The 121,896-nt window shown below is 35.2% G+C and overlaps 13 protein-coding genes across 18 annotated transcripts; 8 read left to right on the top strand and 5 right to left on the bottom strand.

The window, feature by feature from the left end:
* Window positions 1–7,936: 7,936 nt before the first annotated feature.
* LOC110707661 (uncharacterized mitochondrial protein AtMg00810-like) lies at window positions 7,937–8,551 on the bottom strand. Its single transcript, XM_021885682.1, has one exon. It carries the CDS (start codon window positions 8,549–8,551, stop codon window positions 7,937–7,939), a length of 615 nt encoding a protein of 204 aa, XP_021741374.1.
* A 2,275-nt stretch (window positions 8,552–10,826) lies between these two features.
* On the top strand, window positions 10,827–12,278 carry LOC110707662 (putative UPF0481 protein At3g02645). Its single transcript, XM_021885683.1, has one exon. The coding sequence runs from the start codon at window positions 10,827–10,829 to the stop codon at window positions 12,276–12,278; it is 1,452 nt and encodes a 483-aa protein (XP_021741375.1).
* A 2,382-nt stretch (window positions 12,279–14,660) lies between these two features.
* LOC110708062 lies at window positions 14,661–15,338 on the top strand. Its single transcript, XM_021886161.1, has one exon. The coding sequence runs from the start codon at window positions 14,763–14,765 to the stop codon at window positions 15,108–15,110; it is 348 nt and encodes a 115-aa protein (XP_021741853.1). The 5' UTR covers window positions 14,661–14,762; the 3' UTR covers window positions 15,111–15,338.
* A 17,546-nt stretch (window positions 15,339–32,884) lies between these two features.
* LOC110708063 (beta-glucosidase 24-like) lies at window positions 32,885–37,532 on the top strand. Its single transcript, XM_021886163.1, has 11 exons — window positions 32,885–33,392; window positions 33,605–33,709; window positions 34,046–34,121; window positions 34,366–34,446; window positions 34,579–34,666; window positions 35,255–35,471; window positions 35,622–35,740; window positions 35,854–36,074; window positions 36,156–36,296; window positions 36,772–36,943; window positions 37,039–37,532. Exons 1-11 carry the CDS (start codon window positions 33,015–33,017, stop codon window positions 37,271–37,273), a joined length of 1,833 nt encoding a protein of 610 aa, XP_021741855.1. The 5' UTR covers window positions 32,885–33,014; the 3' UTR covers window positions 37,274–37,532.
* Window positions 37,533–47,531: 9,999 nt separating this feature from the next.
* On the bottom strand, window positions 47,532–50,500 carry LOC110707658. Its single transcript, XM_021885679.1, has 4 exons — window positions 50,193–50,500; window positions 49,467–49,712; window positions 49,235–49,375; window positions 47,532–48,358 (listed from the first exon to the last, which is right to left on the bottom strand). The coding sequence occupies exons 1-4, from the start codon at window positions 50,193–50,195 to the stop codon at window positions 48,011–48,013; spliced, it is 738 nt and encodes a 245-aa protein (XP_021741371.1). The 5' UTR covers window positions 50,196–50,500; the 3' UTR covers window positions 47,532–48,010.
* A 3,432-nt stretch (window positions 50,501–53,932) lies between these two features.
* On the bottom strand, window positions 53,933–62,813 carry LOC110708064 (uncharacterized methyltransferase At2g41040, chloroplastic-like). Its single transcript, XM_021886164.1, has 9 exons — window positions 62,472–62,813; window positions 61,160–61,257; window positions 60,944–61,084; window positions 60,481–60,562; window positions 60,065–60,258; window positions 59,847–59,958; window positions 59,161–59,265; window positions 58,322–58,476; window positions 53,933–54,089 (listed from the first exon to the last, which is right to left on the bottom strand). The coding sequence occupies exons 1-8, from the start codon at window positions 62,616–62,618 to the stop codon at window positions 58,348–58,350; spliced, it is 1,008 nt and encodes a 335-aa protein (XP_021741856.1). The 5' UTR covers window positions 62,619–62,813; the 3' UTR covers window positions 53,933–54,089; window positions 58,322–58,347.
* Window positions 62,814–63,324: 511 nt separating this feature from the next.
* LOC110708065 (protein CHLORORESPIRATORY REDUCTION 6, chloroplastic-like) lies at window positions 63,325–65,034 on the top strand. 2 transcript variants are annotated; one of them, XM_021886166.1, is made up of 4 exons: window positions 63,325–63,662; window positions 63,791–63,916; window positions 64,357–64,532; window positions 64,638–65,034. In XM_021886166.1, exons 1-4 carry the CDS (start codon window positions 63,422–63,424, stop codon window positions 64,851–64,853), a joined length of 759 nt encoding a protein of 252 aa, XP_021741858.1. In that variant the 5' UTR covers window positions 63,325–63,421; the 3' UTR covers window positions 64,854–65,034. The 2 variants fall into 2 exon arrangements, with proteins under 2 accessions (XP_021741858.1, XP_021741857.1); XM_021886165.1 differs by having other exon boundaries at window positions 63,327–63,662; window positions 64,324–64,532; window positions 64,638–65,031.
* A 12,195-nt stretch (window positions 65,035–77,229) lies between these two features.
* Window positions 77,230–79,644, top strand: LOC110708066. Its single transcript, XM_021886167.1, has 5 exons — window positions 77,230–77,684; window positions 77,806–77,870; window positions 77,997–78,114; window positions 78,579–78,643; window positions 78,923–79,644. Exons 1-5 carry the CDS (start codon window positions 77,621–77,623, stop codon window positions 79,130–79,132), a joined length of 522 nt encoding a protein of 173 aa, XP_021741859.1. The 5' UTR covers window positions 77,230–77,620; the 3' UTR covers window positions 79,133–79,644.
* Window positions 79,645–83,327: 3,683 nt separating this feature from the next.
* LOC110708067 (cell wall protein IFF7-like) lies at window positions 83,328–93,691 on the top strand. 5 transcript variants are annotated; one of them, XM_021886170.1, is made up of 16 exons: window positions 83,328–83,559; window positions 85,338–85,467; window positions 85,586–85,703; window positions 87,190–87,270; window positions 88,555–88,673; window positions 88,774–88,845; window positions 89,465–89,632; window positions 89,885–89,954; window positions 90,058–90,230; window positions 90,462–90,626; window positions 90,715–90,786; window positions 90,860–90,989; window positions 91,084–91,482; window positions 92,228–92,643; window positions 92,715–92,789; window positions 93,061–93,691. In XM_021886170.1, exons 2-16 carry the CDS (start codon window positions 85,348–85,350, stop codon window positions 93,067–93,069), a joined length of 2,187 nt encoding a protein of 728 aa, XP_021741862.1. In that variant the 5' UTR covers window positions 83,328–83,559; window positions 85,338–85,347; the 3' UTR covers window positions 93,070–93,691. The 5 variants fall into 5 exon arrangements, with proteins under 5 accessions (XP_021741862.1, XP_021741863.1, XP_021741860.1 ...); XM_021886171.1 differs by having other exon boundaries at window positions 87,199–87,270; window positions 91,081–91,482; XM_021886168.1 differs by having other exon boundaries at window positions 83,329–83,559; window positions 91,081–91,482.
* A 1,369-nt stretch (window positions 93,692–95,060) lies between these two features.
* On the top strand, window positions 95,061–101,795 carry LOC110708069 (40S ribosomal protein S11-like). The gene is made up of 6 exons (XM_021886173.1): window positions 95,061–95,218; window positions 95,325–95,365; window positions 95,451–95,551; window positions 100,783–100,927; window positions 101,271–101,360; window positions 101,463–101,795. The coding sequence occupies exons 1-6, from the start codon at window positions 95,207–95,209 to the stop codon at window positions 101,551–101,553; spliced, it is 480 nt and encodes a 159-aa protein (XP_021741865.1). The 5' UTR covers window positions 95,061–95,206; the 3' UTR covers window positions 101,554–101,795.
* A 3,739-nt stretch (window positions 101,796–105,534) lies between these two features.
* Window positions 105,535–108,950, top strand: LOC110708070 (probable protein phosphatase 2C 27). The gene is made up of 4 exons (XM_021886174.1): window positions 105,535–106,023; window positions 106,939–107,142; window positions 107,429–107,640; window positions 108,165–108,950. Exons 1-4 carry the CDS (start codon window positions 105,889–105,891, stop codon window positions 108,727–108,729), a joined length of 1,116 nt encoding a protein of 371 aa, XP_021741866.1. The 5' UTR covers window positions 105,535–105,888; the 3' UTR covers window positions 108,730–108,950.
* Window positions 108,951–110,456: 1,506 nt separating this feature from the next.
* On the bottom strand, window positions 110,457–112,890 carry LOC110708071 (putative glycerol-3-phosphate transporter 5). The gene is made up of 2 exons (XM_021886176.1): window positions 111,633–112,890; window positions 110,457–111,527 (listed from the first exon to the last, which is right to left on the bottom strand). The coding sequence occupies exons 1-2, from the start codon at window positions 112,600–112,602 to the stop codon at window positions 110,992–110,994; spliced, it is 1,506 nt and encodes a 501-aa protein (XP_021741868.1). The 5' UTR covers window positions 112,603–112,890; the 3' UTR covers window positions 110,457–110,991.
* Window positions 112,891–116,059: 3,169 nt separating this feature from the next.
* On the bottom strand, window positions 116,060–121,473 carry LOC110708072. The gene is made up of 8 exons (XM_021886177.1): window positions 121,004–121,473; window positions 120,780–120,901; window positions 119,431–120,529; window positions 118,826–118,917; window positions 118,272–118,346; window positions 118,121–118,182; window positions 117,308–117,377; window positions 116,060–117,200 (listed from the first exon to the last, which is right to left on the bottom strand). The coding sequence occupies exons 1-8, from the start codon at window positions 121,122–121,124 to the stop codon at window positions 116,388–116,390; spliced, it is 2,454 nt and encodes an 817-aa protein (XP_021741869.1). The 5' UTR covers window positions 121,125–121,473; the 3' UTR covers window positions 116,060–116,387.
* Window positions 121,474–121,896: the final 423 nt, after the last annotated feature.

Genomic DNA, 121,896 nt, shown 5'->3' on the forward strand with positions numbered 1-121,896 from the left:
AAGTAGGCCGGGCCATTTTATTATACTTTGTAGTTAATTAATTAAGGTGGAAAAAAAAACGTTGGTAAATCAATAATCTCAATATTGAAAAACGACCACTAGAATTCAGACTAGCCCCAAATTAGTGCTTTTGACCTACCACGGGTAAGTGGGAGTAATTTTGTTTTAACACGTGAATTGAATCTAGACCATAGTCAAATGATCAACATACATATATATATAGGGTCGGGATCCGGTGAGAACCACCTTCTATGTGAGAACTCATCCCATATGTGAGAACAAATCTCAACCATTAAATTGTATTAAATCGAACGGCTGTGATTAATCACATAAACCTCCTACAAACCACTTAAATGTCTTCTCTCTCTACCCAGTTAACTGACTTCTCTCCACCACGAAGTTTCATCAATGGCGACTGATTAATCCATTTGAAGGCTTGACAATTTTGATTTCATCTTCTTCTTCACAAGTACGAATAACTTCGATTAAAGAATATGAAGGCTCGATAATTATCAAGGTTTGTTCAACTTTTCAATTTCGATTTTACTGCTCTGAAAATTTCGAATTGCATCAATTATTAAGGCACTGTAAGTTAATTTGATTTTGATTTTCGTTGTTGTCTATGATTTAATTTGAATTTTAAATCAAGATTGTGCGATTTTGATTACAATAGTTTGGGTTTCACATTTTTTAATTTCGATTTTAGTATTCTGGAAATTTTTGAATATGAATGTTCTTAATTTTGGTTATCCGAGTTTGACATTCTAATTTTTGCTCGATTTTTTTTAATTTGAGTGTTCTCAATTTAGGATTTTCGTTAAAATTTTCAATAGGAGTTTCAATTTTGCCTGTAGACAAGATCCTTGACACCATCGAGGAGGTTGCGGACGAGCTGGACTTGCAGGTCCGCATGAGGAAGAAGTATGGTGTCGAAGACTTGGTTGGGCCTAAGGGTGATTTCATTGCCATGGTAGAGATTGATCAACTAACTGAACAATTGGTAATTATCAATGAGTTTGTTTTGAATATCCTGATAGTGCATACAAGGTGTTTGATAAAATGCTTGTTAGAAAATGCTTGGTAATTTGAGGAATGCTATCACATGGAATTGAACAAGGGACTATTAATGCTAATCAAATGATTACTCGGCTTAAGGAGAATGTAGTTGGTAGAATTAGATGTTTGCCATGTAAAATAAGTGCTAAAAACAGAAGTTGGTTTGATAATATGTAATGTATAAGTTTCTTTAGCTGCTTGTTTTGATAGTATGTGATGAGCAACAATAATAAGTTAGTTTCTCATTTGTCAAATGAGCAAATAATTAGTTGCTCATTTGTCAAATCAGCAAATAATTAGTTTCTCATTTGTCAAATGAGCAAATACTTAGTTACTAATTTTACAAATGAGCATTGAGTTATTTGCTCATTTGACAAATGAGCATTGAGTTATTTGCTCATTTGACAAATGAACATTGAATTATTTGCTCATTTGACAAAAGATCAAAGAATTGTTTGCTTATTTCACAAATGAGCATTGAGTTCCTTGGTCTGCTTGCCTATGCACAAGCCCCACCACCTTCTTCTTGGTCTATTTCCTGCACACCAACCACACTCCTTTCATCCACTTCCCTCCACAAACCTATCCCCCCTGCCCCCTCATCTTTTTGCTTGCAGTTCTGATTTCAGAAACTGATTTCAGTTCTAATTTTAGATTATGAAATTATTGTGTGTGTGTGTGTGTGTCTCTGTGTATGAGTGTAAGAGTGTATGTGTAAGTGTGTGTGTTTGCTCCTGGCAGTGTACATTCTTATTTAAGAATCTCATTTCAGTTCTAATTATTGAGAGTGTGTGTGTAAGTGTGTTTAAGGGGGTGCATATTCACTTGTTACTAATTTACTTGATAATAGTAGTAGTTGTGTTGGGTGAGCATGTGTTGGGTAATTTGTGAGCTATGGTGGCTATTGTAGTAATAATAGATGCATTTTAGTTTCTACATTTTATTGTTTTCCTATGCTTCTATGGGAAGGCGTTGATCTATATCAAAAACCTATTAGCTCAAGTGGTAGAGCACTATGCAAATGCATAGATGATGTAGGTTCGAATCCTACATAGGTTGTATTTATAAATAACTATATAAAAAAACCTTCAAAAAAAACTTGATCATCTCTCCTTTTCTGCTCAACTATATCGTTGTTCAATTCTTATACATGTCTTATAATTGTAATATGATTTATGCAATGTCCGAAATTTTTAGCACGAATTAGCCTAGGCAACTTCCTCTTGATCAAATAATAGGTGTTCCTTTTCCAGCTTAACTTCAAACTTTTGTAAGTTATAAGTTAATCATTCTTCCTGTTGTATACATACTTGCAATACTTCTGCTTCTGATGCCAAGCTACACAAGCAGTGTCAATCAAGGAAGATACAACTGCTTAGTACACAAGAATGTCGCAGTTAGCATTGGTGTAATTTATAATTGATCGCAACACTCATGTGGGAAAGGAACAGGAAATAACAGTGAAGATTGCAGTTCAAGATGTTTATAGAGACAACAGTGGGTGTCTTTTGTATTGTTTTCCCAATAGCCAAAAGAAATAAATTTCATTAACTACTCAAAATTTTCAAACTCTGCATTTTCACACTACTCTACATGCTAATTGAGTGTAGTTTGCTCATTTATTTGCTCATTTCATTGCTCACACTACAAACTTGTGTCTCCACATTGCATAAATGAACCTACGTGGGATTCGAACCCACATCTTTTGTGCATTTGCACAGTGCTCTACCCTTGAGCTAGTAGGCTAACGTATTTAAAACATTCAAACACACTCACAAATGAGCATTAATTTGACAAAATGAGCAAGAATCATTTGCTCATTTGACAAATGAGCATTAAATAGTTTGCTCATTTGACATAAGAGCGTTGAATTTTTTTGCTCATTTGATAAATGAGCAAAAAATTATTTGCTCATTTGACAAATGAACAAAAAATTATTTAATGCTCATTTAAATGAGAAAAAAATTATTTGCTCATTTGATAAATGAGAAAATAATTATTTGCACATTTTATCAATATAAAATTTGTTTCCTAATATCAAATGCATGAGAACATTATCATGTAATTCAAAGAGGACAGACAAAAGCAGCGAGAGAAGCAGAAAAATAAACTAAAATCCCGCACAGTTACAAGATAACATACTCTGAACATATCAAGATAAAGTTCCAAAATAGCTTGTTCTATCTCAAGAATCAACAGTAGAAACCATCTGCCTACAATATATATAATTTTATGTAGTTATGATGGTGACTTCATATATATATATATATATATATATATATATATATATATATATATATATATATATATATATATATATATATATATATCTCCTTTACAATTTTATAGGAGACAACAAAACAGAACAGTTTTCATAATTTTTTAAGTTAAAAATATCTAAACAACCTAGCTAGACAACTCCGGTCATATCAGTAAGACGGTAAAGCTACCACCTAATTTTTACTATGAATAGATAAATATACAAATACACAGCAGATGTGAATTGCCAAAGCAATAACCAGTAGCTATTGACCAGTGACTCATCCTTCACAAGAGCTTCCTTGCTATGACTGGTTTTTTTTTTCTTTTTAGGATGGGGGAGGAAGAGAAGGGCCATATTGATACAACCTTGCCCTCATGGATGCAGAAAGGCAATTCTGTTAAGCCAATACTTGCAGGATTTCAAAATTTAATTCAAATAATTACTAATATAATCAAAATTGAAAATAGAAGCAACAAATAAAAAAACAACTTTACCTCAATGTTTTTTTTATTCCAAAAAGCTACATTAATAGTCCGATATTGAATTAGGCGTGATAAAACATCAAGGTATTAAAGTCAAACATCTTTATTACCTAAGTCTTTTCTCTGTATCGCAAGTAACAAGAGCATAAGGATCTGATGTGCCATTCACATTTCCAGCGATAAGATTCTTTAGAAAAACATTATAAACTTAGAAAAGGACAAAAACATTGCTACGATCAAAATTGAGGTTAAGGTACCAAGTGAAAAGCAGGGAATACTCAAAATTGAAGAAGCAAGGAGAGAAAGGGAACAAGAAAAGCATCACTTATCACAGTTTAATTGGTTCTACAATTCACAAATTATGGTATCACTAAACATAACTTAAAATTTTACTTTAGAAAAACAAAGCAAACCCATTCCCCTTATTCATGGTTCTCTCAATCATAAACTTATAACTCACTCCATTCAAATGTGATATCTTCCATGATCTCAGTATATCACTTAGCATCACACTACACTGTTTTCTTAATTTCTTCATTCTTATATGGAAACATATATGCGCGTAACTTCAATTCATTCCCGTCATTTGACAAATTATTTGCTCATTTTTGAAAAATTAGTAAAGAATAAATATTAATTTTTGAGAAAATGAGCCAAAATTATCTGCTCATTTAGCAAATGAGCAAATAGTTAGTTGCTCATTTAGCAAATGAGCAAATAGTTAGTTTCTCATTTGTCAAATGAGCAAATACTTATTTGTTAATTTAACAAATGAGCAAAAACTTAGTTGCTCATTTGTCAAATGAGCAAATAGTTGGTTGCTCATTTCTCAAATGAGCAAACATTTCTTTAATCATTCATTAAATCAACAAGCATTTATTTGCTCATTTGTGAAATGAGCAAACATTATCCAACAAGGCATACATAAGGGACACTGGGATAGGAGCATCAACAGATTAATTAATAGCAGCCCACATCCAATAACCATGATACCAGAATTTTTAATTCAATAGTTCCAGGTATGAGTGAATAAGGCTCAACTCTAATATATCCTTCGCGGAATAAGTGAAAAGATGATTCACACTGAAGTAGCTGAACGAATAAACTTCAGACAAGAATGAATTCTCAGTTTTTAAAAAGGAAGTAGTAAATATCATTCATATGAAATCAATGAATTATAATTTTCTGTATACTTTGTATGCATCCGTAATTCCGTGACCAATTCTTGTAGCTCAAAAGCTTAAAAGGGGGATACTAGCAAAGGCAAGTGCCTAAATTGGAAATTGTTTTGGTTCAGCAAAGTCGGTTAAAAGCATTGTAATAGTCACCATATATGACAGTAATGTTCTTATAATCTTGGTTCAGCAATTGAAGTCTCTTTTGTAGCTCATCATTGTGATAGGCTGACAAGTTGATTAAGAGACGCAATTTTCTGTTGGTTATAGAGTTCTTGGCTTGACATGTTGTGCTATAGGCAGGGAAATGGCTTAAAGGAAAGGTTCCCGGTACAATTATCTTGGTAGCACCACTTTGGATGACCCTCTTAACAACATACCATGATACTAATTTTATACTTTGAAATAACATAATTGCATAAAAATTCAGAAAAAATGCATAAAAACAAGAGGCCGGGATTAATGTTTCATTGTTAGGAGAACAAACATACTCTGATGCCTTCAATAATCGCTTGGACAACATCAAAAACCATGCCATTGACATCCTTCATCGTTTTTCCCTGTGGCAATGCATAGTAATAGTCATTGCTTCCTATTTCCCCAACTACAAATAGGGAATTCTTGAGTTTTTCTGCACAATCTATTCAACAATTTCAATTGGATCAGTGTTATCAGATGCTAGTCAAGTGTGTATGCATGACATGGTCACCTTATATGTTCCGGGAAATTTGTAGTTCATTGATTTTAGATAAGGGGTCTATAAGTTCAGACAAGGGAATTTTAGGTGAAAAGAACGAGACTTGGCCTAATTGTATATTAGCCATCAAAATAAGTGAATTTGGAACGTAAATGACCGTATACCTTGGTCATTATAGCAAATGGAGTTGAAGTGCGACCACATCCAATCAAGCTGTACGCTGAGAGAGCTATTTTTGACAGAATTTACTATATTTTTATCTGCAAGAAACTCTGCAGGGAATGCTGTGGCACCAGCAACCGCAAAATTTACTCCATGTGTGAAATCTGCATCTCTTTTTAAGTATGGATTCAAGTGCCGAATGTCCAATGCCTTTGCTGATCATAAATCATAATCACCAAAAGAAGTGGGAAAAAAATCTGTAAAATAGTCATAATTCAAAGACATTAATGAAATCAGACATTCAAAGGCCGTTTTCTGAGCTAGACAAATTAAAACTCAGAATTCTTTGAACAGACAAAGTAGACGAAATAATTAAATCAACTTGAAACCCTGCAATTCCATTCCATTTCACACCCACATTCAGATCCAACACCGAAAAACAAAAACACAAAAAACAAAAATGAAAGAAAACTGAAAAAAAATTTCAGTGAGGCATTTCGTTGAATACCCTGTAAGTAGTCACAATTCTCAGCTTCTTTGCATACAACATCAAGAACATAATCAATCAATCACCCACATCACAAAAAGATTCAAACAACCAAATTCAATAAATTCATAATCAAATTAATAAAATTGAAAAACAAAGATAAAAAGAGAAACCTCCAGAATTCTTCAACAGTAGAGAAAGTATAAATGGGTCGAATAGAGATACGCTAAGCAGCTTGTTTCGATTTAGCAGTATGATTATCAAACCAAAAAGTCCAAGCATTCTCAAGAGGATGAGTTGTTGCGATTAATTTGCTGGGTTTTTCGGCGTTTGAGTTATCGTCTATAATCTCGCCTTTCTCCAAATCATCATCGTCTTTTCTTTGGTCTTCAATCTCAGTTGCCGCCATTGATTTCTCAAGCTCTTCTACTGCCAATAATTGCTTCTCTCTCTAAAATCTTTCAAATTTGTTGAGGAAGGATGAACTTGAACGAGGAGAGAGAAAATTGTGCGTGAAAGAGGAAGGAGGAGGGAGAAAAAACGCATTTGACCGGGATTAATTGTGGTCGTTGGATGTAATTAATCCAACGGTTATAATGAGTCCTCACATATAAAAAGGGTTCTCACATAAGGGATGTGGTCTCATATGATCCCATTTCTATATATATATATATATATATATATATATATATATATTATATATATATATTAACTAATTGTCTAAGCCAATATGGTTAGGGGTTCAAAAAAAAATATGGTTAGAGGTTTAAGATTGAGTTTATAGTTTGATTTTATAATTTATCATGCTCTGTTCCATAAGTTTTTTAGATTTGAAAAGTGGGTGCAGTACAAAATTTATTATATCCAATGCTAAATATTATTCCACTTTGATATATGAAGAGTTGATGTGATTTGAGCTTGTAACGATCTTGATACATAGACTTTGATACCATGTGTGTCAAATGATCAACTTAGATAAAACCTAAATTAATGGTATATTCAACATTGGTTTTTGTTCGATAATATAAACTCCTTAGATTGGAGTGTATACTATTGATTCATATATATAGGGTTACAACGGTGAAACCTAATCACGTTAGGAAATCTCAAAAGATATTTACAGATTATTCACAAAACTATATCCTTCTATACATAATAATATCTAGAATATTTATCATATTCTATCACACCCCCGCAGTCATAGCGGGAGGAGGACGTACGCTGAGACTGGATCTGAATTCCAAAAATAGTTGTCGAGGTAGGCCTTTTGTGAAGATGTCTGCAAACTGATAACGAGAAGGAACGTGCAAAACCCGTATATGCCCCAACGCCACCTTTTCTCGAACGAAATGAATGTCCATTTCGATGTGCTTGATATGTTGGTGTTGTACGGGATTATGAGATAAATAAATTGCACTAACATTATCACAATAAACAACAGTGGCCTGCCGGAGAGGACAATGTAACTCCAAAAGAAGATTACGAAGCCAACATGCTTCGGCAACAACATTTGCAACGCCTCTATATTTTGCCTCTGCACTTGATTTTGAAAAGAGTAGGCTGACGTTTAGAAGACCAGGAAATAAGGTTGTCCCCTAGAAAACAATAATAACCTTAGGTCGACCATCGGGTGTCTGGACACCCGTCCCAATCTGCATCAGTATAAGTGATCAAGTGCATGGATGATGAAGGATATAAATGTAACCCATGATCAATGGAGTCCTGAATGTAACGCAGTATGCATTTCAATGCATCATAATGAGTCTGTGTAGGGTCATGCATGAACAAACAAACCTGTTGAACTGCATAAGCTATGTCAGGGCAAGTAAAAGTGAGGTACTGTAATACACCTGCAAGACTACGATAGAGTGTTGGATCATGAGATTTCGGTCCTGTCTTTGCACTAAGCTTGGATTGAGTATCCACTGGAGTCGCCGCAGGTTTACAACTAGCCATGCCTACGCGCTCTAAAATTTCCTGTGCATATTTCTGTTGAGACAAAAACAGATATAAAGGAGTACGAGTAACAGCAATGCCCAGAAAATAACTCAAAGGACCTAAATCAGTCATTGAAAATCTTGTACGCAAGTGAGAGATGATGCGGTCGCGTAACAAATTTGAGGATGTAACCAACACAATATCATCAACATATAGTAGCAAATATGCCATGTATTTCCCATGCAGGAAAATGAATAAAGAATTGTATCTTTTAGCAATGACAAACCCCATCTGCATGCAAGAGATAATTAGCAAACCGCTGATACCAAGCTCTTGGAGCTTGTTGCTTTGAGAGAAAAACGAAAAATGAAAAATTGCGGAAGCTAGGTTGGATCTAAAACCTATGTTGTGATACCATGTTAGATAATGTAAACTCCTTAGATTGGAGTGTATTTCATTGATTCATATATATAGGGTTACAACGGTGAGACCTAATCACGTTAGGAAATCTCAAAAGATATTTACAGAATATTCACAAACTATATCCTTCTATACAGAATAATATATAGAATATTTATCATATTCTATCAGTTTTATTCTCTAGCATTAAAATACTTTATATTACATTTTTATAAATAAGATACCTAAGGTAAAAGAACGTACAATTGTAGATGCTAACGTGTCGTGCCCAAGATATATTTTCTCCTATTCAGATACTCCTTCCGTCTCTATTTATTTGCTCCATGTTTACATACATTTACACTTTAGTACTTTGCTTTTTCGATAAATGTTTGCCTTGTTTAATTTGTTGACCGAGTATTCTTGAAATCATTGTCCGAGCAAATCAAACATATGGTACACATCATGTCGTCCCTAAAATAATAATCATTTAAATAAAGCATTAGAGATAATTGTTATTATGTTTAATCAACTACCAAAGGAAAAGTTAGTAAATTTACACATTGCTATAATTACAATATATACAATGTAGTAAAGGCACTCTTGTATATTTATTTCTAGTTTTCCTCCAGAAAGTCAACTTAAAACAAATAAACTAGTATATTATAGACAAGAAACGATGAGTTACTTGCCAATTTCATGTAGTTAAAATTTCCTCTTGCTTTTATTATACGGATCAGAGTGGATGGTTGAGGCATTATTATCCATGAATTCATCATCCGATAATACATCCGTATTAATTTATATAGACAATAGTATGTAGTAAATTAAATTATTACTACCTTCGTTTTATATTTTTGTAATTTAAGGGTATTATTTATGAGATATAAAATATTCTAAAGTTGTAAAAAATATAAAACGAAAGTAGTATATGTTTAGCAAATGGGAGCAATCATTTTCGTGATTAGTTTTTGTAATTGAGTACACTCCACTCTGTAAAAGTGAATGAGAAGTCATATCTGCCAATATTAATATAATTCATAGCCAACTCACCACGTGATTAATGTTTGGACGGTTGGACCAGGCCACTTCTGTTAGTTATTTCTCCAAAACTAGTGGAACTGGCATATTATTTTCCTAATTCTCAGTTTATGAGAACGTAATTCAAAGTACTTAAGTTACTGGTGGAGTGTTTGTTACCCACGTGTTTATTTCTCGTACTTCCTACTTTATAGCGTGTTAGTTTTTAGAGTTGTAAGCCTATTTGATGGGCCAAGTATCTTCATTTTTAGAGTGTAAACTATATGCAATCACTAATTTCAACAACTTCTACTATATATATGTAGCAAATCATGAACTCTTAAGTTAGCAAGCTAAGCTAGTTAAAAGAAAGCTTATTTCGTAACCAAAACAAATTAAACTATTATCATCATCATGTCTTTGAATTCATCATTATCATCTAAAGACTCATCTTCTTGGGTCATTCAGATTCGTAGTTTTTTCAAAGAAAGAGAGTTTGAAGAAGAAGATGATGATGATATCGGCAACACAACTAATGTTTGTGTTTACAATGTCCCTAAATCGCTTCGAGCTTTCAAGCCCGGTGCGTTTAGCCCTCATGTTATAAACGAAATTGCACAAATAAAATAGTAAGAACAATGTTACCGAGAATAAGACTGAGTCGCGGACTATGTCGCTCTCTTTAGAACATTCGCGGCACTGCCTCAAACTTGTGCAAGCAGCTCGTACCAAACCGGATGCCCTCAGGATAAAACAGTCTTCCACAAGTATAAAATACCGGCGGTTTTGCACCGAACCACCGGACAATGGAACACTCTGTTTTTTTTTTTCCGTGTATTTAAAAACTCGATGGGAAAAATTAAGTTTGTTTAATAACCCAAACCCGACCTAACCCAGCCCGGCTCGGCACGCGTGTGTGATATATGGTTTACCATATAGGTCCTCCCTCTCCACAAAATGTGGGTAGCCCAAGGGCCACACCCCTTTAGCCCACTCTCTAAATTATAAAGAGAGTAAAACTCTCATTTCCCACCAATGTGGGACTTTGAGTTTTTTCACAAAATTCACACACTACACACTTGTTGTTCCAACACCTCATATCATAGCCTTAGGGCCTTACCATCATTGGCGCGAAGATCTTTATGTGATGGAGCGATACAAGCTCCTATGTTCTAAGAGAGTTCAGAAGGATTTCATGAACAACCTCAAATTTGAGGACCTTGTGAAGAAGCTCATGAAGAAGGAACACCAAATTCGAGGGTGTTACAATAAGTACATAGACATGGATGGAGAAACAATAGCATGGATGATGGCTATCGATGGCTTATTCTTGCTAGAGTTTCTTCATGTCTATGTCAACAAGAGTAATGACCTAGCCTCTTCGTCGAGGATATCTTTCTTGGTTAACTCGATGGGAAAGAAGTTGGCTTATATATCCATCCTCAACGACATTTTGATGCTCGAAAACCAAATCCCTATATTCGTGTTGAAGAAGATCCTACGAATCCAATGTTCATCCTCGGACGTGGCAGGAAACTTGTTGCCATCCGTGTTGATGGGTGCTTGTAAAGAGCTCTCTCCTCTTGCAATAAACGAAAATTATCCTATTTCAGAGGTTATCAAATGCTCACACTTGTTAGATCTCCTTTACCATCTCATTGTTCCGAAAATGGAGCAAGATGAAGAGGAAGGCATAACGGAAGAAGCAAATCTTTACAAGAAGCCAAACAACGAAGAATTGAATTTTGGTGAGGACAAAGAGGTCTTCACTAAAACATGGGCGATTGCCTCCAAACTTGCGGCAATGAAAAAATTTAAGGAGGTTCTTAGTGCCAAACCTATCAAGCTACTAGCAAAATTTCCTTTAACGGTCATTTCAAAGTTACCAATTGTCTCGGCTTTGTCACCCGTATTAGAGAGTCTTTTTCTAGGAAGTGGCAAAGAAACTAGCAAGCGCGAAGGTGGGAGCTTACAAAAGAATGATGCGGAAGTTCTATGTGTAGAGCAGATTGCAATTCCGTCGGTCACGAAACTTAACGATGCAGGCGTACAATTTTGTCCAACAAATGGTGACATTTCCACCATTCGATTCGATAAGAAGTTGTTGAAGTTCTACCTCCCTGTGGTTCATGTCGATGGTAACACCGATGTTCTCATGCGCAATCTAGTGGCTTATGAGGCCTCGTCGACCTCGGGCCCCTTGGTGCTAGCACGTTACACTGAACTAATGAATGGGATTGTTGATACTGCTAAGGATGCTGGAATTCTTAGGAAGAGTAACATCATAATAAGTCGACTAGGGAGTAACGCCGAGGTGGCCGATTTATGGAATGGGATGACAAAAGACATTCGATTAACCACAGTTCCTTTCATTGATAAAGCCGTTGAAGATGCCAATGCGTATTATAACAATACGTTTAAGAGGAAATTCCATAAAATTATGAAAAGGTATGTGTATAACTCTTGGAGAATCCTCATTGTTTTGGCAACTCTTCTACTCTTGGGATTGATGGTTCTTCAATCATTTTGCTCAGTTTATAATTGTCCTCGTCTCTTGAACCTTGGTGATGATGCCGTTAATACTACTACTACTGATTAATGATCTTGTTATCTTTAGTTTATACTTTATACAAGTATTCTTAATGGTATGGACGACGAAGATCCTAGGAGGGGAATTTAGGAAAATTCCTCTTATAATTAGTTTTGTGAGATTTGACCCCCGGCCTCACGTCAAAATATGTGTTGGAGGATTAGCCAACTGTATGTTGTTGCTTTAATTTATCGTTCATAATTTATGATAACTAAGCTTGTAGTACTCCGTATTATGTATAGGTAAATATGTAATCTTATCCTTAGACCCTTTTAGTATATATAGTTGGCACTTGAGATACTATGTTCGATTTCTGTTATATTATTTGAATGTATATACAAATATAATTGTATTATTTTGTGTCCAAATTTCTGTAAGTGGTATGAATTTAATTCTCTCAATGATCTGATTAGACTCGAGAAAACGATGACCAATTCTAGCCTGTGATCGAACAACCATCATTATTCATTCATGATCTTTTCTTTCATATTCCATTCTTCCATACAATAAAACTGCATAATGCATTAAAAACAACTACAAATTTAGGGACCCATTTGTCGATTTTACAAAAAAATAGGGAAAGTTTTGTATTCCATAAATGCAAAATAACAAACTTTCCAATTACATTTTTTGATTTGAAGTATATTTTAAGATATCCGGCGGTTGTTAAATTATAAATAAATAGATATGATAGCTCATTAGATATACGTAGTAACTAGTAAGTTTAATCAAGAAGATGTGTCCAACGATCAAAATAAGCAAACCTTGCCGCATCCGATAGAAAGAAAGTATATGCCAAACTTATATCCATACATCGAATGGGATCCCAACTTCCTTTTTATGTATAAAATAATGGGAGTATTATAAATGTGATAATTATTTAATTTGAAAAAGTTATATCTAGCTAGTGAAATACTGAAACCAACTATACAATAATCATTGTTGTGAACTTATTAACATAACACCAATTTGGCAACTACTCGTAAACACTATGAACTACACATTGGCAACCAAAGTGGGCCCCATATGCCAAATATTTTAAATAAACATTTAAAATAATATATAGTGAGAAAAAAAAAAAATTTACTTCCCCATCCATCAAAATCAAAATCAAATACACGAACTTTTAATTTTTGTAAAATATGAACCCCAAAATTCCAAAATTAAATTTTATTGTACTATTTAATTATTTTTTAACATATATTTTCTTTTCAAGTGTAATACAACACTTTGACTTTTGTACTATTCACCTATCTCTTAAGTCATACTCCTTCCGTTTCGTAATAATCGCAACACTTTGACTTTTGCACTATAAATATGTTTACTTTGACTCTATTTTTTATCAATTTATAAAAAAACATATATGCCATGTAATATATTATTAGATTAGTCTTTATGTATATTTTCATTAGATCAAGCTTTTATACTTATTAGTTATACATAATTACAAATATTTATAATCACAGTTGTGCATCGGCATATGTGACGGTCAAAGCGTTGCGATTATTATGAAACGGAAGGAGTAATTTTACACTAACATATACTTCGTATCATGCAAAGGATATTTATGGGGATATACTTATCTCAATATATTTTGTAAGCATATAAACTTTTCATAATGTTAACTAGTACTCAGCAGATAATTAGAAATATTAATTGTTATATATACTTGCATTTGTGATTTGACAAGTATACGTGTTTGTCAAACTATTGCATAACTTGTGAAGGTATTACTTTTTAATTTTCTTGACTGAAGGTAATAAATTAAATTACTCATATTGTATTAGAATATTTAATTTATCGATTTTGAGTTTTCTTCATTATTTATGTATATAAATTAATCACGTATATTTTGCAATATCATATATATGATAAATGATATCATTATGAAAATGTCATATAATTAGCCTAATGTATTTTTAACGTATCAATTTGTGACATATTTTCTAATATAATAATTTATTAAGACACTAGTAATAATAAAATGAAAGTTGCATAAAAGACGATTGTGCACATTCAAAATCAATAATAATAAACTAATGTACTAGAATGGAGAGAGTACCCATTAACACCTAAGGATTATCATTGAGCAAAGAGTTGTGTTACAAGGTCCAAAATGTTGTATTTTTGTGGTGTTTCCACAATACTCTTCATTATAAGAGTACGTTACTTCTATAATAATTAATACTAATAAGCAAAGTATCCCCAAATTGAAGTACCATGCATGGTTTGTGATGTTTGGCATTGGAAATTTAGAAAATAGGATGGAAAATCTTATCTAACCTTATCAAAGAAATAATAGGTAGAAAATGATGCCACGTGGAGCTAAGACAAATGACATGGCAACCACTCATTCAACTCAATTAGATTCACCCAATCTCCTTTTCTCTTTTCTCTCTCTTTCCTACCTTACAATACAAACTCTTGCTTCATTTCTTTCTTATTAGCTGATTCACTCCTTCACAAACTAAGCTAAGCTAATCAAGAAAAAAAATGGCTTCACTATCAGCAGTTTCAATGGCAACACCAATCACAACAACAACCAAGACTAACTTCTTCAGCCCATTACCCATTATGCCACAAAGGGCTGCATTGATGGGCCAGAAGCCCAGAGCAATGGGCCTTAAAGTCCAGGCTTCATTGAAGGAAAAGGCTGTTACTGGGCTTACAGCGGCGGCTCTTACGGCATCGATGATGGTTCCGGATGTAGCCGAAGCTGCGGAGTTATCGCCGTCTTTGAAGAATTTCTTGTTGAGTATTGCTGCTGGTGGAGTAGTGCTCACTGCTATTGTTGGGGCTGTTGTTGCTGTCTCCAACTTCGACCCTGTCAAACGAGTATAATTATAGTTCTTATATTATCATTATTAGTTGTTTACTTTTTTAAATTGTGCTAGTTTTGTAATTTCATGTGTATCATCTATCATTTCGATCTCACCATTTCTTCTCCCCCTTCATGATTTCATATGCTTTTGATGTAACAACTTATTTTGTTATGTCGAATTGACATTTGATCGCGGTTCATTTTGCAATTTATACTTGTGAAGTTAATTATAATGTCACATTAATTAATTAGTTCTTTTTGTTTATTATTATTGGAAAAAATGTATGTGTACAAACTGAATGTGTTGTCGACCGTTTGTGCTCCAAATACATGCTTATACGATAGGTTTCAGGTTCGAATCCTTCTCTGATCTGCCTTAGTGGCTCGTCTAAACCAAAAAAGTAGTAGTACGGAGTATTACATACATCGTACCTTAGGAATGACAATTTAGGAGCAACATAATCATAACTAAGGCTTTTTTTTTTTAATCTTTGGTCACGTGCAAATTTGGGATTATTTGGTGATGAATTGTTCTGGTTTTGGCTAATGTTCAATTGTTATTATGTTGTGGTTTAAGTTGTAATTTGAATTGAATTAAATTTAGCTGGGGAAGAATTAGTTTAGTTCATTGTATCTCTGTAAATGCGTTGAAGGGTAGATCAAGACATGGAAGAGATTGATTTCAAGCACCAACAGTGGCGGATCCAGGAATTTCCGACTGGTGGGTCACAATCGATAATCAAGTACGTAAAAAAAAAAATTTTATCGAACAACCAAATAATAGTACTAAAAAATACATCCAAATATTCAAACAGTACAAAATACAACAAAATGTTCATATAATACTACAAAAGACAACTAAATAGTAAATCTCTATCATCTTTATGAAATTGACTCATCTTTCTCCTCTTTCCTGGATCTTGTGGAAGATTAGCAAATTCATGTTCACTTAATCTTTCACCAAAGATTGGGGCATTAAGAGAACATTGGTCTTTGATGAGTGACATTTATGTCACTCTTAGGGGTAGTATTTAGGTCTTTTTCCTCTTATTTTTCTTAGGTTTTTCCACCTCATTATCCTCTTATGGCTTCTTTTTGTGTTGATGAAAAGTAATGCTTATTTTGATAATCTTTATGCATTATTTTATCATCCCCATGCTCTCGTGAACTTTGGTATCTTCTGCAGGTTCCGTGACAGTCCTATGCACGGTGGGAGGCCCCTTGGCCAAGCATGGAAGCCATGGACAAAGGAAAGAGGGGCAAAAGGGAAGGAGAGGAAGCAAGAAAAGGAAGTGCAAGAGGAGGTGTGGCCGAACCTCTGAAAGGTCCGGTCGAACCTTGGTGTGGTCAAACTTTTCAAAAGTTCGACCGAACCTCCAGGGTGCAGTGAAGGCAGTGTCAAACCTGTTTTCAGCAATTTTGCAGGAGAGGTCGAACCTCAAAAGTTCGACCAAACAAGGATCAGGGAGGTTCGACCGAACCTACACATGGTTCGACCGAACCTACCCTGTGTCCGACCGAACTTACCCATAGTTCGGTCGGACCTTTTCCCGAGCTCAGCCGATTTTGTACGGACTATTTAAGGTCCTTTTGAGGTCGTTTAAAAAGAAGACGGGAGAAGCAGGACAATAGCCTAGTTTTCAGAAACCTCCCTTAGTTTGAAACATTCCTTAGGATTAATTTAGCTTAGTTTTCATCAAATCAAATCATTGTATTAGTGAAATTCAAGAATTATTCTCAAAGTTGGGCAATTTGTATTCAACATTTGAAGCTTCAATTAGTAATTTCTCCAACCTTCTTCCTTTTAATTTCAGATTTCATTTGGTATTTGCATGTTATTTAAATCTTCTTAGTTCTTGGTAATTTGTTATTGGATGATAGTTATTTCAATTGTTAACCACTTTTCCCCAATTATTGAAGTATTTAGAACCCTAATTCTTGATTGCATGTTGATAAACATGAGTTGTGAGTAGTTTTCTTGCTAGGGGTTGGGTGAAGCTCGACCTTTTTGGGTTAACTATGCAAATGTGGGAGAAGCATTGATGTTTGTATTGCAATTAAATTGATTATATGAGATTGCTTGTTAGTTCCTCATGATAGGTTTAGCTACCCTTGACTAAGGAGCTTGATAGTATGATATGCCTAATTTGACATGGAAGTGTAAATTGAGTACGTCATTACTTATTGTAATTTGATTATGTATCATCTATTGCTAAACTAATGAGGAATCTAAGTTTAGTAGTGTGAGTTGTTTTCTAATTGCATGAGGTTGATTTTACATATAGTCCTTGCTATATCTTGTCTATTTTACTCCCCGTTTGCCTATTTGCCTTGGTTGAGCGGATCTCATTCCCTAGTATCTTTAATTCATTGATTTAGCACCATAGTTTGTTTGTCTTCTTGACGAACCCCTATTCACCAATTGACTTCGAGCTAGCTTAAGTGTAAAGATCTTTGGCAATCATATCCTGTTCCTTGTGGACCGAACTCTTACTTGTCATTATTCTTGGTTTGTAAGGTGTTTGTTAATAAATGTGTTTGATTGAGTGTGGAATGTACGACCGTTCGCACGCCCATCAAAATGGCGCCGTTGCCGGGGAACGGTGTTGTTGATAGCTAATTGATTACTTGAGTCTAGTTCACCATAAAAAAAAATTCAAAAAGATTGTCTCTTTTTGGCTACACTTGTAGCCTTGGTACTAATTGCGTTTGTTGAGAGTGTATGCGCAGAACTCATAACAGGATCTTGGTACCTTACGATCCCGAGATTGAGCAAACTTATAGAAGGAGAAAAAGAGCCGGTTCTAGGCCGTTTACTACTCCCCCAGCTAGAGAGACCAATTTCGAGGAGGATCGAGATCAAATGGGTGACGCGGAACCACCACCTCAAAGACCTTTAAAGGAGTTGGGAACTCCGGGAGCTTATAGAGCTTCAAGCGGCATTGCTCCACCCGTTACTCAAGCCAATGACTTCGAGATTCGGCCCGCAATGATTAATTTGATTGAAAGGAGGCAATATAGTGGAGCAAAACATGAGAGCCCTCTTGCACACTTGAACGAGTTCGAAAAATATTGTAACACGATCAAGGTAAATGGGGTAACTCAAGAGTTTGTGAGACTAAAGTTGTTTCCTTTTTCTTTGATAGGAAGAGCTCTTGAATGGCTTGAGAAGGAGGTGAGGCCTAACTCCTTGAGAACTTGGGACGAGGTCACCACGGCTTTCTTAGGAAGATTCTATTCCCAAAAGAAGACGGCCGAGGCAAGAGCTTTGATCCAAGGTTTCCGTCAAAAAGCTAGTGAAACCATTTATGAAGCATGGGAACGATACAAGGAATATCAAAGGGAGTGCCCTCATCATGGCATTCCTTCATACCAAGTGCTTCAAATTTTCTATGGAGGCTTGAGCCCACAAGGAAAGACTAGCTTGGATGCAGGAGCGGGTGGCCCGATTATGAACAAGACGGAGGAGCAAGTCATAGAGATAATTGAGGATGTGGTGAGGCACCACATGGATTGGCAAGAAGGAGAGAGAGATTCTCTAAACAAGGGAGGAAATGCGGTTTACTCCGTTGATCATCTTAATGCCATCAACAATTTGACCTCCCAAATCGCCAACCTTGGAAAGGAGATGACGTCCATTAAGGCAAAACTAGAGACCTCTAGTTCAACACAAGAGCATCCCTCCCAATCTAAGGGGAGAGGTATGAATTCTAACTCTTCTCCCTCTACTTCTAATAACATGCCTCATGGATGTTTGTTTTGTGAAAATTGTGGGTCTTATGACCATGATACCTCTTCTTGTAATTATGATTTCCAACCCCAACCCCAATACGAAGATGGTAATGAAAATGAAAATGAACAAGTCAATGCCTTGTCTTATGATAATAGACATAGGAATGACAATCAAAGATACTTACCACCAAATAGAAGAGAACAAGGGGGGAATTCCTATAACCAAAGAGGAAATGATTACGATTACCATAATCAAAATCAATGGGGAAGTAGGAACCAAAGGGACCAAAATCCCCAAGGTAACTACAACCAACAAGGTGGTTATGGTAACCATAATCATAATAATCAAGGAAACTATGGGAATCAAGGGCAATTTCACCAAGGGGGAAACTCTAATAATCGGAACAATTGGAACAACAATAATAATAGAGTTTCTTCTAATCAAAATACGTCCAATTCGAATGCTAGAGGTAATAGGGCTTCCCAAGACAACCACTATGCACAAGCACCACATAGTAGGTCTAGCTTGGAGGAAATGATGGAAAATCAAACTAAAATGTTCAATTCTTTCATGGCCTCAAGTGAAAATAAATTTAGTGAAGTAATGACCCATAACAAAATGCTTGAAACACAAATTTCTCAATTGGCCAATGCTTTAAAAGAGGGTGCTAGCACTTCTAAACTTCCACCCCAAGGACTTGACCCCAAGAAACCGGTGAATGCTATATCAACTAGGAGTGGGAAAGTGTTGGAAGAGAGAGTCCCTAAGGAAAACAATGAGAAAGTGAACATGAGTGAGCCTCCCTTTAAAAGCGATTCTGAACAAGAGAGAGAGCAAAACCATGAGAATGAAAAGGAGAAAGAATGTGAGAAAGAAAAAGAATTTGAGAAAGAGAGAAGAGAAAAAGATAGTGAAAAAGAAACCAAACAATTGCAAAGACTTCCATATCCCCATAAATTTGTGAGACACAAATTAGATGTGCAATTCGGAAAATTCCTTGAAACACTGAAGCAAATTCACCTTTCAATCCCTTTTACCGATGCTATCAAGCAAATGCCTAACTATGCTAGGTTTTTAAAAGATATTTTGAGTGGAAGGAGAAAGTGTGATGTGGTGGAAACGGTGAATCTCACCGAGAATTGTAGTGCTATTATCATGAATAAGATGCCACCAAAGTTAAAAGATCCCGGTAACTTTTCTATCCCATGTGCAATATACAAGATGCAAATTGATAATGCTTTGTGTGACCTAGGGGCTAGTGTTAGTCTAATGCCATACTCGGTATACCAAAGACTTGGGATAGGGGAACTTCTACCCACCAACATCACCCTTCAATTGGCCGATCGCTCTATTAAATTCCCAAAGGGTAAGGTAGAGGATGTTCCTTTAAGGGTGGGGAAGTTTGTAATCCCGGTGGATTTTGTTGTGCTAGAGATGGATGAAGATGTTAACATTCCAATAATTCTAGGAAGACCTTTTCTTGCTACTTCGGGTGCTTTAATAGATGTTCAAAGTGCTAAAATTTCACTAAAAGTAGGAGATGAGGTGATAGAATTTGATTTGAATGAGAGCATGAAATATCCAAGCTCTAGTCTTGATAATTGCATGATGATTGATACTATTGATTCTATTGTAACTTCTATGCATGAGCACTTGCTCACTACTAACGATGCCCTTGAGAATGTCCTTTTGAACAAGGAAAAGATAGGTGACCAAAGCAAAGAGATGGCATTGTATGAAGAGATGCTTGAAGGAAGTACGGAATCAAGCAATGAGCAAGTGTGCATGGGAATCACAACACATGATGCATTAGAAGTAGCTATCTCAACAGAAGGTAAGGGTGTTCCAATGGTAGAGTTGAAACCTCTACCATCACACCTAAGGTATGAGTTTCTGGGCCCCAATTCAACTTTTCCGGTTATTGTGAATTCTTCTTTGAACGAGTGCCAAACTCAAATGTTATGTGGTGTTTTGAGAGATCACCAAGGTGCTTTAGGCTATACCATAGATAACCTCAAAGGTATTAGCCCCGCTTTATGTATGCACCACATAACACTTGAGGAGGGTGCCAAGCCTTCCATTGAGAGGCAAAGGAAACTCAATCCTCAAATGGGGGAGGTGGTGAAGAAGGAAATCACCAAACTCCTTGATGCCGGCATCATCTTCCCCATTTCGAGTTCTAGATGGGTTTCCCCCGTTCATGTGGTCCCTAAAAAGGGAGGAATGACCGTAGTTGAAAATGAGAATGGTAATCTCATTTCAACTAGAACGGTGACTGGTTGGAGGATGTGCATAGACTATAGACGTCTAAATGCATCCACCAACAAGGATCATTTTCCTCTCCCTTTTATCGACCAAATGCTTGAAAGACTAACCAAGCACAAGTATTATTGCTTTCTTGATGGTTATTCGGGTTTCTTTCAAATCCCTATAAACCCGGATGACCAAGAGAAAACAACTTTTACTTGTCCCTATGGAACCTTTGCATACAGGAGGATGCCCTTCGGGCTTTGCAACGCACCGGCAACCTTCCAAAGATGCATGATGAGTATTTTTGGGGACATGCTTGAAGCCGAAATGGAAGTTTTCATGGATGATTTCTCGGTAGGGGGCCTTTCGTTCGAGGATTGTTTGTCCAACTTGGGCAGGTGCTTGACAAGATGTGAGAAGGTCAATTTGGTTTTGAATTGGGAGAAATGCCACTTTATGGTGGAAGAGGGAATTGTCCTTGGTCACAAGATTTCAAGCAAAGGGATTGAGGTTGACAAGGCCAAAGTTGAAGTGATAGAAAAGCTTCCCCCACCAATCAATGTGAGAGGAGTAAGGTCATTTTTGGGGCATGCCGGGTTCTATAGGAGATTCATCAAGGATTTCTCACAAATTGCTAGACCCCTAAATGCTCTTCTTCAAAAAGATGCCATCTTTATTTTTGATGAAGAGTGTCTCCAAGCTTTCAACAAATTAAAGGAGGCTTTAATCTCAACTCCAATTGTGCAAGGGCCAAGATGGGATTTGCCATTTGAGCTTATGTGCGATGCAAGTGATGTTGCGATTGGAGGTGTATTGGGGCAAAGGGTAGAGAAGAGGCTTCACGTGATTTACTACATGTCTAAGACCTTGAATGAAGCTCAACGGAACTACACCACAACAGAGAAAGAATTTCTTGCCGTGGTTCATGCTTTTGAGAAGTTTTGGAACTACCTCATTGGTTCCAAAACTATTGTCTACACTGATCATGCGGCTATTAGGTACCTTGTGGCAAAGAAAGAGTCCAAGCCTCGTCTTCTTCGTTGGGTGCTATCACTTCAACAATTCGATGTAGAGATTCGGGACAAAAAGGGGGCCGAAAATGTGGTTGCGGATCATCTATCCCGGTTAGAGAACGTGCAAGATAATGACGATGGGGTCCCAATTTGTGATGAGTTAAAAGATGATGTGCTTTACTTGTTGGCCGAGAAAGATCTTCCTTGGTTTGCGGATTTGGTGAACTATTTGGCTTGTGGGGAGTTTCCCCCAAATGCTTCAAGGAACCAGAAGAAGACGTTGAAAAGGGAAGCAAGGCATTACATATGGGATGATCCGATCCTTTTCAAAAGAGGAGTAGATGGTTTACTCCGTAGATGTGTGCCAAATGATGAAGTGAAGAGCGTTTTGAAGATGTGCCACTCCGATCCTTGTGGAGGGCACATGGGTGCCAACAAAACAGCCTTCAAAGTATTACAAAGCGGGTTATGGTGGCCTCAAATCTTCAAAGATTCATGGGGATTTGTGAAAACATGTGACTCTTGCCAAAGAACCGGTAATGTTTCGAAGAGAAATGAAATGCCTCAACAACCGATTCTTGAACTTGAGGTGTTTGATGTGTGGGGCATTGATTTCATGGGACCTTTTCCCTCATCTAATGGAAATCAATACATCCTTGTGGCGGTTGATTATGTTTCTAAATGGGTTGAAGCCATTGCCTCCCCAACTAATGACCACAAGGTAGTGATGAAGATGTTCAAAAAGGTGATATTTCCAAGATTTGGGATCCCTAGAGCAGTGGTTAGCGATAATGGTTCTCATTTTATTCATAATGTGTTTCAAAAGATGCTGAGAAAGAATGGGGTCCATCAACGCTTTGGCACGACTTATCACCCACAAACAAGTGGGCAAGCGGAGGTTTCCAATCGCCAAATCAAGGTAATTCTTGAGAAAACAGTGGCTAGGAATAGGAAAGATTGGTCGGACAAGCTAGATGATGCCCTTTGGGCCTATAGAACCGCTTTCAAAACCCCCATCGGCACTACCCCCTACCGGCTTGTATATGGTAAGTCTTGTCACCTTCCGGTTGAACTTGAACACCGTGCTCAATGGGCTATCAAAAAGATCAACTTTGATTTGGCGAGTGCGGGTGAACAAAGGTGGCTAGACTTGCATGAGTTAGAGGAACTACGGATGGATGCTTATGATTGTGCAAGCTTGTACAAAACCCGGTCAAAGGAGTGGCACGACCGGCAAATTGAAAAGAAGACCTTCAATGTTGGAGATAAGGTGTTGCTTTACAATTCAAGGATGAAACTGTTTCCCGGAAAGCTCATGTCAAGGTGGAGTGGTCCATTCACCGTTAAGGAGGTGTTCCCCCATGGAGCAGTTGAGCTAAATGATTTGGATGGATCGAGGTCGTTCAAGGTCAATGGGCATCGCCTCAAGCTTTATTATGAGGATGCTCATGTTGGTTTGATTGAGTCAATGCAATGCAGTCTCATCTCTTGAATGTGTGAAGTACGTCAAGCTAGTGACGTTAAAGAAGCGCTTCCGGGAGGCAACCCGAGTTTCTAACCCTCCTCTATTCTATTTGCTTGATGTTTTCTTTTCTTCTTTCACAACTTTGGATTGATGGTTTTGCGTGTATTTGGTTGTGTTGGTATTCTTGTTTGTCTTGCCTTAAAAAGGAATGCATTTTCCATATACCTTAGGCATGATTGTGTTGTATTTTAGTGTGTCTTGAGGGGAAGTTTTGTGCAAATTTTCAGATAGAGGGATTTAGGGGTGTTCGACCAAACTACAGCAAGGTTCGGCCGAACTTTGCAAAAGTTTGACCGAACCACCCAAGAGTTCGGCCGCTCCTCCCCTAGAACTCAAAATGGGCTAAAAACTGTCGAATTCTGGAAAATCAAAGAGTTCGACCGAACTTTTCATAAGTTTGGTCGAACCTATGCTGGTCCGACCGAACCTTCAGAAAGTTCGGCCGCTCCTGTTCTGGAAATCAAATTAGGCTGAATTCTGGCAGTTTCTGGAAAATCCAAAAGTTCGGTCGAACTTTTAAAAAGTTTGGTCGAACTTATTATGGTCCGACCGAACCTCATAAGGTCCGACCGAACCTTTTTCGATCTTGCCCAGATTTAATAGACTTGAGCCGCTGCTTTCTCACTCTTACTTCTTACATTCGGCTCTCCCTCTCCCTTTTCTTCTCCTTCTCACCCTAATACTCCATAGTCACCCCTCCTTCAACCTCAAATCTCCATAAAAATCACTCCTATCTTTTTCCCTCCTTACTTCATTTACATCCACTACTCAATTCCTAAAATCTCCCATAAAAATCACTCCTTGAATTTTCCCCAATTTCTAGGGTTTAAGTGACTTGAAACTTCTTGATTTCTACTTACTTCCAATCAATTGTGGTATGGTTATTCTAACTTTTGCAAGGTCATTTCTTCAATTTCTCTTTGTTTTACCATGTTTTACATGTTCAAGTATGATATGTGGTACAATTGATATTGTTAGTCATGGCTTGTTTGATTTAAATGGTTATTGGGATTTCCTTGTTGTAATTAGTTGGTTGTTGTTAGTAGAACTTGTTTCATGATGAATATGCATGTATGACTTGGGTTTTCATGATTTCAATTTGTTTGCTTGAATGTGTAAATCTTTCACTAGGTTGTTCATGCTACATTTTGATTGAGAAATTCTTGAGTTGGATGGAATTTTGTGACTATTACTCATTGTTCTCGGTTTGATTTCGATGAGTTTTGAGTGGATTTCATGAATTTTAGGGGACGTCATGCCCATTTTCGCCTAGGTTTTCTTAGGATTTGCATTCGATTGCCATAGGATTTTTAGCTCATGCCTTGGTTTATAAGTGTCCATTAATGCCTTGAATTGTATTGTTGCTACCGTCTACATCTATTTCACAACTCATGGCTTTTACTCTCATTGCACACACTTTTAATCTCGACGAGCTTCTTGTGCCCCCTTTTGGCTTGAATCTTCCTAATGTTAATTCTTGGCGATTTTTGTAGATTCACAATGCATCTTTTTGGCAAAAGCAAGTCCAAGAGGAAGAGGACGGGTGAATCTTCATCGTCAAATTTTCCTCCTCCTCCCGGCATCTATGATCATGGCATCATCGCTCCAAACAAACACTTTTGGGATGTCTATAAAACCCTCATAGACCGTCCCATTCGTTCTACAAGGTTCTTCTGCGGGAACACCTTAAGAAAGCTTGGCATCATGGATGAAGTAGTCCGGCTCGCACAAAACTTTGGTTGGGGCGAGTTCATTGACCTCCACGCTCACACCTATGAGCGCGTCACATTGGAGTTCCTTGCTTCCCTCCGCAAGGAAGTCATTGAAGAAGATGATGAAGGGAATGAATCTCAAATTATTCTTCACTTTCGTATGTTCAACGAAGACCATTCCCTATTCGAGAGTGAGCTCAATGAGATCTTCCATTGGCAAGCAACCGGGATGCATCGGCCTTCCGATATGACCTCAATGTGTCGCATTCCCTATAATGAACAAGAATGGTGGCAGAGCATCTCCACCAAGCCCATCTTTCGCACTAACACCGCAAAGGTCAACAACATCATCCATATTGCTTTGAGATACTTTGCCCGGCTCCTTTAGTATGCCGTATTCTTCAAGGCAAACCTCGGCTCTATGGTGAAAGATGAGGTAGCTTGCCTTTTCTTGGCCGACAATCCTCAGCGTTTAAAGTTCAAACGCTCCACCACTTTTATCTCGAGATTGTTGGACACTCGAGATGGGCGGCTTGGTGATGAGATACACATGGGGGGCATGATCACCCTCATTGCCCTTTCTTGGAATGGTGGAGCTTACAAGGACCAAATTGATTTGCTCCCCCATGTGCTCTAAAACAAAGAAGAAGAGGTCGTCGGCTACCCTCCTTATGCTCTTTCTATTGTTGCTCTCCGCAACCAACGCTTCATCAACTACTCCACCCAGAATCGCAAATTTATCATCTTGGTAGATAATGGAGAAGAATGGTGTGTCCTCCCGGATCCTCCTCACACTTCGGTAGACCCTTCCAACCCGCTAAGGTGGAAGATTGCGCGAAAATTCATCCCCGATGAATTAAGGAAAAAACAAGCCCGCGGTGCAATCCCTCACCCTCAACCGGTCTACCAAGTGGAGCATAATTCCCCCCCCCCTAGTGGGGGAGGTGAGACATCTTCTTCTTCTTCCTCTTCTCCTTTTGATATGAGTGCCCTGCGTAGTACCCTCGATGGTATTCGTTTTGATAATCAGGCTTCTATTGAACAATGGGGGTACTACGCAAGGATGAACTATGATAGTCTTGTGCAAGCGGGCGTTCAAACGCCCTATGTTAACTATCCCTACCACCCGCCTCAAGAGGGCCCAGTTCCACATTGGGACACCTATGACCCTAACAACCCCTCCCCCAACACCTATGCTTATTGGGAAGGTCCTATCGACCCATCCCAACGTGTTGGTACCCCACCATACAACCCTTATCGGCCGGGTGGGTGCGACTACGCCTATGATCCGGCAAGTCCATCAACCCCGAATCCTTTTGATGGTGGTTGGGGTACCCAAGGGTGGCCCTAGAGCACTTTAACCAACCTTTCCATCCATCCATGGATCGCCCGGGGTTTGATTTCATGAACCCCCCTCAGGAACGGGAGGATAGAAACCCCCAATGAGGGTTCTCTCCCTCCATTCCCCCCCCCGGACTTTCATGCCTATTCCTTTTTCTCGAGACGTGCAAAAGACTAGCGTGGGGGAGGATGTTCCTTTTGGTTGAAGTGTACATAGGAGGGTAGTGTGGTAGGATGGTAGCTTGTGCATATGGAGAACCATCACGGATAATGAATTTATTGTAGTTAGAGATGATTTTTGGTTGGTAATATTCTTATGATGATGATGTTAAAAAAAAAAAAAAAAAAAAAATTTGAAGTTGTTTTTCCCTCTTCTCTCTTGATCCCAAAATCCAAATCCCAAAATCCAAATTTTGTAGATAGCTTTTTGTCAATCTTTTTCTTTTGTTTATAATTCTAGTCTTTTCCTTTTGTTCACTAACTTTTCTTTGTATAGTTGTAGTGTTTCTTTTCTTTTGGCTCACTTTCCTTGTAGCTTGAAAACGGAAGCACAAAATGATGGGATAAGGAGCAACTCAAGCTCCGGAAACCTTGGTGAGATCGCAATTTTGCCTTGTGTTCTATTTCAAGCAGCATTTGGTGAGATCTTTCCCTATTTTCCTTTTTTTTTTTCCTTGTGTGCATAGTTAGCTTAGACTAGAATGGAGTTGATTGTTCGAGGTTGTTTGCATTTGATTCCTCGGAATCTGGTGATCGTTGGTATTGATGCCGAACGATCTTTGTTTGTCGATTGAGAATTATATGTTTACTAGCCTCTTATCTCTCTTGTACTCCTTGCATCAAAAAAAAAAAAAAAAAAAAAAAAGAGAAAAAAAAGGGGGTGAAAAAGATTTTCCTTTTTATTCATGGCAAACCACGAAAAGCTTAGTTGTTTCATTTTCATTTCGAGCATAATAATGTTGACTCGTGTGTTTGAATGCTTTGCTTCTTGAGTGTTATAAGTTTGCATGCTTCGGGATTGCCATTGGTTGACTCTGGGACATGTTCATGCTAAGGTAGTTGTTCTAGAACTCGTTAGGCCCATCGAACCCAAATTCACTTGTTTGTGGTAAGAAGGTGTTGCTCTCATTAGGGGATTTGAAGCCCTAGAGATGGTTTTTGTAACCCGATGTGAGCTTTATTGTTCAAGCCTCCAACATTACTTGTATGAGCGGCGTAGGATCCTCACCAAGGCATGCTTAGATCTAGAACTTGGCGTCTGGCTCCCGAGATCGAGACCGAACTAACCTACGAATGACAAAGGCATTCTTCATTCGGTGACTATTTTTGTTTTCTAGTATTAGTTTTTTTTTTCTTTTGTATTTTTGGGTTGCATTTGCCCTTACCATGTTGAATCTTCCCCTCCTTGATTATAGCACATTGCAAGCCCATGGCCCTTTTGTTTTACTTTCACCCTTAGAATCGTGAAGCTCAAGCCATGAGGGTTTATTGTAGTTTTGATTTGAAATTTGGAAGGGAATGGTTCTACTTGGAAAGTGAAGCAGTGTTTTTGTGAATATATGTTCAAGAAAAGCAAATGTAAATCCTAGAAAAAGCCTTTGAAGCTAAAAAAAAAAAAAAAAAAAAAAAAAAAAAAAAAAAAAGAATGTGACAAACGAAGGGTTGATGAATGAAGATGTAAGAGGAAAGCAAAAGCTCAAAAGTGTTTGGCATTATAGTTCAAGATTGTGGCAACGTAGTTTGAAAATTGGTTGATGATTGATTTTGAAAAAGAGGCTTGATCACCCTTTGCTTCACGGTTAGGCTAAGCACCAATTTCCAAATTCCTCCACACCCTTACCCCCCCCCCCCAAGCCATCGTTATAACCCTTTCAATGCCCTGTTGACCTAGGTTGGTTGAGTCACTTATCGGTGGAGGGAGCTGGAACTCAAGCATATGGAGAAGGCATGACTTGGTGAGATGTCGGGTTCCCCTATTTTGCAGTGTTTTATCTTTGTTCCGGCTCCTTCAAGGAGTCACTTGATGCTATCTCCAAGGGCGGATTTGAATCTAGATGAGGGAACGCGGTAAGATTGTATGGAATGCGGGGGGAGTGGTGCATGTTTGAGTTCTCTATGCTTAGCACAGCTTATCCTTCAATCAACTTTCGGCATCCCCTTGCATGCTCACTTCTACTACTCAGAAAGTTTGACACTCATTCATGTTTGTTATCTCCAAAAGCTCGATTTGGCTATGATTTGTGTTGGATTTGTTGTTTCTTTTTCCCTTGTTTTTGGTTTGTCTTGAACGCAATTTTGTAAGAGTTGTGGGGTATGCTCTCTGGAAACCCTCACGAGATCACAACTCGTCCTCATCGGCGACCTTGGGGTTTAAATGGCTTGTTGCTTTTGCTAAAAGCAATTTCGGTTTTTCTTTTGTTCCTTGCATGTTTGAATAACTAATTCTTTCTCCCTTGTTCTTTTTCCTTTGCTTTGCTCGAGGGCGAGCAAAAGCTTAGCGTGGGGGAGTTTGATGAGTGACATTTATGTCACTCTTAGGGGTAGTATTTAGGTCTTTTTCCTCTTATTTTTCTTAGGTTTTTCCACCTCATTATCCTCTTATGGCTTCTTTTTGTGTTGATGAAAAGTAATGCTTATTTTGATAATCTTTATGCATTATTTTATCATCCCCATGCTCTCGTGAACTTTGGTATCTTCTGCAGGTTCCGTGACAGTCCTATGCACGGTGGGAGGCCCCTTGGCCAAGCATGGAAGCCATGGATAAAGGAAAGAGGGGCAAAAGGGAAGGAGAGGAAGCAAGAAAAGGAAGTGCAAGAGGAGGTGTGGCCGAACCTCTGAAAGGTCCGGTCGAACCTTGGTGTGGTCAAACTTTTCAAAAATTCGACCGAACCTCCAGGGTGCAGTGAAGGCAGTGTCAAACCTGTTTTCAGCAATTTTGCAGGAGAGGTCGAACCTCAAAAGTTCGACCAAACAAGGATCAGGGAGGTTCGACCGAACCTACACATGGTTCGACCGAACCTACCCTGTGTCCGACCGAACTTACCCATAGTTCGGTCGGACCTTTTCCCGAGCTCAGCCGATTTTGTACGGACTATTTAAGGTCCTTTTGAGGTCGTTTAAAAAGAAGACGGGAGAAGCAGGACAATAGCCTAGTTTTCAGAAACCTCCCTTAGTTTGAAACATTCCTTAGGATTAATTTAGCTTAGTTTTCATCAAATCAAATCATTGTATTAGTGAAATTCAAGAATTATTCTCAAAGTTGGGCAATTTGTATTCAACATTTGAAGCTTCAATTAGTAATTTCTCCAACCTTCTTCCTTTTAATTTCAGATTTCATTTGGTATTTGCATGTTATTTAAATCTTCTTAGTTCTTGGTAATTTGTTATTGGATGATAGTTATTTCAATTGTTAACCACTTTTCCCCAATTATTGAAGTATTTAGAACCCTAATTCTTGATTGCATGTTGATAAACATGAGTTGTGAGTAGTTTTCTTGCTAGGGGTTGGGTGAAGCTCGACCTTTTTGGGTTAACTATGCAAATGTGGGAGAAGCATTGATGTTTGTATTGCAATTAAATTGATTATATGAGATTTCTTGTTAGTTCCTCATGATAGGTTTAGCTACCCTTGACTAAGGAGCTTGATAGTATGATATGCCTAATTTGACATGGAAGTGTAAATTGAGTACGTCATTACTTATTGTAATTTGATTATGTATCATCTATTTCTATACTAATGAGGAATCTAAGTTTAGTAGTGTGAGTTGTTTTCTAATTGCATGAGGTTGATTTTACATATAGTCCTTGCTATATCTTGTCTATTTTACTCCCCGTTTGCCTATTTGCCTTGGTTGAGCGGATCTCATTCCCTAGTATCTTTAATTCATTGATTTAGCACCATAGTTTGTTTGTCTTCTTGACGAACCCCTATTCACCAATTGACTTCGAGCTAGCTTAAGTGTAAAGATCTTTGGCAATCATATCCTGTTCCTTGTGGACCGAACTCTTACTTGTCATTATGCTTGGTTTGTAAGGTGTTTGTTAATAAATGTGTTTGATTGAGTGTGGAATGTACGACCGTTCGCACGCCCATCAGCCTTGTTCATTTTGAGGGGAATTTTGAGTTGAATAATTAGATGGAGATGAATGTTGTTCACTTTCTTGAGGTGGAGATATAGTTTGTTCACTTTGTTGAGGTGGAGATATAGTTTGTTCATTTTGTGTTGGATGTGGAAGAGAAGTTGAAGTAGAATTCTTTTTAGCAAAGAAGCTAGTAATGTTTTGCATTTCATTTGGAGTGCGTTTTCTCTTCATTCTGAAATTTGAATAAATAATCAACTAAATCAAGCAAAATTCCCCATAAAAATTATTTACAAAGATCATTTTACCAAACAAACCACAACTCACATAATCACATGGTCTAAAAGGTTCAAATTTCATCAAAAAGACAAAAACCTAACAACATTAACAAAAGGTTCAAAGATTACCAAACAAACAACAACAAAATCAACCAAAGTTTAATAGAATTAACTAATTAGACTGAATTAAATTGAAGATTAGAATTTTAAACTAAAAATTAGAAATCAACTTACTAGCAAAATGAAAATAGGAGATTAGACTTTAGAAGAAGCGATGAAGCGAAGAGCGGTGAGCACAGAGGACAGAGCACAAAGCAATGGAGCAGTGAGCAGGGCAGCAGGCGAGCTGCAGCCAGCAGGCCAGCAGTGGAGGCGTGAGCAAGCTAGCGAAGTCGCGAAGAGCACTGTCAAAGTGTCAAACATTTCACAAATTCACAATTCAGAATTTCATATAATGCAAAATTCTCTGAAATTGAGTTGATTATTGAACAATTAGGGATTTAGGGTTCAAATTTAGTATTACTAATTCATAACTAACAAGTAATATCAACAATTAAATAAATAAATAAATAAAAAAAGCCGAAAGATGCATCTACTAACCTGAAAATATGCGAAGAGGAAGACGAAGCGAACTAGCGAAGAGGCGAATTGGAGTTGGAGATGATTGATGAAGGATTAAAGGGAAGAGGCGAATTGGCGAAGAGAAGAACTGAAGAAGGCTAGGGCTTGAAATCAATTCGTGATTTGGTCATTTGGGAAAACTGATTTTAGTTTGTTTTTTTTTTTTTTTTTTTTTTTTTTTTAATAACTTAAATTTGGGCCTGGTGAGTCACTTGACCCACCAGGTCTAAGCCCAAGTTCTCCACTGAGCACCAAGTAGGCCTCCCAAGGTCATTTAGGAACCCAAAGAAGTATCTTGATGCATAAACTTGCTAGATCCAAAATATTTGCTTGAAAGTTAAATTTGAAGGCTATATATAAATGGAATCGGACCAATTTTGAAGGCTTCAAAACTCGCATCGAAGATTCTCGAGATTTTAGAGGATGCAACTCAGGTTCATATAACGTCATATGGAACCACATATAACCACTAATCAGTCATATAAAGTCTCATTACTCCCAAGTGGCTGGCCGCGGTGAGTTAATTAATGAAGGGAGGCATAAGATGTAAACAACTAAATCGACGGTTTAAAGGCAAAATGGATGATTTAAACTACCCAAGTAGACTCTAGAGATGTCATTAACACCGCCCTCCACCGTTATCGTTTAAATTTTATTGTAAAACTTTTCCTTCTTGGTAGATTTCTATGTATTTTCATCAGCATTACTATTTTTACATGTATGTGCATTACATCTCCTCTATGGCAATGTAAAGACATGAAAGATGAAACCAATTTTTTGATCACATTATTAGGCTGATTTCATTTTCAAACACTATTTGAATCGTTATTTTACTTTGCTTCGCATTTTGCCTTTCCTCTCGATCGCTCGACACAGTTTAGCAGTACTCCGTATTGAGCAGTGCATAATTAACAATATAATATAATTTGATGAATCGAAGATTCCCATTTTAATTATTCGTTTAGCAAGCTAATCATATCTATTCCGATCCAGGCACTAGTGCACGAGTATCACGAGGCATGATCAGTTCTAATTTCTAAATCAAAGTGAGAAGGAAGCGAACTTCACGCTCATGATCCACCACATCATGGTGCATAACTTATTCAAATGTATTATTGTAGTACGAGTATTTAATTGCATTTGAAAAATAGAATGAGATGATCGAATTTTATAATGAGTGATTAATTAACTGCCCCAACAAACTCATATAATTTGGGTCATTTATGTATGTAGATTCCCTTAGTCCCTTACAACTAACACTACTATAAATAAGAATTACAACAAGGAAGAGTTTTATGCCATCAAAAATAATAAACCTCTAATTCTCATCTAGTTATATTTATACAATATTTGCTTAATTGATTAGCAATAATGGCACTTTCTTGTGGAATGGCAGTGCATCTAGAGTGTAAACAACTCTCTATGCACACCCATGATTTTCAAGGGCTTACAAAGAGCTCAATCTTCCTAAGAAAGAAGCCCTCCAGCTCCTTTTGCAATAATGCTCTTAAGAATGGAAGGGTATCATCAACCGCCTCATTAACCACACCATCTACTGATAATATGGTGGCGACGCCATCACAACAGGTGCCAGAAATGGTGCCACAACCACCATCTGTGGACGGTAGCACTATGTCGGTGGTGTTGGCTCCCGGCCTTGAGCCTGCCACCATCTCTATACCAACTCATGTTACAAGATCTGATTTTCCTCCTGGTTTCATTTTTGGTGCCTCTACTTCTGCCTTTCAGGTTTCTCTCTGAGTTGCTATTATATTAGTATCTAATACATATACGTAGTATATTTAATGTAACTTATAAGCAATACATTTTAATCAAAAATTAATAGTCAGATTTCATACGAAGTATATATATGCAGGTTATGATGAGTAGGATATTATAATAAATAATTTAATATATTAATAAAAAGTTATGAAAATATTAACAAATTGTGACAAATACAGACGGAAGGAAATGGAAAAGAAGGTGGGCGAGCACCAAGCACCTGGGATTCCATGATTTCAAGTGGCGGGAATCAAATGGCTATTGATTCATACAGCCTCTATAAGGTACACAAATTTACTACTTGATCTAGTCTGATATGATGGATCGATCTAAATTAATATGTTTACAACTTCGAAATTGAATAACTACTACTTCAAGATTGAATAATTGGTCGTTAAATTAGCTAGTATTAAATTAGTGGTGCTACAACAAATATGTACTACAGAGTAGTATGTTAATTTGATCATTCGATCTTCCTTCGTATCATTGATCACTTTAATTATTAAATTGGTCGTTAGCTAGTATTAGTGGTGTTACAACAAATATGCACCTCGTATTGATGCTTCATAATGGAATTTTAGATCATCTTATTTATTCAACTTAATTTTTTCTATTGACAGGATGACGTGAAGCTGTTGAAGGACATGGGCATGACTGCTTATAGGTTTTCCATTTCATGGTCCAGAGTATTGCCTTGTAAGTCATCGCGATAATATCCATATTTCATATTTTTGCATGCTAAATTAATTTAAGGCAGCTACTACGGAGTAATTTTTTTTTTTTTTTTTAATTTTATTTTGAAAGAAATATATATATGTTTACAATAAAGTACTCCACCATTATATATGTTAAAATAAATCTATTTATTAAAAAGATTTGAAAAATTAAAGAATAAATATAATTCGTTTCTCTTTCATCTTTTCCATGTGTAATCACTCAGATGCGGGTGTCGACAATAGTTACGTGAATCAACATGGCATTGAATTTTACAATAATTTGATCGATGAACTTATTGATAACGGTAATTTACTGATTTGCTCTTGCTTTATGGTAATCAAAATCGATTAACTTAACTTCAATTTGAGTTATTATATATATCTAATCAAAATTTCTCGATCGATCTACTATATGCACTTGAATTATCATCTACAAGGAATCACCCCTTTTGTAACGATGTTCCACTTCGACCTTCCCCAGAGTGTACAAAACAAGTATAGCGGTTTTTTGAGTACAGATGTCATGTAAGTTTTTTTTTTTTTTTTTCTCTTTTCTTTTTATTATTTCATCGATACAGTTTATATCTTAAAAAGTGTGATACCATATAGAGGATTGGAGAAGAATTGTTGTATTTTCATTATAGACAAACCAAACTTATATACAATTACAACCCTAAAAAATACGGTTACAATAAAAGCAATAGAAGATATACAGCCTAACATTAAGGAGAGAATTAAGGGAAGATAATTGAGAATATTATTTACATGTAAATTACTAGAATCAAGGAGAGTATTATCATCAGTGATCAAATCAAGGATTGACCTTGACTTGATTATTCCTTATTATCTTTTTCATAGATTATAATCATTATATACATTTCCTGGTTTAAAAATATTTGACTTATTTTTACTGACCTTAGTCAATTAACCAAATTTGGGGTATATATAAGTACTCCCTTAGTCCCTTATATATAAACTGATACACACACAATGTTGTCAATATAATACTAAGAATTGAAGTAAGAGGGAGTATTGTAAGTGAGGTTTGAGTTGTAGCTTCACATACACATGCATCATTGAGGTTATATGATCGGTTTTTTTGGTTGAATGTAGAGAGGACTTCAAATACTACGCGGATGTATGCTTCAAGAACTTTGGTGATCGAGTTAAAAATTGGATAACTATAAATGAACCTTATAATTTTGGTTCATTCGGATACCAATCAGGGTTGCCAGCAGACAATCAAATTGATCCTAGTCCATATGTTGCTACCCACAACATCATCCTATCTCATGCTGCTGCTGTCCAACATTATCGAGAGAAATATCAGGTGATCGATCAAACACATTTTTTCGAATCATACACAACAAATAAATGTATCGATCCTATGCTAACAATCAATCATGAACCTTGAGGAAAGGGTTTGGAGCAGTGATCAGAGATTCGAATCATTTTTGTCCTTTTTTTCTTTTCTTTTTAGGAAGCTCAAGGTGGAAAGATTGGCATTTCATTATCATCGTTATGGTTTGAGCCTTATGATAAGAAAAACGGACTCCATATAAAGGCTCAAAAGGCATCATTAGACATGATGTTGGGTTGGTAAGTAGATAGCACAAATCGTACGCACTGCTTATATCATGTAATCTCTCCTTTTTTTTTTTATAGCGCAGCGTGTGAATTTGACTATATTTTTATTTGTTTCTAATTTGTAGGTACATGGATCCGCTAGTCAATGGTGAATACCCCGAAATAATGCAAGAACTTGTAATCGGGGGGCTTCCCAAGTTTACCCCTTTGGAAAAGGCAATGGTGCAAGGCTCATATGATTTCATAGGCCTCAATTACTATACTTCAAGATATGTCACACCCTCTCACATATCAACTATTGACACCACTTACGGACAATGTCGTATAGAGTTCATAGAGCAAGAAGGTGAGATTCTTTCTATTTCAATATCAACGAACTTATAACTGTTTAATATTTTGGCATCATTTCACTCATTCAATTCTCCAGTGCAAAATAAGGAAGGAAAGTATATTGGAAGTCCAGCTCCACAAAGTTCCGATATCTATGTGGTTCCTACAGGATTGAGAGACTTGTTGCTTTATGTTAAGCACACATACAACAACCCTGAAGTATATGTTACTGAAAATGGTGAGTTATTAATTACTACTTTGTATTATGTAAGAATATATAAAACAAAAATAAAATAAAAAAAAATAAAATAAAAATTGATAAGTCTCATTTACGGACATAACTTATGATTTGGCATAAAACTTGATCAACTGGTGATCCTATTTGAAAATTTAATTACAGTAATCTTTTTCTTCATGTGTGAATTAATGACAATATTTCGTGTCAAATAGTTTTTGTTATCGGTATTTTAAAATTCTAAATCTTTTGTCCATTTTTAAGCATAGAGTTGTACATATAATTTATCAATTTTCCTTATCATACGTATTAATTGCAAAATTAAAATCTTTAAGACTACTATACCCCATATCAGATACATTTACGTACATTTTACACCAATTAGTAAGCCATTATCTTTATGTTATCAATTATACATTGATACTTTATTGCCATACATATTCATGATCTAATTAATAAGTTATGTAATTCAATTCAGGTGTTCCTGCAACGCCCGCAATCACAGGATCCATTAAGGATTTAGCAAAAAATGTAATAGACAACGACGAATCCAAAGATGCATCGCTAGATGAAATCAAAGATGCACTGCTTGATGGGTATCGAATCAAAGATATTAGTGACCATCTTTTCAATCTTCGTGAAGCTTTAGCGTATGATACTACACTCACATATTTTCCTCGCTCCTTTCATTATTGGTTTTGCATTTTGCGATTGATAACACAAAATTGGATTGACGTGAATGCAGGGACATAAGAAATAAGGATGGGAAGTTAGAGGCTACAAATGTGAGGGGATACTTTGTATGGTCATTGGCAGATAATATGGAAATTGATGCCGGAGGATATCAAACTCGCTATGGCCTAAACTATGTCGACTATCTTGATAGGCATAGACGTTATCGTAAGGCATCTTCCATGTGGTTTACTCATTTCATGGCTACTTCAGAGAGTAATCAAGGACGAACACCTAATGTTAAATAATTTTATCGATCTCTCAGTGCATGATATATGCATACATTCGGATAAAAGATTTTTTTAATAACGTTTAAAAATTTACTAGATTTCTTATGTTTGCAAGGTGTATGTTGTGATTTTGAGTTTAATAATCCTCTGTGTTTGAGGAGAATGAATGTCCAAAATAGTATAAAATTTTATAGAACGTGCATCAATGACAGAAACGGTAAGCAATGTACGTATTATCAAGTAATTATATATCTCATCCAGTATTCTTTATTATCAAGCTTAGTGTAGTTATATTTCAATTGTTCACGCCCTTATTGCTGCATAGTTGATTAACACATGTATGTAGGGTGTTACGTAAAACAGTGGCTCGTTTACCTTATTAAGCCATAGTCTTGTCCGCGTGTGAGACTTTGGCTATCTTCGAGCCATTTTATTCAAGACACAAGATATATCAAGGTCATAGTACTCCACTGAGAGGTTCATCAGGAACAAATTTGGAACCCACTTTCTTATAGTTAGATAATTATCATCAATAATCCACGGCACCTGAATGAGCACAAATTGATAGTTTGTAAAATTCATGAATCGAGCAATAAAGTATTTGCATCCAATATCGGTGAGAGAGAGTTCCCCTTTGATGCTCCATTTCTTCCTTAATCTACCCATGAGTCGCATGTACCCAAGCTTTCCATTGAACATTGACGATTAAGGATAATGTCCAAGGCCTACGTATCCTTGTTTTTCTTCTCTTGTCAGAAGGATGGTTGGACAACGTTTGTAATTCAAGACCACATAGTTTTAAATAAGATGAATAACTTAAAAAGACAGGGTCCTCATGGCTTTAAAGTAGATAATGAGTTGAGGACTAATCACATAAATCAAATTCCTTTCTTGAGTTTCATGACAACATGAGCCAAACGCTTCAGTGGATAGCTTGAACCAGCACAAGTTTGATCAATCTGACAAGCTGTTGTGCTAAACAAACGCGGCAGAGGGACAGAAGCAAGTCTTAGCCCTTCTCCTGATTTTATCCTAGCAAGAATAGGATCCCAATGGCGCTGAAAACACATGAGCTATTCATTATGACCAGGCAAAAGAAAACAAGGTAATTTTTGAGAGCAAATCCCTGTCAAAACTAAAATCATATACTACTGACAATTTTTTTTATCTTCAAAAACTAGATTATAGACAACTTTTTCCAAAAACTAGATCATAAATAGTACTCCATAGCATTTTGTGCAATCCATTGTTTGATCAAACATGATACAGTTCTGCATATGATGCAAACAAGCCCTCCATAATCTTGTTAAAAAGGTCCATAATTGTTGGTTTAGAACAATTTCAAAAGGCTCATTTGATAAATCAAGAAAAGTCAGTGACCCTCACAACTAAAACATCAACGGTAAGCTAAAACCTCAAAATTTATTGTTCAGAAACAGTTGCTAATGACAGTTGAGCGCAAAAACCTTCAGCCATCTGGCTCATCACATCAAACAACCTAATCCTATGTGTTATCATGCTCTAGGTTCATACATGTAATGAAGCGATGGATACAGGGGACCCTGAGTGGCTTTTGAGATCGAGGGAAACGAAATCTCTCATGTGCTGCACGCCAAAAGTAACATACGCTAGGAAGTTTTTTAATGGTGGATCTGACAAACCATAGCTTGCATATAAGAACCATTCAAACAATCAGAAAGTAGATATGCCAAACACCTATTATTTGGGATATGTATCTAAGTCAGACATTGCAGGCCATGCATTTGAACAAATCGAACAAGGTAGAGAAAAGCAGCACATTTGGTCCTACTTGTATTTGGATTAAGATGGACAATGAAAAGTCTCTACTTGTTTGACTTAATTCTGACCTTCTTTTTAGATTAATGTATAAGAAAATACATTATTAATTGGGATCATCGTCTCAATATGTACTTTTCAAATATGTAATTTTTCGACAGGAATAAGCAACAAGTTTTTATAATAAGTTGAAGAGAACAATAAATTCACACTTGAAGAACAAAGCAGAATGCTCACATTACAAAAAAGAACCCAGACATGGAGAAAACATATCATAACCTAAAAGAAAGGAGCACAGTTACAAAGACACCAAACCTGTAACAAGCTCGCAGATCCTTAAGCATAGACTTGTACAGAACCCGTTGATAGTCTTGATCAGCCTCGGAACTTAATGTATCAATGAAAATTTCAAGGCGTTGTCGTATTGTCATCCCTAATTTACACAAGAAAGATTATTGTAAGTCAACAGCCTACTTGAGATGGCATGTGCACTACTGCACTTATCTTTAGATTTCTTTCTTTGGCTAATAATGTCAAAGCAATATACCCTTATGAGGTGGGTTATATTTTGTATTTTTTTTTTTTTTTTTGATAGTTCACTCAGTTCATGCAGCTGACCCCATCTCTTTAGAATAACTGAATAAGGCTGTTGTTGTAGTAGTTTAATAGAGTTTGTTTTAGGCAAGTTCCTAACACTCAAGGTGATGCATTGCTCTTTGATTTGGGATCCAGTTTGAGTGTCTTGAGTAGACTCTTATGTTATCTTGTTTCCCATGTGGAGCACGAAGAAGGCTTGTACTTATACATTGACGCCCACACCTTTAAGGGGTGTGAGATAAACACACGAAGTAAGCTTTGACTTGTCTTTTTGGTTTTGATCCAACCGATCGAGAAACAGCTATAAACTAGTGTTCATAATGCTTATTGGATCTACAAGAAGCTCTAGAGAGATTTTGAGAAATATTCCAATGTATATTTTTGAATCTTTAAGATGAGTATCAAAAAACCTCAAGTTACCTGTTTCAAATGGAACCATAACCTCCTTTTGAGAAACCAAAAGCAACGCTGCCAGTTGCATCAATTTTCCAGTCTGAAGAAAGGTCCAAGCAATGTCGTTGACCGAATGAGTGTTGCAAGCAAACCGTCGAGCAGCATCAAGACGGTGTTTCTACATCAGAAGACACGAACAAAACAATATCATATGAAATTGCAAGCCAATATACAGCAAAACAAATGCTCACAATTGCCATTTGTTTGCTCTTAACTTTTGACTCTGCTTAATCAATATGCAACAAGGCAATGAAAAGTAGACGAGGAAGGAGTACCACACAATGGATAGGAAGAGAAACAACCTACCACTTCCCACTGGCAAAGTAATATAATCAGTTTGAAGATAGAGTCGCCTGCAGACCAAGAGTGAAGATGTTGCCAAGAGTATCCAGACCTACCACAGGAAGAGAAAAAGGGTCAAAAAAACTGAAGCCATGAGTAGACTGGAAGCAGGAAATTGCTACCTCAAACCATCAAGTACAAGTTCAAGGGTGTCATGACAGCCAGGCACAAGATGCCTAGTGTTCGACCACTTGATAGCAACTGCGTGAATAAGTGGCTGACTAGGGGCTACTTGATACATTGCATACAATTCCGGCACTAATTCCACTACTTCATCTGGATACTCGTGATATAGCTTCACAAGTCCTTCCAGATCATCATCAGTTGCAACAGATCCAAACTTTTCATTGAACACTTGCCACTCGGCCTTCGCCATTTGGACGGGAAGGCAAGGTAAAAAAATTAAACCCACTCCTCCAATTCATGTTAAAAGATATACAAGAGAGGGAGTAGATCATACAAATGCACTTCTTAAGCTTATTTTAGCAAAAAAAAACTCCATAAATATAAGTAACAAGACAAAGATGATTTGAGAGCGAAAGGATGAATCCTTTTATAACAAACCTTTGTAACTAATTAAAATTACAATAAAAGATTGGATCGAGCATAATAAACAGATAAAAGTGCAAGGGTAACTCTACTGCTACGATACAATTATGCACCTTTATATTCTACGTACTATTTAGCTTAAGGAACTGGGGTTTTTTTATTTATTATATATATTTATGTATTTTGGTAGGGCAACTTTTAGTTTCTAAACAAGTATAAAAGGGTGTTCAACTCTTCCCTGTTGTTTGAAAAAGAAAATTACAATAAAAGATATACAAGAGATGGAAAAAAGTATAGTGAAAAACTGGAAAGGGTGCTTGTGAGTGACAGCGCGGGTCGTTTTGTGAAGCTACTCAAAAAACGGCCAGCGGGTTGTAGTTACCTGGAGCATTTGTACACTTGGTCCCTAGGCGAGTCCCTCATCAAACTTGTTATATTACTATGCCAGTGGAAAACGGTCTTTTTATTATTCTTATGAGTCAACTCTAGTGGTTTATTGTTATAGTATTTTGAATTGACTTCTCCCATCCATCTTAAGCACTTGTAAATCAAGAATTGAGCTTGATGAGTCAATAGTGACTCCAACAGTATTTCGCGAGTTTGGTTGATGAGTCAATATGATTGTAATTTGGTTTCAAGGGTTTTTGTATCAACTTTCTTGATACAATTGCATTACTTATAATCTTATATTTCCTGTCTACCAAATTTGATATAGAAACCTATATTGGACTGTGCACGGTTGCTTGCTCAATACACGGATTCGATCAATGAGGTTGCGTGGACCTTTGTCAAGTATGAAGGCTTGAACCAATTTGCGGTTCTGCTTCTAGTTGCCCGGGAGCAGGTCATGGCTCCGTTTAACACAGGTATTCTGTTCATCGCATCACCTTGTTGCACATTCTGTAAATAGCCTTAATAAATAAACTTGATGAGACTTTTTTTTACTTTTCTTTTTGTAGGATTGACAATACGCCAATACTTAGCTTGTGAGATCAATTCATATCCATATTCTGAATATTACAGTGGCCTTGAGGAAGATGATGAGTATAAAAACATGCTTATGGATGCGCAACAAATACTTGATGTATTTGACAAGGCTGGTGATGCTTTGAGCTTATACTGTAGCTCAATGCAGAAAAATGTATTTTACTGCCGACTACTATTATCCCATCAATTAGCTAATACCAAGTATATGATTGAAACATATATATGGCTAACTGAGATTTTCTGTTTACCTATTTGTAATAAGGTGCCTGTTGTAGTTGCTGTTGCTGATATTTGTAAGCTGTTGCAAAAGGCTGAGATTCGCATACGCAGTGAGGACTTAAACTTGTATAATCATTTCCCGTATGTATTTTTTATCTTCCTTCTGGTGTTCATTACTTCATTATTAAGCATTATATACATTCCTTAATATGTTATTAAATTAGGAATTTATGACCGAATTATGTGGGAAAATATTTCATGCTTAAATTTTTATGCCCTGTTTTATGTTTTTTTTTCTTCTTCTAGACTGACTTTTCTTCTCATGTTGGTTTAATAGAGGATGTCGTGGTTTAACGAGTGGTAGACTTGCGAAGCTCAGAGGTAACCGTTTCAGCTCGTTGTCCTGAGAATTCTTTTGTTTTGTTTTACTATTTGGGGCATACTTAATTATAGGAAAAGTACTCATCTTTCTTCTGCTGGTCTTATGAATTGAATCAGGTCCCTATGGTAGATGTTACGATGATAAACGTTTTGATCACTTTTTAACTGTTATTCCTTCTGGAAACTTCACCCCTGTAAGTCGAGCTACATTGGCAAATGAGTGGAACTTATTATGTAATAAATTGTGGTTTTACTTGTTAATTGAAAAAAAAAGAAAAATTATTATAGGAAGTATATTGCTTCGTATATGTTGAATTTTTGTTTTGCTTCTAACGGCGTCTTTCCCTTCATGCCCTTTTTCTTGCCCGTAAAATGGTTGACATCTTGGTTCTTATTGTTGCAAATTTTCCTCGTTTGTAGTTGGGGGTTAGTGACAGTTTTTTTTTTTTTTTTTTTTTTTTTCAGCAATACATTGGTGATAGTTATCCCAGTGTTAGAACTATACCAGTGCCAAGGGATATTGTATGTGTGTCTTCTCTTTTCCAACCGTGGTTTATGAGCACAACAGCTTGCCAAGTAAGGAAAATTAGCAAACCTTTGCAGCATGCTCATGCCAACCCTCTACTCAGCATTTGGCTTTCATTACTGTGAGACTGAAGAAAGGGATAAGATTTCTTTGAGGAACATTACTGTGCACCTTTCTGCCAGCAGATCTTAGTAAGTAAATACAGCTATTATGTATAGTAAGCCCCTATAGGCTATGTTACTTAAACACCCTCATTTGCCTCAAAGATTGCCTGGCGTGTCGTATCATGTTGGACACTTAGAGACTACTTCCATTTGTTTGTGGGTTGAATGTTTCTCTATGCATGCATGATGAGAAGTGAGTTCCTTTCCTTGAATGATAATTGTGTTGATCTTTTAATCAAATATCCATGCATCACCTTGTAGGTTATACATAATCATTGCTCAAGAATTTAAAAAAAAAAAGATTGGAGTCATGCCCAATTACAAGGGAGTGACCAAAGGGGCAATTTAGCATCCTCCTTGGTCCATGCTCGTATCATTTAAAACTCCAAGTTTGATGATCGTGATGCTGTAATTGTGCGAATATACCCCTTGATTGGCCTTGCCATCAAGTCTATACAACATATATAGCTTTGTAGTTGTGCCTATTTGACAACGTATATCCTACTGGCTTGAAATGGCTATGGCTTCTATTGATGTTGTGGAAGTGGAAGAAATCAAATGTAATGTTCCCCTGTGATTTGATTTTGAAGAAACCGAAACTGGCTTATGTTGGTGCTGAACCTGCACGTATTGATCTCCGCATAGCATCATGTCTTGCTTGAGAACTCATCGCTGCCAAATACATAGAAACCTCCCCTTTCCATGTCCTTGGCTTTTCTCACTAATTGGACTATTATTGTTTTTATGGATGCATTCTTTGTTAATGTTATGACATAGCTGGGTTTAGCTGAAATACTACGAGAGTGTATGAGAAATTGGTATGACAGCTTTTACTCATCTCACGATGCTAGTGCTCTAACATGTTAGTCTAACACTCTTTGTCGAGCTTATACTCGGTAGTATTTGTGAGGGCCTTCTCTCAAACCTAAGAAATTATATTCAGTACTAGTATTTTGGGCCAATTGACTAGATTGGTAAAAAAAATAATGATAATTTGGTAAAAAAAACTTACATGTGACAATTTGGTAAAAGCAATGAACTTATCAGGCGACATTTAGATCAAAAAATCTATTTTTTTTCCGGCTATCTTTTCAAAAATCCTAATTTAATTCGTTTTTGTATTTTTTAAATTTAGAATAAGTTATGCGTACAACGGGTGTACATTAATTTTTATTGTAAAGCGGTCAGTTTGAGCATAACTTTAACTATTTTTATGGTAACTTTAACCACTTAAAGGGTAACTTTTAATTTGTCGATAGTTTGAATTTTATTTTAATGTGTAATTTCTTATAGATACGTGATTACATATTATAAAGACTAATATGATTAATCTAATACATTATAAGTTTTTTTGTAAGATAAAATGTATTAATAGAAATATAATAATTTTTGCAGTATAAAGGGTAACTTTAAGTACTTTTAACATAACTTTCACCCGTTTTATAATAAATTAATGTACCGGCCTTTTGGAGAATTTGAGTTAAATTTATTATTCCTTTTTAATTTTTGAATTAATTTGTCATCTCTTTTATATTTTGCCAAATTTAGATACCAAATTTATTTCCAATCCCTTTTTTAAAAACTTTAGGTATTTTTTATATTCTCTCTCCTCCTCACTTATACTCACTTTTTGCTTTTTTCACTTTTTTATTTTTTTTATTTTTCAACCAACATCACTTCCATTATAAAATAATATTTTTTTACTTGAAAAAATAAAACAAGTAATTAAATATTATAAAGGACCAAAATTAATTATCTAATGAGAATTCGACTCATATCTGTAACACTATAGATACATTAAGAATCATTGAAAAACACTCCAACTCAAGGAATTTATGAAATCTAACAATTACTCCGTAATCCTTATCGATTGAAAAATAATGGAGGAAGTATAAGTGGTCAACAATTCCACCTCAACAAACGGAGTACGAGCAAAGTGTTAGTCCGTAACGGTCCAAGTCAAAGGGAGGCTCTTCCTTCCAAGATAGCAATATATGTAGGGGGCCACAGTATCAGGAGTCTGACAAAGCTTATGGATTTTATTAATCTAAATTACCAACTTTACTCTTCTATTAACAACAGCATCTTTACTTTCGTTTCTATTAAACCAAGAATTTTATTAATAATACTCATTGAATTGGTAGTCGTACTATACTATGTATGTTGTTGTCTATATCATGTGGTATACAAATAATACAGACATATCTACAGTCGACCTCTTAATACAATATAAAATACATGTAACCAGAACAGTTATACATATATTTAGACCGTTCTTTTTAAATACTCTAATAATCAATATTATGGGGAAAAATAAATCAATCACGCCATCATTAGATGATCAAATATTTTAAATAATATCTCCGTTTTTAAAAGTTCGACCTATTTATTATATAAGCTATTGTTTTAGGAGAGTTTGAATAAAAGAAAATATTTTGTTTCATGTGATGTAGCTAAATTGTGTATATTTTATGGGATAAGAAAGGTATATAATGCAATAATATGAGATTTTAAGAGATAAAATAAAGTAACGGGTCAAACTTCTTAAATCACTCCAAAGTGGGAACTAGAGTCAAACTTTCATGAATTAATGGAGAATAGAAATTCCAATTATTAGCAAAATTAGCAAATGTAAATCTGTAGACCCTTAAGAGGTTTTGATGATGATGTTGATGATTGAGCAAACTTCTATCTAATAAGAGTTTTCTAGTGTTTTGATGTTTGCAGAATAAGTAAACTCTGGGAGTTGAAGTGAGGTCTGGAACAGAGGAACTTAAGAAGACTAAGGATGACAAGTAAGATCAGAGGAAGAGTTCCAGAAAGAAGTTCTCTGAACAAAACTAGATGGAACTACAAGGTGTTCCCTAATAGAAACATATAAAGAGCTTCCTAACAGAAGCAAGTTCCAGTATAATGATGGAGAAGAAGGACAGCAGGTTGTAATGACTTGGTCTACGAGTTCTAGTGTAATGCTGGAACGTGACTTCAAGAATCAAGAACCAATGTAGGGCTCGAGATATCAACCAAAAAGATGAACTTCATAAACTTAGGTTGTATTAAAGATAAGTTTGTTATTTAGGGTTGATGTAAATATATGATTGGTTAATATGTATGGAACTTATTAGAAATCAGATAAAGCTTGGCAAACTAATTAATTCATAAAAGATTATCTTGAGTTTATGAAAAGAATTTAATTGATTTTATCTCTTAAAATCTGGTTTACTTGGTTTTATCTTTTTCATGTAAAACTCTATCTTTTATAAAACGGATTTAACTAAGAAAAGGCTTTCTTTAAACCGGAATTAAGTTTACTTGATTTCTGTTTTAATATGACAAGGTTGAAATTCTGATTTATCTTTAACTTATCATTTTATTAAAACCCTACTTTGCTAAGATGACATCTTCAATTCTATAAATAAGGAAGAAGTTCTTCGAAGTAAAGTGGGAGTTTAAGCGTGAAAACCACTAAATGCTTAAGAGTAAGTTTGCCAAAGGTTTAAGCTTTATCATTTTGATTTTGGGTTTTATGTGTAGCTTTCCATTTACATATTAGAGTGAGTCTTTGTGTTATAATTGGTTTTTGGGGTGAGTGTGAATTCTCTATAATTCGTGTGTAGCTGTGAGTGCATAATGAGAAGCTTCTAGTGTGAAGCAGAGTGTAGGCACTCTGGGAGTGATGAGTGAACCTGAGTGTGGGATTTAGGTTGGGTAGGATAGGGTCCTATCAGGTAGCAAGTGTCCGGGTAGGAATTTGGGAGTGTAGCAAGTTGTCGTGGAGGAACTTGTGAGAAAGGTCCGTGTTTAATAGGTTGTAACTAGGAATTGCCCTATTATAGTGAAGTTTTAGGGTGCAAATCCCGAGAAGGGTCGAGGTTTTACTTCTAGTTGGGCACTAGAAGGTTTCCTCGTAAAACTTGTTGTGTGCTTTAAGTTCCTTTTAAGTTTTGCTTTTATATTCCGCAAAAGATTGACCTAATTGGAACCTACTCCAATTCACCCCCCTCTCGTAGTAGTTCATCTAAACCAACAAAATCTAATGGATATTGAGAATATTGCTTGGAATGGTAGCTAAGCTAGCTAATACTGTATATGCCTCTAATATGCATGCACGTATATAATGCATGTGAAATGCATGACTTACTAGTAAAAAGTAGCAATAAACATTAAATGCACATATATATAATGTATGTGAGTTTATTGAATGCTCTTACATAATAATGTCTTCAGATGAAAGAAGTGTCACTTTCATAGAGATAGAATCATGAAGAACAGCATGAAAGGCTTCCAATGCATGAACTGAATTAATAATTTTGATAATAAACTTATTGTATGATATATTATATTATATGGGAAAAAAAAAAAAAAGGCCGGTCCATGCCATAGAAAAATGTACAAAAACCATTTACTTGGAATTGGGAACCACGTGATGCCATTAAGACAAAACGCCCGACCGAGTGATTAATTAACTTAGAACGAGGTAGAAGTTTAAATTGAAATATTAAGAGGGGAGGGGGTTTAATTTGTCACTAATTAAATCAAATTTGAACTTGTTTAGTCCAAAATGTAATAATTTATCTCAATAATAAGCTTAATAAATCTATAAAAGAAAAGGGGTAGGGGATGAAGAAATCAAATTAAACTAAATAATACTCCTATAAATAAATTTAAAATGAAGAGATTATTGAGGATTTATTTAAATTTTTTTTCCCCTTTGTTTTAAGTTATACTATTATTTGAATTTTAACATAAAGGAGACCTATGAGGAATTCCTTTTCTTCTACTCATGCTTGTGGCCATGTCTTTGTCGGAAACCTTATTAATTGATCTTCCACACACGTACAATCCACTTCTCTTCTTCCGGACAATCTCGGTCTCCGTGCATGCCACGCTCATATTCTCGGAGTCCGATGAGCCGCAGTACGAGCTCATTGGCTCGTCGCAATCCACGATGGTGGAGTTAGGCGTTTCATTGGTCATTTCATCATCTCCCATGTCTTGAGGGTATAAGAAGTCCGGGCTCAATTGTAAGACTTTGCATACCCTTAAGTAGGGTGTGACGTCTCTATTATGCGTCAACACAAAGTCCACCTAATAACAATAATAATTCAAACATTAATTACGTACACAGTTTTTTGTTTAGTATAGTCCTACAAAATATAGTAATGTTTCTTGAACTATATATACTCTCATCTTTCTTAACCTATAACCCTTTTTCATAAAATTAAGCACTCACTTTGTCACAAAATTGGTACGTAAGAGCTTGAATTCAATATAAATACTCTTATAAAGCTGAAATTTTATAATAAGATTCTCAGACATCCAAGATGTCCCATGCCCATACTCATTTTTTTCGGTGTGTAGTACATCCTGGTGTATAGTGTAAAAAAAGCTCTTCTAATGGCAACTTTTTTATTTTAGAATTAATATTCAAGCTAAGTACAGAATTATTCTTTTGCTAGTTAAAATTTGTTATTTATTATTTTATTTTTTTTATTTTAGTGAGCTTGTCATGTTCTGCACATAATTCAGCCACAAAAGGCACTATAAATCAGTTTTCACATATGTTCAGTACTTCAGTATATTGAGTCCAATCCTTTTTTGAAGAAGGAGCTAAATAATAGTATTGACATTATAGAAAGAAAAATTAGTGCAAATTTCAAAAATCGTGTTTATATGAAGTTGAGACTAAGAGTTCAATTTTCGGTCGAATTGATTGAATGTCAACTTATAGTAACAACTACGGAGTAACTAGTTAATTAAGCACCAAGGTTCAAGTTTCAAAAACCCATAGTGTAATCGATCTAAGCAAGAGATAAACTGTATGGTTAAAGAATTATATATGTGATATTTGCATTGTATGACTACATAAATACTACGGAGTACTATATAGTAGTAATATACAAATGAAAAATTAAAATTTAATCATAATAAAAACCAAAAATGTGCATTATTTAATTTGTTTACCTTGCACCCTAAAGAGCAATGAATATATGGTTCTTGAAGACTTCTATCACATGAAGTGCAATAATTTCCAGCTCCTTTGAACTGCCTATTTTGAGGCCTTTTCTTGATAAAGATTACTTTTGCGCTGTTGATAGTATAAGCCTAGTGAAATTATAAGCTTGTTAGTTCAATTATTAAAAAAAATGATGAGAATTATGGATAAAAAGGCGAGAGAATTATGTTAGAAACGAACCTGAACATTAGAACAGTCGATAACTTTCTCAAGATCTTCCAATCTAATGACATCGTGGTAGACATATCGACGAATTTGAATGAGACGATGAAAGCGATGCATGGTTAAGCAATGAGGGCAAAGACTAGTGCAACAATCTAAGCATAATACGTTCTTCTCATTCTTCTTTGCTGTCTCATGAGCTGGGCAATTCACAAAGAAGTTTTGGGTGTATAGTGCATCCAACCATGCTGGCTTTCCATAACCCTAAAACATTTTTATTTGTCAATTCACATAATTCACTTAATTATACATCATATGTAACAACTTTTTAGCTAATCGAATTTTGGATAATTCTAAACATGAACACATATATATTTAATTTCACCCAAAATAAATTTTAAAAAATCATTATTATTAGTTTAGCAATTATGAATTCTAAGCTAACCAAAATTCAGAATTTCAATTATCTAAAACATGAAGAAGAAGAAAAAAAACTTAAATCCACAATAAATTAGCAAGCTTATGAACTTGGACCTAGCTAAGCAAAATTCAAGATAAGCATGAAAAAAATTCTTAATTATACATATTATTCTTTTAGTTAGGTTGCAGAATAGTATTGGGTGTTTGTTATTGTTGTATTTACTCGAAAGTAATCAAAAATTCAAAATTGTAATTCACAAATATTAAAAAATAAATAAATAAAATAAGAATAAATAACCAAAAGAAGAGAAATCAAAAACCCACCATGATGATCACAAGCAAGAATTGAACCAATATGAATTAGGAGATCCCCTCAAGCTTCAATTTTAAGAAATTGAGCTAAATTATATGTATAAAAAGTGGGATATTATGAATATAAAATATAATATAGTAAGAAGAAGAGTAGAAATGGAAGAATTGAAGAATGAAGTGACAAATAAGGGGGAGAAAGAGGGGGTTTTTAGGGCATGAAGAAAGTGAGTATTTATGGAAAATCACAAGAGAGAAAATGGGGGATAGATAGATAGATATATTTAAAATTCCTAGGGAGGTGAGACAACATATTGTCAAGAAGAAAGAGTATGTAAATTGTAAATTAATTATGTGATTATATATTTATTTATTTATTTATATGTAATTAAATAAAAATATAAACAAATGAAAATGTAAGAGATATGAGGAGAACGTGCGAGCTGTTTCCGTGTCTCCCATTCACTACTCTACCTTTAAAAATAAGGCCCAAAATTATGTGCTTGCTCATCACCTTGGCAAAAGAGCTCTTCTTTTTTATTTAAAACTTGATTAATTTGTTATTTATAAGTAAATAAATATATAATTAATAATGTATTTATATATATGTATGTATCTCTCTCTTCTTCTTGAAATAGTAAAAATAAGTTTGTCCCCATTAATTTAATTTCTATCTGTCTTATATTTTTGATTCCATCTTCTAAGCTGCAGTGACTACTTATAAATTACTAGTCATGAGTACTATGGGTTGTACTACTCGTAGTAGTATACTATACTAGTAGTGTTAGTAGTAGAGTAGTGTTTTTGGAAGTCGATCACTCTTTTTATTTTTCTTGTTTGTTTGTCTTGGTCTTGGAGATTGATGAGTGGTAAGTAAAAGACACCAAATTCAATTCAAGTAGTTGTGAACGTGAATTACTATATGAATAAGACACTTATTAGTACAAATCCTAGTGCTAACTCTTAGTATTATATACTTGTGCTTGCTGGCTATACAAATTTTGTTCTTTATCACTTGCACAATGCTTATTTTACGTTAGGAATTTTCCTCGTGAAAAGGGCTTTCTAATGTTTAATTTTTCTTATTTTTTCAAATAAAAAAATAAATTAAAAAAAAAAAAAGAACTTGCACCCTAATATTATTTTTGCATAACATTTAAGAAAAAGAAATATTTGCATGACATAATGTATTAATCTATAAATGTATAATGACTAGCTAGCGTTATCTATGATCCAACCTTGTTTAATCTTGATAATAGAATTTTATTTGATCCAAATTAAGACAAAATTGGTTGGTGCAGTGCGAGTCATATTAATTGGTGAGAAAGTTGATTATCTCTAAAGATAACTTTATTACTACGTAGTAATTTTATTTGGTTGAATTTGTATTTGATTTTGTTGTCAATTACTTTCATGTGGAAGTATTCAATATTAGGGTTATATAATACTTTTTGGTTGATTCAATTTGCATGAGGTTAATATCAAATTGAATTATATATATTAGATCATGTTGAATTCTATTAGATCATGTAGGTCTTCTTTAGTAATTTTCATTTCTTTTTAATGCAAAGGATTTCGATTAATCAATTGGTACATGATATATGTACGGGATTCGAATTTAGAACATAAACACCAAAATACATACTCGGTCATACATTTCACGTTAGGTTTGATCTATAATCCATCCCACTGTATGATTATTATTATTAATCTTCTTCTAAACGTAGTCTTTTTCTTTCTTATTTTCCTTCACTTGTTTCTAACTAATTGGAATCCTTGTTCAAAATTGAATTTTATTAAATTTTATGAAATACATTTCAAGTTATTCTAGTGATTAATATTTACACCGTATTTTACTTAGATATCATTTTCTTAAATTTTAACCGAGAAAGTAGTATTTATTCTACACTCTATATCCCTTATTGAAATAGACAAGGAATATATCTTTATAACTCAAAATTGGAAATGTGAACAAATAACAAACTAAGCTATAAAACAAGAAAAAGGTTCTACTGCAAAAAATGGGAAATTCAGTAATCAGAAATATTCAGAAAAATCCAAAATAAAAAAAAGTGAAGGTCTTCTTTGTAGGCATTGTAGCCTTGAATGTTTTACGGAGTAGTAGAACGAAGATATTTGCCACCGCCAATAGTACTGTTGATTGTTCAACGCAGTAAGATCTATTGGTCAATGTGACACTCAATATTGGCCACACAATATATATATATTTTTACCCCCACTTGTAACTTATTATAACACATTTAATTCTACTACTTTAGTAATTAATTTCACTTATCCCCTTCTCTAGTATGTTGTATATATACATGCTTGTATGATTTACACCAGTAGCATATATAGCATATGGTTGCGAATCATTTATTCCAATTACAACTTTACAAGTTGCCTAAATAAACAGGAATTACAACCTAACTGATCGTTACACCTCGTTGGGTGAGGTTTCTTTTCTATTGCCTTGCTCTTTTCCTTTGTTCGGATTTTAAGTACTCCATATAACATTGTTATATTCGAATTTGTTGTCGTATTTGCGACTATGAATTAATAGCACTGAGTTGAACTCAACAATAAATCTCGCCTACATCATTAATAAGTAATATTTAACAATTATTTTTTTAAATTGATCTAACAATGAGTGATTCATTCTAAAGTCAAACATTTTTTCATTAAGCAAGTCAAATCATTAATATTATTTGGACTTGCTTTAAATTAGATTTTTAATGAATGCTTGCAATCTGCCAATAGTCATAAATTTATAATTCCAGAAGTATTTGGCCGCTTAGCCAAACATTTTTTGGCATGTGCTATTATTTAAAATTCAGAAGTTGTAAATAAGGTTGTTTGAAGCCAAGTAAAAATAATACATTGACCAATCTTTATAAAGTTGAGAACAATAACAATAGTCTCCAACAATGACATATACGAGGAAATCCTGGTGTGATTCCTAGGGAAATCAAACATGACAACATTTAACTAACCACTCCACTAATCTCTTTTCCTCATAATTATGCGGCTCTTTTTATGATAAATTTAAAATTTTCAGACAATTCCAACTCATTTTAGCACTAATTACTCAGCATTTTCAGTTTTATTAAACTTTTTGCGTCCAATTTTAAGGAATTCGTCTACCCCTTTCCTTAATTTTTCCTCTTATTATATTATTTGACTTTTTTTTTTTTTTTTTTTTTTTAATTTACATATCAATATCATAAGTTGTTTGATAAAAAGAATTTGAAACACTACTTATACTAATTTACTCGAGGCTTTAGCATCTTAGAGATATATGGGAATATTTACTAAAAACAATTACTCGTAGTATTAAAATCATAAGTTATCAGCTTTGTTTAATGCTTAAAAATGCCCATAAACACATAAATGATGATTGATAAAGCAATTCATGTCAAATTGTCAATGAAGAATAGAATGGCTTAAGCTGTCGAACAGTCATAGCGTTTGCATAGTAAAATTTGAAATTCAAATTCTAGAGCTCTTTATACTCTACATACAATGTTTAACACAATGTATTAGTGAAAATCAAAAGACTACGATGAATTATCATCATACCCTTCATTCTTATCGCTTGAATTACACTTGTTAAAAATCTTGTCTGAATTTATGAGTTCTCATATTTAGTATATATTTGTCGGAACTTATTTGAAAGTGATATTTAGTTTCTTTATTTAGTTTTTCCATGATAAAAAAGAATATACATATAAAAGTCTAGTAGAGAAAATGACCAATTGGGTAATTTGATAATGATTATTATATACATTTCTCAATATTTTGACAGGAATTGATTATTATATACTAGCATCAGCATATCACTATGTCGATGTAATGACTTAATGAAAGAGCTTTTCTGCATCACTCCATGCTCACTGCCATACAATGCTGTTCCTGTTACAAGAAAAAGTTGTTATGATCGATCTTAGCTCTTAAGCTTTTCAGACATGTTTCAGTATTACATAAATACTTCGTAGAGAAGAAAATGGGGGGTCTGAAATCAATGTTGGCATAGGCATTTCATAATTGCTATTTCGAGTTTTTACTATAACAGAATTTGCTACAGATTAAGTACTATTAATTCCAGACAAAGGAGAGGTACTCGAAACTAAATCAGGTTTTACAAAGATGTTATCTTCGTCATCCGGATTTAGTTGACATAATACAGAGTATTAGTCTGAATAACACTATTAACGTGACAACAATTCAGAAAAGAGGAAACAGGCAATCCTTGATTAAAATAACATGGTGGAAGGTCAAACTAACTCACAACTTGAACAATATAAACCTAGCAAGGAGTTGTAACAGGGAACATATATCAATATTCAGTCAAATATTACCACAATTCAGTCAACTGATATATACCATCCATATTTCTCAATGAAAATTGCTTATCAATTGTTATTTTATTTGAAAATCGTTTCATATCCTTAATATTCAATGATTGAGATTTATGACATGACAACTAATTTCCCACGAGAACACAATAGTAGTATGTCAATGTTGTTATGTTGTATTGGGACCTAGTAAATCGTAAATAGGAGAGCATATTAATATTAATATATCAATCTAAATATTGGACAATGCAAAAGATAATGGCTTTTTGTATTGAGACCAAGGAATCACAACCTTCTCTACCTCGTTCCCAAAAAGAAAGATATAAATTGACCCCTTGGAGCCAACCTCCCCAAGATTCTCACCAAAGGACAATGATATTGTAATCAATCAAATGATGTGAGGATTCTAATTAACCTATGTGTTGGAGTTACCATTTCTCCACATCACAAGAAACCTAATCCCACAAAAACAGTGTACTACAACAAGGGAAAACTACAAAGAAATTCAGTTATGGAGGGTGTAACTTGGATAATATATGAGAGGGACTCGGCTATTAGCGTTTAAACACTTAAAACAAGTATTTTACAAGTATTGAGGTAAGATAATGAGTCCGAGTAACATAGGGCATAGGCCACAAAAAAAGCGAGTACTAAAGATTACTTCAAAGTAGTCTATGCCTAAGAAGGGGCCTTCTCCTGGAAGCAAAGGTAAAAAGGCAAGGGTGTAGTGTAACAAAGTATATAACAATCAACAGCAGCATAATAAATATTTGAAAAGGAGGGCATGAATACAGAGAGAAGTACACGTGTGTGTACCAAATATATGCCATGAAATCTAGCTTTAAACACTTTCTAGTCTTGTAGCCTAAAAAGCCAAGGAAGGTATAAATCCACTTATAAATATCTCTGAATCTTAATTAAGTGCAAAAGCAAATAAAAGCCTTATCAAAGAAAACTCTGTTTTTGTAGCAAAAGGCCATTTCTAATATTCACTAGTGAGGCAGAGGGTGTAGCAGAAGAGTTGCCAACCCCACGTGCCATCAAAAGCCGAAAGATAGAGAGAAGCTATTATTGCATGGATGAACCTCACGTGCAAGGGATCCTATGTCCTCCTGACTTACTTCTCTAAACACATTTATAAAATACCATATATATTATATTTTATACTAATCTATTCTTAAGCTTCTCTAATGAGAGTGGTCCTTGGACTCTTCAAATATTCCTTATATTTACTTCATTCATTATATATATTATAATATGGTTTTTGTTTCTACTACGTCATTATTTTAATTTGGTCAATGGTCAAAGATCCATATAACCTAAAGTATACACCTTTAAGGTGGGGGAAGACTCATGATGATGATGATGATTATCATCATGATGGTATTTTAGGATGCTCTAAAGAATGTGGATTATGAAATTGGAGTATCAACTACCTAGTATCAAGGTTTGACACAGTTGGGTTTAGCCAGGTTTTTCTGACTGTCGGGCTAGCTGTGAGATGGATTTGTACTCAGATTCAATGCTCGAAAAGGGTGAAGGGTTATGGTTAGGACTTCAAACTGTTGGACCATGGCCTGAGATAGGCGGGTTGGTCGATATTAACAGCTTTAAAAAAACCCTCTTCCCTGACTGTTAAGGCAGGAATCTCTTAGGCAGCCAATATTTTGGTTGGAGCTATCTAGTATAAATTCTACTAGATGCTAATTTGACATAGAGATGTGTCTTTGAATAACAAATTTTTTCACTTCGTTGGACTGCTGAATGTAAGGTGGAGTATATCAAAACCTCACATCTGTATCCACTTCTAGGGCAGGATTCGGTGTCCAAAATATTGGACCTTGGCATTACCAGTATTCGGCACTTGAATTCAAGTCAGGGTAACACAGGATATAACTAACAAACTCTAAGCCTTATTTTTAAATATAAATAATCCTGTCACAGGGTATTATGAATCTGAACAATCCATATAATATAATCAGATGGATTGTAGTATGGTTTCCTTTAACAAATACTCAAGTGCCAACTTAAGGACTCAAAAGCTTGTAGAGAGAGAAGCAATCCCAGTAAATACGGATGAATATGATTAAACCGAAGTGCCAGTAATTATGTAATTGAGGGTGATGATGGAAATGGAGAGTAATAAAGACGGTGCTAATGCAAGAATAAAATACATGATAGAAAGAATAACATAAGGTATCCTAGTATGGGATGCAGGAGGGGATCTCTATGCAACTCTTTCTGCCTCTCTCTCCCCTCAAATTTCAGACTCTACTTTGTTCTGTTAAGAAATGGTTTTTTTTTTTTGGAAAAAACGTTTGCTTATAGTCCTACACATGTGCTTTCCTAAATTTACCAGTTTACATGCCACTCTTTTGTCCTTGAAACGATCTCACATGATAGAGCCTTTCACTGGGTCAGTAATCAGCTGTCCTTAAGCTTAGTCAATGAGTTTTTATCTTTTCAAAAAGAGATCAAGAGTTTACTGTACTAATTATGTTCTCTAATGACATCTTATTAATAAAATATTTGAGGATGTTCAATCCCACTTGACATGGCTTGATTCAGTTCATCGTATGGTAGTAATCATCTTTCTAGTAGAAATCCACATCTTAGTTTCACAATCCTCACTCTAAAGTACTAATGTCCATGCCCACCCAATTGGCTCTGGAGTGACAGCCCCTGTGAGGGGGATTCCGAACCCAGTCCAACTTGGAAGTTGGAGCTTGAAATGATAAAATTTGAACACCTAATCTCAAGGTTGGAAGATGAGAGCTCCACCTTGACTCATTGAGCTCTCGCATAACTCTCTACACCATCAATCAAGTTAATTATCAAATATAACAACCTCCATTTGTTACTCAAACATAATAAAAGGAATAGGATCAATTACACTGTGTGTGGTAATTATTTTGACATTTGTAGATTCCCCAAAGAATGTGTAAAATTAATAACCTTGAAAACACATATAGAATGCCATATCAAACCAAGGTGTGATGTTTCTTTGCCACCCGTATCTGAATGTGACTAAATTTGGTTATTCAAATACTCAATATCCTAATTTTACCAAACTAGCTATTGATAAGTTGATGTTCGCAACATCAATTTAGATCCCTAAACTAGGACGTATGTGAATTAGGTAACACCATGTGAGTATATTAAGATTGCAAACAAGCTTAGGCGCTCAAAAGGGGGTGTGGGAAACCCAGAATTGGAAAATAAGAATAAGCAGCATATACCTCAAGAGAGAGTGCACAATCTAATCTAACTAAGAAAAGAAAAGGAACAATATTTTATGACATCAGGGATCTTTATGTCAGCATCTGAACCCTTGGAAGGTGCCTCATCTCTGACATATTAACCTTTGAGGGGTATAAATTTGAAAGCTAGAATCTAAGACCTGATAGCAACCCTATATATTCTTATTCATATTAGGGACATCTCTTGGTAAGTTGGTATGCCTACATTTACTCAGAAATGGCACAAACAAGTTCTAATAGCTTCTTCAGTGCAGTTTAAAAGCATTAATTTAGTCACCTCTTCTGAACTCACTGGAACCATTATCATAACTCAGTGACTCAGTCACCTAAATGTATGGTTGAATTATCCATAACCTAGTCATTATCAACCCCAAATTAAGGTTAGATTGTTAAAATACTATTTTAATGACACAAATACAACTTACTGCAATGATGGCTTAAAGTAGATAGTCTTTTCAAAATCTGTCGTAATATAATCTCTAAACATCAAATAAATTTAAAATCAAAGGACTAATAAAGCTTCACATACCGTTGAGTTCAAGAATGACAAAAATCTCAGGGTTTCCGTGCAGAGAACATAATAAATGATTGTTGAACCTTGCTTGAGTAGTCAACAAGGCCACAAGATTTACATAAATCCTCAATTTCCTCCTCTATTAGGTAGCTGTAGGGCTGAGCAATCCTCTGAAAAATTTAAATAAGGGCGAGGCAATGCACAAAAAATTAGTGAGTTACAATTTAGAAAGCACATAATACAGGACATGCAAACCAAATTTGTAATAACATTCATTTTTTTTTTTCTCTATTTAATTTCTGAACATGAAAACAATTTCATTTAATGCCAATATATTATATTTTTGAAAAGAAGGAAAGAAAAGGCGTTATATGTCAGTTTTACATAGGGTTAGCAGTTTAGATTTGAAAGTTAATACTTCTTGAATTGCTTTAGCAGTTCTTATAAGAAGGGAATAGCTTTTTTAAAGATGACATCAGCTGGCCCTGAAACATGCATCTAGAGTACAATGTTATCCATTTTGTTCATACTATATGATTCTAAAGCCAGGAAATCCCTCAGTGGCTCAGAATACTCATATAGATGCCATCCAAACAAACTACAAACGCATAGAAATGCCGATTTCTTTATTTGTCCTCAAGGCATGGAGAAAGCCTAAGTAAAGCTGTTGGATGAGCAAGTTCACTATCAGCAGATTTGGCATTGTACTATTCAGTACAAAGCAGCAAAATATAAGAAACGTTCATCGCAAGAAAATTGTTGAGAGTGTTTACAAGAACAAAGGAGGCAAACACAAACTGCATAGGTACAAGTCGTACAACCAAAAGTTGCAATACAAACAGCAAAACTGATACCTCTCTAAGAGGCCTTATTAGTGGAGATGTTGAAGATGTGTATCTGAGAAAAGTAGTTCCCACAAAGATCCCTCCACTCCGCAATGTACGGGCAATGTCAGCAATCTGATATGCATACCAGTACCATCACTTAGGGCAGATAACTTATGTCAAAAATAACAGACTGATATAATTGAAGCATTTTGTCCACAGAAAAAGCACTGAAGAAAACAGGTGATAATAAGTCTTCTCTTATAACGAACAAAGTTCTCTTTGTTGGAAATTGTTCAACTCCTTAATTATGCTACATTTCAATTTAAATTGAAGACCTCTACTCCTAGCACACAATGGTATGAAGACTACTTCCAATTATCAACATTTTCAAACTAATATCCTGATAAATGTTATTATGCTCCAATCCCCTTGATCAAACTAATAACCTATATGAATTAACTCATCCGCTAGCAAGATGAAATGAGAGACTTCTGTTCCAAGTGAAATAACATAGGAAATGCTTGATCTCGTATAGCAAATATTCTAGCATTAAAAAACCTAGTCTATCTCTGAACCTCTCACATAGTACAGAGAGCGCGACGCGGGAATACATACATTTGAGGTGTTATTTGCATTGAAATCATCTTAACAAGGGAATTCCTAAAAAGGATCTGCAGAATTCAATACTGGCACTTGCATGATGGAAAACTTACAGCATTTGAAGGAGATGGCCAGCAATGTAAGGCAGCGCCAGCATGAATGGCATCAATTGAAGCTGGTGGAAATGGTAGCCTAGCAACATCTGCCCTCACAAGAGCAAGATTGCTGCAAAGTTACTTGTGGCTTACAATAAGCAAAGCAGACATGGATCATCAAAAATCAAAAGTTATACCAAGACAAAAGAGCACTATAAAGAAATAGGAAGCTTTACTTAGATAAAGTGGGATCCTCCTTCTTAGTGAAATCATAACATTGGCGAAGCATATTTTCAGAGAAGTCAAGAGCAATCACTCCAGAATAGGTGCCACACTTAGCAAATTTTCGAGAGAACAGCCCACTTCCACAGCTAACATCAACTAGTAGGCCACCTTCGACGGGTTTAAAGTACTCCTGAGCCATTTTAAACTGCATATGACACAGGACTAGATCAGTAGATTATTATATAGACTAGGTAATGAATACACAAAAAAACAGGAAAAAAAAAAGCCTCTAATAGTCCTGTATCGACTAATGAATAATTCTGTATTGTAACATTTCCACTGATTCGCTCTCTAATTTAAAAGCATAGGCTTTGGAGATGGGTTTCATGTTCTATTTTTCTAAAGAGGTACAAGAATATGGACTAACCTCTTCCTCTGGACCTGGAAAACCACTTCGGTTAAAATTCTGGCGCCATCCCCGTTCATACAGGAAAGACACAAATGGACTCCTGTTTTATTGGCAAGTTGGGTTAAGAATTAACTCACAGAACTAACAAAGTTGCTAGCTAGATGATTAAGGCAAAAGTAGCAAACTACAGACAGGTAAGTAAGATTACTCTAAGCAATATATGACAAAATTCAACAAAGATTATATTAGTTATAATGGCAGGTTAAATTAAATCAATGAAAGAGATGCAGAAGAGAGCTGTGGAACATCACAGCTTCAGCATAAAAGACTTGAATTTTGAGTTTCCATACTATCAGAAGTGATTGATTATGATTATTTTATAAAAGGAGTAATTTGGCAGCAATTTAAGGTTCCACACCTAATATACAATACAATTCATAGGTAGAACATCACCAAAAGGAAAATAGACATGGACATATACCGGAATAGTTCCGTGCTGGTGGGTTTAATTTCTGCATACTCCTCTGAGCCTGCAGTCACTGTAAGATCCAAGTAAATGTTTTTACTTGAGTATGACTTGTTGCAAGTTTTACATTTAAAGCCAGACCTATAAATTGCTTCCCTGAAATTCATAGTACAACATGAGTAAAAGGTCTCACTCAACTAACATGAAACAATGGTCAGCGCACATACTTACAAGTTCAGGCCTGGGGGACCTCTCCTTATCAAAGGTTCATAACATATTGGACAAGCCAATAAATCTTTTTGTACAGCAGAGGTTTTTGAAGTTGTTTCCTGCAATTTCAAACAGAAATTATGATTCTTGTACAGCAACTCAGTAAGCAAGCTTTAGTTTCCAGCACCATAAGGATAAGGGGATCATAGATGACATGCTTCCCAAAACTAAAGTACACAACATTCATCACAGTGGCAAGCCTAAAGTTAAGAGTTGCTCTCTCAGGTGATAAAGCCATGGACCCACATGGTTCTCAACAACACAATTTCACATGGTAAGATAAGCTGAAACAGCCATATCAAAATCCAAATGCAACTTCCCAATTTCCACTAATCACTGTCAATGTTATGAGGCTATGAGCCATAAACCACAAACCTAAAATCATATGAATACATAAACCCCCTTTATCAGCAAGTACTTCTTCCAACCACAAATTAGAGCAATGGAGTAATGAAGTGGGTTTGAAAATGATTCAACTTTTACAAAAGATCTCCTTTGTTGATTCTTTGTCATATCTTTTGTTAAAATCACATTTAGTCAAAAAATTAAAACCGAGGGAGTAATATCATAATTACAATTTAGCATATCTAGCCGAATTAGTATTTTTGATGAATAGGATGTTTGATGTTTGACATATAGCATACTTAAGACTTAACTAACATATGACCTAATAAGCTAATTCCCAAACATGCCAATTCAAAATCAGTCCCTTTAGTCACCAATGAATACTTGGGGGATAAAACTATGTACATCACACTCTCTCCGTCCTAATTTGTATGCACCATTTTCCATATCGAAATGTCCTTTAATGTATGTCCGTCTTCTGAACGGGCATATAGTCCCATCATGTTTCTCTCGCATCTACTATATATGACTCCACTACTTTTCTCTCACAAATTCACGGTTCACCCAACAAATTGTTCAAAACTGTTCCAAACACAAATGGTGCAAGCATTGCATCAAAAAGAAAACAAATGGTGCAAGCAAATAACTGAATTGCCAAATTTCGATATAATTAACCAAACAAATATCCAAAATTCTTAACTTTTATCACATGAACATGTATTATTTGCACAATTTCTAAAATCAACAAGAAAAAAAAAAAATCCCACAAAATTAAAACTTTCATCTCTTTTTCCAAAAAATAGATGAATAATTCCATATCCAAGTAATACGCAATTGCATAATCATGATTACAATGGGTAAACAAGAATAAAAATTAACAATAATAGCACAAAATAAAAGAGGTAAAGAAAAGGGTGAGTGAAAAGACCGGTAAGTCAAGGGCAATTGCTGAACTAGCTTGAATCGAAAGGCGGGAACGGGAACTGAAGAAAGAGGAAGAGGGAGGTGATTGCCGGAATTGGGGAAATCGAGGCCGAAGATTACTTGGACTTAAAAATGATAATGAACAAGCCATGCTATGCTAAATTGCTAATTGCTACCCCTCTCACATAAACAAACTGTGTTCTTCACTCTTCTTTCTTTTGAATTGTGAATTCGTGAGAGTAAGTTTCTGTGGAAATAACGACCGCAACGAATACTATTTTCAGCCCTTTACTTCTACTGTTCTACATGTCCCATTACTACGGAATAAGGCCGGTTGTGTTTAACTTATTTTCAATCAATTTGGACACAAAATAAGCCACGCAAGGCGTTTTGAGAAACCTAATATTGACATCTAATTTGCTTAGTCCAAAATTTTAAAAAGTTGCTCCTTATAATACCCAAAATCAAACCATTTTCGGAGATTTTGATTCATATTGGCCTATTGAGGTCATTTAATATATTGTTTGGATCCATATACGGCCACCAAGTCTTGTGGTAATTATACCATACTATTGTCGTTAAATTTAGGAACTTAAGCCTTTTTTAAGATTAGGTGAACCCTGATCAAAGCTCATCACTTCAACCCTCACGATTTTTTAGTCTAGGTTTTTGCGGGCCAGGTACTTGTAAGTAGGGGGTAAGGTAAAGGGATTCCTACCTCCAAGTACTCTTACTTAGTAAGATTCGAATCCTACCCTCAAAAATCTAAGGTAAATCTCTTACCAAGTGATCCAAGGCTTGCCGGATAAGTTTAGTAGCTTAAGTGCTTATCCTTCCCAATTCCCATTGTGTCCTCACATAGTTTAGAAGAGGAAAAAAGGGGAAAAGGATAGGGGATAAAGTAAAAGCAATGGACCAACCATTTTGTAGGCACCAAAGGAACGAAGAAAACCCATGGTTGCCTACGCAACACCCGGAATTCCAGTCCATCCATCTTCCATTGTTGGACAAACTCCTCCAAAACAAACGAATAATTCATTATGCGTACCAAACACTACTACTTCATTTCCTTTTCTCTCCAATTTACCAAGCAGTATTATTAGAAGCAGCACACAACACCATGTTATACCCAAAGTAGCCTTTAATCCACAAGGCAACTATGACCTCTCCCTCCTTGACGACGATGACCTTCAAGGTAATTAATACGGATTAAATTAGTATGATTATTGGTTCCCGATAGAGGGTGTAATAATTGATTCACACGCATGTAACTTGTATTTTTTTTTTTTTTTTTTTTTTTTTAAACAACGGCGGTACGTTCAGCTAAAGCTCCAGAGCCAATGCCCCCAAAAGAAGGAAGATATGAAGTGATGATAGACACTGATGTCATTCGACGCCTAGACTTATCCCCTTTCCAATCTGCCACTAACATTTCCTCTCCTTCTTCGGGTAATTCTTTCGTTTCTTATCAACATTTTTGTATGCATTTGTGACTTAATTGAGTTTACTTTATTATCTATGTAATCTTGGGGTTCAATTTTTCCAGGTCATATAGCCCTTGATGGTAATATAGTTACAAAATTAATTCGTACTAAATATTTAAGTTGAGAATTTACGACAAAAATTATGTTCTGTATCATTTGATAGACATTTCATATTTAGTATCAATTCTATGAAGTATTTAGTCAAGGCTATGTATAGATTAGTGTATTAATTTGAATTCTATTCGTTTCGTTGAACACGTATATGTAGTATTTTACATGTATCGTCTGTTGTGTGCAATTGTGCCACCCAAGCAAGTGTATACTACTAGGAGTAGATAGGAGATTAATTAATTAGTAGTTGTATAATTGTAGTTGACCCCGAGGAGTATTTGGAACGTACAATAGGATTCACCATAAACTACAAAAGGGAGGATCCGTATGATCAACGAGAACTGTCTGAATTCCCGGAGATAAGACTTTGGTTTGTGAGGCTTGATGCCACTTATCCTTGGCTTCCCCTTTTGCTTGATTGGCGCGCCGGAGAACTTGCTCGTTATGCTGCTATGCTTGTTCCTCACCAGGTACACTAACTATGACACGTCTCATCTATCGTCTTCTTTGACCCTTGTGTGTAGGCCTTGTTAGTTACGTTATTGATAACTTAACACTATAAATTTAATTTGTAGATGAGTATGAGAATGGGTGTGGTGTTCAACCCAGAGGCATTGGAATTGTTTATTATGAAGAAGGTGTTTATAATATACCCTTGGTTAATGCAACAAGGTTTTTCTACTTCAAAGGCTAGATTGAAGTCCAAGGACATGGCTCGAATGCTTGGTTTCGGAATTGGGGACGAGTTGTTTGATTTGATCAATCAATATCCCATTTCTTCACTTGATTAGACTGCATTTAGCCATTTATACACTTCTTATGTATACATTATCTCCAACTTAAATGATTTAAAGATGTATAAAAGTCATATTTGAGATGGAAAATTAATAATGGATACTGAGTGCTAAATATGTAACGTATATCAAATGATACGAATCATCATATATGTCATACGATTCAATTTTTTTTAAAGGTAAAAAATGAAAACATTAGGAAACCTCCTCACGAGAGGAATTCCTAATGCATCATAGAATTATAATATATGTCACTAATTATCAACTTAAATGCTTAGTACGTATAAATTGGAGAGAAAAAATTATCTATGTTGTAATTATTTTATCCTTTACAAAGAATTACAATCAAAGGCTACATAACGTAGAGAAAAGGTAATTATTGAAATAATAAAGAGTAATCATGGTGTTACAACGCAATTATTTTGTTTAATTGTGAATAGTGTCTCGACTTAACTTAATTGTTTGCAAATGAATCTTAAAGATAGGAGTAGTAGAAAAGCTTAGCTTCATTGGTACGATTTTGATTTCTATTACGGTATTTATTGTAAAAATAATTAGTTAGTAATAACTTTGTCAACCAAATATTGATATTTTCACAATATAGTTCATTTCTTTTAAATTACATTAGAAATTTTGAAGTGATTGACTGAGATCGTTTGCTATTGAGTTTGAAGACACGCTTGGATTAAACGTAGGAATTATGGGTCATTGGGTCAGACATCCCATCAGTTGAGCCAAGCCCACTCTTTATCGTATCACAATATATCTTTGTAACCAAAAAATAAATTTGGCGTTGGTTCTTGATGTGAATCGAGTCCCCTTCCTTATAACTATTATTTTTCTTTATTTAGGTACTCTCTTGGTTTTACCTTACTCTTAAAGTAGGGGTTTTACAAGTGAGTTTTTAATAATGTTTTTATTATTTTCTTAGTAGTAGTTATGGGGCCTTGGGCTTCCAAAGTTGTGTTAATTAATTAGTGGGCTCTCTTGGTTCATTAATTAATTATTAGGGCTTTTTATTTAGTTTGCTTGCAGGGCAAGTAGGATAGATTTATTTTTCCTATATATACTAGTTGTATGTCAATTATTTTAGGAGGATGTTTTATGAATTATAATTTGAGATTATTGAGCTTTTGCTTGAAGAGAACTTTGTTAAGGTTCAAACTAGTTGTTAACTAGGGTTTTGGGATCGTTACTCCTAAAATCAAACTTAGAAGTCGTTGCCTTCTAAGACTATCTTTCAAATTTCCACCATTAAAATCACTCAAATCCTTCCATCAAATATAAACCGTCAAAATACACATCAAATTGGTATCAAGAGCTTAGGTTTGTGAGCCCTCACGACTTACACGATCTTGGTAATTAGAACAATTTTTGGTTGCTTTTCAAGTATTACGGGTGATTTGCAATTAGATTACGGTAGTGTACTTTGTCTTCGAATCTGGAAGTAAGCATTACGTAGTACTAGAGGTACGTAATTCTAGAGTTTTAGTTGGTGAATTTGTCTCTTAGTGCATATTAATTTCTTGATTTACTTGCTGCAAATCATCAAGTTGGTGGAGATAGTGCAACTAATACTTTTGTGCATTCATATTTCGGTACACAGATACACACAAATAAATTCTAGGTATTGATGAATTATTTAAAAAAAAAAAAAAAAGAATCCCCTGCTAATACAAAATTAGAGTGTTGCGCGAGAGTTGTTATTCCTTGTCCAAATTATTATAAAGGTTTTGTTAGACTAATTTGAGGTTTTTGTCTTAAAATACGGAGGAATAATTTGCTGAAAATTATTTCGACATCATGAGTACTTTAACAAAGGAAGATCTTGATATTATGCTTGTTGATATGATGAGAAATTTTAATGCGAGTCTTGAACGAATGAATGAGAAAATTGAGAAGAGTACACAAGAAATTGCTCAAACCAATCAAAGGGTTGAAACTTTGTCTACTCAAGTGATTGGGGAAGGAAGAATAATCAACAACGAACAACCTAGGGGAATCATGAGAAATTTTCCAATTGACAATGATCGAGATTTGAAGTTGTTGGAACTTCCGGAATTTACAGGTGATGGGGATGCCGAAGACTTTTTAGATTGGGTTCGTCAGATGGAAAAGGTCTTTGATTATAAAGGTTTTGATGAGCAAAAAGCCTACAAGGTTGCAAACCTAAAACTGACGAGATATGCTTCTCTATGGTTTGAGAATTTACGTGCCAAGAGATTGAGAGAAGATGAGCCACGAATTAATACTTGGAACGAGTTGAAGAGACAATTAAGGAAACGGTTCCTACCACGGGAATTTATCCAAGATCAATTCTTGAAGTTGAATCATCTTGAACAAAAGAATCTTAGTGTCGCTGAATACACTAAAGAGTTTGAGAAATTGTGCATGCTTTGTGATTTGCAGGAAAAAGAGGAGATGAAGATTGGACGATACATAAAAGGGTTAACACCTTCGATTTCTCACAAGGTGGAAACATCAAATTATGTGTTCTTTGATGATGTCTTAAGGTTGGCAGAGAGATTTGAGAAACAGGAGAAAGAAAAGAAAATTTCTTATTTCAAGGAGAGGAAGTCATTCTTTAATGGTGAGGGTTCGAATATCAACTCTAACAATTCAAACAATGAAGGGAAGATGATTGTTGTTACTCCCGAACAAGCTGCATTGGCGAAAAAAGTTTGTTTCAAGTGTCAAGGCATGGGACACATTGCTAGAGATTGTGGTAACAAAGTGACGGTATCCAAGAAGGAACATAGAATGTTGTTGGCTTATCTTGACCATGAAGAGAAAGAGAAGGAGAGTACATGTTTGCTCAATACAGAGGAAGAGTTTGATTTTGAAGAGTTTGAGGGTCAAGAAAAGATTACTCCTGAACCTGAACATCACCATATCGGTATCTTAAGGAGAGTTTTGCATGCTAATTTTGTTCCTCCTACTACACATGAGCAAAGGGAAAATTTGTTCCATACTATATGCAAAGTGGGTGATAGGAGTTGCTCGTTGATTATAGATACGGGATCGTGCACCAATGTTGCATCTACTAAGTTGGTTGACACTATGAATCTTTCTACTAGGGACCATCCTACTCCTTACAAGCTTAATTGGTTACATGATGGAGATGGACTACAAGTTAAAAGGCAAGCTTTGGTGAACTTTTCCATGGGTTCATATTCTGATAGTGTATGGTGTGATATTTTACCTATGACTGCTTGTTCTATACTCTTGGGTCGTCCTTGGCAATATGATCGAGGGGTGTTATTTAATGGTGTTACAAATGTTTATTCAGTGAAGGTTGGGGATAAGAGAGTCCAATTACATCCTTTACCCCCTAAGGCGCCACCTATTCAAGCTCCTGCTAGAGAGTTGTTGATTATGCCTAAACTTAACAAAAAGGAAAGAAGGGCTAATATGTTGTCATTGAGAAACCAACACCCTTTTGAGATTGGTGAGTATGTTTTCTTATCTTTAAATGCTCAAAAAATCTTTAATAATTCTAGAGGTAAGAATGAACCATTAGAGGAAGGACCTTTCAAGATTGTGCATAGGGAGAATTATGATACTTTTCAAGTACTTCTTGGAGCGGGAATTTGCGCTACTATGAGGGCTAGTGACTTGGTACCTTGTCTTCCGAACGAAACTTGAGGGCAAGTTGTTTTTTAAGAGGGAGGGAATGATGTGAATCGAGTCCCCTTCCTTATAACTATTATTTTTCTTTATTTAGGTACTCTCTTGGTTTTACCTTACTCTTAAAGTAGGGGTTTTACAAGTGAGTTTTTAATAATGTTTTTATTATTTTCTTAGTAGTAGTTATGGGGCCTTGGGCTTCCAAAGTTGTGTTAATTAATTAGTGGGCTCTCTTGGTTCATTCGTTGCCTTCTAAGACTATCTTTCAAATTTCCACCATTAAAATCACTCAAATCCTTCCATCAAATATAAACCGTCAAAATACACATCAGTTCTACCAAAAACTAAAACAAAAATCACCTAAAGATGGGCTGTAATAATACCATCCACTTGATCCTCACATTCCTCTAGTAAAGTTGGGCATAAGTCAGGTTGGCACGAGAGCCTCTTTAGCCATAACAATTACATAAGATTGATCCAATTGGGCAATATCTCGTCGTAAGCCTATAGCTACAGCAACACAAATGGTGCGTCGTACATGGGATCATATTAGAAATTTGGTAAGATTTCTACGCAAACATGATGGGCATGTCAGCTCTTTTAAATCAATCAACAAAATATTTAAACATCATTAAGGAGGTTTGCTACCGCGGCATAATACATGGGTTAAACTATGCATGGTATTCGTTTATGATAGATTGGCACAACCTAACACAATACAACTTTTCTTTGATCCATTACCAACACGACCTAGTTGGGCAAAAGGCTCACTGACAAGGCATGTGGGTCCCAGTTCATGCCCAAGTTACTCTATAAACAATTAGGCCTCACAGGGACGTTTAAAATGTGAGAATGGGAGTTTGGGGATTAAAAATATGGGAATGAGGTTGGAAATTAATTGGTAGGAATACATGAAAATATGTCAATACCTTGTTTGGATAGTAGGTGGGAATATATAGGGAATAAATAATAATTTTACACAAATACCCTTACTAATATTTCTTTTCATTGTTTTCATTAATGGCAAAAATGTCATTTTATACTTATTCTCATTCTATCCATTTATTACCTACCCTCCCTAGGTAAATAAAATAATGGGAATTCATCCTCCAAATATTCTCATTCCCAAACCTCTTTTTAATTCCATTTCCATCAAACAAATAATACTTTTTATCATCAATTGGGATTAAAACTCCCAATCCCACCCTGATCAATTCCCACATACCTAACATCCCTCAATTGGACAATCCCTCACTAGTCACCCACCCACATGACCATGTTTTTCTTTCTCTTTGTTTTATCTTTTTTTTTTTTTTTTTTTTTTAAGGGAGCTAATAAGGAGTATCAACAAAAAAAACTAAAAGAGGGATTACATCATGATTTGATTAAACAAAACACAAATCACTTTCTATCCATAGGTGGTCAAGCCAAATAACTTATACTTGTACTACGTATTTTGTTAGAACAAAATTTTAAGCTATTTGCTTGAATTACCTTACTTGTCTTTTCTCTCAGAAATAAAAATCTTACTTGTCTTTTACGATTTATAGAATAATAAGAATAAACATTAATTATATTACGACGAATCATATATATATCCTGGTTACTAGTATGAAAATTTAGTTAATATAATATATATAATGATGATGGTTATGCCCTAAATTAGCCATAAAATCTACTTCATGGTTAGCTAATTAATAAACTTAAGCATTGATAGGAATCTCAATGTCTATAAGACTATAACTAAATATCATGATCTATCATTGTTCACACTTCACACACTAGCTTGTCGATGTTACCATTGCAATGCTTTTGTTGAACTTGTAGGGCATACATACTTCATCGAGGGTCTTAATCTTCCTTTCCAAAACTAGTTGAATGTCGGGTTATTTGATTTTCCAACAATCAACATCATTAATTGTTAGGCTTATAGGTAGGTTATCCTTAAGGATTGATTTGACTATTGTTTTTCGATCTATATTCTCCATTCATTTTTTATTTATTTTTCATGCATGCTTACATATTGCCTATAGGCTTTGGGTCCATTATTATTGCATGCTAAGTTTCTTGGTTTCTTCTTCACTTGTTTTTGTTGGTCACATCACATATTAACATTATGTAGTTTTTTTTTTTTTTTTTTTTTTTGGTGGTAATATGAGAAGCAAGTGTTGCACTATACATACATTATAAATTTATAATCTATCATCTTATCAATTATTCAAGATAAAATACAAATAATTAGAACAATGGATCTTGCAAGAGAAGATATCCATACGTAAGACATTTGCAAGCATGACATTACATAGAAATGTATTTACAAAATTTTGTAAAAGTAAGAGCCAATCTAAAAAGTAATGAAAAAGCTCTTGCGTTTATGGACCGAACATGAATAACAGCCCCTAGCCTGTTCACTCTCCTCACCTTATTTTGCTAAAGTAGTGAAATTATTTTTACTGAACTGAAAATGATTTTATTAAACTTAAATTATTTTTACTGAACTGAAAATAATTTTATTAAACTTAAATTATTTTATTAAATAAAATTAATTTTACTAAGCTGTAATTAAATTTTTTGAATTAAAATTAATTTTACTCAATAAAACTTATTTAAATTACTAATATATTCTCTATTATATTTGTTCTTTAAATGATAGGCGGTCGCACACCCACAAAAATAATAAAAGTCTAACTAATCCTCCTAATATGTAGTAGGGTAAGTCAGGGTCGATCCCACAAAGAAGGTATTATCAATATTGGGTTGCTATGAATAATAATAGTTGAGTCAAATAAATATAGGTTGGAATTATTATACTATTACTAACAAAAGAAAATCAAAAAATAAAAACATCTAGAATCAAGTATCACCACTAGCATAATCAATACAAGACAGTACAAGTTCTTACCCCAGTCAATCAATTATATGTTCACAAGGAAAGGCACACCCTATAAAATACCAAAATCTCTCCCGAGTTGTCAATGGCTTCCTTAATTAACAATCAAACCTACTTCCATGAAATCATGCAAATTAAAGACATTAAGTCCGGCACTCTAACTTCCTAACAATCCATTCTACCTACTTCCATGGAGAATTTCATACCCTTAACTAATCTATTCAAATCCGTCAAAACCCAACTTCCGTTGCGGTCAAGACAATGGAATAATAACAATACCAATTATCCCTAATCTAGTATTGCATAAGCACAATCAATTAAGCATGAACAATATAAACAATTAATTGAGAATTTAAAAGAATAAATCAAGTATCAATAATCATGGCTAGGGTTCAACTTAACCCTAGAATAAAATACTACTCAAACATAATTAAAAGATTAAAGGAGGATAACAAACTCTAAAATTTCTAATCAAGTGGATGGTTGCTTGCGGCAGAATCCCCTTTATTAACCCCTAAAGATAAGCTATATATAAGCATTAGCATTAAGGAAGCAAAGTGGAATTAGGAGTCTTCAAAGTCGGCAACAACTTATCCAAAACGCTGCATTGAAGCTAGCCACGACCTGCCCGTGGCCATTGAAGTCGAGCCACGGCCTACCCGTGGTGTCTACTGCATTGGTGTATTTTTCTTGAGCACAAAGGAAGGAGCCACGACCAACCCAAGGCTTAATGAAACAAGCCACGACCAGGCCAAGGCTAAGCAATTTCCACACTATGCTCATGCAAATGCAACTTCAAGCTTGGAATGTGATCATATATGATGTCAAAGTCGTAATCTTCTAGATGCTCCTAACTCAACTTAGCTTGCAAATGCGCTCTTCTAGGCATAAATCCTACAAAACAAAGAAAGAAAGCACGAGGAGAGCAATATTGAAATATAAAGAAAAATAGCTCTAAAAGATTTAATATATAAAGAAAATATGATAGAAACACCCAAATATAACATATAAAAATGAGTCTATAAATGTGTTATCACTAAAATTACTAATTTTTACTAAACTAAAATTATTTTTATCGAATATTTTTTTTTTGTAAGGTGAAGAGAACAAGGTCTAATTTGATGAACGAAAAGTTAGTTTTGAAAATGCAAGCGAAATAAGAAAAGAAGTATATTACTATAAAATTTCAAAATTCCACTACTTCAACTTGATTAGGTAATAGATTGAGCAATAAACCCTTATTTTGATGAACTCAACATAAGAAATCTTAAAAAATTTATGTTAAAAATTGTAAATATTAATTTATCAAGCTAACTAATCAAATATATATACTATTTTATAAAATTAGTACTAGTGTTAGCCGAATTTTTAAAAGGAGTTTTCCATGCAGCTAGTCACATCATGTGACCGCTTGTAAAAAAACTTGAATAATCTCTATGACACTGACAAAGTAACGTCAATCATATTGACGGATAACCCTTTATTATAGCTATTGAGTAACCCTTATATAACAAAGTAATCCCTAAACTCTAACAAGAGTAACCCCTATAAGGCTATAACATTAATAAAATAACTCCATGATGACTGGTCAGCACAAAAGGTGTGGGCGCGACCAGCATATAAAATTAAAAGTCAGTAAAAAGTTAAAACATATCTATTGAGGACAATGATCTTGTGGGGAAAGCCAAAGATTTGCCAGAAATTAATGTGTGATTATAATTCATCCCAATGGAAGTCATGTAATATATATATATATATATATATATATATATATATATATATATATATATATATATATATATATATATATATATATATATATATATATATATATATATATATATATATATATAGTACGACCTTCTAGCAACATGGATTATGTGGAATTATGGAGTTTTCTTGTTTGGTTGGGAATTGTTGGGACACAATTAACTCCTCTGTTTACACCAAGCCATGAACATATCTTACAATTTGTGACACAAGGGACCTCTTTGAGCTTGACATACTATTACTAACCCACCCTATTGGCTAGCTAATTAGCCCTTCTCGACCATCTTACGATGTCCAATACGTATTATAATAAGTCTACCTATACCGATTGTGTATGGGAGGTGTTACAAGCAGATCGATGGAGTACGATATGCTATACAAGGCAATTTGCATATATATCATCTACGGAGTAAGTATTACATACCTTATATTCTGCTCTCTTATCTGAATGTGTCTTCACCATACACATTACCATTAACATTAAATAATTAAATAGGATTATTTATGGAAAGACGAAGAGATGGAGGAAGTATATATATTTTTGAAACAATACTCTTTTTAATACAAACACTTAAATAAAATTCCCCACCACTCGTGTACAAATCATTGAAGTGCCTAAACTTTTTGCTTCAGCCTTCAAGTACAAAGGTGTGGTAGTAAATAAATTAATTATTTATTCCACAATTTCATTTAAAGAGCATCATAGTAGTAGTAATTGGAATTTGAGAAATCTGGACATCTTTTGCTTAGCTTAGGCAAAATATAGTGGGTTCATTTATTAAAAATATGTAAAATTATATACTTATTTTCCACCTATAACAGGAGAACAAGACAACCCTAATAATTTGTTTGTCGTGGGAATTGAGTAACAAGCGAAAGTGGAAGACAATGTGGAATCCTCTTTTATTAAGACTTTAAGAGTTTAAACTCGATCGTAGGAACACACACCCTTTTCTTCAAGTGCCAATGTTTTGTCATTACTAGACACATTCACATAAATTCATGTATATTTACCTTTGTATTAATCCAGATGTGTGGGCTTAGCTTGCTCTTTCAATGGATTATAAGTAGTATATATTTTGCAATTTTATACACGTAGATTTTTTAACCTAAAAACAAAACATTATGATATAATTACACCGCATACATTATACATACAAACGTAATGAAATCAACAACAAAGAATTAGATATTTGGAAAATAATCGACATAATAAAGTGCATATCAAACCTCCCAAATTACCAACAACGGAGTGTGCTATATATTTTCTACTTCGTCAACTACCTTATATCAATAAAGAAAATGAGGCAATCTTAGTTTTTAGGTATGATACATATAATCTTTAACCTCTAATGATGAATTCATTTAATTAAATATTGAAATGAAAAAGGAGGGTAAAAACGATGGCGGGTATTGTCTAATCAATTTACTCAATTGATGGCAAATATTCGGTAGGGTTGGATATTAATTGTCAACATGTATAGTTTTAATAGCCATATATGTATGATATTTTGAAGATTCATGATATATAGTTGGAATAGGTTAGGTGGTTGTTGATTGTGCCGAAAGGATGTATGTTAAACAGTACATGTCAATCGCATATTATTACTTGGCATATATATAGAGTACCTAAATTTTTACCCACAAAATTGATAGGGTGATATAACGGTTCTATGGTGGGGCGCATCAACCCAATTGATTAGACTTTCAACTGATGACTTTACATTATGACCAATAAGTTCATAATAGAAGAGACAAAACATATTACAAATTCAATTTGTATTGCGTAAGTCTCACACAATATATATACGATTAATCTAACAAGATCTCGTATCATTATATTATATTTCTTATATATTAACAGTATTTATGATCAAAGTTTTCAAAATTTGATTCAAAAAATGACAATGGGACAATAAATAAAGGGATATAGGGAGTAAATTTTAAGCTCAATATATGCAACACTTGCATGCATTAATATGTGTTCACACTTAAAAATAAAAAGGCAGCATCGTATATATGAAGGATTAAAGCCAAAATAAGGTCATCAGAAACTCAGAAAGACTAGTCATATGGTTTGCATGTAGCAAAGTTGATGAAGGGATAAAGAAAACGTGGAAACATGAAAGAACATAGTTTGCCCCATCCCATCCCACCCCATGTTACCTAACTAGCTGTGGACCTCTCATCAATAGATCATTTTAGTCCCCTCTTTTTTATACTATTTGACCTAAAAAGTGAGTTTATAGTGAAAAAAAAGGCAAAATTGGTCTCAACAACACGAACTTTTAACAAGGTAAATATAGCAGCATAAACTTTGACTAGTAGTCGTAACAGCACCAACTTTTTCATCGGGTGCACAAAATATCATAAATGAAACTTAGGACCAGAAATTTTGTCGAAGACGTGAAATCTTTAATATTTTATTGACTTTTTGCAAATTTTGATATCATATTTAGTCCTGAAGGTCCAAATTGACCCAATACCTTAATTGAGACATTTTTATAGCATGCAAATCGATGCTTTTTTGTAATTTATTTTGCTAATTTAATCTCAAAATTGACCCATATTGACTAAATTGACCTCCAAAACCTCGTTTGATCATTTTTTTCCGCATACAAATCGAGGCACAAAATACTAGATGATTTTTTTATAATAAAAAATATTAGATACCCTGTCTTCGGCAATAATTTTTGGTATTGAGCTTCATTTATGATATTTTGTGCACCTAATGCAGAAGTTTGTGTTGTTATAGCTACTAGTTAAAGTTCATGCTGCTACTTGCACCTTGCTAAAAGTTCGTGCTGTTAAGGCCAATTTCGCCAAAAAAAAAGGATAGGGAGAGTACTACGCAGCATTTAACTCCACATAATCCTATACTCCTATCGCATGTTACAGATTATGCACTTGATCATTTTTATCATTCAACAAGACCTTCAATAAAGTTGGTTTATCTCTTATATACCTCTTCTCAAATCTTGGCTTTATTTATTTATTTTATTTATTTATTTATTTCTTTTTTTTTTTATTATCATGTTCAAAATTGAAGTCAGATCTTATTATATCATATATTGAGACATACACCTCTGATCTTAAGATTGTTAGAGATAATTATACGTCTAAATTCTAAATTATTATGACATCCCATATGATTTTGTACCATGATGACGACAAGTTAAGGGTGACTTAAAATAAATTTATATCAATAAGAAAACATGTTTTAAGTTAATTAAACACACTAATTAAGAATGACATGCATTATGCATATCTTACACCATAACACACCATCCCTTCTCAATCCGGCCTCATGGTTTAAAATACTAATAGGGACTGATGCAAATTGGTCTTTTACCATAGATAAATAAATAAATAGTTAGAACATAACTTGGTTTATTCATTAGACTTTAGACATTTAGACAATTTGGTTCGTGCCCACAAATTAGGCAACTAGGTCACTTCAAGTGTCCCCCATAAACCCTTCTCTCTTTTCCCCAGGCTGCTGCTTCATTTTTTTCAATAAATAAAATGGAATACACGAGTTATTATAAAGAACCTGAAAGATGATAAGATGAATACATAAAGGATATAAAATTTACTTATTTTTTCCCCTCATATATATCAATGCTTATCTTAAATAGATATCAGATTTAATGAATTGGCCTTTAATTATCAATCTTTAACATTCCGTAAAAAAAAAAAAAAAAAAAAAAAAAAAATATCAATCTTTAATAGCTTATACACCCTCATGCTATATTTTGATCATAATAGTCGATAATAATAATTGTGGCCGGCCTTGATGTATAAATGTCACAAACCGAAAGCAGCCTGTATTTATAAGTATATTATTATAGTGTGAAGGTAGGGCGCGGCAATGTATAAACGAACCTTTCATTTAACAAGCAGTGGTTTTGCCGTTAAGTGAGCAAACGTACGTGGATAAAGGACTAAGACTGCTATGTACTGTTCACAATTTGAACTAGATTAATTATCATGCCGGTAAGACATCCTGTACATTATATAATGTCTAAAAGATAGGCCGATAACAAGAAATAAGTGAGCTAGCTTAATTAGCAACCCTTAATTAATACAAGGAAAAAACACACAACAGAAGAAAACAAAAAAAACGAAAAGAAAAGGAAAGACGAAAAGGAAGGGGAAGTGAACAGAAAAACAGCCCCATTTGCCATGTCTATGTTGACAAAACAAAGGTGGACCCTCCGATCTCTTATTTAAGTAGGCTTTTCTCTCATTAGTATTTTATTAAGTTATAAGCCACTCTTATCAAAGTCTTGTTTACTCGATCAACAACCACCTTCATATCCCCATTTCTCTCAAACCATATATATACAGAGAGATCAAGAGTTACACATACTACTTATAAATTACATATCTTCTTGTTTGTTTATACACTAAGCTATATATATACATCCTCAAACTATCACATACGTAATATACTATCTCCTTAATAGTTGAAATCATGAGGCCTACTTTATTGTTGGTATTTCTTGTTACCTTACATCTTCTACTATGTGAAGCTTATGGTATGTATACTCTACTATATGATTCCAAGCTATATTATCATCGTTTATTCCGTGTTTTTTTGGTTACAAAGATTTCATGAGTAGTGATTCTGATGAGTATAATTGTTGTAATTTTCTATAGGTGTTCGCCTTGGTAAATTTGCCATGAGATCGGCTACTTCTCAACCTACCAACTTGGTTGTCCATGTATGTATCTCTTGATCCTTCTTGTACTATTTAGAATTTCTACAGCACTGTGAACCTAATTAATTAAACTTTCCGTCTTAAAACTTCTTTATATGATTAGTATCTAAACATCTACTTATTTTGCAGGAGAATGAAAATACTATGAAGAGATTAGATGATGATCAGAATTATATTATTGTTGATAAAAGGGAGATATCAACCGAAGTTAAATGTGAAGATGACGAAGATCATTGTTCATCAAAAGGTACTTTGAAGAGAAGAGTCATCAAGGAGTCTAATGAATATCACCATCATCATCATCATCGTCATAATCATCATCCTCATCATAATAATCGTCATTGGTTTCCATGGATTCATGAAGATTACCGTGGACCTTACAGACATCGCCCTAGGCACCATTAGATTATAGTTATATTAGCTATACCTCATATATCATCCTTGCTTTTATTTTTGCCAAAAAAAGAAGCTTAATATTTTTCATCTTAGGTCATAATATTAATTTTAGGCATATTCTTGGATTAAGATCAGATTTTTTTTGGAGGTAGCTAGCTAGCCCATGACATTACATGTAACTCCTACTTAATCTTCAAGGAAGTCTTGAAGTAGTGGTAGAATATATTTTAAAGATTGATTACACTTAATTAAGTTTTAAGTCTTACTTAATTAATTCTCTATGTTTATATAGGTTTGTTTTATCTATTTTTGCAGGAAAGTATAGAAAATTAATTACCTCAACCACCATCCCAACTTCCTCTGCTAAACCCATCCAAGAGGTTGGTACTAAATCCTAACACATCAAGTACATTTTATGCACCCTACTAAGGTTAACCAATAAAAAAAATCCTCCTTTATTTAATTTTGTTGCACCATCATTGACATGGTACAAACATTGCATGCACTATTGCACTAGAAATTTGATATGACATATGATAATATAATATAAGGTTTAAAATTTAAGAATGTTACAAACAAGAATGATAAAGCAAAAGGCTAATTAGAGGTCTTTGTAATTTAAATTTTTTTTTTTTTAATCACGCTCCATTAATCTACAGAATTTGGACAATGAAGAAAAAAGGATGAGCACCAAAAGGGAAGACGAAGCTCAAACATTATCATCATCCTCAATTCATCATAACTATCCATCAACGGCGTATGCTCTTGATAAGCACCACGAGATTGCTCCTCCGGAATATGAGAATGCAATGGACATGACTGTAATGGATTACTCCCCAGCAAAGAAAAAACCTCCAATTCACAATTAAAAAAAATAAGATAAAAATATGCATGTTTTAATATGAAATCAAAAGCATTTATATTAACTATTTTCTCCAATTTTCATGGAGAAATACAAGGAATATGCATGGAAGAAAGGAGAGTTTAGAGCTGGCTAGCTAAGCTAGCAATAGCATATAGTGGATAGAGCACAAAAAGAACAGCATTACAGAAATGCTGCAGTCTTTTTAGGGTTTTAGCTTAATTCTTAGGACTATAGATATTGTATATAATTAGCTTAGAGATAGCTAATGATATACACACTATATAGTTTATTATTTCAATTCATGCATAAAGTAGGGGTTTTTTTTTTAACCTATTTTTAAAGGGAGAGATATATATGATTGAGTCATAATTAGTATTCCCGGATCTTGCTTAATTAATTAGGCTTTTCACAACCTATATTATATAATTGAAATAATGTATGATGTAACAAGTTCATGAAAAAGTATCCATATTAAAAGCTGCTTATATTTTAATGTTGAATATGTATGTTCTCTAATTTTGCTTTTTAGAAGTATTATTCGAACCAAAAGCTTGACTAACTACTGTCTTTTCAAAGAATAACTATGGTCCTTTTAGCCACATGTAAAACCTTGATATATATCAAGTACCTGGCCTTTTAGCCTGAAAATTTTCAACACTTCAACTTTATATGCTTGCCCAAATAAAATTTTAATTAACCGTTAATATCTCTAATTATTATGTATTTAATTTTGAATTGATTTATTGCACTACTATGTTTCAATCAAGTCAGCAACTTGATTATCTTTGTTCGTTTTAAATCAATCTACTTTATATAATTGAAATATAGTATGTAATGAGATTGATGATAAGTTAGGAGAAGGAATTTTCTAGCGAATATATATTATGTCTATTTTCTTTTTTTTTAATGAAGTAGTAACATAGTACGTGTTGAGATAATGAAAAAAATATCCTTTGTGAATAATAATATAATTAATGTATAATGTATTATTGAGAGTGTTGGTTGAGTCATAATGATGGATCTATCGGACATTGAAAACTTATAATCCGTAACATATACACGTGTCTTGAATATTCTTAATTATCTTAATTCGCCGCCCTATACTTGAGCTACAAGAATATGTGAATTATATGCAAGTGGAAGGAATTGGAATATAGCTTATCACAAATTTGTGGCATGCACACTGATATATCATGGGTCTCAATTATTTATTTACCTCCTCTTTGCATTGTACGGACGGAGTGTATGAATATCAAGTCAACACGCTCACTCATTTGAATGTGTATCATTCGCACTTGTGATGAGTCACACCCATGCATCATACTCACATGGAGCTCCATCCGATCCAGTACGTCTTGGAAAATTGGCCAAAGGAGAATTACATTTTTCTTACGCATGTTTAAACTTATTCTGTTAAAACACATGATGGATCTTCAAAGGGCTTCAATTCAACTGTCTCCAACAACTTAAAAGCATATCTCTTCATCACATACTTATAAATTAAACAATGACGATGCTTTTTAAACCTCTACATACATATTGTTACTCAAAATCCTTAAAATTGTGTCATCTTTAAACATAACTTAATTTTTTAACATATGCATATCTGATGTGAATAGAGAATTTTCTCGTTAAAGATATATTCATCGCTTCACATGAATGCTTAGCAAAAAGATTAGAGAAAATCTAACTCGTTAAGACACATGGGATACTATACCATCGAGTATGGGACTAATTGATTTGAAAGGCTAGAATCATCATTCAAGTTGATGATGATACATGAAAAGTATGAATACGATATGTTTGTGCTTTAATAGACATGTTGGGTATGTGAAAAATGAAAGGTGGGGCCAAAATTCAAGAATACTACTATCATTATTTATTATTTATCATTATCATTTTTTTTTATTAAGATTGATATTTTCGTATTTCGAGAGTTTGGAAATTAGGAAGAAATTCAAGGGAGGTGAGTGGGGGCCGTAGTTGAAGTATAAATAAAAGCAGGTAAGAAGGGAACAATTGGGCCTTAGAAGTGGGGGCCACCATGTTTCTATAATTAATTGCAATGGTTTTTTATTCGAGTCGTCACTCTAAAAAAATTGCATGTGGGCTCGCATGATGTATGTTGGATAAATGCAATTGTGAGTGGCCCAATTAAACTTAAAGGTTATGGTGGACCGTATTTTATGGATCACTTATGGACTTATGGTTATTATGAAGGGAAGGTACATTTTTGAATTAATAACACATTTGAGTAAGTAGTGAACCAATCCATCACTTCATTTACTTCGTATGAATTTTTTTGGACAAACAATACTTGGTAATTTAGCCCATATCAACCTTGTATCATTAGAGTATAGACTATAGTTGTGGTTGTCAACTACATTACTCATGTTTTGCATAGCCGGGTGTTAGGACTGAACATTGAAACTGCGAAAGGCTGATTAGATTGAACCCTAGGATTAAAATAGTTAACTCAATTGAAAATGGAGAAAGTGAATTTGTGGCATTGGGGATATGAGGGATCGAGGAAGAACAAAATATGTAATGTTCTTTTAGCACGTACGTCATGGATGAGACGCATGTGTTGTGGTTTACACACATATCTTTGGCAATTACAAAGTTATATGTTCTATTGTTGAATGTAGCTTCTAATTTAATTTTTTTTTTTTTTTATTTTTTTTTTCCACTTTAGAATGCTAATCATATAACATTATTGGATGCAATAGATTTACTATACATATACAACCGGGATTGCCGCCTACTTCACGAAAAGAAAAGAAAAAAAAAACACAATATACATATAAGTAAATATCATTTGGGAATTTCATAAAATTCAAAAGGAAGTAAAGCCTTGTTTAGTTCAACTTATTTTTACTTATTTCAGAAAAAATAAGTTCAGGTCAGATCAGATCAGAAAAAATAAGTTCAGATCAGAACATCGTTTTATGTGCGGTTTTTTATCGCTAAATATTCTTAATTTCGTAATGAAAAAAATTGTGAAAATTACATATTAATAAACTACACATTATTACGAATCTAACAAGATCCCACTTGATATATTTTTTCCTTATAGATTATTGTACACTTAAGGTCAAAGTTTGGTCAAATCAGACAATCAGATCAGATTAGACCAGACCAGATCAGATCAGATCAGTAAAAATAAGGTGAACCAAACAAGGCCTTATTTTTTACAAAGGTATCATGCCATTTTTTTTTATTTTTTTATTTCTCCTCTCTATCCATCCACAAAATTTCTGTATAAACAAAACAAAAAGCTTGCCTTTGATTACTTACTACTCGGAGTATGTGAAGTATTTTTCCAAACTTGTTTGGTATAACTTTTCTTGTATGATATGTCAAATGTTGTTTACTTATTCCAATTCCTCATTGCTAGGCTTTGTTCTAGTACAAGTTAATTATGTCATATATCATGGTATATTAGGCAAAATTAATTGTGTTGTAGGCTTGTAGTGGTGTTTATTGCAATAGTAACTCCATGGTAAACATGTTAAACATTACACTTTAACTTTTAAGCAAAAACTTTTCAAATACTCGTAGCTCTTTAGCGAATTAGATTAATTGAATAAAAAAAACAACTGAGATTTGAGGTTAGAGTTTGGGATTAGGGAGTTAGAAACTGTGGTCGGAAATTCATGGATTAATAGTCTTTTGGTGCTAAATGACTAAATATAAGTTTATAACAGCTAGTGAAATGTTTATGGGATTATAATGATCAAGCATGCAAACCAATCAACATTATTTGAAGGCCATGTGTTTATCAACCTTGAATATAATAACATTCCATAAGAGTAAATTTTGGTCAACAAAAATCAAACGATATCATTATCTTCATTTACATGATATAAATTGGTTAAAAATCAATTATATCTTATAGAAATCAATTGCAATAAGTAAAAATCAATAAAAAAAATAATAATTCTGATTTGGTAAACAATAAACTGAAGTAAACGATGGCCAATGATTGGCAAACACCCTTATAAACAACCCACTATTATTTGTCGATACTCTTATCTTGTTTTGTTTAACTTTTTTGATTTATGATAAAACAATTAAATACATTAAGCTAAATTCAATGAAAATAAGTGTATTTAGACAATTACAAACACAATATATTATCTATCGAGACGGAAATGCATTTCCCTCTTTATTCGCCTTAAAACTTTTTTATTTTTATTTTTAAACAAACAGGGCGAGAAATTATTTATTGCTTTGAGAAAACAAGTCCAAACAAACAAGTTCATCACTACCATTTGTGTCCCACCTAAAAACTTTTCTATTTGATCTGTAAGAGATTTGATCTCTTTTGCCACGCTTACGCCAGATAAGCGTCTTCTGTGAAGGGATTCTCCTGCTGCTACTTCCCGACTTCCAGCTTTAGGAAAGAGAGAGAATTACACATCAATCAAGGTTTTTTCTTTATTTTCATTTCTTTTTTGTATTCTTCAATTTGGTTTTTTAGGTTTGTTTTTGCACTTCTTGATTGATTTCTTTATTTTTTTTTATGTAATATTCTTGGTAAAGTTTGTGGGTTGTAATATGGTCATTATGATTGCTGTCAATTTTATGTTATTCGGGAGTATAAGCTGTGATTTTTTGTGGGTTCGGATTTTATATGGGGTTTTTGTTGATTGATCCTGAAAAGACCTAATCTTGATTTTGCCACCTTTATTTTTGTTATTGGGTGTAGATTATAAGTGTGAAATTCAATTTAATTTTGGTTCTTGCATTGAATTGCGGGTTCTTGTTATCAGTTTTTACTCTGGTTAGTGTGATTTTGATATGGGGTGGTGGTAGGAGTGGCACCAGAAATAGGGTTTCTGAAATGATATGATTTGATTTAGTGTTCAGTGTTTATGTTGGTGTTTGAATGATTGAGCTAATCCTCAGGTTGCATATATCTTGACAATGTGATTTAAGTGATTGTTTTGTGCTGATTGAGAATCCTTGTTCATTATAAGAGCGCTGCCCTGCCACCGGCTTTGTTGTGGCTTATTTGGGGGTGGAGGATGATAGAATTATGCTGGACTGAATTATTTTGGTGATTAGCAATTATGATTTTCCTCAGATATTGTTACTGGCATGCCATTTCCAATGGCTGCTTACCATTCCTTTCGTCTTAGCTCAATATGATGTATTATTTGATTCAATGAGTGATTGATTGCGCATTACTTATAGGCTTTACTTTTTAAGTTTATGCATTCCGATGTCATGTAAATTTTGTTTTCTGCTATGTGCTGGACTGTATCACATGAATACATTACAAAAACGAGTATATTGAGGAGAGGGTTTATCAATATTGGGTTTGGTGTATATTGGGATTGGTAGTGGGAGCAGAATTAGGATTGTGCTGTGGTTGTAAAATTGATTTCTGTGTTTTGCATAAAGATGATCTCCTGTTTTTGTCTTGACTACCTCCTTGCATAGGTCACACTATAACTATGGTTTAAACTATTAACGTAGTGAGTGTGTATTTCATTTATTAGTGGCGTTCATGTACATTTTGATTGTATGAATGAGCCACAAAGACAATTCAAGTTACTTGTATAAAGTTGCATACATTTGATTATTTGAGTGCTTGTTTTGTGTTAGTTGAGGATTGATAATCATATACATCTTTTTATTTATTTTATTTTTTAAGGTTAAACCATATACCTGTTTGATAACACTTAATTTGATTTAAATTGATCTTTCAATATTGGTTGTACTAGTAGATAATTCGATACATGTTTCCTTATTACTATTGGGTTTGATTTTCTCCTGCTTTGCTATTCAAGAGAAGAGAAGCTACATGAATAGAATCTACTTAGTCTTATCTCTGCTGAATTATTCATTGACATTGCCACTTTAGTTGCTAATTGTACTCTTGCTACAGAAGCAATCATTGTGACTTTAGTTGTCCACTATATTGTACCATATGAGAAAGGGTTATATAATTGAGTGTCTGTGCTTCTGGGAACTTGGTATCTGCCTTACTTGGAATGGCAGAGGAACTTTGTTGTTCACTTAGGGTTTTTTTTTTTTTTTTTTTTTTTTTTTTTTTTTTTTTTTTTTTTTTTTTTTTTTCGAGGGGGGGGGGGGGTTATGTAGGGAGGTTTAAGTGGTATATGTTTTGAGATCATTGTACCGTACATTCGCTATATATCTGGTTTATTCTGCTAATTTCATTTTTGACATGTTTGTTGTAGTTTGTCAAGGATGGCACACAGTGCTAATGAGGTGTCAGGGATGGATGAATTTGGTAGTTCTGGGACCATTATAGAGATCAAAATCAAAACAATGGATTCTCAAACATATACCTTGCAGGTGGATAAACAGGTAACTTGATTTTGATTGCTTCTATTGATTGCTTCATAGCTATTATTTGCTAATTCAACTTTAAGTCACTGTGGTTCTTCATGTCTAACTACTATTTTGGTTTTCTTGTGCTCGTCAGATGCCTGTACCTGCCCTGAAAGAACGTATTGCTTCTGTGACTGGTGTTGTAACGGAGCATCAACGCCTTATATGTCGAGGAAAGGTTCTTAAAGATGATCAGTTGCTATCTGCATATCGTATCCTCTCTCACTGTGGCTTTATTTGTATTTTTATTATCTTTTAGTGTGAAGGTCATTTGCTTCTAAAATCTAATGTATTCTTGGCTTATGCACCTTAGTTTCTGTGATGCCCTGGACATTATCATCAAAAGTAGTGGGCTTTGCTTTTATTGTGGTTTCACACTTAATATTGCTTATTACAGATTATATGCAGACTTCAAATTATTTATGTGGGGAGTTGGGAAACCTTAGGACTCCATATTCCTGTATACTTACAAGCCTTGCAGAGAGAAGGCTTAAGAAATGGGAGGGCAGCATAAGAGAATTAATTACTGATGTACACTGATCAATTTATCATTTGATATGACCAACAATCTCTGTAAATATTAGGATATATACTTCCTCTTTCCTGTGTCCAGCATCTGGAGTATTGAATCTTGTTACTTTGTAAATTGATCTTGATATGTGGGTTTCAATTGGTGATAGCAAGCCTGTATCCGTTGAGTTTATGACCATTTAAGTAGTTGCTAGGCATAAGGCAGGATTTAATTAACAAACTTATCTGAAATGCTTTGGTTAGAGACATGATTAATTCTGGAAAATATATCTCTATCAACTTTTCAACAGATTCATCAAGGCAGATTTTTGTTGCCCTTCCAAATATTTTTCGTTGAGGAGTTGTGCACCACAGCACCAGGGATTGTGGAATTTGCAATTATTATGTTATACAGAGCAAAGTTCTACATTGTCTTCAATTCGGTTGCTTAGGGAGCAGAAGTTATTCAGGACAAGGATCTATTTGTGTCATCTAGCTAAGTCAAATCTTAGTCTTCACGCAGTCACTCTTTCTCAATAAATTATTGCTTCTCATTGTAGGCAAATCAGAAATGTGAATGTGATGTGATCATGACCATATTGTAGTTGAAGGTAATGGTAAGGTATTTTTGGTTTTGATGTTCTCTTTTATGGATAGGAAGTGAAAGGTGATGGAATTTAGATTTCCTGTTTTAGGAAATAGTTTGAATGGCTATACCTTTTAGAGGCGTAATCAGATATAGTTAGCATCTTTTTCTATTTATTTATTGTAAGAAGCCATTCTTCCAAGCATAAGCCTTCATTTCACGTCTAGGAAGATCCTTTGGTTAAAGAGCAAAGTTTTGAAGTATGGTAATCCTTATTTTTAGTTGGTTTCATCACTAGAGTAAACTTAAAGTGCTGTAAGGGTGTCAGTGGTACAACTCATGAGCAAAATGTTCTGGCTAATATCTCAGACAGAACATTTTGCATATTGTAAAACTTCTAAGTTGTACCATTTGATTGTGATGCATTGTTGTGCGGATCTTTGAAGGATGTTATAGCTTATGAGAATGCTAACATGAAAAGAAAGAGGATATGTCTACTTTAAGACATCTAAGTTGGTGAGACTTTTGGGGATAGCCATTGTATAACTCTATTTTTCCTTGCTTAAATGTTTTCATAATCAAGTTTACTTAACTTAAGCTAGATGTGGAAGATGGTCATACTCTGCACATGGTAGTTCGAGAACCAACTGCGTCATCATCTGGGAGCTTACCCACGGATACAGGTTTGATTGCATTAATAATTTGCTTATTTTTTGGCTTCTTTCCCTGTTTCTCATGTCAAAAGGAATATACTATCTTTTAGTTCTCTTTATTTATTTCTTGTTTATGCTGTCGGTGGGAGTGTCGTGATTTCTATCTGTTTATTTCTTACAGTTTTTTTATTCTATTTTTTTTTTTGGGGAAATAATCAATTATCGAACTTTGCTGTGGATAGTTTTACACTTCGTTTGGATACAATTTCAGGAAGGAAGGGGAGGGATTGTTAGATTTGTCACCAATGTAATCATAGTGCAAGTCACCAATGCTATCATAGTACAAGTCACTAAGATGTATCACCAATGTTATCATAGTACAAGTCACCACTGTTATTATAGTACAAGTCACAAAGATGTATCACCAATGTTATCGTAGTACAAGTCACCAATGTATCATGGGGAGAGAGAAAATCATACCTCCACAACCACCACTGTTATCATAGTACAACTAAGATGTATCACAGGGGGAGAGAAAATCACCCCACAAGAACTGTGAGAGAGAGAGAGAGAGAGAGAGAGGGGGGGGTGTTGGTGAGAAAGAGAATGAGGTTTAGCCATGGGTGTGTTCAAAGAGAAAGGTGTGGTGCTGTGGTGAAAGCTGAAGGTAGGACATGTGGTTGTGATATCAATTATTAGGGATATGGCGTGAGGCTAAAGAAGGTTGGGGTTCAATTATTAGGGACATGTGCTTGTGATATCAATAACATGAAAAGTTGTATTACCTAGAAGTATCAATTTCCACAGTATGGAGGTAGTTGCTTACCTTGAAACCCCACCTTACCCCCTAGGTAAGTGGACTTCCTGTGTTTAATCAAACAACATCTTGGGCATTACAACTTCCTACAAACTATTGTTTCTTATGCTCAACCAAACAATCACTTAATTGTATGTATATATTGACTAACAGCCTTGTACTGTTGAGAAATGAGCTTTTACTAAGATAGTATTAAAATTACTTTCTTGAGACTATTGGTACTTAATTTATTGTAATTCCTTCGTGTTTTCCTCTGTGAAGCATATAAAAAAAATTCAGCTGTAAATTTCTACTATGAATCTTTGATTTAAGATATCAATACTTGTTATCACTTGATGTTAATTTTCAAACGGGATTCTTCGCATGACGAATTCTATTTGCTTGCCTTATGGGTTATGCTCCTTTGTCTTGCTATTGATGCGCAAGATGTACTGTTTGATTTCTGTTACTCTAATAAGAGACTATTATAACATAATTTTAATGAATTTTTTTTGCAGCCGTTGATCAATCTTCAAGTGGTAATCATGGTCAATATTATCAAGTTGCTCCTGGTATTGTTGTTGAAACTTTCAATATGCCTGGACAAGGGGACAGAGTGCTTCCAGATGTTAATAGGGTAAGGCTATGCTCTATTGAGACTTGGTTATTTCACTCTCATGATATGTGCTGTCTGACCATTTCTGCCCCTCTTGAATTTATTTGTTATTTTTATGTAGATTATATCAGCTGTTCTTGGTTCTATAGGCATTACGAATCCTGAAAATGGCTATGTAGGAACTGGTATCAGGGTAAGATTTTCTGGGTTTAAGATCCAAAGCCTTTTAAAAATGTGTAACATCTGTACATGGTATTAATATGAGTAGTCAAGCCATGTTAAGGAAAAGAGTTATTAATGTTTTCAAAATGATAGAAGACCATACCAAATGCGGTGTGGCTTTCTTTGATGGGTGAACTGCCAAAGACTAGAAGGGTGAAGTATTACTGTATTAAAGGAGGAAAATTGGGTCTTTGATTATAATGTTTCTTTCTCTTTATCAATCCCTCCGTCCCATTAAGCTGGTAACAGTGTAGGAGGGAAAAATATAGGAGGAACCTTCGTGTTGCATTTTCTATCATCAATTGTGTAGTTCACCCATTTTAAAAGAATTTATTTATTTGTCAAAGAAAATTATATTCAGCAGACATTATTTCCTCCTACAATCCATTAAACTAAAAATTGGCATGTGCACTTACTTTCCTATTATATATTATTCAAGTTTATGATTGTTAACAAACATTAAAACTCATATTAGCTGAGAATAATAAAATTGACCGACTTACCGAGATAGGTAGAGTACTGTTTTTTTATCTTGTGTTGTGCACATGTGTACTCTCCTTGTTTTATCAAATTTGGCTTTGTTCATGCAGGGCCCTGTTGGTGATAGACCTAGAGAGACTCCTATTCTTGATGGCACTGCTGATACAACCCTTACACCACCTGAACAATTTGGGATGAGAAGCTCCAATGACGGATCCAGACTTCATAATGCTTTCGGGATCCCTGTGGGCTTATCATTTGGGTCCCTACAGGCCCCGGTACCCTTGCTTAATCTTTTGTCAACTGTGGCTTAAATATGTCTCGAGTTAAGATTGCTTATATCTTGAGTGCTGCGGACCTTGTTGGCAGTGTGATACTTACTCTTCCTTGTTGCTGTACTCCAGCTGACATCTGGATCCCTCTACACTGTTGATACCATCAAACTTGTTCTTGCTTTATACGGAACTCGTTATTTTTTTTTTTTCTTTTTTTTTTTTTTTCCTTACTTGCCATGTTTCTTGGGTATGCAGGTAATCCCTGATTCTCTTGCGACATTATCACAGTATTTAAGTCATATGAGACAGGAATTTACGGACAGTGGTTAGTTCTCATTTTTATGTGTCATCTAAATATTAATTAATTTTGAGTTGCTTATTTTATTTCTAGGCTAATTTATAATGTAATCTCCAAATTATCCCAACAGGAAGGGTTGGTGAAACTGACAGTGGGATTTCTTGTCATGAGAATGAAGGTGGATCCAGTTCCTTGCCACAATCAGAGAATGTGATAGAAGGACTTCCTTCTCCGACGTCGTTGGCGAGATTGTTGTCTGCTACCAGGCAGATGCTCAATGAACAAGTGGAAGAATGTTTGCTTGTATGTTCTATCAAATCATCTGTCAAGAAGTATTTATATGTTTAGCACAGTCAAGTGCGTCTGTGACCAAACTGAGTGACGATTGTCATTCTCACAGTTGCTAAAATTTTGTGATGTTAAAATTTTGTTGCACTCGTTTCTTTTGGTACTCAGAACTAGGTGAAGATTTTTATTGCTCCAGTTACATTTTTGAGTTTTTATTACAATGCAAAGTTTAAAATTGGTCCGCAGCAACTTGGAAGGCAGCTCGAAAATCAGGAAAATATGACAGATCCAGGGGCCAGGGTTACTGCTCAATCAGGCGCATTGAGAAATGGAATCCTTCTACAGAATCTAGGTGCATACTTTCTTGAGCTTGGTCGTACTGTCACAACACTGAGACTCGGCAGATCACCTGTGAGTCATGACTTCCTATCTTCTGCAGATTCTATGTCCCGTTTGTCCCATTATTGAATGTGTCCTCTTGATATGTGCTTGTTTGCAGTCAGAAGCTGTAGTCAATGCTGGCCCTGCAGTTTTTGTTTCTTCATCTGGGCCTAATCCACTTATGGTTCAGGTACTCTCTAATCACCTACAGGTTTCTGTGTCCATATATCTAAACATTTTTCTGACTAAATAGCTTTTTACAGCCTCTCCCATTCCAGCCTGGAGCAAGTTTTGGTACCCCTGTTTCAGGAACCTCACAATCTGGCTCTGGTTTGATTAATGGAGTCAGTACTGGTTTTGTTCCTAGACGCATAGATATACAAATACGAAGAGGTTTGTCACATTTCTTTTTATTTGTTTTTCTTGTGCATGTGAATTCTGTGCATTATCTTTCAGTATTACTAATTAATGTTTCATATGCCAGTAGGCTCATCGACTTATCAAAATGAACCTGCTGGTAATCAGCAATCTTCAGGTCAAAGGAACTCTACGACTAATAACATTGGAGAAGCACCAATCAACCAATCTTCTACTGGGACCTCTGCCACCCCATCTTCAAATAGTGGGCCAGCTGTTCGTATTTTACCTTTTAGGACAATGATGGCTGCTGCTCCTGATTTGAATCACTCACCTCAAGACGCTTCTGGTGGTTCTGTAGGATTATTATATCCTGTTCTCGGAAGGTATTCACCCTCTGGGAATTTGAGCAGTCGAGCAGGAAATCAAGTGTCCAATGAACATAACTCTAGTGGCGTCCAGACACAGCCGCTTAGCAGTCTTGACTCTGCAACCTTGCAGCAAAATATTGAAGTTCCTGCTGGGATTGGTAATTAGAAATCATTTTTTTTTTCATTACTCTGGCTTCAATTTTATACAGTCTGCTAGTAGAAGTATGCCAGTATGCACATGGCAGCCAGTTGTAAGTCTTGTAACATTGTGTCGGGAGGGGGGTATGCACAACATAAATTTAATTATAAAAAGTTTTTTTCTAGGATACGGGGACAATGAGCATGCTGGGGTGGGGTAGAGGATAGAGGCAGAGGCGGAACTTCTTAAGGGTGGACAGGGGCTGGCGCCCGGTCCTGTTTTTCTTTACATTTACAAATTTAGTGCTTTTAATAGTTTATCGTTTAGATTTTTTTCCTTCCCATGGTGGTATAATTTCTTTAGTATGTCTCTTGATGTGTGCTTGGAGTATTTGAAAACTGGCTGACGCTGGCATTCTACTACCCCTGTTTTAAATTAATAGGTTACATTTGATCTTGATGTGGAAACCTTGTTAACATTGAATTTGTATAACTTTATAATAATTATTATTTAAAAAAAAAAATCATGCTACACGATAAATATAATACAATGAGGGATACTTTGATTGAATAAGCATATGGGATATGCAGCTAGCTTTTGCTACGAAAGATGTGCAAATTGGATTCTCCATGGAATGGGTGGTTGTTACTGCATTAATGTACTATATGACGTAGGATCAAATATTACTTGGTGGATCCTCTTATTTGTCCTTGTGATCTTGTTAATGAGCTCATTTATGTTGCCCTTTTGTGTTCTTTGAGCAGGTAGGGCTCCAGCTTCCATGCCTTCCAGTGCCGGATTAAGGGAGTCAATTTCGTCTCGCACCATTGATATCAACATTCTGTCTGCCGGAGGAATTCAAAGCGATCAGAATTCTGAGGGTCAGATTCCTCCAGGTATTCTTCAGTTTCTGAGAGGACTCTTCCCTGGCGGTGAGTTTCAGGTAGAAAGCGTCACCTCACAGGGAGTAGGTATGGGATCTGTTACTGAGCAAGAAAGGACTAGCAGTGCGGGTGCACAGGAAGCAGAACCTACAGCAACTGAGGAAGGAATATTTTTGTCTAGGATGCTTGAACAGATTATGCCTATGATTTCACAGAACTCTGGAACAGTGCAAAATGTTTCTTCCTCGGGGGCAGATGCTTCTCATCACGGAAACGGCTCCACTTCTTCAACTGCAGTGAGCATTCGCTCTCTTGTGATTCTAGTTCTTACCTGTAAATGTTGCTAATTAACATTATTGTATTGCAGGCAGAGGATCATGAAGTTGGAACATCACGGCGGGAAGCTGATGATAATCCTGGTCCCAACCCCAAGCGCCGAAAGGTGATACTTACAAATTTCTGTAATTTGAATTTTGATTCCATAGTTTGAAAGGGCTTAGCTTCTCTTTATGATCATTGGATGACTAATGAAGATTGCGGATTATATTTCAAATCTTGTCTTCCTTCTTGTGGAGATTCCTACTATACTTAGAGTTAACACACTTGCTGACTTGCACACACTTTCACACTCACTACAATGGGAATGACCACTGTTTCATCAGCACCCAGAAGTAACATAATTACCTTTTTTCTTAATCTTTTTCTTGATGCAGACGGAATGATCTTACTCGAGGAAGTCTTTTTAAGTCATAAGATGCGTAAAGATGGAGTGGAAGGGGTCAGCCTTGTTGAGCAGTACTAGAGAGCAAGGAATCACATTCGAGTTCTTGAAGTGATAAACTTCATCAGAGGCAAGCACAATGTTGGCTATGCTGGTTAAATTTTGGTTTTTGCCTTTGAACAATTTAGGCACCCGAAGAGAGGTTCATCTTTTTCCTATTTTATTTTTATAATTTTCTCTTATGGCACCATTTGTACATGCAATGCACAGATTATATACAGATATACATCTTTCACTCTCTAAAATCTATCTTTGAGGTAATTCAACGCAATTTCTACACCATTATCAGCTCATGGATCAATGATGGTTAATGATATTTAGCTTCATTCGGCAACTCATTGCAAGTTTACTTTTTTTTTTTTTTTTTTTTTTTTTTTTTGTATTTTACTCTGTTGCTAGAGGTTTACAATTTTGTGTGGGATCTTCATTTAGAGGATTTGATCTGCTAGCATTCAGATGTGTTGATGAATTATGTTAATCTTTAGCATTCTAATATTTATCTTGATTTTTTATTGCAATGCCACTGTATGACTGATTTTATCAGTGGTGAATTCTTATAATCATCCTGCCTGGCCAGCGACACCAATCATATTCTTGCTTGTATATTAAGTAGGAAAGTGTAGGTGCTACTCGAAATTTACAGTGGTTATTCTGATGATTTTGTTCTCTTTTCTTGTAAAGAGTGGCACCTGGGACTTGATCTGCCAGTCTCAATATAATCCTTGTAAATGCTCGTTGGACAAATTCACACAACAATGATTTGTTGTTTGGTCGGAAAAACATAGGAAGCTACACAAATTCACATCAAAGATGATTTTTGTTTCGTTTAGAAAAAAAGAGAGAGTTACAATTCATGGATCATATAAATCTCGAAAATATACGAGAAGATGATTAAGATTGAAATGGCCTTACTTGCGCCTTGCTTGCTAGGGGCTGCTTGCTTGTTCTCCTGAGTCCTGACATGCAATGTTAGGACTTGGGAATGGACATCACACAATTGTAAATTTGTAAGCCATTGTCAGCCAGCTATATCGATAGTGGAGAGTAAGATGTGTTATTTGATTATTTTTTAATATTTATTATTAGTATTGTTATTGTTACTCCGTCTTGTTTTCTTCAAGGAATAGTCCCACTTATTTATCTCAAGAGGTTGGGTACTCCCCATGGATCCCATGAGACCCCGAGTGACCATTTAGGTAAATGGAATCGTTTCTAATACGATAGAATTTTAAAAATAGTCTTTAAATTGAAAACAACACATTCCTAGGACTTATTAAAGCAGTTGGTAAATATCTGTGGTTCCAAACTAATTTTATGAACCTGAGGAACACCTCACGTGGTCATTTTATTTTTGGAAATTTTTTCGAAATCAGTCCGAAAGTGTGGACTATACCCTTCGATTTTGAATAATTTTCGACTTTTTCAGGGTTGGAAGGGAAAAAGATTGTATATTTTCCCATAGACCATATGAGACCTTTAGAGGCCAAAAAATATAGTTAGAACTTAGAACCATGTCTTGCACTTCTTGACTACCAATGCGATAGAATTTGATTCACAAAATTGAATCGAAAGCAAACTTTTATGACCCTTAAGTACACCCTATGCATTAATTTTATTTTTGGAAATACCGTTTAAAATTATTTCGAAAGCTTGGAATATAACCTTTAATTTTGAACAATTTTAACTTTTTCTGTCACGACAACTAAACAAGTCGGCATGTTTCATACGAACCTTACAAAGAGCCTAGGAGGCCACTTGGGGGGTTAAAAACATCTCATGCATATCTCGATTCTCAACTAACAATAATACAACCTTTTTTAACGTCTTCTCGTAAGACCGTAACCTAATTTATCTAAAAATACAACAAACCTGTGAAAAAAAAAAATCATCATCCCTCAATGTTAGAAGTTGGTCCATGTTTAAAGTTGTTGGGCTTATTTCAAAGTGATTGGAACCAATTAAAATCCAACTAGGGTTTAAGCCACTTCATCTTCTTTCTTCTCTCCTTCTTTCTCACTCTCTCTCCTCTGCGGCGCCTCCATTGCTTCCTCTGAACCTCATCTTACAACCACTCAATCATGGCGGAACAGGTACTAATTCTATCTAATTACTTCGATTAATTGAATTTCGATCTAGTTATCAATATTCTTACTATTTTTAGTTTTATTAATTTACATTTCGCTATTTATAAAACAGACCGAGAAGGCCTTTTTGAAGCAGCCTAAAGTGTTTCTGAGGTAATCTTCAAACTCTGTAAAGTGCTAAATTTGTTGATTGATTAAGTTATATTATTTGATTTTAATAATTTTATGGAATATGCAGCTCGAAGAAAACAGGAAAGGGAAAGCGACCTGGGAAAGGAGGAAACAGGTTCTGGAAGAGTATTGGTTTGAGTTTCAAGACTCCCAGAGAAGCTATTGAAGGTTCTTTCTTTTCCTTTTATTTGGTTGAGTTTAAGTATGTTAAAATGAAGTGAATATGTTAGTTTTTCTGTAAAAAGGTTTTAATTTCTGCTTCTTGTGATTGGGGTTTTTGTGGGTGTTTCTGAGATTAATGAAAACCTTCAAATTTTAGGCTGAAGTGGTATTATAGATGCAATATGCTGTATGTTCTCGTGTGATGGATTTCTATACATTATCTAGGCTGTCATAACTGTTACTGATGACTACGAAAACAAGAGATGAGAAAGAAAAATGTAAACTTGATTGTGTTGGATATGCAAATGTCGAAGTAATTCTTATTTTTTTCCATAGAAATAAGTTTGGACATAAATTGCAATGTTTGATTGGGCTCTTTGAAGAGTTATAAGAAAGAATTTTATGAACTTTAATGATGCCGTGAACTCGCCAGTGAGCTGGTCATTATAAAAGGAGGTTCTCAGGTTTTCGGATTGAGTTTTATGATCTTGAGTAGAGTTGGTGTTCATCATAGACGATGTAGGTATTCATGTTGTTGGGGGGGGGGGAATCTGTAAGCACTTTAGTGATGCCCATAGGCTTTGTGCAGCAAGGTTCTACAGAGTTTTACTTTATATTAGTGGTAATTAGCTTGAAGCCTTAAAATGATTTTGAGTGTCACTGTGTTGCATCTGTGAAGGTTGGAGTGTATCCCAGTATCGGGTTTTTATTGTGAATTTGTGATATTATAACATGTGTTGGTGTAATTTCTGGAATGGATAGAGAAAGCTGATTTACGATTGTTATCTGTATTGTTTGTTGGGGCAATTTGATGTTGAAACACGTTGGATTTTTTTTTTTCTTAACACAACACATAGGCGTCTTTATTTTAGCTTTAGCCATTAAAGCTGCGTATTAGAATTGTTAGTCTTGGTTCTTAGTGACATGGTTGACTGATTGATACTTGAGCATTGTTGTGTCAAGTATGGGCAAACTAGCCATTTATATATGCTTGTGGCATAATTGATCTCTTGTAATCAGTAATCAGATCTTGTGGCTGTTTGACATTTGTCTTGACATGGAGCACTACTTTTTGGGTTTTGGTTTAGACTATTTATAGAAATTTGAGATTTGTTAATTCCTTCTTGATCTTATATATTTTCTTAATCGGTCTAAATTCAATTAAAGATATGATCCCTCATGTGACACATATTTGCGGCTGTTGATTTAATGTAAAGCTATTTATCACCCAATGCTTTTAGGTGGAGCTGGGCATCAATATTGTTGAAATGATGCTTCAATGAACTTTGGAGTCATTGTAATATCTTGCTACTATGTGACGTGATCATGTGAATTCTTCAATGGGCTCTGAAGTGTGATTGTACTATGTTAATGCTATGTTACCTGAATTAAGTATCTTGACCTTTGGGAAGAATTTATAGTTTGATTTATACATGGGAATGATGGGATAATGTTATGGACTGACTTAGGATTTTCTAATTTAAGGACTAATTAAGATATAAAAGCTTGATAATTTAGATTAATAGTGGCAGAATGTGGGTACAAAAGGATAGATTAATAGCTTAAGGCTATCACTCTCTTGATAACTTTAGGTTATCACTCTCCTAGTAACTTGAGGTTACTACTCTCAACATTTTTCCTCATAATTCACCCCATAGCTAATGCATACACTATCCCTTATTTATACTAAGGCTTAGTTAGGAATAAGGGCTACTAACCTAAAAGTACTAAAATTCCCAAACTACCCTTGTTAATGTTAGTCTATTACATTACCGGCCCCCTAAACTTCCACCTTGTCCTCAAGGTGGATAATAATCGGCACTTGATTCTCGGCGACAGCAATGATCTGTCAAGGTTGATGAAGGATGTGAAATTTGGCTTGAATGTATAAGGTTATAAGAGTTGGGTTTCATAGCTGATGTTGGATGGATAGGCCTAGAATTAACAAGCCCAAAAACATGAAGGGTAAGTGGGCCCAATAATTTGCATTGCTTCATCAAATTGAATTGGGTTAGCCTGTAGCTCTTTTCTTTCCATATATGCACGTAGCACTAGCTGCCCATTGACCAATTTGCCCTTACTAACCCCATCTTGTATAATTGGCTTCCTCCCCAAGGCATTGAAAATTTCAGTCAACCCTCTGCCAAAAGCATTTCTGCCAAAAGCTGCTCTTTTTGCATACTTCAAGAGGCCACCAATCACCCATTCCTCTTGAATCCTTTCTCTTGCTCCACTTCCGGTCAAACCCCCACCGCCGGTAAAACCACCCGCGAATTCTCCACGTTTTTGCTGCGTGTAGCCACCATGACCAACACCGCATCTGCCATGGAAGTTCCTGCGCCATTCCCCACCTTTTTCTCCGGCAAGCCACCCATGTCCACCACCACACCAGCCACACAGACCACCAGATTTTTCGCCTCCACTGTGACCCCCCTCAAATTCGTTGCAAACACCACCAGCAAGACCATGGAACCCACCAAATATCCACCACTCATTCATCCCACCACCTGCAAAGTACCCCAGTCCACTTTCAAACAAGCCACCTCCGACCAAGAGACCACCACCAGTAAACCCATCGGAAAAATCGCCACTCTTTACCCTTTCTTTACCTTGCGGCTCATTGTTCAAATTTGTATGGCCACCAGCAATCCCTTGTTCACACGCCCGACACCAACATCCCGGGCCACCACCTGACCCACTTGCGGCTGACCCGCCTTTCACGAAGTCAGCTCCGTCTCTGTTCAAGCCACCACTAGCGGCGGTCTCACCATCACTCTCAACTTTTCCGGTTAACGCTCCTGAACCACCGCCAGATCCACTACTATTGGCGCCACCCTTCTCAAAAAATCCTCCTATTCCATTGCCTACAAACACCTCAACTTCAGCCCTTTGCACGGTACTAAAATCCACCCAAACTGCACGAGCTTCGCCGCCAAATTCGCTGTTGACTCCACCCGTACCTCCACCGGAAAACCCATCACCGAAATCACCAATCCTTCCACCAGATATATGTTTTCCCGCAAAGCTCTCAAATCCGCAACCCAATTCGCCGTCAAAGTTTCCTGAACAACCATGTCTCCCATCCCGGCCTGCCTCGCATACAACTCCAGTTGGGTTGAGTGTGAAACCCTCTGGTAAAGTGCTCACCCCACTGCCAGATCCACACGCCACCAGGTCTTGCACTTCTTGACTCTTCAGGTGTACTACCTCGCTGCTGAACCAGGGACCACAACAGTAATCGGATTGTGTCGTCGTTGAACGGAACTGGCGGACCAACTGAACCTTCAATATCTGCCACCCATTGAATGGTAGCCACCTGTGTTCACATTCGAACCACTGTAACGCTTCGCCGCAAAGCCCGATGATGGCAACCTTGAGCTTCTCCTTTTCATTCAACTGGAAAAAATGAAAGTAATCCTCCATTTGGAAGATCCAGTCATCTGAGTTTCTTCCATTAAATTCGTGAATTTGAAGCTCCTGCCGGATTCTCTTCTCCTCGGGATCTGAAATTCCTTGCTCCCTTTTAAGGGAAACGTATTTAAATTCCTCATGAATCCATTTCTTCATGAGTCGTTCGCCATCTGTTCCCGCAAACTGCATTTTTTTTTAATTTTATTTTTAAAATGCGGTGGTACGGACTGGTGGTTCCAGTCAACGGCAGCCCACAAGACCGCCTGCTCTGATACCAATTTGTTATGGACTGACTTAGGATTTTCTACTTTAAGGACTAATTAAGATATAAAAGCTTGATAATTTAGATTAATAGTGGCAGAATGTGGGTACAAAAGGATAGATTAATAGCTTAAGGCTATCACTCTCTTGATAACTTTAGGTTATCACTCTCCTAGTAACTTGAGGTTACTACTCTCAACATTTTTCCTCATAATTCACCCCATAGCTAATGCATACACTATCCCTTATTTATACTAAGGCTTAGTTAGGAATAAGGGCTACTAACCTAAAAGTACTAAAATTCCCAAACTACCCTTGTTAATGTTAGTCTATTACAGATAATGTTCTGGTTTGAGGAGATAAGAAGGATGCCAATGGATGCACTTTCGAGAGGTTAAAATTCATGGAGAAGAAGCTTAGATTCAACTCAGTTCCTGATTTGTACACATTTGTTGCTTATCATTGTTGATAGCTTACCAAGCTCTTTAACTTTTTCATCGTAGATAGCAGAGCAAGCTCTTGAACTTTTTTTTATTGTTGATAGAACATCAAGCTCTTTTAAAGAATTATTCAAAGGGAACAATCACTTCCTTGCAGATTTATGGGAAAATCTAATAAGTACTTGAGACTAGGGACATGAGAGCCCTTTCCCCATGTTTAAGGACTGAATGCAAATCTAAAGTTTCCTATACTTGTCGGGCCCAAGTAGATATGTTATGATACAGCTAACTATCAATGTGTTGTGTTGGAGCTTGAGGATTTTTTGTATGTTGGAATCGTTTGGGATTATATGCTGTTCAGGAAAGTTTATTTCAGGAAAGTTTCTGAGGTGTTGGTTAAAGCCCATTGATAAGAAGCTAACGATACCAAGCATATGATGGGGATATTGTGTAAAGTGTTCATGGGAAAGATTATGTGATAGTCAGCGAGATGTTTTTAGGAGTAATGGGAAGGAAAGAAAGCATTATTCCTTCAAACTATATTTTTCTGTAGTTTTATCAAGTTATCTGAAATTCCTTAACTGAGTGTGACCTAAATTTCCTTTTTATAAGATCTTTACGATGAGTAGATCTAGATTATGTTCTTCCCGGCATCTCTAATCATCTGACCTTGTTACCCCTATCCTTTATATTTAACTTAATTTTGTTGTACTGCTTCATTTATATGGAAAATGGGAGAATTCCTACTTTTCTCCCTATAAAAATCAAAGTTGAGCGCAGAAGCTGAGTATAGAGATGGAAACAATTTGAGTTTAGGATCTTAGCTCAATATCATTTTTTATATTTGTGTTAATCCTACAAAAGCTGGTTTTGAGGTGCTCATTCATTGTATATTAAATGAGTTATGGTCATCTTGGGCAAGATACTATGAAATTATTTTAGAAAATGCGTCTGCACTCAGGCGTTGCCTTGCTTTATTTCAACTATATCCTCCAATTATTGTATTGATCAGCACTGTTTCTTTTGTAATTTTCTGCTGACTGGTCTTCCTAAGCCCTGCTTTTTCCCATTGAGTACTGTTAATTGTCATTCATACAACACTGATGTACTGTTGTTCGATGTTAGGAACTTACATTGACAAGAAATGTCCCTTCACCGGCTCTGTTTCAATCAGGGGCCGTATTCTAGCTGGTACTTGCCACAGTGCTAAGATGCAGAGAACCATTATTGTTCGCCGTAACTACCTTCATTACATCAAGAAGTACCAAAGGCAAGTATTAGCTATTTTGTTGTCCTATGTGCTAATGTGTTATACTTCCTCCGTTCTAGTAATAACTGGACTTTTTCACTATTCATCACGCTTATTTGGCCATATATTATGATTTATACGTAAAATAAAATAGTCATGTAGGATCTTGTTAGATTCGTCTCGTAAAATACTTTCACAATATCAACTTTTTGTAATTTTTACTCTTATATAATTATAGATATTTAACATTTAAAATGTATTTGGGATGCGTAATTTCATCCTTGTTGCAATATATGTGGAACAGAGGAAGTATGTGATTGGTAGGTATTCTTATTTTTTTTTTTTGCTGTTATGTTACTTGTAGGTACGAGAAGAGGCATTCGAACATCCCTGCACATGTGTCACCCTGTTTCCGTGTCAAGGAAGGAGACCATGTTATCATTGGTCAATGCAGGTTAGTTACTCTCGGAGCACTTCGTTTGATATTGTGTTATTTGTGTATATTTCCAAACAGATCTCAGTATTTAACTAACATATTGCCCTGATAATTATCCAGGCCTATCTCAAAGACAGTGAGGTTCAATGTGTTGAAGGTGATTCCAGCTGGAGCTGCTGCTGGTGGAAAGAAGGCTTTTGCCGGAATTTAAGGTGTTTTTTTTGGATAGATATTGTGATGTAGCTAGGATCTATCACAGGGCTTGGAAATTAGTATTGTTTGCAGACCCTTGAATTTTGATACTTGAAGCATTTTCATGATTACTGAATACTATATTTCTTTTGTTATAATCATCTTGGGAAATTGTAGTTCAAACATCTTTATGATATCAAATGTTCCGTCTTAGGACCTCCCGCAAGTTTTGGCAATATAATTGCAATGAATTCCTTTCAACTTCTCCCATACCATTAGAAGATAATGGTTATTCATTCTTTTGGGTTTTGATTCAAAATAGCTGAACTCTGAACCAGTTCCCCAAACTGCTGAATTTCCTTTTCTTTTGGTTTGGTTGCTGATTTTTCATCCTTGCCTGCTGTTGCTACATTTGTGTTTGAAGCACCACCGTTCTGTTCTTTGTGCACAAGTTCTGGACCAGAACGGTATTACGAAGAACTCAGTTTAGGAAACTTGCTTGTTGCTGCTACATTTGTGTTTGATGTACTGCGTTCTTTTTGCATGAGCTCTTGACTTAAATAGTATGTAGAACTGAGTTTACAAAACCTAACCTGAACCTATTTGATGTTAGCGTTTGGCTTATAAGCTAGAACTATCGGCAAACCAGCAGATAACTACGAATCAACCAAAATTTTTTTGGTCAATTTGTTTGACAGCTCAAGTAGCTCCAATTTTTTTTTATATAATAGCTGAAATTATGGTTTTCGTAGTGCCGAAGCACTCTAGATCTCATTGGCAATATTTCTCTGATTTGGTAGCTGTTCTTTAGCTGTATGTAAAATAAAATAGAGATGATTGAAGCATTGAATCAAAGAAAGAGTGAATTATTTCATCAGGAGTAGAAGCGAAAGCAAGCTAGTCAGCCACCAACTACAGAGAACAATGGCATCATTTCAACTATCCGTTGCCTGCATTATTACCTTTTGACCATTCCAAGCATAGTTCTTTTTTTTGTTGATAGCCTCACATATATTTTTCTTTAATAAATAAATATTCCACCACTAAAATTAATAATTGTATAAAATTATTGGTCAAAAGTCGTCTTAATTTCTGTTAAATAAATTATTACTAGTATATCTTTATATCCCATTTCATATAATAACAATAAATAATACACCAAGGTACATAGAAGTATTATTATTATGATTATTATAAAGTTGATTGACAAAGTCGTGTTGGATAATACTCGTACTACAACAAGTAAAACTCGTTTTCCACGTTGAAAGATGCTATAAATGCACGGTCCATTTGTGTTTGGCAAAATATCATCCATGCTTTTCCGTTAGTTATAATAAGAGGCCCGTATATGCATAGCGTCATCAAACTTTGATTTTTCATAAATGATTATATATCCATTAATAATCAATGACGAATGCTTCATGACTGGTGATGCATTCATTGCTCATCATATTGGACTAAATATTTGGAGTAAATTAGAATTTTACCCTTTTTCGTATAATAGTAAATAATTAAATTTTATGCATTGAGTATATTGCTATATGTAGATAAGAATGTAAAATTGACAAAACGTTTCATAAACTACTGTTCCTACTTTGAACTTTTAAGGTCAAGTTTTACCAGTTTTGACTTTTAATAACTTAATCGACGATGAGATTACATGATGATGTTAGTCAATCAATTTTTATTTTCTTTGGTTTTCCCATACTATTTACAATAATCTTTCTGGATTGAAACCTCTTTTTAGGAGATATTTCTCTCCCTTAATTTGTTTATTTTTGGTACTCTTATGATCACATACATATACATAAACGTAATTTTTTTTTTTTTGGGTAATGATGTATGTAGCCCTTAAGGCTAGATATAAGCATTAAATATACTTCTTAAAATGGAATTAAGTTGGGAATTCATGACAAATTCACGTGCATATTATCGGTGTGATTATGTTAATCTATCCCTAATATTTCTTTTTTTAGGTTCTTATACATAGCCCTAAGGGTTATGTTTATCAATATTTTTTTTTTTTTTTTTTTTTTTTTTGGTTATAATAGTACTTTTGAAAACTAGCTAGTCAGTAATGATTTGATAATATAAATCATCATAATTTGTTCAAGTTATGGATAAGCTTAATAAAATAGTCTTATACATAGAAAAAAAGTCATTAAATATAGGCGATTAAGTGTATTGTATTAAGAAATAGTGGGAGTATTTTGGAAGTAATTTCAGTAAACAAAAAGTCCATTTTTCTGATGACACTTGTGTAATTTTGATGACTCAATGGAATGGTGCTCTCCATTTGTCAAAGTTTGTGCTTGGGTGGAAAAACATAAAAAGGCAAGCAATACGAGGAATAATACTTCAACTAAAAAAATAAAAACTAATATACGTAGTATAAATAAGTAAAATATATATATATATATATATATATATATATATATATATATATATATATAAAGAAAAAAAACATAAGATTAGAAAAAAGAAAAGGGAATATTTGACGACGTTGATGATGTTTCCACCATATGTGCAAATGTCTTGTTTAAGGACAACACTTGCGCAACAATTGGATGAAGCTCTTTTTCAATATTTGTGGCGCTTAATTAATTATCTTAGTTTAATGTCTTCTATTGTCTATTTCTCACACTAGGGCTAAGTTATATTGGGTGGATATTTTGGGATACCAACTAATACTTCATTTTTCTTGGAAAGCTACTGTTTTGGAAGTGCTAATGAAATATCATGTGTTGCATTTGGTTACATATGCCCCTTTTCTTTTTTAATCCTTTTATTTGGAAGTATTTTGCTCCTTCACCTAATTAATATTTAGACCATTTAATGAAAAGTAAAAGTCTTAAGAGATATATCTTCACAAGATATTTTCAACGGTTTAATACATTAATAGTCATACGTAGAATATATAATTAAATTTGTTTTAAGATTAAATTATTTGTAGACTCTTGTATGTTATTTTGGAGAAAAATCTTGTGGTTATTGGTACAAAGTACTATTAATGTATGGGTTTTTGTTATATATACCTAGCTTAAAGATGGGTTGTATACGCAACGATTAGCTTAGAATAATAACGCCAAATGAAAATGAGTAGTGTTGTGATTTATGAGTGACTCTCTCCTAATACCATGTCCAACTTGTGGTTGAAGTTGGAATGAATTATAATTGCATGTTTTAAATATAAAAAGCCACGCTTTCTTTATGATCAACTAATTTTTCTTCAATAATTTTTTACTTTTTTATAGAAGTATTCTAGTTGTTGAATACCTACTTCAACTTGCATGTTTTAGTCTTTGACTGTGTAAATTGTTTAATTATCTTTATGAACCCCTACACCCCCAACAACTGCATTATACTACTCCGTATTTAATGAAGACTTTAATTTGGTCTATTAAAAGTAATATCGGCTTGAAGTTAGGTTCAACACACAACCAAAAATGTAAAGTTCAAAGAAGTTCCATGACTATTCAAAGGAATACTAAATAGGAGAAAAAACATGTTGCTTATTACTTACTTTTTTACTATCTTAGGACTATCAGCTTGTGCATGCTCAATGGACAACCAAAGAGGGATGAGTGGATGACCGACAAACATCATAAAAGAGAATTACGAGACTACTCTCAATTTCTAGATTTATTCAATCCTAAATATAATGACAAACAAACTACTCCGTACTTGGTAAAAATGATCAGAGGAAGTCAATTACTTATTACTCTCGATCGACTTTTATTATAAAGGCAAATTGCTAAAAGAGCATTAACACAATATTTTGACTAATATATCAAAAAGTCGTAACATTTATCTTATCATACGAGTGTTATTATAGATACCTTATTCGAAGTATTTTTTATAATAATATTTTAATAAAATTATTAATCTTATGTTTATTCAACCCGTCAAATAAAAAATAATAAAAATGACCTGATGACCATTTTTTATGAAATTGTTTTTTTTTTTTTTATGCATCTTTTTATTAAATTGTGTCCCAACCTAAAATTCAGAAAAATAAAATCTGGAAAAAAACCAGAAACTCTACAAAATTCTCTGTCCTGTTTCAAAAACAACCCACCAACCAAACTCTGTTAAACTTGACAGCATCCTACAATTTTTATTTATTTTTTTATTTTCTGGAAAAAAAAAGATGTCATGAAATATGCTCAGAATCTTTTCTGCTGAGCTACCCCAATTATAATTTCACCTCAATTTCTCTCCCCTCTTATTTAGGCACTCTCTCTCTTTCTGCAACTGCAAGTGCAAGTGATCCAGGTCCGTTGCTTTTGGCATCAGCAGAATTACAAGTTGCAAAGTTGCAGCTGTAACACTTGCATACTTGTATTATTATATAATGTGCGTGCAAGACTTTGAGTCAACTGATGAACATTTGCACAAAACTGATAACAATAATCACAACAATTTCTTGATTACCCAGATGGATTCGGAGAATTCTGCTGCTACTCCTAACTCTGTTTCTTCTCCTGCTGTAAGAACATTCTCTTTCTCTCTCTCCTCTTTTTCTGTCTTGTTGGCTGTTTGTTTTAATTTCATTGAATATGAATTTGGTTTTTTTGATTGATTTCTATGTTAGATTACTTGCATTGGTGATCAAGGTAGTAAGGGTGTTCTGGAATTTTATTTTTTTATTTTTTTAAATTTATAAATTTATATGAATGAATAGAAAGTTTGCTTCTTTTATAAGGTAAGCATCAATAATTAGTGGGTCTAAATTCCTCCCTTTTTCCCCTTTTTGGAAAATCACTAATTTGGTATGTTTTTCTGTTTTTTTTTTTTCCTCTTGAATTTTTTTGCTGTCAATTTGAGTATATGCAACATAATTCCCAGTTTTTATGGTTTGAGTTTAATTGACTTGTTTTAGATAAACTTGTTCTGTTGTTGGTCTTGTAATTCAGGATCTAGTTTATTGTTTGAGCAATTGGAACCAAATTCATATTGTTGGTAGATAGAATGGAAGTGGGAGTTCAATTGTTTGAACTATGAAGTATGATGTTCATTTGAAATTTTTGTTAAGATTCCTAGGTAATATACTGTTTCATCTGTTTGTAGCTTAATATTGGGGACATTTCAGCCCCATATTATCAATAATTACACCTCCTTTACAAAATTGTTGGTGTAATTGTTGATGATCAAATGGCCAAGATAGATATTTATCGTTTTAACTGACTGATTAAGCGACCATTGTTGGGGTAATTTACTATTTACGATGCATTATGTAATGGGTATTAGTATGCTGTAATATCACATACTGTTTGTATGTTACTGTTTTTTTGGGCGGGGATGCAATGCAATTCTGATTCTTGTAGCATCAACTCTTGGCTTAATGGTGAAACCCCTTTTTATGTGCTAATATCATTTTTTATTTTGTAATTTACTACTTCAGCTAGAAAGCATTAGTGAAGAAAGAACAGTTGTTTTAGATGAAAGTCCGAATCTGTCAATGGAGTTCCTTCCTACCCTTCGATCAGGAGAGTGGTCTGATATTGGAGGACGTGATTACATGGAAGATACACATGTATGTATAGCTGATTTAGCCAAGAATCTGGGCAGTGAAATGGTTGATGAAGAATCTGTGTCTTTCTATGGGGTAAGTTGCCTACTTTATCACTTAATCTTGAGGAAACATCTTTATTTCACTCTAATACTCAATAGATCATGAGTTGATTAGTTGGAAAAAGAAATAATTACTTTTATAATGAAACAGATAGCTAGAAATTGGAATTTTCTCCTTGCAGTCCTTTCATGTCCTAGGATTATGCAGATCACAGTGATTTTAGAGTTGAAATGGTTTGTTGTAATTATAAATTTATGGTTATGCATAGCACTTAGCATATTTTGCGTCAAGCAGTGTATAACAGGAGTTCTATGAACAGGTATTCGATGGTCATGGAGGAAAAGCTGCTGCACAATTTGTCCGTGAACATCTCCCTAGAGTCATAGTTGAAGATTCTGATTTCCCTTTAGAGCTTGAGAAAGTGATCACAAGGTCATTCATCAAGACTGATACTGCATTTGCTAAGTCATGTCCTGTTGGGTCTTCCCTATCTTCTGGAACTACTGCTATCACTGCAATGATCTTTGGGAGGTAGGTTACTGTAGTTCATTTATCTCGGTTTTGCTTGGTGAATGTTATTTGATCTTTATCAACTGAAACTGTGCTTCTGCTTTTACTTTTTCATAGTTCCAATATTCTTCTTTAGAAATTTTTTATTCCTTGTCTTGCTGATGAGCCAAAGTACTATGACTAGATAAACAGATTATTTGATGATTTATGAGCATTGCAGCCAGAAAAAATATCATGGGTCATGGGAATCTGTATGGCACAGTGATTGGTGAATCTTATATGGTCAGCAGTCGTGTATAATTGTGCTTCTGCTTTTACACATATTTAGAAATTATTTTTCTGCTAGTTCTTGAAACCATCTTGAATGTTGAGACCGTGAGAGTCAACTAGAAGAGTAGGAGATGAGATTATGTACATCTTGGACTTGACTTCCCTAGGCTATATCCCATGTCTGATGTCATTATTCCTGTTTTTTGCTGTTGCTGTAGCTTATGATGTGCTTTCCTCAATTCTTTGTGTGTTGAATAATGTGACATTTTGGTCAGATCTTTACTTGTAGCAAATGCTGGAGATAGCCGAGCAGTTCTTTCTCGACGTGGAATGGCTTTGGAGATGTCTAAAGATCACAGGGCCTGCTGTAGAAATGAATTGATGAGGGTAGAATCGCTGGGAGGATATGTTGATGAAGATGGGTATCTTAACGGGCAATTGGGTGTAACAAGGGCTCTTGGAAATTGGCATCTTGAGGGAATGAAAGACATTGATAAAAAGGGTGGACCTCTGAGTGCGGAGCCAGAACTTAAACTTGTGACATTGACCAAGGAAGATGAGTTTTTGATCATTGGATGTGATGGTATATGGGAAGTTTTCAGCAACCAAAATGCGGTGGATTTTGTTCGAAAGCGGCTTCAAAGGCATAATGATATGAAGCTGTGCTGTAAGGAAGTAGTAGAGGAAGCGATTAAGCGGGGGGCAATGGATAATTTGACAGTTGTTATTGTAAGCTTTCACTTGGATCCACCTCCAGCAATTGTGCCACAAAGAATGAGGTTCAGAAGAAGCATTTCTGCTGAGGGGCTTCAGAACATTAGGAATATACTGGAAGGTTAGAAAAACTAATGTTACTTTATAAGAAATAGAATGATCAGTAAATATAGACTGATTTATTGAGCTGCTATATTAAGCTGCCCAGCCTGCTTCTAGCTCTATTTGTAATGTCTGTACATTAACTATTCTTGAACACGAGTTAGCTGAACATACCTGAATAGTGATATTCAATATGTTAGCTCATATTCATTCCATCTGAATACAATAGTCACATTTTTATGAAATAATATGATTATTTATGATTGAATTTTTCAAAATGCCCATAATTTTAAAATTTATTGATAGATACACTTGAGAGAGTAATGTATGTTACAGTAAAATCATGTTATATATGATTGTTTTTGGACAGGGAGATCAAGATTAAGGGCTAGCCATTTGTAGTCCGACTATGATTATCCTTGGAATCAATTGGCAAAATTAAGTGTGCATTAATATTTGGCATTGTTGTTCTATTTAGCCCATAAACAGCGATGTTTGTGCTAAAGTTAGTGACATCTCAAATAACCCCTCCTTGGAATATTGCAATTCGAGCACAGAACCATTACATATTTACATGGCTGCAGACATTACAGTCTGCACTTTGCGCATCATTTGATTTTCATTGCTTATTTAAACAAAAATCACGTTCACGGAATCAACCATCACCTTGCAATGAATTCTTAGAAAGAGTGATTTGTTTACCTTAGTAAGCTCTCCACCGTTTATGCCTTAGGTGGTCTTTCCAGAATTGTCAAACATTTGTTTAGTTTTCCCCTCGGCACGCCATAAAGAGGTTGAGGTGCCCGGGGTACACCCTATGTGCTTACTACATTTTTGGAATATTTTTGAGAAATTCATCGGAAAGCATATATTATGGCCTATGTATTTCGCACCTGGAACATAATGAGACCGAGGTTTTTCCCAAGGATCAACGAGACCTAGGAAGGCCATTAGAGTGGTTGGAACTATCTTTTGCCGCACTCGATAACTAAAGCAAGGAATTTTTGAAAAAAACCCATAATTGAACCGAATTCATTCTCATGACGTTGTTATGGTCCAAAATAAACTTTTATGACTGCAAGGACACCTCTTGCGTAAATTTTCTTTCTGTTAAAATTTCCCAAAATTGGTCTGAGAGCGTGGATTATAGTCTTCAATTTTTGACAATTTTTGACTTTTTCGGTCATGAAAATGAAAGGGGCCGGTATTCTTCATGCGGTCCCCACAAGACCACAGAAGACCAATTTGGTCGCTAGAAACTTGTCATGCACGCTACTCTTCACTAACAATGCAAATGAATTTTGAATATCCATAAATTCACACCAAATCAGTATAAGGCTTTTGCACATAGATATTGGTAGGCTTGTTATGGTTTCAAACTAGCTTTTATGTCCCTAGAGAATGAGTTAAATTCAACTTCAAGGCTACATTGAAATTTCATCGAAATTTTGTTGCATTCAGAGTCAAGAGCTGCAAGAGATGGTTCCAACCAGCAACTTGCCATCCCGATGTTTTGTTATAAAGTAACGGGAAGGACCTTATCGAGTTCAAAAAACTCTTCGAGGGCTAATTTGAAGGCTATACAATTCAAGAAATCGGATCATTTAGACCCGGTGTTGAAAACTAAGGTGATGGAAGGGAGGCATCTGGGGACATATAATGTTGCTAAATGTATAATGTACCCACCATTCGGTAACAAATAGAGCTCAAGGCTCAACAACAAAGATGGACAAGTGATTAATCAAGGTGAAAGCACCGCAAAGTCTCAGAAGATGTATTTATCCAATGTAACAAAAACATGGAGTACATTATAATATTATTTGTGAATTTAAGTAAATACTTAACAAGTCACAAACTCACAATGATCAAGAGCTATCTTTATCAATACCTAAAAAGAGATGTCAATGCATCTGTCCAAAAACCTACAGGAAATTGAGAGCTAAAAAGAATGCATGTACAGATGTACTGATGCTTCAATTCTATTATAAATTCTCCAAAAAATGTGATACAGACTGCAATTTTAGAGATTCCACGATATGAAGAAATGTTCCACAAGACTGAAGCTATCCTCGGGAAAAATCATGAGGGGAAACCATCTGTATGAAAAAAGAACCAAAATGTACACACCTCTTTGCAGTATAAAATCTGGGACACTATGGAATAACACCCGACTTTGCAGCCAATGTGATGCAATCATGGATTGTCAAAAATTCTCCATGCTTGTCGATTTGATGTGCGGTAAGAGCACCTTACTCAAGATATACAACAGGAAATCGATACGATTGATTAATGAGCTGTTTCGTTCATTTGTAATCTAGATTTCCTCTCTGTTAGCTCAGACTTCACAGCAGGAACCAAGGACAGTGCTGCTATGAAGATTGAAGTAATAAGCATGGCAAACACAGTATTCCAACCACTGGTGGAAATATAACCAACTAGAACTGGACCAATAGCGGCCCCAACAGAACCAGTGCCATCTATTATTGCCGTGACTGTAGCCAATGCACGTGAATTCCCTCTAATTGCAGTCTGTGTCCCAAGATCAGCAGCCACAGCTGTGGTTATGAGAGCATAAGGTCCGTTCACAAGTGAGCCCGTAAGAAACATCAAAATGTTATTGGCAAACATTGAGCTACTCCCATAAACACGGTAGAGAACAAGAGCTGGAACTGATAACAGGAGAAATGAAACAGAGGTAATTGCCCGAGCTTCAAGTTTGTCAGAAAGCAAACCAGCCAAAACACCTCCAAGAACACCACCAAAGTCAAATATGGTTGAAAGCAATCCAGCAGTTTCATGAGACAAGTGCACACCAGCAACAGCTTCAAATCCATAACAAAATAAAATCCATGTCAAAACTGAATATTCCAATTATCTGCACTGAGAAACACCAAAACCAGTAACTCAAAAGTTAGATGCATTATTACCTGTGTGCCTTATATAGAATGGTAGCCAATACAGAAACGTGTACGCCACAAGCTTGGAAAAGAACAGGCAGATTGCAAAAGATGCAACTCCGGGCAGTTTCCAAGCTTCTATAAACCCGATTGCATCCAAAGAATTGATTTCCTCCTCTTCAAGAGGCTTTACTTCTTCCAGGGGACTTGAATCCTTGGATTGGAGGAGACCCAAATGTTCAGCTTCCCCATGATCAGAAGCCTCAATTGGGTTCAACTCGATTTCGCTTGGAAGTGACAAACCAATAATCTCAGGGCTCACAGCAAGAAACAAATACACAAGAATTCCAATCAAAAACAAAAAGAATCCAGGCCAAAAGAAGGACCAACCCCACCCAAATTTCAACATGGACGAGGCAACAATCGAACCCAAAATATTCCCAATAGAAGTGTGGGAGTTCCAAACCCCCATGATCAGACCTCTCTTAGATTTTCCAAACCAATTACTGACAACAGAAACTACAGAAGGCCAACCAGTAGACTGAGAAAAACCACACAAAATCTGAACAACAACAAAATACAAGAAACTATGAATTTGAAACCAATACCCAAATCCAAAAGCCACAGTAAAAAGAGCACTAAGCAACATCCCAGATGAAAGAAACAATCTAAGATCAAGAGTATCAGCAAAATGGCCAGAAAAGAACATCCCAATTGCATAAGAAGATAAGAAAGCTAGATCAAGCTCACCTAATCGATGAGTTCCTCGAGTTCCATTAAAAGGAGGCCATCCCTTTTCAGAATTAGCCAAATCATGAAGTGGGGTGCTGCCATTTCTGGAGATTTCAGGTCCAAGGACTGATTTGACAATGCTTGGGGGTTTGCGAGAAGCGTGTAGAGAGGCGTAGGCGAAGAAGGTGATGGTCAAGATTACAGTTTTCTGGAAAAATAGGCTTTTTGGGAGAAGATTAGCGAGAGACGGCGGTGAATTGGGTGCCATTTTCGCGATTTGGGAAATTTGAGACTTGTCTCAATTTCTGTTGTTGAATACCAATTGAGTGTTATTAACGTCTTCTTTCTTGCTGGTGCATACTGTAACTAAAAATTGGAAAGTGGCCGGTGGGAGATTCACATATTTGTTCCCAAATTATTGCAATATTTAACTTTTGTTTTTTTTACTCAAGTTTGGTGCTTAGTTTTATTCATTGCAATATTCCAAATTTCCAATGAAATAAGTTTGGTGTTTATTTCCCTTTAAAAAAAAAAAAAAAAAGGTGTTAGGTGTTTATTTATTCACTGCAACGAAATTATCCCTAGTAAAAAGGAGCTCTTTCCCAAATTAAAGTCAAGAAGAACCGCAATTCCCAAATTGCAGCCAAAGTTTTAAGAATTCCCAAAGTACCGTCCACGTCACCGGTTCAGGGGGAAGAAATTTTAAATCCGGTCTACAGCAAAACCGCTACCTGAAGTAGCGGTTTTTACTAATAAACCGCTACTTCAGGTAGCGGTTTCTTTTTAATAAACCGCTACTTCAAGTAGCGGTTTTTGTTTAATAAACCGCTACTTCAAGTAGCGGTTTTCTAACAGGTATAATTTCCTGTTTAATAAACCGCTGATCTTCTTGTTTGTGGTAAGTGCCCTAATTATTTTTTGTATTCAGTTATTGGGTTTGTTGTTGTTATTGAGTTTGTTGTTGTTATTGAGTTTCAGAATTGTATGTATGTGTTGTTGTTGTTGGTTTTGGTTGTGTTGTTGTTGTTAGTGTTCTTGTTTATTGTTGTTGTTATTGAGTTTCGGTTTTGGTTGTGTTGTTGTTGTTAGTGTTCTTGTTTATTGTTGTTGTTATTGAGTTTCAGAATTGTATGTATGTTTGTGGTTGGTTTTGGTTGTTGTTGTTGATTTACTTACCTTACATATAACCCTTGTAGAATTATTAATGGTTTCGATCACATTACTCAGTTTAGGTTGCTATAATTGCTGATTTTGAAAGTGAAAATAGAGCTTCTATACACAAAGTACATGAGCTCAAAGTACATGTAGTCATGACTTATGCCCATGTTGAGCTTCAAGAGGTATTAAGACCTTCATAGCTCAGTTTAGGTTGCTATAATTGTGTAGTTTGCTTGCTTGATGTTAGGACATTGCCACACTGTTAATGAATTTTTGCAATCTAATATCTTTGATTAATAATGGTCTTTTCTAGAATGAAACATGGAGGTTCCGAACTACCCTCTATATTGCTATTGGGGTGGAGAAATTGTCCACAAAGATAGCGATATAACATATAGGGGTGGGAATCAAAAATTTGTGTTTGTACATTCTGCGATGACATATTCACAAGTTCTGAACAAGCTATATGAAGAATTGAGTGTTGATCCTAGAGGTGTGGAGTTGAAGGTGGTTATGCGTTATCCTATGGCTGGGGCATATGTTGTAATTCCGTTAAATGACGACAACGCTGTTAGAGCTATGTGGATTGCTGTGACTCAGAGTTCTTCTGTTGCAATGCAATTGTTCATTGAACAAGTTCCAAAGGAGCCAGTTGTGCAAACTAACACTGGTTCCTTTCAGGGGATGGATTTTTTTTGGTAGTGTGGATCAACCGTTTTCCACTGGTGTTCAAAGTGTGGGCATAGGGTCATTCACAAGAATGCTTGTTGATCCACATTATGTCAATGACCATCTCTCACAGTTTAGGTCTCCGGCCTCATCGCCTAATGTTGGAACCTCGACAAGCACACAACCACAAGGCATTCTTGATTCTCTTGACCCAAACAATGTTGATGTATTTGGCGATGCAGAGATGAATGACACTGATGAAGATGATGATGATGAGGTAATTGAAGCTCGTGATAAGGCAATTAAAGGAAGCGCCCCCACTTCAGACTTCAATGAAGTGGCGCAAGTTGATCCTCGTTTGAATAACTCATGGATGTCTTGGTTAGGAAATGAGACATATAACAATGGGGGAGAAATGAAATGGATGAGCGTCCCAATCGTGTGAAGAAGGCATGCAGTGTTTGTCGGCGACCTGGGCATAACAAGACTGGTCATTACTCCACCTTCGCAGGAGCGCCCCCCGAGTCATTACCAGCCAGCTACCTCTGACCTCCTGCTTGTATGAACTTCACTTCATTTCAATCTAGTTCTTACGTTTTTGATTTCATTTTACTAACATTAAAACTACACTTAAATGTAGGCACATGCATTTGCTGATTTGCACGTCCAGCTATCGGGAGCTACTGAGACCATCTCCCACTTGCCACCAGAGACGGCTATACCATTTGCCATACAGACGATGCAGGGTTTTACATCATTTTGTGGCCAAACCTTGTCTAGGGTGGGGCAGTCACACCTTATTCAGCAGCCTCGACCGTCCACGTCTTCATCTTCTACTGTGCACACTATGCCGATCAGACCACCACCTCATCGTGGAGGCCATTCAGCACGTGCCTTCCGTCCACCGACTCCTTCTCAGCATACTATCATGACATCTCCTCCACTAGTGCATCGCCAGTATCAGAGAAACCGACGGCGTAGCAACACTACGTCTGGGGTTGGAGTTGGCCTGGATGACATTCCAGAGGAGACAGCTGCATCATCTTCATCGTCACCTCATGGGAAGAAGCAACGCCCGAGCTAAGTGTATATTTTGGAACTATACTAATTTTTTTGTAAATGCTTAGAATTGGATTTTGTTATATTTAATCAATTGAAAAATATTCGACTTTGCAATTTCGACTTCCTTAGATCTTCATAAACTTGTTATTTATGGTGGTTGTGTTGAAAATATGCTATATATCTCATGTTTTACAGGTACACAACTTGCAGGTTTTTTTTTTGAGTGATTATGCAAGTTTGAAAAAAAAAACCAGTCCAGGGTAAACCGCTACTTCAAGTAGCGGTTTTTCAAAGTAAACCGCTACTTGAAGTAGCGGTTTTCCAAAATAAACCGCTACATAAAATAGCGGTTTTTTGTAAACAAACCGCTACTTCAAGTAGCGGTTTTAAACTAAGAAACCGCTACTTGAAGTGGCGGTTTATTGCAAAGAAACCGCTACTTCAAGTAGCGGTTTACCCTGGACCGGAAAAAAAAAAACCGGTTTTTTAACCAGTGCTTACGTGGACGGTAGAATGGAAAAATAAAAAGATTTGGCTGCAATTTGGGAATTGCGGTTCTTCTTGACTTTAATTTGGGAAAGAGCTCAGTAAAAAGTACTTCATTCAATGAGTTAAAAAATCATGTACACCGTATTGTATATATTTGTATATAGCTAAATTGATAAAACTTTGATATTCATATGTATCTATGTCGGATTTGATAAAACAGTATAGATATGAAGTATATTGTTTTAATGTTTTCATGAGCTCATTTTAATGGGATAAAGACTATTTTTTTTGTAAAGGTAAATGAACCTTGTTGTTTTCTTACATGACACATTTAGGGTTCAATTCTATTTGGTGGTAACGAGATACCTTTATTGCTTTAAAAGATTTAAAATCCATTTAATTGACATCAGATTACAGACTAAAAACTTGAAATGCACCCAGCATCACATATTTTTATCATCAATTTACATGCTATCTAAGAGTTTAACAGTACATGAACCTAAAGCAGTTCACTGTTAAATAACTATAAATTTGATTATATCTGTTGACCTCAATCGACGACTTTGGGATCATCCTACAAGGCTATAAGCAGAGCTGTAATGCAGCAGCAGTGGGAGAGACTGGGCAAATCGGCATTTGAACACAAGCTTTTAGAGATCATATGACTTATGACCTTTAACCTTCAGCGCCCAAGCCTCTGGCTTTAGGGCGTCTCACAGCTGCCAATGGGGTAACTATGCCTTGAGAATCTCTGCCCAAACCCATTCCTTCAACAAATCCCATCTTTGCCATCATCTTTGACCCAAACCCTTTAGTATGCTTCTCAAAAGCACCAATCTTTGGAGTGGAATTTCTGGCTGATCCACCTTTTGGAGTGGAACTCCTCGATGATCCACCTTTTGGAGTGAAATTCCTCACTGATCCACCTTTTGGAGTGGAATTCCTGGCTGATCTGACATTTGGAGTGGAATTCCTAGCTGATCCTCCACTTGTAGTTATGTTCACAGTTTCGCTGCTATTTTCAACAAATGCCATTCCTAATCCTAGAGATTTGGGTCGTTGAATCACCTCGATGGGTGATGCCATTCCCTTCCCTTCTTTCCCCAAACCTTCACCTTCCACATATCCCATCTTAGCCATCATCTTTGAACCAAATCCCTTGGTGTGAACTTCGAATGAGCCAATCATTGATGGGGAATTGTCTACAGCTTTGATTTCTTGAGGGGAGTTGTCATTTAGTCCAACAGTGCTGACAGGGACGATCTCCGGTTGAATTACACCACAGGGGACAAATGACACTGGCTGATTGTATCCTCCAGGCTTTGTCCCACTCCTTATCTTCCCACTCTTGCTGCTGCAGCTGCCTTGTTGGTCAGCCAATTTCTTGGTAAATTTTTTCTGAGCAGACCCACTACGGACATGGGCACGGGTACTTTGAGGAGTATTAACCAATGGGAAATCAGCATCATCCTTGCTGGATCCAATCAGCTGTGGATAAAAAATGCACCAGTCCATGAATCAGAATGTTAAACCGACGTTGGAATGAGAAGATAATTTCATGTTTGACTTTCTACAGACTGCTGAGATGAACCTACCTTCTCTAGACGAATTTCATCACTTGCAGATGGCATAGAGGTGTGTTGTGTTCGACTTACAGTTACAAACCTAGACAAAAGGCAAATGTCAGGGCAAGAGTAGATCAAAGCATACCAAGTTCATATAGGATGGGCATAGACGAATAGGTCCAAGTATTAAGATAAACCTGACACTCTCTTCAGTCAAGATTAACAGACAGTACAGTCGCAGCATCATTTTGCATAGTACAATGTATTCTATTTATCCCAAACAGATTATATTTTTTCTAACACAATCCATAAGTCAACTATTTTATGGAAGTGGAAAGTTTGTATCATCTGTCATATGAGAGTTAAAATTTCCAATAAAGTTCCTCCAAATCCACAAGGACATGTCATCAATAAACAAAATAATTATATAAGCAATCTAATAGCGTACGCAAAATAATTATTAGTGCATAAAAGCTCATGTAGCAGATTATGCACATCACAAACGACCAAAAAATGCCAAATTTGGTGATAAAAAAAGGCCTTAAGGTTAGGTTAAAACAGAGTTCTAGACCACATATCCAAGAAAGGAGGACATTGTCCTTGCAACACTGTAAATAAGTTGCCACCTAATGCAAGTCAAAGTAGATAAGTACATATCACAAAGCTAGTGATGCCTAAGTCTTTTTGCTTGTCTTACTGTGTTGGACTAACTAGCTTACAAAGTTACAATTCCATGATAGCAGATGACTCAAACTTCAAACTGCTAAAACCTTCACAGCAGCTAAAATAAAATGATCAGGAAAACCAGCAACTTTTCAAAATATTACGGAAATCAGAACATACCTTTTCTTGCCAGAACCTAGGCAGCCACTTTTCAAACGATATATTGCAGCCAGTCGTTGTACCTATAAGTACCCAAAGAGTTCCTATTAAATCAAAACATCCGGTATATAGCCACATAGGAAGTCAGAACCAAGAATGCGGGTCAACATACCTGAGAACAATCCCGAGGGGGCATAGGAGGAAAGGATACTATATCTATGTTACTTAAAACCATATGCTTCAGCTTCTAAAAAGCAGAAAGTTTAGATAGTTAGCAGGAAAGATCACATAAGTCAAAATCATAGTTATGAAAATCTAAAAATATCAGAGGAAAAAAAGAGCTATAATCAAATGACTTGAGACATCAATGTTAATTTTATTCTTATAAGCCTCCAAAAATTTATTGTATAGTTTAATTAAGTATGAATGTTAACCTTATTAGCTCATGAGTGCCAATCTTTACCATAAGCTGGTGAGGAAAGGCACCAAAGTCAATAAAGAGGTAGCTACTTAATAATATATAAGCAAATCCTCACAAAAGATAGCTAAGATTATCCTACATATTAATCAATAGTCAATTATATAAAAAAAAAAGAAAAAGAAAAGAAAAAAAAAAGAAAAAAAAGAGGAAGAGAGAGAAAGAGAGAAAGTAGAGTTTAGGAGAGAATATTCCCTCCAGAAAAAGCTCCACTTTAGTATAGATATGTAGAAAGATATATAGATTACCGAGTTTAATTGTTCAAGATCAACACCACGACGCAACATCCTCTCCCTACGCTTCACTGCTATCATCTCTTTACGGTGTTTCTTCTTTTCACCTGGAAAATCAGTAATCAAAATAGTAGCAAGGTTTAAATAACCATGAATGCAAATTCTAATAACTCAGTGAAGAACTAAAGATTCTATTATACTTATAATAGAATCCTGAAGAAATTGACAACCATTCTATCGGAAGACAAACTATGTTTCAAAATAGCAGAAGCAGGATTTGTTGCCTAATCAACCAGCATAGATAACAAATGCCTTCATTATTAACCAATTTCAAAAAAAAAAAAAAAAACAACAGCAACACATAAAAACACTAACAACCCATAAATAATAAGTGGTAATATATGTCAGTAAATTTAACTTGTAAGATATACATTATCAATTTAAAGGTGGCCTGCTGTATTAAAGGGTAATAAGTCTGAAGAAAAAGCAATACTTAAGATGGACATTTGCATGAAACTTTCCTACAAAATTTACCTATAGTCTCAACACGAATATACCAACAGTCAGATGGGCTATAAGCGTACTCTACTAATCCCTAATTAACAATGAAAGACCAATACCTGGAAACCTCCCGAACCTTTTGCTTTTCTGCCCTTCAGAAGGCCATGACTGAGGAAATTGAGCAACATGCTTCTTCTTTGCAGATTGTCGTCTTGGATCCTTAACTAGCATTAAATCATCCATAGCTGAAGACCAATCAACATCAGTTCCCTTTGACTTAGACTTGACTGGAGGCTTCTTTTTTGAACGCTGTTTTTGCCTACCGTACTCCCTAGATGCTTCTTGAAGGGCAACACCACTCAATTTTTTTAAAGTTTCTCCATATGCATCGCTGCTAGAATCATCATCAGTATCATCACCAAGCACTTGATTATCAAGATCCTGTAATGCTAACCACTTGGACTTTAAAATTTGACTGCTTCCTCCTATTCCATCCACGTAATCATCCATGATGGCATCATCAATATCAGAATCAAAGTCTGAGCTACCTTCAGAATCACTGTCAGATGATCCAGAAGAGCTCCCCTCATCAGATGAATCCTCTTCTTCCTCCTCCTCATTGTCATCAGAAATATCTTGGGTGTACAATTTCACACCTCCAATTGACACAAATGCAGAATTTTTTTTAGATGCTGGTGTCTTATCTGATATATCATGAAGGAAAGCAGAACCATCCTCATCTTTATCTTGATCCATAGAGCCCTCATCATTGCCATCCTCCTCAATCTCATTGGTGGAAAAACCATTGCTCCACTCTCTTCCCTTAAGGACAATTGTCTGTGACAACTCTCCACTAGCTGAATTTTCTAGGATATTAGAGAAACCCAATCCTGTATGCAACTGCTCTTCTTCTTCTTCTTCCTCTTCGTCGTCGTCTTCTTCTTCTTCATCCATCATACCAGATGACAACTCAGTAACACAAGGGATTTCGTCTTGTTCATCAGCAAACCCCAATCCACTGTGAGAACTCTCCCCCAATACAAAATCAGAATTATACTCATAACGATATTCCACCTCAGAAGGCACCATTGACGGTGATACGTCTTCAAAAGCAAAAACCCTGTTTTCTTTCGAGCCTAATAGGATAACTGGCTGCAATCCATTTGATCTACCCTCTTCATCTTTTCCCCCAATGCAAGATTCTGATTGCCCAACAGCCTATCATATAACAAATTTACTAATTCAGACGTTGAATTTTGATCTAAAAATTTCAAAGCATACATTTTCATAGTTTGAGCTATAAAATCATGTACAGTATTTACAAGTGGTTAAAAATAATCAAATTTTAACAACAATAACTTAAATTAATTATTAGTAGTGAACACTAACCTATCAGACGATTCATTCAAACACCACAAAACAGAAATAAATTTCAGTACCAAAAAAAAAAAAGGATGAATGATGATACCTTGAAATCAATAGAAGGGTAATCATAGCGATAAAAATTAGGTGGGGATTTTTCCACAGCAGCCTTAGAATCAGAAATCGACCCATTTTTAGTATTCCCGGATCTTAAATTCGAATTTTTGCCTGCAATTGAACATTCTATAATTTCCCAAAATAAAAAAAAAAAACTGAAAAAACTAATTTAAAACCCAGTGAATAATTATGAGAAAGAAGAAAGGAAGAAACCTCGGCGAGGAGTAGAAGAAAGCGGGGAATCCAATCCAGCCAAAATGCCACCTTCAACGAAAAGGGATTGTTGTCTTCTCGGTTTTGATTTGTTGACAGGTTTTCGTTTACCACCGCCCATTGAAAATTCCTAACTTTGATAATCGGTTTTCTGGGTTTTTGTAAAATGCGGTGGTGACTCAGTGAGTCGCTGCCGAGTTGCGGAGGCGCCACTAGTAGAGTTGAGATATATAGATGATTTGTGGAATTAGTTTGGCCAATTGGGGATTTTGGCCTTGGGGCTCAAGGTATCTTCACTTCAAGCCCAAACGGAATATGGAATATTCAAGATTTTCATTTTTTTTTTTCCCCTTCTCTAAATTAGGGTAATGTAATTAGGCTTAGCCCGTTTTGTTGTGAACTTGGGCTTATGGACAAGCCATATTTTTCCTTTGAATGCTCATCTTGAGGGTTAACTATTGGCTATTACTCCCTTTCAATTAGTAGACAACAATTCTCACAATGACTATATTTCTATCTTGAAGCTATATCAAGAGGGTAGAATTCAATTAATTAACACGAACAACAAGTTTTTCTGCTTGTTTAATGTTTATTGAGGGGTTTGATAACTTAAGTATGGGTCCTCAAAATATAAATAGTAGTTGTCTACATATAAATTAACTTGGGTGAGGAAATCGAGAATAATAGAAGTTACCTACATGAGTTAACTTGAGAAAGATGGTATCAAGTTTACTTGAAGTTACCTACATAAAAGTCAAGTCCCAAAGAAAACGATAAAGATAATTTTGTTTAGGCAAAGGTTATTATGTGCACTATAGTGCACCTAGAAATAGGTACATCATGTCTATACTTTTGAATATTTAGTAAAAAAAATTGAACACTTTACAAAAAAT

The sequence above is a fragment of the Chenopodium quinoa genome, unplaced genomic scaffold (assembly GCF_001683475.1).
Source record: "Chenopodium quinoa cultivar QQ74 unplaced genomic scaffold, ASM168347v1, whole genome shotgun sequence".
NCBI lineage: Eukaryota > Viridiplantae > Streptophyta > Magnoliopsida > Caryophyllales > Amaranthaceae > Chenopodium > Chenopodium quinoa.

What these genes read in the sequence shown, in the direction of transcription:
- LOC110707661 (XM_021885682.1), bottom strand. Translation starts at nt 8,551, where the DNA reads ATGGGGTTTGTCATTGCTAAAAGATACAATTCTTTATTCATTTTCCTG.
- LOC110707662 (XM_021885683.1), top strand. Translation starts at nt 10,827, where the DNA reads ATGGAGCGATACAAGCTCCTATGTTCTAAGAGAGTTCAGAAGGATTTC.
- LOC110708062 (XM_021886161.1), top strand. Translation starts at nt 14,763, where the DNA reads ATGGCTTCACTATCAGCAGTTTCAATGGCAACACCAATCACAACAACA.
- LOC110708063 (XM_021886163.1), top strand. Translation starts at nt 33,015, where the DNA reads ATGGCACTTTCTTGTGGAATGGCAGTGCATCTAGAGTGTAAACAACTC. An exon ending in TTAGACATGATGTTGGGTTG is followed by an intron (nt 35,741 to 35,853) that starts GTAAGTAGATAG and finishes TCTAATTTGTAG; the next exon opens with GTACATGGATCCGCTAGTCA. An exon ending in AATCTTCGTGAAGCTTTAGC is followed by an intron (nt 36,944 to 37,038) that starts GTATGATACTAC and finishes ACGTGAATGCAG; the next exon opens with GGACATAAGAAATAAGGATG.
- LOC110707658 (XM_021885679.1), bottom strand. An exon ending in TCGACTGTTCTAATGTTCAG is followed by an intron (nt 49,376 to 49,466) that starts GTTCGTTTCTAA and finishes TAATTTCACTAG; the next exon opens with GCTTATACTATCAACAGCGC. An exon ending in ATTGCTCTTTAGGGTGCAAG is followed by an intron (nt 48,359 to 49,234) that starts GTAAACAAATTA and finishes TATTGTTATTAG; the next exon opens with GTGGACTTTGTGTTGACGCA.
- LOC110708064 (XM_021886164.1), bottom strand. Translation starts at nt 62,618, where the DNA reads ATGGCTTGTTCATTATCATTTTTAAGTCCAAGTAATCTTCGGCCTCGA. An exon ending in ACCAGCACGGAACTATTCCG is followed by an intron (nt 60,563 to 60,943) that starts GTATATGTCCAT and finishes CCAATAAAACAG; the next exon opens with GAGTCCATTTGTGTCTTTCC. An exon ending in TAATAAGGCCTCTTAGAGAG is followed by an intron (nt 58,477 to 59,160) that starts GTATCAGTTTTG and finishes TAAATTTTTCAG; the next exon opens with AGGATTGCTCAGCCCTACAG.
- LOC110708065 (XM_021886165.1), top strand. Translation starts at nt 63,422, where the DNA reads ATGGTTGCCTACGCAACACCCGGAATTCCAGTCCATCCATCTTCCATT. An exon ending in TGACGACGATGACCTTCAAG is followed by an intron (nt 63,663 to 63,790) that starts GTAATTAATACG and finishes CGGTACGTTCAG; the next exon opens with CTAAAGCTCCAGAGCCAATG. An exon ending in CTATGCTTGTTCCTCACCAG is followed by an intron (nt 64,533 to 64,637) that starts GTACACTAACTA and finishes TTTAATTTGTAG; the next exon opens with ATGAGTATGAGAATGGGTGT.
- LOC110708066 (XM_021886167.1), top strand. Translation starts at nt 77,621, where the DNA reads ATGAGGCCTACTTTATTGTTGGTATTTCTTGTTACCTTACATCTTCTA. An exon ending in TCTACTATGTGAAGCTTATG is followed by an intron (nt 77,685 to 77,805) that starts GTATGTATACTC and finishes AATTTTCTATAG; the next exon opens with GTGTTCGCCTTGGTAAATTT. An exon ending in CTACCAACTTGGTTGTCCAT is followed by an intron (nt 77,871 to 77,996) that starts GTATGTATCTCT and finishes CTTATTTTGCAG; the next exon opens with GAGAATGAAAATACTATGAA.
- LOC110708067 (XM_021886168.1), top strand. Translation starts at nt 85,348, where the DNA reads ATGGCACACAGTGCTAATGAGGTGTCAGGGATGGATGAATTTGGTAGT. An exon ending in TTGGGTCCCTACAGGCCCCG is followed by an intron (nt 89,633 to 89,884) that starts GTACCCTTGCTT and finishes TTGGGTATGCAG; the next exon opens with GTAATCCCTGATTCTCTTGC. An exon ending in TGAGACTCGGCAGATCACCT is followed by an intron (nt 90,627 to 90,714) that starts GTGAGTCATGAC and finishes GCTTGTTTGCAG; the next exon opens with TCAGAAGCTGTAGTCAATGC.
- LOC110708069 (XM_021886173.1), top strand. An exon ending in TACATCAAGAAGTACCAAAG is followed by an intron (nt 100,928 to 101,270) that starts GCAAGTATTAGC and finishes TGTTACTTGTAG; the next exon opens with GTACGAGAAGAGGCATTCGA. An exon ending in GTTATCATTGGTCAATGCAG is followed by an intron (nt 101,361 to 101,462) that starts GTTAGTTACTCT and finishes ATAATTATCCAG; the next exon opens with GCCTATCTCAAAGACAGTGA.
- LOC110708070 (XM_021886174.1), top strand. Translation starts at nt 105,889, where the DNA reads ATGTGCGTGCAAGACTTTGAGTCAACTGATGAACATTTGCACAAAACT. An exon ending in ACTCTGTTTCTTCTCCTGCT is followed by an intron (nt 106,024 to 106,938) that starts GTAAGAACATTC and finishes TTACTACTTCAG; the next exon opens with CTAGAAAGCATTAGTGAAGA. An exon ending in ACTGCAATGATCTTTGGGAG is followed by an intron (nt 107,641 to 108,164) that starts GTAGGTTACTGT and finishes CATTTTGGTCAG; the next exon opens with ATCTTTACTTGTAGCAAATG.
- LOC110708071 (XM_021886176.1), bottom strand. Translation starts at nt 112,602, where the DNA reads ATGGCACCCAATTCACCGCCGTCTCTCGCTAATCTTCTCCCAAAAAGC. An exon ending in ATTCTATATAAGGCACACAG is followed by an intron (nt 111,528 to 111,632) that starts GTAATAATGCAT and finishes ATGGATTTGAAG; the next exon opens with CTGTTGCTGGTGTGCACTTG.
- LOC110708072 (XM_021886177.1), bottom strand. Translation starts at nt 121,124, where the DNA reads ATGGGCGGTGGTAAACGAAAACCTGTCAACAAATCAAAACCGAGAAGA. An exon ending in TTCTTCTACTCCTCGCCGAG is followed by an intron (nt 120,902 to 121,003) that starts GTTTCTTCCTTT and finishes GTTCAATTGCAG; the next exon opens with GCAAAAATTCGAATTTAAGA. An exon ending in AAGGTTCGGGAGGTTTCCAG is followed by an intron (nt 118,918 to 119,430) that starts GTATTGGTCTTT and finishes CTGATTTTCCAG; the next exon opens with GTGAAAAGAAGAAACACCGT.